Here is a 144,179-nt window from a genome sequence, read left to right as displayed (position 1 = left end):
TTCAACTTGCAGAACTTTATCAGATTTACTTTTATTTTTTATTTGGCAAAGCCTCTAAATAACACAGACCCTCACACTCAACGTTAAAAATGCCCTCCCAAGAAATATCTCATTCTTTCATCTTTCAGGAAAAATGCTAAACAAAAATATTCTGACTGCTCAACAAAGCAAGTACTCTAAACCCAAACACTTCAAAACCAAATGTTTCACGGGTCCCTCACCTGAATGGGGAAGTGTACACTTTTTATACCTGGACACTGGCATTCCCAGGTCTCACAGAGTTTTAGGGTGGCAGTGAGCAAGCACAGCGTTTAGTAGTGTGAGTGTACTTCTTCCGACACTCAGTCAGATCTGCTCTTGTTGGCTACTGCTGAGAGAAGATAACGGGACTGGGGGGAGGGGACGGGTAGTTAAGAGGAGACAAAGGAAGTCAAGACTGGACCAGCCAGACCAAGCCTACACTGTGGTTTACTTACCCAGATTTCCTGGAGTCCTGTTTTTAGCCTGGTCAAACACAGAACCCAGAAGATTCCTACTCCTGTTTCTTATTCTTTGATACCACCAAGGAAGACACCCTGACCATTTAAAACCCAATGGTCACATACCATTTCCAAAGGAGGAAAAGAAAACAGGTCCCCACATCTCCCGGAGCTGAAGTTTTTTGAAATACATATTTTTAGTTCTTCAAAAAAAAGTTTAGTTCTCAAAAACACTGTTTATAATAAATCATATGTCTCTGTTTTTAAATTGTAATCAACTATATGGTGAGAGCAGCTCTTTTATAAAAACTCTAAAATTAAAACAACCACTTAACACTCCAACCTAATGTCTGCAGTAAATCAAATGTCTTTGTTGTTTAGATTTTAGCTGCACAGGTCCATATAAAAAAGGAGTTTTAGCACTATTTATAAGAAGAATTGTCTCTCCAAACCCATCCAACAATTTTTTCATTCTTTAGGTAAAAACTTCAGGAGGAACTTAAGTGGGGTATAGGCAGGCTACCAATAACTTTTTGTGCCAGAAGTTATATAACAAGGTCAGATTTTAATGTACACACAAATCTACAGCAGCTTAAAAGAAGCAGTTGTTCAAAAAAGCATCCGATAAATCACTGCCAAGGGGCTGGGAGGGATGGGAGAGCATTTGTGTTAAACCCACAGCTCTGTCATCAGTATGTTGTGTGACATTGGAAATACTGCTTAACCCCTCTGCTTCCCGGCTTCCTCCCATGTGACTGCTCTACTACTCACCCAATGTCCTTCCAGGTCCAGCTCTTTATAAGACAGTCCATGTGCTGCTCCTTTCCGTTTTCCCAAAGGGCATTGTCTCATGACTCTACAAATGTGTCCTAAGAAGAGCATTACTACAGGACTGTTCCTCAATCGACAAAGCAATTCAAGTTCAAACTATAATGAGAGAAGTGCACACAAACACTACACTGATACACTATTTTTCCTCCATCGGGCTGATGAATATCTGAAATCGTGACTGCATGTTGTTGGCCAGGCCAAACGGGAAAAGAGCTTAGAAGCAATAGACCCCAGCAGCAATGAGCAGCGTGGCTAGAGCCTCGTCTTCTTTGCTAACTACCATTCCTTACGTACAGGAAACAGCTGCTAGGAGCAATGGCTGGCTTGGGGACCTGCCTGGGAAAGGAGAATGAGAAGCTAAAATGTTGTCTTAGGTGAAAAAAAATAAGTGCTAAAAAAATGATGAGAGCATATCAAAAGGACACTGGGACCATTCTGAAGGGGCTCTAACTAGCCAAATTTATAATAATTTGAGCATAAAATAAAATAAGGGTAAGTGATAAATTACAACCAATTACATAGAATAGGAAGTCATACATCAATATTGATAATAAATACTTAAATAAATAGGAAAGCAAAGAGGGTTCCTTTTCACAGTAAAATTCCAACGGATAAATGTGAAGGGAATGGAGGATTTTGAGATTCAGGGTTTGACAATCCTCACACTGATGATTGCTACGGGTAAGAATCATCAGTGGTGCAGCCGCTGTGGAAAACAGTATGGAATATCCTCAGGAAAGTAAAAATGGAACTGCCTTTAGACCTGGCAATTCCGCTGCTGGGATTATACCCTAAGAATCCCAAAACACTAATTCAAAAGAACCTGTGCACTCCAATGTTCATAGCGGCACAATTTATAATAGCCAAATGCTGAAAGCAGCCTAGGTGACCATCAGTAAATGAGTGTATCAAAAAACTGTGGTACATTTACACAATGGAATACTATGCAGCAGGAAAAAAGAAGGAAAAAACATCCTTCACAACGGCATGGATGGAACTGGAGAGCATTAAGCCAGGTGGTGAAAGACAGATACCATATGATCTCACCTATAAGTGGAACCTAATCAACAAAACAAATAAGCAAGCAAAATATAACCAGAGACATTGAAATAAAGAACAAACTGACAGTAACCAGAGGGGAGGGAAGAGGGATAGTGGGGGAAAATAGGGGAAGGTCCATCAAGGAACATGTATAAAGGACACATGGACAAAGCCAAAGGAGGTAGGTTTGAGGGTGAGAGGAGGGGAGGGGGGCATGTTAAGGGGAAAATGGAGACAACTGTACTTGAACAACAATAAAAACTTATAAAATAAAAAAAGAATCATCAATGGTTCTTAATAAATAAATTTTGAGGAGAAGGATATTTGCATGGCCACAGAACATCTCCTTGAGAATTTACTACTTTTATGAGAGTAAATAGTAACTCTACAGTGGAGAAACCAGAGGACACCTTGATCAGGTTATCAAAATTAAAATCACCAATGAAAAACAGATCGAACATCAGGTACTCCGTGATTTCATAGCCTCGTGAATAGGCTGAGAATGCATAACCTGGACCAGATTGGGATGAAACATTCAGACAAATCCAAGTTAACAGTCTATAAAATGCTTAGCTCATTTTCTTCAAGAATGCCAGTGTTCTAAAAGACAAAAATAAATAAATAAATAATGCTGAAGAACTGTCTCAGGTAAAGGAGACCAAAGGACCACAGCAACTGAATGCAACATGTGATCGTAAACTGTATCCTCTATTAAAAGGGGAAAAATAGTTTAAAAAGACATTATTGGGCAGTGGGAAAAGTTGAAGTATAAACTGCAAAGTATCGTGTTAAAGTGAAATTTCCCAAATGTGATATCTGTACTACCCTTATATAAGAGAAAGCTCTTTTCCTTAGGATATGCACAAGAAATTTTCAGGAAATAAAGGATCATGATGTATGTAACGTATTCTCAAATCACTTATGATAAAATAAATTATAACTTTTAATATAAAATCTATCAAATACTGGAAAGGATGAGGTTTAAACAGACTTTGGTACAAATCCCAGTCTCACCGCTAACAGTAACTTTTGGCTTTTCACTCTTAGCAAGTTTTAAGTTTGGAGACTTAGCTACCTCACTTGCTGAACTGGAATAGAAGGACTTGTCTTATAGTAGGTTGTATGAATAGGTTCTTCATCTATGTCTTTTTTAAATTATATTTTATGGATTATGCTGTTACAGTTGTCCTCATTTTTCCCTCTTTGCCCCCCTCCACTCAGCACCCCACACTCCATCAGGCAATGCCCACCCTATTGCTCATGTCCATGGGTCATGTGTACAAGTTGTTTGGCTACGCCATTTCCTATGCTGTACTTTACATCCCCATGGCTACTCTGTAACTACCTATTTGTACTTCTTAATCTCATCTATTCACCCATTCCCCCAAAACCCCCTCCCACCTGAGAACCATAAAAATGTTTTCCGTAACCATGATTCTGTCTCTGTTCTTCCTGTTTGCTTAGTTTGTTTTTAGACTCAATTGTTGATAGGTACGTGCTTATTGCCATTTTAATATTCATAGTTTTGATCTTTTTCTTAAGTCCTTTAACATTTCATATAATAATGGATTCAGTGATGATGAACTCCTTTAGTTTTTTCTTGTCTGGGAAGCCCTTTATCTGCCCTCCGATTCTAAATGATAGCTTTGCTGGGTAGAGCTATCTTGGCCGTAGGCCCCTGCTACACATGACTTTGAATATTTCTTGCCAATCCCTTCTAGCCTGAAAAGTTTCTTTTGAGAAATTGGCTGACAGTCTTATGGGAACTTCCCTGTAGGTAACTATTTGCTTTTCTCTTGCTACATTTAAGATTCTCTCTTTATCTCTAAACTTTGGTCTTTTAATTATGATGTGTCTTGGTGAGAGCCTGTTTGCTTCCTGGACTCTCTGTGCTTCCTGGACTTGCATGTCTATTTCTTTCACCAAATTAGGGAAGATTTCTTTCATTATTTCTTCAAATAGATTTCCAATTTCTTACTCTTTCTCCTCTTCCAGCACCCCTATTATGTGAATGTTGGTACACTTGAAGTTGTCCCAGAGGCTCCTTACATTATCCTCAGTTTGGGGGGGTTCTTTTTTCTTCTTGTTGTTTTGATTGGTTGTTTTTTGTTTCCTTATGTTCCATATCATTGATTTTATTCTTGGCTTCATCCATTCTACTGTCAATTCCCTATAAGTTGTTTATTTCCACTAGTGCATCTTTCATTTCTGCCTAGATCTTTTTTATGCTATTGAAGTACTAAGTTTTTTGAGCCTCTTTATAACCAGTGTTTTAAACTCTGCATCTGATAGATTGTTTATCTCCATTTTGTTTAGTTCTTTTTCTGGAGTTTTGATCTTTCCTTTCATTTGGGTCATGTTTCTTTGTCTCCTCATTTTGGCAGCCTCCCTGTGTTTGTTTCTATGTATTATGTAGAGCTGCTATGACTCCCTGTATTGGTAGCATGGCCTAATGTAGTAGGTGTCCTGTAGAGTCCAGTGGCACAGCCTCCTCTATACCCAAGCTGTGTACTCAAGGTGCACCCTTCATGTGGGCTGAGTACACACTCCTACTATAGTTGAGCCTTGATTGTTGTTGGCAGATCAATGAGAAGGATTTATCCAGCCAGTCAGCTGCAAGGACTGGCTGTGACCACAGGCTACCTTCCTCCATCCTCTGTGGAGAACCAGCTGTGTAGGGGCAGGGTGGCAGTGCTCCAACATGGTCTGCTATTGTCTACTGGGTACACAGGCTCTAGGATTTCCCAGGTGGTGCAGGCCATGGTCAGCCACTACCTATATTCCACCTAGGGCCATTCAGCATGAGCTACAATGAAATCTGCAGGTGGTTGTTACTTGTGCTGGTTAACAGCTTGGGTGGGCCTGTAAGTTGGGTGGAGCAGAGCCTCAGAGATTTACCAGGGCAGTGCAAACCATGTGATCCAGGTTGATGGAGTCTCAGATATGGCACCCACCTACTGGCTCTGTGGCTTTGTTTGGGGCGTGGCGGGGGGCCAGAAAAGGAACAATGATCTCTGCCCACTTATCTGTCTAGGAGAAAGCTATCCCTCAGCTCTCGACCTGGTGTCAGACACTCAGTTCTTCCCTATATGCCACTAGTGCCTTTCAAGCTGCTACACCAATGCTGGAGCTCAGCAGGAGTGAGTCTGAGTAAGTCTGTACGTGGGTTCTTTAAGAGGAACTGCTTGGGAATCCAGCAACTTCTTTCACTGGCTCAAACCCCCACTGGTTTTTATAGCCAGAGGTTATGGGAGCTTATCTTTCTGGCATTGGAACCCTGGCCTGGGGGTCATGATATAGGGCTGGGACCCCTCACTCCCAAGATATCTCTCCCAAATTTTTATCCACCACATGTGGGTATGAGACCAGCCTGTTCTATGTCTCTATCTCTCCGCATTTCCACATCTCCATGTGTCCTATCAGTCTGGATGGATGTGGTTCCTTTAGTTCTGTAGTTGTCAGACTTCCACTCAACTCTATTTCTGATGGTTATGAGGGATAGGTGTTCTTAGTTTAGTTGTAATTTTGATGTGGTTGTGCAAGGAGGCAACCCAAGTTTACCTATTCCTCCATCTTGACCAGAAGTCTCAGATCATTTATGCCCTAACAAAGTGCCTAGCAGCATAGAAAACACTCAATAAACCACTAGCTTTTTCTTTCTGCCACCTTTTTTTTCCAACTAAATGCTAGGACATTTTAGAAACTCATTAACTTTTTCAGGCTGCTAGCATACAATGAAGTATGTACACATATTGTCATCCAATGAATAGAAGCAGCCTCAAACAGTAAACACACAGTGTGTCAATCTGAAATTCTGTATCACCTTCTGTGTAGAACAGTTTCATGAGGCAGTGGGACATTCTGTGATGAACTTGGGATGACCTGGATTTGAACAACAGCTCCACCACTTACTAATGATTGACTTTCCAAACCTCAGCTTTCTCACCTATAAATCTCACCTATAAATGCATATTATTACCTTGCTTGATTGTTGTAAGAACCTGAAAAAATACATGGGAAACTCTTAGTTCCAAAAGGGTGATACAATAAATGATAGATATTACTATTATGGATCTCAGTGAATGTCTACTCATTCAGTTTTACAACCTCTGACAAGAGTTTTTATTTGTTTGTTTTGTATTATAAATACATTTATGAGGAAAAAACAGTGGGTTACAGAACTTACTAGAGTTTTGGTGCTTAGTCCTTCATATTTCCTGTTTAAATTTGCCAGTCAAGGGCAGTACAGTAGCCACCCTCATCTGCAGTTTTATTTTCCTCTGTTCCAATCACCCATCGTAACTACATCCAAAAATATCTACATCATTCAAATCACTTCATCTCATCATGTAGGTATTGTATCATCTCATATCATCGCACAAAGGGTGAATGACTACAGTACAGTAAGATAGCTTGAGAGAAAGACCACATTCACATACATTTTATTATGGTATACTGTTATAGCTGCTTATTTTATTATTAGTTATTGTTAATCTCTTACTGTGCCTAGTTTATAAATTTAACTTTATCAGAGGCAATTATGTATAGAAAAGTCCTAGTGTATGTATGTGTGTGTGTGTGTATGTATATGTGGAGAGAGATTTGGTTCTCTCACAGTTTCAGGCACCCACTTGAAGTCTTGAACATATCCCCCACTGATAAGGGGAACTATTGTAATGGCTATTCAAGGAAATAACAACCAAATGGATCCAAGGTCCTGATTTGTTCATTTCTGTCAATAATCTATAATTCCAGAAACTGTGCTGGTATTAGAGATAAAAAGGTAGCTAGCGATATAACTAAGAACTAAAGACTGAGGAAAGATTAGGACCAAAAGAACTTTTAATTTCTTTCGCGACTTAAGAGAAAGTGGATAGTAAAGGACTAAAAATGGAAAACTGGGGCCACTCAGATAAAAGTCATGAAAAATGAAGTTACATCCAAATGACTGGAAAGAGTATTCTCCTGGAAAATTGAGAATGGGATTTTGGGAGAAGAGTCACACATCAACAAATGCTTCGGGGTTTTTGAGGCTGGAAAATTTCTTGGCTGCCTTTAATATAATCTGAATGACCACAGATAGTATTCCAAGATGGACTCTGAGCTTCCATATGTACTCCACAGATTCACTTCCAGGAGTGGTGAACAGGAGGGAAGAGCCTTCTGCTAGCTCCTAAAGCGTGATTTATAGAGCTAAAGCCCTAGGCCTTCCTTTTGGTGGGATTTTTCCCATTTGTCCTATGTGGGGACTCAGCCAATAATGTGTGATTTCCCATCCACTAGTCTCTTATCACCCCTTGGTCTGAGGATAAAAGTAATTCACAAAGATTACAAAGTAGAAGATCAAATTCCATGGAACACTGAAATCCCTTGAGCAAATATGGCGAAACCACCAACCATGTAATTATAGGTTCAAAACAACTAAAGAAATCAAGTGATTGAAACTGGATCCCCAAATCTTTGAAATATCATATCTGGAGATGTCACTCTTACTGATGCAGACAGTAGTACCATAATGGAAACCAACACTAAAATTCTGAAAGCACATTCACTTTCCAAATGTCAGTGTAAACATCCAGGATATTGTTGAGTCTTCCAATCCACACTCAGAATAGGTCCAAACCCACTAGATGCTTTGGACTGTACCAATCTCAGCCAGTCGAGAGGAGACTTTAGGAGAGTAGACTTTTGCCTTTTCCTACACTACAGTTTCTTTTGACTAGTGATGCCAATTAGAAGAACAGGTGAAGCAATATGAACATTCAGTTAATGACATTATTTATTAAAATTGGATTAGTCAGCAGGAGAAGCAACAAGTGTCTGGTTCCCAAGATGTTCCTGATCAAGTAGGTTTGGTTTCACATATTTCTATGCAACTGCCTCACCTCTGTCTCCTTTACCTTTTTTTTTACTTGATCCAGATTCCTTCCGTGTACTTCCCTTGGGAATGTTATACAGAGCCACCCACCTTGGATGTAACTTGCCCAGTTCTTCCAGTGACTTCTTTATATTATCAGTTTGATATAGGAAAAGGTTTGGAGTCCCACTTATTATTTGGAGTCCCATATGTTAGGTACATACATGCTTTCATTGGTAGCAACGCTTAACACTTAACAAATAACCTTAAAGCCAATGGACCAAATATAATAATTCTCCTGGCAACACTTTATAAGAGCTAAGTAGTACTTGCATTATACCTTGAGATGCTAATTGGTATTAAGCTATTTCTTAGTGTCCTGTACTTTTGGGTTTTTGTGGGGTTTTTTGGCAAAGGTCCCTTTTCTTAAATTATCCTTATACTTCTGCACTGATTTCTAATGCGCTATGAGACCTGCTTTTATATTTGATCTTATTCCCAGTCACATGGGACTCTCCTGTGTCCTTGAGCTGTTAACACTGGACCAGGGGTACACCAGACATTCTGTCCATGTTGGGCCAGTTACAGAAACCAAAGAAGTTTGAAATCAGAGACAAACTTCCACAGAGATTCAAAAAGGTAGAAACAGGTCACGCTGACAAAGCTTTGCTAAGCAGGGCCCTGAACTGTATGCCCACTTCTTCACATACTTGAATTAAGCTCAAGTAAACCATGATCAGCTTTGGTTTTTGACCAAGACAGCTGTGTTATCAGAGATTCTAAAGATAAGAGTTCCTGCTTGACTCTCTGGACCAAGAGATCACCATCCAAATAATGTTATGCGTACCAAAGAAATGTAATAGTCATAAAATTCAGAGTCATGAGAGAAGAAATTCACATTAGCAACAAACAATTGAACCATCTGGGGGGGAAATGGTATAAAAAAGATATCTTTTAAGATGTTTAATATAGCTGCTGACCCATGAAAAATACTACACCCAGCCCTGGCTGGTGTGGTGCAGTGGATTGAGCACAGGCTGCGAACCAAGGGGTCGCTGGTTCAATTCCCAATCAGGGCACATGCCTGGGTTGTGGGCCAGGTCCCCAGTAGGGGACATGTGAGGGGCAACCACACATTGATGTTTCTCTCCCACTCTATCTCCTTCCCCTCCCCTCTCTCTGAAAATAAATAAATAAAATCTTTCCTAAAAAATACCTCACCCAGAAGAGGCATGTACAAGAAAATGAAAAGAGCCTCTAAGGTTCCAAGTGTCCAGCCAAGATCAGTGAGATAAATACAAGAAATAAAATGGCTGTGAAATTTTAACCTTGTAGGGGTTCAGCTGAAACATCTTGTGCTAGAAAGTGAGGGGCTCTGGAACAGAAAGGCTCGGCCTGTAGGTCATGTATTTGCTCCCACCTCCGTGCAAGGCATAGCCGGGGCTCTGGGGAACCCTGTGTTTTAACTGCCCAATGGTTTCCTATGGTTCTTTGAGAAAATTGTCACTACCCATGATTTTCCAAGCCGATTTTTCCAAAAACAAAATTGTTTGAATTCATTTTAGGTTAAACATACTGCTTCCTCATACAGACTCTTTCCAAACAAGACCTCCACCTTACTCTCATAATAGTCCACAGGTTCTCCTTATTTATTTTTCTAGAACTTACTATTTATCATTCCAAAGCCTACCATAAACAAAATTAATGTAAGAAAAGTGAGAAGCATAGATTGTGTTAGTACCTAAGATACTTCCTAGGATGTCAGCCATCAAAACAACAACGCCTAGCCTTCCTCCCGCAGCTTCATCCCACACAAACTTATCCACCACGAACCCTTGAACCACCTTTCTCCACCAAACCTATGCTAGCACATCCCGGCCATTATCTGGTCCATTCATCACTCATGAGATAACAAACAGGCAAAGATCCATTTTATGTTGGTCCCTATGTGGGAGAAAATGAAATGAGTTTCTGCTAGCCGTGCCAAGCATTCCTGTTGAGCAGAACATAGTTTTCTGTGGGGAGAAAGGTGTAGCTATATCCAGAAAACTCCTCTGTCAAACTCTATACCTGTAGCACAGAATTTCTGTTATTATTCAAAACCAGCCCTGGCTGGTGTGGCTCAGTGGATTGAGTGCGAGCCTGCGAACCAAAGGGTCAGTGGTTCTATTCCCAGTGAGGGCACATGCCTGGGCTGTGGGCCAGGTCCCCGTTAGGGGGTGCATGAGAGGCAACCACACATCAATGTTTCTCTCCCTTTCTTTCTCCCTCCCTTCCTCCCTCTCCAAAATTAAATAAGTGAAATATTTCTTTTAAAAAAGAAGCAAAACCATACATGGTAGCAAAGCTTACAGGTCCCTCAGGGTCCAACCCATGGCTCCTTGTTTGATTTCTACCTTCTCAAGCAGGGCCACATCTTACCAATGGAGGATCAAGCAAGAGAAAGCAGGAGTTCAGCTCCAGGGTGATCCAGGAACATATCTGCTACATGGCAAAATTAGGGGTGGATACCAGAAGATAAATCTTGGGCTCTGTATAACAAACCCGCTCTTCTCCCAGCACCCCCAACCTTGATCAGGCTGTTTCTCATGAATAAATCACAGCCACCTGTGATATTGTCATTTAGAATAAGAAAAATATAGTTGGACTTTGTCCTGTTTTGGCAAAAAGCCCCTAAAACCCTTGGAATTTCCTAAGTGATGAAAGTCAAAAAGGTGTCTTTTGTTATGTTAATGAGGTGACTTTGGGAACTCACCCCCCTTAAGGATGGGGGCTGGCTGCCAGGAGACCCAACCATGTGATTAGAGGGTTTGAACTTGAAGTCCCACCTCCATACCACCACCTCCTGGGAGGGCAGAGGGGCTGGAAGTTGAGTCAATTATTAATGGCCAATGATTTAATCAATTGTGACTAAGGAAGCCTCCATAAAACCCCAAAGGGACAGGATTCCAGGTGCTTCTGTGTTGTTGGATAAAAATTGAATTGAATTTTTGGACATACTTCAGGTGCCTGAGATTTGTTTGTTGTGTGGGAAGCCCCCACCCACCCTTACCCCTGCCAAAATCCTGCTGGTTGGAAATTGAGTCTCAGAACACTGAAAGAAGTGTATGTCCTTTATTCCTCTTTTCCCTCATGCAGAAAAAAAGATAAATTTATACAACTGAAAGATCCAAACAAAGGATTGAGTTAAGCTCACTCCAAGAAAGACCGTTTTTAAATAATATAAGAGTCTTGAGATCACCCAATGGTTCAGGTTGGAGAACATTTTCCTCACCTCCTGGTCCTGTCTTTTTGCATATACCTGGCTGATGCTCCAAGTGAAAACTGTATCCTTGTCCAGCTGCCTCACTGAAACCTCTGGACTGAACCCTATCTGGCATCTCTGAATACCAACCCGCTTTCTCCACTCCACAAGGCTGCTGCAGACACTGGCTTCTGCAACCTCTCACCATGATTTCCCTATAACCTCTGCTCTATTTGACCCTCTGCATGTCCACCCAAAACTGTCTTCTTAAAATCCAAAAAAGCCCAGCTTGGCCTACCTGCTGAGGCTCTAACCTCCAGTGTATCCCTAACACTCTCCTTAGTCCCTCCACCCCCAGCCCTGCCTTCCCCTGGCCCTCCTCCCACCCAGCCTGGCATTATTGACTGCTTACCAGATGCTACTTAGAAGATACAATGTAACTCTTTGGCCAATCCTTCCACTTAATGAAAAAGTGATGAGAGGCTTAGGAGCAGTTTCCATCAATTCCTACATGAAGCAAAAAAGAATCTCGGTTGATCAGTTCAAACAAGAGTCATTGTTAAAGTGATTTGAGGACAGAATTGAAAGAATTCTATGTTTTTGCCAAACAATTTTACCAGTTTGTAAAGTTGGAGGTTTTTTAATGATTCAAGGTGGACACAGCCTAGTCACATGTGTACACGTGCCATATGTGAATACACTTGCTGGAGTCAGGTTCTTACTGCTGTTGCATTACGAAGTGTAACTTTCACAAGAAAAAAAAATGTTAATCCTTTTTAGGGAATGGGCATTACATAATCGTCAACTATTTCACCCTCATAGATCATTTAAGACAGTTTTTAAATCTTGCTACGGTTTTCTTCATTCCAGTCTAAACATCAAAGGTAAAATTCCTGGATGTGTAAGGCGTGGATCTTTACGTTAAGCTGTAGTAATACCTCCCCAAAACATCACTAAATCATTTCTTCCGCCGGGCTCACCGCTGCTCACTGAACGTGAGAATGGGGAGACACGCAGTGTTTCTGCCAAGGGCACAACGTTCCAGGGGAAGATGTGCCGCCGGACCCCGCACCCCATCCGCCTCTGGTTCGTATGAAGCTGACACCTGCAGGTCAGTTCACGTATCCTTCACACGTTGTTTAAATGTACAGTAAAAGCAATGTTCACTGAGCGGTGTAATAAGTATCATCCACCCAAATGACAACGGCTCTATCTGAATACTTCCATCTTCCACAGAACTCAGGGAGACCTCGGCGTCCCCACAGCCCGAGACTCGAACAGACCGACAGGAGCACTCTGAGGTGGATGGCACGGAAGCCAGAGACGACGAGAGACGCGGGTGCGTGTTCTTTACGTCTCCCTGCCCGGCATCGTTGCTGTGTGACTTTGGGGGGATGGCTAGTGAATACTGTAAGACCATTCTAAGGGGTAGAAATCTGTCCTAGAAAGGACCTCTATTTATAAAGCCCTTCTCCATCCTCATGGAGAAAATCGGGGTGAGGAAAAGAAGAGACGCTTCGTGCCTGCAACACCAGACTGCACGCATCGTTAAGGCACCGGGACTAAGAACTGAGCCTCTCCGTGTAGAATGAAGCTACAGGGATTGTTAGTTTTCTGTACTAACTATGCACAGATAAATTATTATAATACATGACCAGAAAGTCATATATATTATTAATTACCAGTCTCACTGGTGAAAAACTCCTAATTTTGACATCTCCACTGTCTGCCTTTGCTGGTACTTAAACAGCATGAAATGGACATTGGGTCTAGGGAGTGCTCTGAAAGGGGGGGGGGATCTTCATTTTTATCATAGGTATCTGTTAAATAAATGTGTGACTTAGTTCAGAAATTAGAGAATAATTTTAAGACTTTTTTATAGGTGTTTATCAAAAATAACCCCCAAATCCAGAAAGAATAACATATTTCCTTATAACATAAGAATTTCTGAAGCCAATACCTGTACTTCTGTTTCAAAAAACTGTTATGACATAGATCATTGCGCATGAAGAAAGAGTAGATTTCGGTTGGAGAAGAATGTCATAAAAGTCAAAGCAAATGTAAACCTTGATACCTCATTTACTCATTAGTATGATACTTAAACAAAGATGCTAAAATGAATATAAATTAACAAGCCTGGTTAAAACAGGGCATATTGAAACAGTGTTTCATTTCAACGGGCATGTGTGGCCTACCTGAACAAATGGTTTCAGGAGCACTTCCTGGCCGGAGATGGAAACAAAGAGGCCAGAACATAAGGCAAGAGTCATAAACCAAAACTTCAGCTGAAAGCTTCAAAGACCCAAAGAATTACTAGGGAATAACATTTAAACCCATTGATATGAGAAGAATTTTAAGCATTTTCCAAATGCAAATGTCTGTAGAATAATGGCTTCGGTGAATACTTGGCTTTCACTGAGAACTTTTTAAATGAAAACCCATCACTCCTGATGGCTCAGCAGGAAAATTTAGTGAAATTCAACTGTCGTCCAGGAGGGCCCCCTTCCTGCTTTTCGTAATTGTGGGCAACGCAGACACAACATTTTCCTGAACTGTAAGCCAAAGCCCCAGGTGCCTGCCCGGATTCTATCCTTTCTAAGTGGCTGTGACGTCCTCAGTCCCTCCCATAGGAAATGAACGTGAGCGCTTGCGCTCCTATCTCCTCGGTGAAGTCCCACCTGAAAGGCCATTTTCAGAAACCAGCCCGTTCTCACCTGACCCAGAAGCTCAACCGCAGCACGCTGCTACAGGTGTTTGGCAGACGAACTGAGAGGGAAGCCTCTGCGATTTCCATTGTCATTCTATAACCCTACTGTCTGGTTCTTAAATCATTGTTTCCACTCCTCCTCTTGAATGAAAGTGAATGTCAACAGTTCACAAAGCGAGACCGCATTGCAATTTCTGCCATTTACTGAAATCTGCCAAGTTGATATATTGTTCTCATCATTTTGGGACCCATTCCACATTCTGGCAAGGGCCTGCTGCGCGTCTGACGTGATGAGCTGTGGCGTCTCTCACGGAAGGATGGAGAACTTGCCCCGCGGTCAATTCCCTTGTGAGATGCAATACCTTGTAAGATTTGGCCAAGGCCTCAGCCGAGCAGCTTCAGGAAAGCCAGAAAAAGAAAAAAAGTTATATTTTTGCTCCTTCCGTACCAGTTACTTATGATACAATTTCCTTATGAGCTTGCTGGCAATTTTAGAAGCGAAGGGACTATTTGTTCTTCTGTGGACATTTTCAAGGCCACAGGATAATGGTTTCAAAAAAAGGAATGGAAAATGATGAAATAGGAACAATGCTATTATCCTTTCAAGGAGAAAACTACCAGGGTATTTCAACTGGGTGGTCTAATTATTACAAATGTATATTTATTTTTTTATTTGTCTGTTGGTAGTATGACTTATTCCAGAAGGGATTTAAACAGCTTCAAAAGAAACTTATAATACAGCAAGATAAAATAACTTTAAAACACACACGGAAAAAAATCAAAGGCAAACTAAGGGGATAGAAAATGAGAGGGAGAAAGGAAATTCATGTTTGTCCTGTGTGCTAAAAGGTATGCCACATTTTATTACTATTATTGTTAGTTAACTACAAATTACTAAATCCACAAGTAGCAAAAACACTGCTTGTAGAATGAGGATATAGGACTGAAGACCTCTAAAAGTTGAAAACCTCAAAATGAAGATTGTAGGATTCTTGGTGGGAGACACATCGGTGTCACTAACAGATGGACTTCTGTTCCATGGGAAGCAAACACACACATGCTGTGATGAGATGTGCTTTTGGTCCCCAAGTTCCTCAGTGTTAAAGCTAACCCAAAAGAGGAGCTTTATTCTAAGCTTACATTTATCTGTTAGAGACCATGGCATAAAAATTCCTCGCCCATGGAAGACACATGCACCCCTATGTTCATTGCAGCATTAATCACAGTGGCCAAGTCATGGGAGCAACCACAGTCCTTCGACAGAGGACTGGGTAGAGAAGATGTACGTGTGTGCAATGGAACACTACTCAGCCATAAGAGAAGATGAAAGAAATACTGCTATTTGCAACAACATGAATGGATCTTGAGAATATCAGGCTACGTGAAATAAGTCAAACAGAAAAATTTAAAAACCATATGATTTCACTCATATGTGGGATATAAAATGGAAAGCAACAAGTGAGCAAATAAGAAAACCCAACAAAAACCAACAGTATGGTGGTTACCAAAGGAGGAGTGGGAAGTAATAAAGGGTAAAGAGGCCAAATACATGTGCAGGGAAGATGATTTGACTTTGGGTGGGGGGCACACAATGCAATATACAGATCATGCATCATAGAAATGTACACTTGAAACCTATATAATCTTTTTAAAATATATTTTATTATTTGATTACAGTTGTCCCAACTTCTCCCTTTAACTCCCTATGCCCAATACCCCCTTCCCTCCAGTAATTCTACCCCCCCTAGTTCATGTCCATGGGTCGTGCACTTAAGTTCTTTGGCTTCTGCATGTCCTGTGCTATTCTTAATCTTCCCCTGTCTACTTTGTACCCACAAATTATCCTTCTTAATGTCTGCACCGTTTCCCAAATTCTGCCTCTTTCCCCTCCCAGCTGATAACCCACCAAATCATCTGCATATCTATGATTCTGTTCTTGTTCTCCTTGTTTGCTTACTTTGTATTTTTAGATTCAGTTGTTGATAGTTGTGAATTTATTGCCATTTTAATGTTCATAGTTTTGATCTTCTTTTTCACAAATAAATCCCCTTAACATTTCAAGTAATAAGGGCTTGATGAGCTCCTTTAGCTTTACCTTGTCTGGGAAACACTTATCTGCTTTTCAATTCTAAATGATAGCTTTGCTGGGTGGAGTAATCTAGGCTGTAGTCCCTGCTTTTCATCGCTTTGAGTACTTCTTGCCAGTCCCTTCTTGCCTGCAAAGTTTCTTTTGAGAAATCAGCTGATAGTCTTATGGGAACTCCTTTATAGGTAACTATTTGCTTTCCTCTTACTACTTTTAAGGTTCTCTATTGTTAACCTTTGCCATTTTAACTATGATGTGTCTTGCCGTTCTCTTTGGGTCTGACTTGTCTGGGACTCTCTGTGCTTCCTGGACTTGTATGTCTATTTCCTTTGCCAAATTAGAGAAGTTTTCTTTCATTATTTTTTCAAATAAGCTTTATTAATTTATTTTGAGAGAGAAGGGAAGGGAAGCAGAAAGAAAGGTAGAGAAATATCAATGTGTGGTTGCCTATCATAGGCCCCCCACTGAGGACCTGGCCTGCAACCCAGGCATGTGCCCTGACTGGAAATCAAACCAGCGACCCTTTGGTTCGCAGTCTGTGCTCAATCTACTGAGCTATACCAGCTAGGTCAGCTTTTAATTTCTTGCTCTTCATCTTCTCCTTCTGGCATCCCTAGGATTTGGATGTTGGTGTGCCTGGAAATGTCCCCGAGGCTCCTTAGTCTATCCTCATTTTTTTGAATGTTTGTTTCTTCTTTCTGTTCAAGTTGAATGTTTATTTCTTCCTTATGTTCCCAATTGTTGATTTGAATTCCAGCTTCCTCTCCTCTGCTGTTGGTTCCCTGTAGATTTTTCTCATTTCATTTAGTGTAACCTGCATTTCTTCCTTTATGTTGTCATACTCACTGAGTTCTTTGAGCATCCTGATCACCAGTGTTCTGAACTCTGTGTGTGATAGGTTGGTTATTCCCATTTTGTTTAGTTCTTTTTCTGGGGTTTTTTTTTCTGTTCTTCATTTGGGCCATATTTCTTTGTCTCCTCAATTTGTCAGCCTCCCTCTGTTTGTTTCTGTGTATTAGGTAGAATTGCTTTGACTCCCTCTCTTAGTAGCATGGCTATGGTAGAAAAGGCACCTGTAAATTGTGTGGGGTGGAACCTTAGATAATCACCAGGGCAGGGCAACCCACTTCACCGCTCTTTGGCTCTGTGTGAGGGGAGAGCTCAGAGAGGGACAATGCCACTGTCTGGCTTCTGGAGGTTTGCTGGGAACTCGCCCTGTCTCTGGTAACTTCACCCATTCGCCATATGCAACTAGTGCCCTTCCAGCTGTTGCCCTGGTGCTGAATCCCAGAGTGGATTAGTTTGTGTACATTCTAAGTCCTTGTGGGCCCCTTCAGTGGAGTCTCCTGAAAATCCAGCAGGTTCTCCCGCCACCCCAACCCCACTGGTTTTTACAGCCAAAAATTATGGGGATATACCTTTCCAGTGCTGGAATCCTTGGCTGTGCAGTCTGGCCTGGGTCTGAGATCACTTTCTCCCAAGGTATCCCTCCTGATTTTTATCCACCACATGTAAATGTGGGACTGCCCATTCCACCACTGCTGCCACTGCTGCCGCCTCTCTGTGCCTCTCCACCCATCTCTGCATCTTGCCCCTCCTACCCCTCTGGATGAATGTGGTTCTTTAAATCCTTGTCAGACTTCCGTACAGTTTGATTTTCTTATGGTTCTGAGTGTTATTTGTTTTGAGGTTTACTTGTAATTCTTTCTGTGGTTGCACGAGAAGGTGAAGCATGTCTACCTATGCCTCCATCTTGATAGGAAGTCACGAAACCTATATAATCTTATTAACCAATGTCACCCCAATAAACTTAATTTTTAAAAAAGAAGCCACACCTGGATGGTGAGGCTCAGTGGATTGAGTGACAGCCTGAAAACCAAAGGATCACCATATGATTCACAGTCAGGGAACACACCTGGGTTGTGCACCAGGTCCCCAGTGGGGAACGTGTAAGAGACAACCACACGTTAATGTTCTCTCCCTCTTTTTCTCCCTCCCTCCCCCTCTCTCTAAAAATAAATAAATAAAATCTTTTTAAAAAAGTATTCACAATTTGCATCCTGAAAGCTGATATCCTACTATGTAGGACAATTACAGATGAGCAGTGGCACCATCAAATAACACTTTAACCTGGACCCAGCTCTCTGTTGACTCAAGAGCAGTTTCTTGCTCACCAATGGAATAAAATTCAGAACTGGATCAAGCAATGGGGGGAAATTACTCCCTTTCCAAAAAGAGCAATCAACACTCCACGGATCTGGATGATTTATTACTCGGCACTGTGAAGTTGGCATTAAGAAAACCGACTCACTATTCATGGAAGTATCCTATTCAAGAATCCTGTGTGTGATGTGTTCTGACAAGGCAGGGTGATTTTTCAAAATCTCTAGTGGCTGCCTTTCACTCCTCCCACCCCAATGGCAAAAATTTGAGAATTGTACTGGCTCCTCCCCATTGCTCCTTTCTCCGTTGCCAAACCAGGCATGCACAAAAGAGGGCAAGGAAGTTTAGCTGATGTTAAATGCCTATTGAGGTCCTTTCTGTTACTCTATCCTTCACAGACTCCAGTAGGGACCTTCCTACACTGGCCAAAACACTAGCAACATTTTTAGCTAATGTTAACATTTCCATCTTAAGCCATCAGTGGTTTGTATTGGCCTTGGTCTTGGTCTTGGCCCCAGTGGGGTGGGGTGTGATCACGCTCCAGTGCACATCGACATGCTAAGCAAGTGTCCTGGGAAGCACAGTGCCTCATTTCATGGTGTAGAACTGAGATTTCCAAAACTGCTTCAAAATTGGTTCCCACCCAGAGTCAGAAGATGTCACAGAAGATGGCCAAATTCTCCTCGCTATGAATGAAACACTGTGCTTACTAAGAGGTGAGTTTTTGGCGCATCAACAACCAAAATAACAACCTACCTATGGGCACTTTTGCCCTTATCCAGATTCACTTATCTGTCCCTGTATCCATGGAAATAGGAATAACCTGCATCGATGTAGCCAAAGCTAGTGCAAGCACCAATAATAATAGCAGCATTCCTATTTATAGAAGACTCTTTTATATGGCTGGCACCACACCAGTTGTTTATGCTATTCCACATGGTCCTCACAATAGGTTCATGAAATTGATTTTACTAGCCTCATTTTCCAAAGGAGAAAAGCCAAAGTTAGATAAATGAAGTACTCTGCCCAAGATCACCCAACTAGCAAGTGCTTATGTTTAACAAGTGTGAGGCTACTTGAAAATTTCTTTCAACTCCTTGGGAAAATACACCATATAAATTATAAAATTCTTGAGCCTTCTGAAAAATTTTCCCCACACTAACCATGAAATTACCAGGGAATATGATTAATGAAGTACAGAAGGCCACAGGGACAGCACAAGATCTCTGCCTCCTGTCCTCTAGGACAGTGGTCCCCAACCTTTTTGGCACCAGGGACTGGTTTCATGGAAGACAATTTTTCTGTGGACTGGGGAGTGTGGGCTGGTTTCAGGATGATTCAAGTGCATTTTGTTCAAGCCCACCTCCTGCTCTGCGGCCCAGTTCTTAACAGGCCTGGACTGGTACCCGTCCACGGCCCGGAGGTTGGGGGCCCCTGCTCTGGACAAGCTGCTATCCTGGCACCATGCCTGTGGGTCTGTTGCAAGTTGCTATTTGTTAGTCTACACCAGTGGTTTCCAATCCTTTTTATCTCATGACACACATAAACTAATTACTAAAATTCTGCTGCACTCCAAAAAATATATTTTTGCCAATCTGACAAAAAAAAAGGTATAATTTTGATTCATTCATACCAGACTCTGTCATGTTTGCTGTTGTCATTTTTTATTTGACAATCTAAGGAAAAAGACATCAGTGCCCCTGACTAAACAGTCAGGTAGTGCATGTTTTAAAAATTCTTGTGGCGCAAATTCTTGTGGCGAAAATTGCCGGCCTATACAGACTAGATAATGACCAACAATCATCAGTGAGCCCCAGGTCTTCCCAGGAAAGAGGGGCCCACGGAGTACCATCCACGGCCATTTGTTCACTCACAGTTTATCCAGATATTCAAACTAGCTCAAGCTCCCTGAAAACACCCTATTCGTTTCAAGGAACCTAGCAAAACTCTATCCAACTGAGGGTTTAGCAAAATGCCTACAACTAATCCAAAGCCTGTGGGTTCATTGGGAGCTAGTTTGAGAGGAGGTCAAAGCTTACACACAAGGGAAAACAAAACATGTGCGAACGTGGCTAAATCTTTCCTTCCAAAGCAGTGCTGGACAACTCATGTAAATATACAAAGACGCCGAGCTGTGTTGTGAAAGGAGCCATTTGTTTTACTAACACAAGTTGGTATGGTGCAAGATTTTTCTTGGCAAATAAACAGAACACAATGGAAAAATTTGTAAACAATGGGGTTTTCTGGCAATTTTTTGAAAACTGAATGAATAGCCTTTCCAGAAGGTAAAAACCCTTTCCTTTTCCTCAATCCCCCATGAGTTACCACTCACATATAATCACTTTCAAAGTCAAAGCAGATGAAGGAATACAGCTCAGTGATCTGCAGAGCTGATTCAAAGCACAGTCTGGTCCCTCACGAGCTAACCTGACAAAAGCTCAACTTGGAGAAGTATGTGGCCCGGCCAGCCTGGCCAGAAGGAGAAGTCTCTCGGTGACAGTCCCACGCTACAGGTCAGGAGGTGAAGAAATCGCTTCCCTTCCCAGAACTCCTCCGAAGGGCACTCACCATCACAGTAACAGAGGTTCAAATACAGGAATTGCTTTCATTACCAAATGTTACTACGAAGACCAAATGTTCTCGCGTGAACACAGGTTTCATTGGAGAAGTGTTGACTGAAGAACAAAAACACAGAAAAGTTCCCTGAAGATAAGGTATATGATATTGGCTTCAGAAATCTCAGCCTATACGGTCACACCTCTCTCCCGAGCTGACCCCAGGCCACACGGATGAAGTCTGTCTGTCTTCAGCATCCTGCGCCTCTCTCCTTCCGCTCAGTCTCTCACAATGGTTGAGCACACACGCTATTCTGGAGTCACTGACTCATCTCCTCAACATGCTCAGAAAGTACATTTACATGATGCATGTGTTAGAGATGCAAAGAACTATGAATTAAACATTTTCTAACATCAACGTATGTCCAAACATTTTTAAGTGAAAACTTTATACACTTCACTGTACATAATTGTACAAAACTACGCATAAAAGATGTACATCAGGTTTTGCTATCCAACTCCAACTCCCCCTAAGGCACTGGTAATAACCCGTAATCAGTATGACAAGAGATTAATTTGGGTATAATTCTAGATCCTCTCTGCATTCCACCCTGGGCTTATTCCACCTGCTCTGTACTGGGATATGTCCTTACTTCAGGGTTCCTGCCATCAACGTCTACAGATGCTGTTTAAGCCCATCTGCCTTCAACCAAGTGACCAATGTCAACAATCTGTTAACTTGTCTGTGTATTTTGGACTCTTCTGCATGCTCATATATTCCTGTGTAAGCACATATATAACACGTATGTGTGTTTATGTGCCCACTTATATATATACTAATATAGGTGTTGGGAATTTCTTTTGTTTTTAAGAATGAGATTGCACACAAACATACAGACTATTTTTATTCTCAGTTAAAAGTATGTCATGGAAATCCCTCCAAGTATTCATTTAGTTCATTTCCTTTCATGGTTATTTGCAAGTTCATAGCAAGTATTTGCCACAGTTTAATCAATCATCTCCCTGTTGATGGGGATTTATTTCATTGGCTGTCTGTAAAGCAGTTCTACCCAATTAGGAGCACAGCACAATGGGATGTACGTAAAAGCTAAAGCTGCAGAGTAAAGGTGTGAGGCCAACTGCAAGTAGAACAGGAAAGAAGAATTATTCACACACACTCGCTATTCCTTTGCCCCTCTCCTGGCCCCTTCTCACCACCCAAAGTGTGCAGCAGTCCCCAACTGGTCCCTCCGTTTCCTCTCTCGCCCTTCTACGTTCCGCACTTTACACAACAGCCAATGAATTGTGAAAGTGATAAATCGTCTTATTTCATTTCCTTGCTGAGCACATTCCAACAGCTCCCATTCACACAAAGAATTAAGTCCACAGCCAACCAAGTCCTGTATGATCTGGTCCTTGGCCATCTCTCCAACCTCATCATCCAGACACTCTCCCCACCCTCACCCCACTAACCAAATTCCCTTTCTTGTCATTCCTGAACTGCCCCAAGAATCCCCCAACTACTGACCTTTGTCCCTGGTGTTCTTTATGCCCGCACACTCTTCCCCAGAAGTTCTGGCTCCTTTCTCCAGTTTACACAAGCCTCCACTCAACTGTCCTCTCCTCAGAGAAGCCTTCTCAAATTATCATATGTAAAACAGCCACTTACCTTGCTGTACATGTCTTCAAACCCCTGATCACTACCTGGTATTATATTATTTAATTATGCAATTATATATTTTCTTCCATTAGAATGCAAGCTCCATGCCTTGTCCTCCACGGTATCCCCAGGCCTCAGAATAGTGCATAGTATGTAGTAGGTGCTAAATAAATACTTGTTAAGAAATTAATGAACAAAGAAATGAATGCAAAAGGTTAAAAAAAGAACACTATGGTATAGATACAAAACATGTAGACTTTGAGTCTTTCAGGAGAGCTGTAGTTGAAGGCATTATACTTGGGTTGGTTCTAGCATGCGCTTCATCTTATATTAGTACTTTTTGCCACTAAATCTTCTTTTGCTACAGGTAAAATTGTCTCTCTGAAAGCAGACAATCGGGCAAAGGCCCTAAAGATTCCTCACGCCACTTGAACTATTGCACACAGTTGCCTGAGTTGCCATTTAATGTCAACCTTTGGGGTCTCCCTGAGCATGAACTGCAGTTATGAGTGGAGACCAAGGACAACACTGGAGAGAATGACGTCCCTACATGTGAAGGGTGTTCCGTTTCCCTTTTGGAAGTAATACGAAAAGGACTAATGCAAAATGGATGCTGAGTTACATTGTTTCTCATTTTCCTTTGAGTTCAATATAATTCAAAAGACAGACACTCCCATTATCGCCTGTTTACAAATATGCACTTAAGCTTCAGTAAAAAGAGCTGGTTAACTGGTAAGGACCGAGCATTTTGTGAAATGGGAAGTAGAACATGAGAAGACAGGGCTGACTCTATTTGCTGTGGGACAGCCTATCTGCTGACTCCTCATGTTTTCACTGTTGTCTCTGCTTCCAGGATTCTCCGTATCAGGCAGCAAATTGAGCTGTTCCCCTCCACTGCAAGCTTTGTGAGATCCCACTTCTTCTCCTAGGCAGACCCAGAGAAATCCTCCAGCAGAGGGAAGGAAGCAGGTTCACCAGACAGAGGGAAAGCATGGGATTCCTATGGGAAGAGCCCACCTGTGAACCCCTCCACTGTGACCTCAGCAAGGGTAGTGGAGCCATGCCTTTCCCAGACTGGGTAATCTCACCCCTACCTCTATCTGAGGGTGTCTTTGGTGATGATTTTGATTTAACATCATCTGAACTAAGATGCTAACAAAGAGAGTAGAGAGGAGTACATACATTTTCTTTTTAACTTATCACAGTTATATAGCTTACTATTTGTCAGACATTGCTCTAAGAATTTAAAATGATAGATCATTCAATCTTTGTGTCAATCCTATTAGGTCACAGGTATGATTAAACCAGTCATTGATTTGTCCAAGTCACATAGCCATAGACTAGCAGACCCAGAATCTGACCTCCAGGGTGTGACTCCTAATAGTGTGCGACTCCAGGGCCAGCGCTTCTGCCCCGACTGCACTGCCCCTCTGCGGCGCGGGCCTCTGACAGTGTGAAGAGAGCTCAGTCTCACCTACAACCTTTTCTTTTGAATCCAAAAAGCTATTTGTAAGAAGTGATCACCTAAAAACGCTTTAAAGCATATCTACTACCTTAGCAAAAACTCGGCTTGAAGAGGAAACTCTTTATTTGAAGAAAAGAAATGGGCAAAATGTTAATACTTCACGTCCTGGATTTAGGTTAGACCACAACTCTCTGCCAATGCTAATTTCACTTGCACTGATCATTTAAAACCCTGCTCCAGAAAGAGGTCGAATTTCACAGGCACACCCACTTATAAGCCTTGTAATCTGTGGTTAACTCCTACAGGATTACATCTACCCCCAATTTACACAAACAAAAGTAGCCTAGGTTCCTGTTATATGTACATTTGAATTGTATGTATTTAACAATGTATGTGCTCAGTTTTCCTATTACATCTAATATCATTTTATAGCAATTTTTCAGACTGTTCTGTACTATGGGGAATATGTTTTATGCCATGTGATAAGAGGCAGGAATTGAAACAGAGATGATGTGCTTTGAGAGAGGAAAATATTAAGGAGAAACGATTTATAAAATATGTAAATTTTAAAAAGATGAGTTGAAGATTATAATGCCACCAGCTTTCATTTTATAGTTCCTCTCATCCCACAGTCTGAGATAGCAAACAAGATCTGGTCTCATTATTCCAAAAAGGAAAAATTTGGTTGCAGATTAATCAGTGGATAGTCTAGGGTATTGTTGCCATCTTGCAATACAGTAAGGACTTAGAATTTCCACTAATTTAAAAATAATCAATAAGAAATATTTCTGCCTTATCAAAACAGCAATAATCCAAAGCATACTTTTAAAGCAGGTTAGAAGAAATGTTCAAAACCTATTCAAGAAGAATTATAAAATTCTCTGAATCTCACAAAAGCAGAACAAATGGAAAGACAGACCATGTTCTCAAAGAGAACCCCACATCACACGGATGTCATTTCTCCCTACCTTTATTTACAAATTATGAAATCCAAACAAACACAGCTCTCAGAATTTCTGAAGACTAGACAAGTAAGTTAGAAAGTTTGGAAGGAAGAGACAGACAAGCAATAACAGTAAGCAATAATCTTAAAATAAGAGCAATGAGAATATGTGGTCTTATAGACATTAAATATATTTTAAACCCCCTATAATTAAAATTATATGATATTGGCTCATGTATAAACAGACCAGTAAAACAGAAAATCCAGAAATAGAATAACATACATATAGACATTTAATGTGTAGTAAACACAGCATCACAAACAGTTTGGGAAAATGAGTGGTTTGAAGATAATAAAAGTGGTTTGGAGCCAATTAAAGAGTTGTATGGGGATAAAAACATACCCAGCTCTCACACCAAGTGAATAAAGGATCCAAATGTTAAAAAAAAACAAACAACACATAAAAGTACCAGATGAGACCATGATAGAATTTCTGAAAAATATGGAAGTGAGGATAACTTTCCTAACCATGATGCAAAACCCAGAAGCAATAAGGGGAAAGACTGAGAAGTTTACTACATGTTTTTTACAAATTTAATACTACTACTACTACTAATACAATTGCCCCCCTGACCCACGAGGGATACACTCCAAGACCCCCAGTATATGCCTGAAACCTCAGATGGTACCGAATTCTATACATAGTATGTTTTTTGCTATACATATCTATGATAAAGTTTAATTAATAAATTAGGCACAGTAAGAGTAAGAATATCTAATAATAAAATAAAACAATTGTAACAATATACTGTAATAAATGCAAATGTGCTCTCTGTTAGCAAACTAGTTGCATATTCTTTTTCCTTCTTCACAATTTCAAAGACACATTTGTTCTTACCATAGCTTTTAGCAACCTCAACATATAGTTTTATTTTCTTTCCTTAAGTCAAGAACATTCACCTTTTCACTTAAAGAAAGCACTGTATAGCTTCCCTTTGGCATGTATGAATTTCCAGCGTCAGTAGTGTTGCATTTGGGGGCCGTGGTTAAGTAAAATAAGGGTGACTTGAACACAAGCCCTGGGAGGCTGGAGGAGCCTGTTGGGGGTGGAAGGAAGGATGGAGATGCTGAAAAAGGCCCGATTGACAGAAGGAGCAAGCATTGCGAGATTTCATCAAACTACTCACAACTGCCCCGCAATTTAAGACGTCTGAGTTGTGTATTTTTGGAGTTTTCCAGCTAATAGTGTCAGACCATGGTTGACCACAGATAACTGAAACCTCAGAAAGTGAAACCACGGATAAGGGGAAACTACTGGAATTTTTGCAACACAGGACACTCCATAAGCAAAGTAAAACCACAAAGGATGGACTGGGAAGCTTATTTGACATTTCTATCACAGATACAGGGCTAACACCCTTAACATGAAAGAGTGATCGCCATCAGACAGGTTAGACTTTGCTGTAGAAACAAACAACCATCTGAACCATCTCAGTGGCAGAGAGCAACACTATTTCTTTTTTTATTAAGTATTTTTTATTGATTATGCTATTACAGTTTTCCCCCTTCATTCCCCCTCCACCCTGCCCCCCCACAGCCCTCCAGCATTCCCCCCTTAGTTCATATCCATGGGTTGTACATGTAAGTTCTTTGAGTCTTCCATTTCCTATAGCCCTTTTTATCTCTCCCTGTCTATTTTATGCCTACTAATTATGCTTCTTCTTCCCTGTACCTTTAAAGCAACACCATTTCTGACACTGCTTGTTTGTTGCTGGTCAGCAGGGAGGGCTAGAATCACATTGCCTCAGGCCCCAAACCACTGGAGGCTTCATCTCAAAAGAGTCGGCAGCAGCAGAGGCGACGGGGGTGGGCACGGCCAACCTACTGAGCGTGCCCTTCAGTTTGAGGTCTAGAGCAAGGAGTACTGATCTTTGTGAACGGTGATAACAAACCCTACAAAGAGTTTCTGACAATGTGGAAAAAATAAGAAACAAAACTCTACGTGAGAAATGACCCACGGATATGTTTACCATCGGGTTCTTCAACCTCAGCACCGTGGACATACTCGGGGAGCTAACCCTCGGTTGCAGGAGCACTGCCTGGTCAATCATAGGAGGCTTAGCAGCATCTTGAATCCACCTGAGAGGCCAGCAGGGCTACCCTCCAGTGGTAGAAACCAAAAGTGTGCCCAGAGATTGCCAAATGTCCCCTGGCGGTGGAACCAATGGTTTCACAACGTGAAATGCGACTGGCCCTTACACATGGGGTTTTCTGCTCAGTCCACCCAGAGTAAGAGAAATGTACATCAAAACTGCAGCTTAACATTTACCACTCCTAAAACTGAATAAAACCTCAAAGGTGACTGAAAAAAAATCATTTTACAAGGCCTTGGGGAAACTCCAAAATGTATTAAATGGAAGAAACAAGGTACAGAAAAGCACTTCAAGTATGCTACCTTTTGTCCAGAAAAGGAGGAAATACAATGTACATTTGTATTATTTACATTTTTGAAAAGAACAGAATAATAAACTAAACACTATAAAAACAGTTACTTACAGATGGGAGGGTGGGGGCAGGGGAAGGATACAGGGATAGAAGCCAGACTTACCTGAATATACCTCGTTTTAGGGTTTTAATTTTGGACATGTTAAGGTTTCACACAGTCAAGAAACAAAATTTGTTTTAGAAGCAATCCTCCAAATTTAAAAATAAATAAGCCTAACTGAATATAAAGTTGATGGCATAAGCACATAAAGAAGAATTATTTCAAATATTTTAAAATACATTATTTGTATTACACATCAATAGTGGAATGTATCCTAAGGACACAAAGTACTACAAAAAATCTTCAACTACATTTAAATGTCTTACTGTTGGTAGTGATAATATCACGATTATTTTGAAACTATTATATATAACTCCAATACTATATATAATTCCAATATTATACATAACTCCAATAATATATATAATATGCAAGTCCAATGTTATATATGGTAAAAAAAATAATATATTAACACCATGAGGAATCAAGATTCAGAGTAAGTGATATACCTGTAAAATTACAGTGATTAAATTAAAACCCTATAATCTTACAGTTGAATATAAAATATCAGAATATATTCATGATTCAGCTTTTCTGGCTGACCAACAAATGTTTATTAGGTATCTCTGACCATGAAAAGGGCCTGGGTACTCAGTACAAATGAGCACACCCAGCCCTCAGATCTCTAAACACCACTCGCTGGGCAAGTCGCAAACAAGGAGAGCCTGATAATGTGTCATGCCAGAAATTGAAACTTCCACAGAGTCCCATGGCAGTGCCATAAGGGCACAGATGCTAACATAAATGAGCTTACTAAAAGGCCAAGCCAAATGGGAAATGAAACATTCCCAAGATTCATAAACTAGATTCATAAACTAGATTCACAAACCCTTCTTATACCACTGCTTTCTCCATGGACCACATCGCAGCGGAACTCAGAAATGACTGTCACAGACAGGGTTCTGTGACAGCATGGCAGTCCTCTGACAGAGCCGGGCCAGCGGGCTAGGTGTGCAAATGACGCTGTCAAATAACCCCCAGACCACATCTTAAGTCCCTTTCACAAAATACTTGGTGCTATTGGAAGAAGAAAATGGTGCCATGAAGAGCACCTACAAGAACACTGTGTACCCTTTTAAATGATACAAATGAAACTCCTGAAAAGGTAGCCATGGAAAGCACACAGATTTTGGAGGCAGGCAAGCTGCCTTCCAATCCTACTTCCATCGCTTACCCAGGTCCCAGGTGTGAAGCCACTGGAGAGGCTGTTTAAATTCTCCAAGCTTCACCTTCTTCTTTGTCAGGTGGATATGAAAATGCCTATTTAACAAAGCTGGTGTATGAATAAAAAATGTTTTACACACAGCACTTAGTAAACCACACAATGAGGACTAAATAAATAATAGGTATTACAGTTAAGTGAGTTACAGTGACAAAACATCAATCTAACCATTCTAGCCATTTGAGAAGGGAGGCTCTGAAACTACTTGGCTACAGAATTAGAAATAAAGGAATTCAATAAACCATTTTAAAGACTATTTCAAATGCATCACAACATATGAATACTTTATGAATACATGTCTCCTCTGATGTGATAGGAAGAGATCTCTAACTCTACACACAAAGGCCAAATTACATTACCCAAAGTCCCTGGGGCAGAGAGAACACTTGGTCAGTGGAAGTCTCACTTCTCTTTCCTACTGTCACTCGTGAAATTTCCATTGGTCCCTTTGCCACATCCCATCAGTTCCTACTCAGCCTAGTGTACGAACCCCATGGCAATGCCCACCTTGAGTGCTCACCCATTATCTTGACTCTGAAATGCACTTACCCTTTTCTTCAAGTCACACAAAAACTTCCATGTCCATTTTTTATAGTGTAACTTCTCTAATTTATTAGTAAGGTTTTTTCTAATGTGTGACAATTTGGGTAGGCTTTTACCTATTGCTTTGCAAACTTGCCATTTATGGAACAAACTAATAGTATAAACATGCCTTCAGTTAGTTGCTCCTTCTTTGACATTTGCACAATACTGTATAAATCGGTATTAATAATAACACAGCTAGTCCTTGTATCCATCACGGGCTAGTAACTCTACTGTGTCTAACGAGCCTCAAATAGCTTAATCTTACTAACAACCCTATAATTAAGGTGCTATCATTATCTCCCTCATATAACATGGAAACCAAGGCTCGGAAAAGTTCAGTTACGTTCTGGATTTCTCATAGCTAGCGCATGGAGGAATTCGAATAAGAGCTCAGTAAGTCAGCTTCCAGAACCCTTCTTGTTATTCCTATCACATATTCGTATTTAGGTTCCTGTCTTGTGATTACTACATAAGCTCTTAGTATTATTTATCAAATAATAAAAATACAACTCTGAGCCAGTAAAGACCCTGTCCCCTGCACCTGTGCAACAGTGCTGGAACCGAGACCCTGGAGCGTGCATGACACTCAGGCTTTGAAGAACGAATCAATCAACTGACATCACACAAAAATATAAAGTCATCAATAAAGTTGTTAGATTTTGTTTGGTTGGTTTTTTAAACTAATCTGAAAATTTCAGTATTACTCATTTACCAATAGACTAACATATTATGTTAAAAAACATTATAATCTATTAATTTAATATAAAACCCCTGAAAACTTTACATGAGCAATATTTTACAACCTAGCATGTTTTATGTACTTCTAAGTCAACTCTCTTGCCCCTCTCACAGATTCCTAATGCTACTAAAATCTAATCCTCTGTGTATTGTGGGCATAGTCCGAAAAACTCGATGTGACTAGAGAAAAGCAGGCCACCACACAATGGGTCTCACTACACTTATTTGACTTGCCTACAAAGGGCTCTTGGAGGCATATGCGAGGGGCCACTGCCTGGACCACTCAGCTGGTCGTGGGAAGATTGAGAGACTTCCAGCCAAAATGGAGGCCTAAGTAAACATGCTCCGCCTCTGCACACAACTACAGCAAAAATTACAACTAAACTACAAAATAAACATCATCCAGACTCATCAGAAAATCAAGCTGTATGGAAGTCCAACAACCAAGGATTTACAGAAGTCATGTTCATCCAACTGGGTGCCTTTTCTACAACAGTCCAGGCTACTAAGACAGAGAGTCAAAGCAGCTCTACCTAATACACAGAAACAGACACAGGAAAGGCTGACAAATTGAAGATACAAAGAAATATGGCCCAAATGAAAGAATAGAACAAAACTCCAAGAAAACAACTACATGAAATGGAGATAAGCAACCTATAAGATGCAGAGTTCAAAATGCTGGTGATCAGGATGCTCAGAGAAATCACTGGGGACTGCAAGAGCATAAAAATAACCCAGGCAGAAATGAAGGTTGCATAAAGTGAAGTAAAGAAAAGTCTATAGAGAACCAGCAGTGGAGGTGATGAAGCCAAGATTCAAATCAATGATTGAGAACATAAGGTAGAAAAGGTATAAAATCAGAACAGCAAGAAGAAAAAAGAATTTTTTTAAAAATCAAGAATAGCCCTGGCTGGTGTGATTCAGCGGATTGAGTGCCAGCCTGAGAACCAACGGGTCACTGGTTCAATTCCCAGTCAGGGCACATGCCTGGGTTTTGGGCCAGGTCCCCAGTAGGCAACCACGCATTGACATTTCTCTCCCTTTCTTTCTCCCTCCCTCCCCTTCTCTCTAAAAATAAATAAATAAAATCTTTTTTTAAAAAAAAAGGATAATATAAGGAGTCTCTGGGACATCTCCAAATGTACCAACATCCAGATCATAGAGATGCCAGAAAGAGAAGAGAAAGACCAAGAAATTGAAAACTTACTTGAAAAAATGACAGAAAACTTCCCTAATTTGGTGAAGGAAATACACATACAAGTCCAGGAAGCACACAGAGACCCAAACTAGTTGGACCCAAAGAAGAACACACCAAGCCACATCATAATTAAAATGCCAAAGGTTATGGATAAAGAAAGAATCTTAAAAGCAGCAAGAGAAAAGGACACAGTTACCTACAAAGGAGTTCCCATAAGACTGTCAGCTGATTTCTCAAAAGAGACCTTACAGGTAAGAATGGGCTGGAAAGAAGTATTCCAAGTCATGAAAGGCAAGGAACTATATCCAAGATTACTCTACCCAGCAAAGCTTTCATTTAGAATGGAAGGGCAGATAAAGTGCTTCTCAGATAAGTTCAAGTTAAAGAAGTTCATCATCACCAAGCCCTTATTATATGAAATGTTAAAGGGAGTTTCCTAAGAAAAAGAAGATCAAGAATAGGAACAGTAAGAATGACAGCAAACTCACAGTTATTAACGACCACACCTAAAACAAAAACAAGAGCAAACTAGGCAAACAACTAGAACAGGAACAGAACCACAGAGATGGAGATCACATGGAGGGTTGTCAATAGGGGAGTGGGATGGGGGGAGAGGGGGGGAAAGGCACAGAGAATAAGTAGCATAGATGATAGGTGGAAAATAGACAGGAGGAGGGTAAGAATAGTATAGGAAATGTAGAAGCCAAAGAACTTGTATGTACAACCCACGGACATGAACTATAGGAGGGGAATTTGGGAATGTGTGCAGGGTAGAGGGGAGTGGGGGGGGGATGGGACAACTGTAATCAATAAAGTATATTTAAAAATTTTTTTTAAAAAACAAGCAAAAATTGGTAAGTACAAAATAGATGGGGGGGGGGGGTGTTAAGAACAGTATAGGAATGAATAAGCCAAAGAACATATATGCATGACCCATGGACATGAACTAAGGGAAGGGGGGATTGCTGGAGGGAATAGGGATACCAGGTGGAGGAGAGAGAAGGGGGAAAATTGGGACAACTGTAATAGTAAACTCAATAAAATATATTTTTTAAATATTTAAAAAAACAGGGCTCTTGGTGTTGCCTGGCAATCCTCCTTTCCCTCACCCCTTCCCTGTCCTGCTGTCCTGGAAATCTATTCACACTTCTCTGTTCCAGCACCAAACATCTCCTCTGCCTCCTCCCTATTGGCTCCAGGCTTTAGTTCCACTTTCACTGAGCAGACAGAAGCCGTCAGCAGTGTAACTTCCATGTTTCCCCATCCCATCTACTACCAGATATACCCCACCTTCCTGCCCATTAGAAAGTGTAGACTGTCCGTGTGTCCATCGGGGACCAGCTTGTCCAAGTGCACCTGGTTCTGCCTGCTCTCACATGATCAAGGTCATGGCACCTGCTGCTGTTGCCAAGTTCATCTAGGTGGAAGGAGCAAGGGGATAGAATTATGAAAAAACAAAATATATTCAGGGATTGAAACTACTTACATACAGTCCGGGAAGAGATGATTTCAATTTAAATGGTGGTTTATGAGAGGACACAGCCCCTGCAAAAGTAACAGAATCCAAAATTCATACAGTAGTAATCAGCATGGCATAGAGGTAGAAGACAGGAGAATTTGGAGGCAGATCTGAGCTACTACCTCGGCTTCAAATAGTATTCTTTGTATGACGCTGGGCAAATTACTTAACATTACAAGCCTTTACTTCCCTGCCTATAAAATGGGAAATAATACAATAAATGATTCTACCTATTTCACAGATTTATTTTGAGGGTCAAATTAGGTAGTATCCCTGACCAGTGGTTCTCCACGGGGGGTCATCTACCTCCACCGCCAGGGACATTTAGGAATGTCTGGAGATGCTGATCGTCAGGACCCACGCGGTGGGGGAAGAGGCTGCGATGGCATTCAGCAGGTAAAGGTCAGGGAGGCTGCTTCATATCCTCCGACGCACAGGACAGCCCCTGCCTCAGAGGCAATTTGGACCCAAATATTAAAGGCACTGAGGTAGAGAAATGCTGGCTCAACCTAATGCCTAGCTGATAGCATGCAGTCAAAAAATGTTCTCCAGAAAGGGAGGAAGAGGCAGAGGGCGGATGCTGCTGGGCCAAGGAGACATGTCCACTGTGGCCGCTTTCTGTGACAGTGAATGTCAGGCCATCGCAACTTGGTGTTATCAAGCACACCCCCAAACCCAGGCCCAGCTGTCCTTCTGCAGGGACAATCAGTCACGGGTGCCTGGATAAGAATTACAGACTAGAGGGCCTGGAAGAGCGGTCAGGCCCCTGACCACAAGGAAGTCCTATATAACAAGGAGACACACCAAACCTCCTCATAACTCTGACACACAGCCGCCACCTCCCGTCCTGTGAACAAGCACCTCAGGCCTGAGAACAACAAATGGCAAGACCCAACGACTACAGTTGAAAGTTCATTCGCTCTACTAGCCTTGAAATAGTGAATAATCACAACATAGGTCAAGTGGACCAGACACATGTTTAAAAAGGACCACAGCAGTCCTTTTAAAAAGGACCAAGATGGCAGCGTAGGTAGACACACTGCGCCTCCTCGCACGACCAGAACTGACAGAGAATCGAACGGCAAGGGGGTCCGACACCAAGGAAATAAAAAATAAACATTCATCCAGACCGGTAGGAGGGGTGGAGACGGGCACCGGGGTGGAGAGGACTCGTGTGGCTGTGGCAGGACCGAGACTGGCGGAGTGTGGGACGAATGGTGCAGGCAGTCTGAGCACTAGCAGACCCTGCGGCCCCACATTTGCGCGCAGATAAACCAAGAGGGCCGGACTCAACAGTGGCAGAGAGTGGGGCAGGCAGAGCAGTGGGTAGCACCCCTCAGCTCCACATTCGTGCATATATAAACCGGAAAAACAAACTGGAAGAACGGCGGGGAGCAAAGCAGACCTCGCAACCCAGGGCTCCAGCTCAGGGAAATAAAGCCTCAAACCTCTGATTGAAAACGCCCATGGGGGTTGGGGCGGCAGCAGGAGAGACTCCCAGCCTCACAGGAGAGGTCATTGGAGAGACCCACAGGGGCCTAGAGTGTGCACAGGCCCACCCACTTGGGAACCAGCACCAGAGGGGCCCAGTTTGATTGTGGGTATCAGAGTGAAAGATTGAAATCTGGAGGAGAGTGAGGCGGGCACCACTGCTCCCTCTCGGCCCCTCCACCATGTACAGGGTCACAGTGCAGTGACCAGCGTTACCCCGCTCCGGTGAACACCTAAGGCTCCGCCCCTTAAAGTAACAGACTCGCCACGACAGAAAAAAAAAAAATGGCCCAAATGACAGAACACTTCAAAGCTCCAGAAAAAATACAACTAAGGGAGGAAGAGATAGCCAACCTATCATATGCACAGTTCAAAGCACTGGTTATCAAGATGCTCACAGAATTGGTTGAATCTGTTCGAAAAGTAGATGAAAAAATGAAGCCTATGCTGAGAGAAACAAAGGAAAATGTACAGGGAACCAATAGTGACGCGAAGGAAACTGGGACTCAAATCAATGGTGTGGACCAGAAGGAAGAAAGAAACATCCAACCAGAAAAGAAGGAAGAAACAAGAATTCGGAAAAATGAGGAGAGACTTAGGAACCTCCAGGACATCTTGAAACGTTCCAACATCCGAATTATAGGGGTGCCAGGAGAAGAGGAAGAACAAAAAATTGAAAACTTATTTGAACAAATAATGAAGGAGAACTTCCCTAATCTGGCAAAGGAAATAGACTTCCAGGAAGTCCAGGAAGCTCAGAGAGTCCCAAAGAAGTTAGACCCAAGGAGGAACACACCAAGGCACATCATCATTACATTACCCAAGATTAAACGCAAGATTACTGTATCCAGCAAAGCTATCATTTAGAATGGAAGGGAAGATAAAGTGCTTCTCAGATAAGGTCAAGTTAAAGGAGTTCATCATCACCAAGCCCTTATTATATGAAATGTTAAAGGGAGTTACCTAAGAAAAAGAAGATCAAAAATAGGAACAGTAAAAATGACAGCAAACTCACAGTTGTTAACGACCACACCTAAAACAAAAACAAGAGCAAACTAGGCAAACAACTAGAACAGGAACAGAACCATAGAGATGGAGATCACAGGGAGGGTTGTCAATAGGGGAGTGGGAGGGGGAGAGGGGGGGAAAGGTACAGAGAATAAGTAGCATAGATGATAGGTGGAAAATAGACAGGGGGAGGGTAAAAATAGTGTAGGAAATGTAGAAGCCAAAGAACTTATAAGTATGACCCATGGACATGAACTATAGGGGGGGAATGTGGGAGGGAAGGGGTGGGCAGGATGGAGTGGAGTGGGGGGGGGATGGGACAACTGTAATAGCATAATCAATAAATATAAAAAAATTAAAATTAAAAAAAAATAAAAAAAAATAAAAAGGACCACAGCACACTGATGTAACAGGTCTTGCATATAGAACCTGAGAGGCCAAAAGACTTCCAAGGATCCTTCCATCCACAGGCTGAGAACGGCTGGGGACCAGAAGAGAGGATGCCCTGGTGAGTATAGAGTTAGCTTCAGCTAACCACACTGTGGCAGAACGTAACACAGAAGCGAGGCTCTGCCAACAGAGGCTTGAGCCACAAACCAAAAAGCAATCTGCATGTATACATGATGTGGCAAGAACGGCTTGTCAGATGTTGGTTTTTCCCAGCCACAGCCTCGCATGCAGCGGTGTCATCTTCAAATTAGGAAGGACAGTTTGAGTCTTGGACTACGCAAGCATGAGAGAAACTAGTGAAGGATTATGCCCTATACTGACAAGTTAATGTCTCAGCAGGAAAGACCAATTAGGAAACGTGTCATCAGGGGTGCTGCCTACAATTCCAGAATCAATTCAAACAATGTCTCTGCTTGAACTGATATCTCGGGGTAACGGATAAAGGCCGAGGCTCTGGAGTCAGACAGCACTGCATTTGAATACTAGCTCCACCATTCGCTGACGGTGTAGTTGTAATATTCCAAAGTGCTAGAAGGGGGATGATCATAATGGCTATTTGGTGGAGCCGGACTGAAGATTAAATGTGATGTTTCAGGTAGAATTCCTACCACCACACCCAGCAACACAGAGTAACCCTTTGCTAAATACCTGCTGCCTTGTGGCTACCGGTGTCCAACCAAGAAATCACTTAGCTCATTGTCACGTCATCCCCTGCATTGAAGAGCAAAGGACACCGCTACCGTCCATTGTGTCGAATGCTGAGAACTGTGCACTGGGGCCCAGGGGCCCGTGTACACTGAAGACTGAACAGTAAACTGGAAACGTGACTCGTAAATTTAGGATTCTCCCTACGCATGGACATAGCCCTCTTTCAGTGCTGACAGATCCACGAGAACTTTTGTCCTATGTTCTTTGTCATGCCCATATCGCCACCATTTGGGGAAGAAAATGTGTTTATTGGGAATAATCTCTTCCTCACACACTTTTCTTTCTTAGCTCTGATCCTGGGCAAGCATGTGGCACCGGCCGGATCGTGTCGGCCGCTGAGGTTCCCCTGGGGAGAAGTCTGCATCGGTCAGTGCAGTGTTCCTCTCAGGGCCTATCGTGAGAAAACAAAAGCACCTTTTCCTAAAACTCAGAGGAAGCTAAGCCTCTATCCCCAACACCACGCACTGGACCACAGTGCCTCTACTGAACTCTAAGGGACGGTTTGCTGCCTAAAGAAATGCTTGCTAAAATATAAGTCAGTTTCATAGATAGAGGCAGGGAAGTAATACAATGGAAGAAAGGAGAGAAGCATGAATTTAATTAAATTGATATTTCCCGTGTTTGTTCTGGTGGCTATGAATGCAGAAATGGCAGGAAAGTTAACATTTTTTTTGAGGGCTTACTATGTGCCAGGCACTGTTTTAACTCTTTTACTATATTGTCATAACAGTCTTATGAGATGGAAACTATGGCACCCACATTTGCCAAGATAAAGGAAAGGAAGGTTAGAGAAATAATGTATCGAGATAACACAGCTCGTAAGTGGCAGGTCCAGGTTTAAACTCAAGCTGTACGAACCCAGAGCCTTCCCTTTGAGTGTCCACATGTTAATGCCTCTGAATAAAAGTAAAGGAATATGGCCTATCAGACCCCATTTAAAATCTATATAACCACCCACTTCACAAAATAACATTAGGAAATGAAATGATGCTTCCATCATAGACAATGGTTTTGCTTCAGCCAAATATTAAGGTTGTATTTTAAGGAGAGGAAAGAGATTTTTTAATTCACTAGGCTGGACAGTTAGTCTACAAAACATTTAGAATTTGGCAACTATAATGGTCTTAATGAGGATTATTTTTTCTTCCAAGTGTTTTAACATTTTTATGGAAAAGGAAGATGAAATTTTCTCCAAGTAGTCTAGCAACTATAAAGGGCAGTCTTAAATTTTTCTGATTTTTCATTGCCTCATTCTATTTAATTCACAAATTTGCCTTGTTTCCCCATAAGTAACTAAAGCATAAATTCAGTCTTTTTCTAATTGGCTCACAAGCACCATCTAGTGAAGAAACAGAATAATTCCTACTAGTGATCACGATTTAATCTTTACTAAGTAAAGCCTAAATGTGCCCCTTTTTACCATTGTTCTAAAACAGAGATTTGTTCAATGCAAATATTGCAGATAAGCTTAAACGTATTGTGTATTTTGGGTTCTGGTATTATATTGAGCTTTTAGAAATCGAGAATTAGCTCGTCTTCTATTTCCCACTCCCACTGGCCTCTCTACTACCCAGGACTGCAGGTTCACACACAGCAGTTCAAGCGGCACCTTTCACTGTACCGATATCCCAGAGCGGTTGGTTTTAGTTGGTTCTCCATATCGGCCCAAAATTTGCTTCCTTCCTCCTCCCTTTCATTTATCACACTAAAATAAAACTTTAATACAGTCTCCCTACTCACTTATCAAGGACCATCTCTGCCCTCACGAGGCTCACAATCCAGTAGACGCAGACGTTAGGGAAATAAAGTGTTACAGTTGTAGAGCTGAGTTAGTCCACCCACTCAGCAGGGTCAGAAAGAACTGGCTACCATTTTGCAATTTCAGCAGATGGGAAGGAGTGCATTTTTTTCTCCAGCAGCTGCTCTCCTTGTTAACCTCCATTTAACCAACTCATCCCATTAACTGGAGCCCTCCACCGCATCTGTAAAATATCCAACTCATGCCCACTGCCCACTGAATACTCAGGGCTAAGGCTACTCCAAGAAAGCCATGAGCTTCTGTTCCTACCCACTGAGTAGAATGCTTCAGAAGAGGCAATTGGATTTTGTTCCCAAATATTGTAGAAACATGCCAGTGTAAGTTGCAGCTACACGACATTAATTACACTGTTTAAGTAAATACAATATCGATTGATTGAACATAAGTTTAAAAATTAGCCTCAAATTACATACAGAAGATTGGAGAAAAATTATAAAAATTGGGAAGGATTTTACATTCAGTTTGGTTTAAAGATATTTTTAGATTCTTGCTCTAATTTTTTTAAAAAAAGAACCTGGAAAATCTTAGCTGACACTTGTGGGTACATTTCATGCAAGAAGGGCAATGCACGGCATGGCTAGGGTCTCAAACTCTGAAAGGAAGTGAAAAAAAGATGACAAAAGGGTTCATTCCCAAGAAAAATATTAAAAAGTGGCACAGAAGTAGAAGAAAGGAGCCAAAGAAAGCAAAAGTACAACGTGAGCTCAAGACTGTGGAAAAATAGAACAATCAACTGGGCTCTTTAAACTGCATTTAGAGAAAACTGAGATCATAAGTGGTACAAGTCTTGGGACTCCGGCACACGTTGCCACGGTGACAAGGAGCAGAGAGAAAGCTGACTTCCTCAAATTCTCATCTCCTTTCGTCTTCGTAAAGGAGAGTGAAACTTTTCTGGAAAAGGAAGAAGAGAGGAGTTCATAAATAACCTTGTAAGGCCTCTAAAATGTGACTTGTACGTGCAATCCCCAAGTTTAACTCCAAAGGTGCCCTGACACTGCTGAGTCTGTCGTCAGTCCTCTTGGAGGAATCCAGACAAGCAGGAGAAACATTCAAAGATGGATCATGGGCAAACACATTCCTGACCTTCCAAAAAGGGCAAGAAGTAGATATTGCAAATGATGGACTAGAAATATGCCAATCATCCTCAGCTACATTCTGTACAAATTATTAAAATTGCAGGCGATAAGCATTTGAAAAGGGAACAGTGTTGAGTGGGAATCACAATCAGTTTGTAGGGAACAAGTCCTACCAAAAGTAATTCACCTGTTTTTGTAGGTTTATTAGGCTAGTTAATTTCCTATGTCTGTGTACCTTTTAGAAGACATTTGACAAAAATTGAAAGATACCCTTTTGGACCAAAAAGTGAAGACATTGCTGTTTGTACCTAAATGGTCCTGAATAACAGATCAAAGCCAGGCCTGGAGAAGAGTCAGGGGGCACATGTTATCCGGTTTCATCCTAGCCCCTCAAAATCCAGACAATTTTTTTCCCTCAATGAATTTAATAGGAAAACTGATGCCATACTTGCAGGTGACACAAAGTTAGGACTAGTCAACTCACTGGGTGGCAGACTCAGGATCCTGATCCCAAAGGATAGAAAATGGGCCCAAAGGAGTCAAGGTTATAAAAACAAACTATATAGAGTGTACATGGGACAGAGATTAATTCTCAGCAATGTGTGTGGGAAAACAGTTGAGGACCTTAGTTAAGTTATGTATGTCAGTGACGAAGAGGCGATGTGCTCATACGCCACATTAATTACAGTAGCAGCATCCTAGAGGATGCACCCTCCACAGTGGCTGATCGGTGGTGTCAGATGCTGCAGAGATGTCCCAGAGAGTGAGTTCTGAGATGTACATTTGGTGCTAAGGAAGTCATTGTTGACTTCCAGGAGAGCGATTTTAGCTCGATAACTAGGATAGTACCCAACGACGAAGGTTTTTGAGGAATGCAGAGAGTGTGAACAAAAATGAACTACCCATTTGAGATCTTTGATTGATAAAAGAAAATAGTTTTTAAGTAGAGAAGATGCACTAATATTGAATGAATGTTAAGTTCTCTTGTTTTAGAAAGCTTTGATGATTTTACACAATTAAGAGCAAAACACAAAACTAGAATTAAAATGTAAGAACACTGTTGTGATGTCCTTATGCCATCGTCCAGCTGCAGCTGTGCTCTGCCTCCAATAATCAACAAGTTTTCATGTTTCATTTTACTTTTATTATATAAATAAGCATATCAGAAAGACTGGCTCTTGGGTATTATAGAAGAACTACACTATGGTTTAGCAGAATTATTCGTCCAGAAAAAGAAGAGAGGGGTCTCACTTGTGAGCAACTACACACAGAAAGACAATTTTCTGCAAAAACCCCATCAGCTCTACTGTAGAAAAGCAACCTCCTCAGGGAGCATGGAGCAGTAGGGGACAAAGGGGAAGGTCAGAGGATGAAGAACCCAGAGAGTAACAAAGAGCAGGACCAGAAACAGAGGCAGGATGGAGATCCTGCCCAAACCAGACCGCACTGCAGATCACTAGACGGGTGCTGCAGAACTGCCTAGCAGAAAGCAGTGGTGATTAACACCAGAACCATAATGTGGTTTTGCACTTGAATTATTTGTAGCATATTGGGTGGATCTGTGTGCTTAAGTACAATAAGGCCTACAGCTATGGCATTAAAAAAGAAAAAAGAAGAAAAGGAAAACTCAAGAGCAGCGCATCCTTTAAAATGAGTAGTCCATCCTCGAGTGAAGCACATGACCCCTTTCGCGGCACCAACCCCAAAATGACAGATTCTGTATTTCTAAAAGGTGAAGAAATCTTTCGGAAAAATTGACTCTGCCAAACACATGCATGAAGTTAAGCAAATGTCAAATTGGTACATTAATCTGTTCTTCTTTGCTTCTTTGTTTAGCAAGCCGAAGAGTTCATAAATTACAAGTAGTTCCCAACTTACCAAGAAGTTGTTTTCTAAAAATTAGTTGGCAAATCAGTTCCGTGACAGCATAGTACTGAGGATCAGCGTGGAGCCAGGCCACCCAGGTTCAAATCCAGAACCTACCACCTACCTAATTAATTGGAATCTGGCTTCCACAGCCATAAAACGGGATACCTACTCCAAGGATTGTTTTGTTGTGAATAATGAGCTATTGCTCTGAAAGTTCTCAGAGTCATGCCTGGCACATAAGGAGTGGTCAACAGTTGCTGGCTATTATTATAATTAGCACACTTATAAGAAGAGGAACACAGTAAGTCTTTACTAGAACAGGAGGATCAGACAGGACAGCAGTTATGGGAAAGGACAAGGGAGAAATATGTCACCAGAGATTTGGTAAAATGCCTATACCTCCCCATATGAATAAGAGGACACTTCTCTCTAGGTTACATCTGCCAACGTGTTTAGCAAAACACATCTAAATTCTAAAGAGTGCCCTGGCTGGCGTGGCTCAGTAGATTGAGTGCTGGCCTGTGAACCAACGGGTCACCAGTTCGATTCCCAGTCAGGATATATGTCTGGGTTGAGGGCCAGGTCCCCAGTAGGGGACACATGAGAGGCAACCACACACTGATATTTCTCTTCCTCTTTCTCCCTCCCCTCCCCTCTCTCTAAAAATAAATGAGTAAAATCTTTAAAATAAATAAATTCTAAAGAGCATGTTAAGCATAAATAAATAAATATGCTTAATTAAATTTTAAAATTCAGTAATCAGATGAAAATGGGAAATGTGTATATATTATATCTTTTCTTCATGGAGATGTACAGTGTATGTTATCAATCTTGTGATTAAAAAACAAAATCCTGTTGAACTTGGTTTAATCCAGCATTTTCTACACGATTGTGCCCGTGCAGCCAGCTCCTTCTTCCCTGCCACGAGGAGTACATTTGGGGAAAGGCCTCTCCAAGTCGGTCACTTCCCAGAAACTCCAAACTGAAGAACAAACAGCAGTTATCCCAAAGGAAACTGAAGTGGAGGCTTTTGACTCACCGCCCCTGGAGGATTATGAAAACACTCTTCGTAGTTTGAACATCAGTGGAATCATGACCAGTCTTGTTGCGCAGCCCCTTCCGAGTCAGACTAGCGACATTCAAATAACACCTAAAACTCCAGCACTCCCCTTTCTCTGCTTGTTTCAGTAAACCCACTCTGTATCATTTTTCTGTTTAATTAAATCTGAGAACTGTAAAGTCTGTTGGTGCATTATAGTTCTTCCTTAATAAATCCAAGACAGTTTAATTTTTAAAGAAAGGGAAGCTTTTAACTATTATTGCATGGAAAACCAGGTAATACAGCCACCCGGTGATGTTTTTACAGCGTATGCTGGCACTCCCGTTAGCGCCCACTAGCTTTCTTGCTGGCAATGTCCTTTATCTGTGGGTTCGAATGTAAATGGCTCGGGCCTTGCAAGGGGGCCCACATCACTCTAATAAGTCAGCCTCAGCAGAGCTTCCTCAGCCTTCATTTCCCTTTGTGAAAGCTCTCATAGGTCTTTTAGAATGCCGTGCGCCTATTTTCTTGCCCACAGTAGCAATAAAACACTCTGCGAGGCACAAACATCTTTACTGTAAGGAGTAAGAAAGCATTTAATTGTTCAGAATATCAGCCTCTGGATGCATGCCCCTTGCTAATACCCCATTGGCCAAAGCAAATCACAAGCCCAGAGTCAAAGAATTGATTCCCTTATGCAAGAACAAGGGAACTGCTGAAAATGGTATGTCTTTCTCTGCATGTGCACCTGCACTATCAGCAAAGCATCCTTAAAAGTACTTAGCTTTCTCCCCGTATCACATCTGCAAACATTCTTCACACACGTCCCCAACTCCCTGCCACAAAGAAAACAGATTTTACAAGTGTCTTAAAGTCCCTCATGGCATTAAATTGTGCTCTCTAGAGAAAGCAAATATTTATATGGAAGAATCACCAAGTAAATTTATCATTCAATTCATTTGTAAAAAGACAGTGAAATATGAGTCACCCGATTTTGCCATTTGTGAGGCAAAATGGTTGAAATTATTAAATAAAATGTTTAATCATCTGCAATTTCAATGACTTACGCCATCCCAGTTCCCTACCACAAACCAGCTATGTGAGAATTCATGATGTGTTCAATAAATCAACAAACAACAAGTGCTGGCGAGGTTGCAGAGGAAAGGGAACCCTCGTGCACTGTTGGTGGGAATGCAGACTGGTGCAGCCACTATGGGAAACAGTATGGAGTTTCCTCAGAAAACTAAAAATGGATCTGCCTTTTAACCCAATGATTCCACTTCTGGGACTGTATCGTAAGAACCCTGAAACATCAATTCAAAAGAACCTATGCACCCCTATGTTCACTGCAGCATTATTTACAATAGCCAAGATCTAGAAACAGCCCAAGTGCCCACCAATAGACGAGTGAATAAAAAAGCTGTGGTACATTTACACAATGGAATACTACACATCAGTAAAAAAGGAGGAGTTCTTACCTTTTGCAACAGTGGAACTGAAGGCTATTCTGCTAAGTGAAATAAGCCAGTCAGAGAAATACAAATACCATATGATCTCACTTATATGTGGAATCCAATGAACAAATGAGCAAAATAGAACCAGAGGCACAGAAACGTGGAGCAGGCTGACAGCTGGTGGAGGGATAGGGGTGGGGACTGGCTGAAAGGAGGTGAAGGGCGCAGCCAAAGAACACACACGCATGACCCATGGACATGAACAAGGTGTGAGGGTTGCCTGAGGTAGTTTAGGCAGGGGGGCTGGATGTAAGGGGGCAAAGGAGGAAAATTGGAACAACTATAATAGCATAAGCAATAAAACGTAATTTAAAAAAAAGAAGAATTCATGATGTGTATTCAGGGAACTGTGCCAACGGAGGTTTGATCACGCGAGCGGAACCACTACGCGAAAAAGGAAGAAAGCGGTTCCTAGGACTTCAGCCTCGCACAGTGTGGGTGCTGGGAACAAAGGCTCCTAACGGCTGTGGGCTCTGCTCCTGCTGGTGGGTGTAGGGGGTGGGGAGGCAGTAAGTGAGCAGGGGCAGCCCTACAAGAAGTGGGGGACAGCAAAGACAAGCTGGAGCCTTCATCTGTGTCTCTCACTCAGCCCCACAGGCCACTGCAGAAGCTGGTGTCCTTCCCCACAGAGCTGTACACGTGTCTTGCCCAGGATGTCCAAAAGCTGAGAAGGTCTCTACCCAGCAGGAGCGGGAGGAGCTGAGGTCCCAGCCGGCAGTCCTGCGCTTCTCCTGGGGCTAACCTAAAACCAGGCAAGGGAGGAAGTTCTGGGAAACGTACTCCCGGCCTACCTCGGTGGATGTAGCACTAGGAACCATGCCCATCCCCCTCCAAAACAGCGCCTCTTCTCACCTGATAGACTGATCTGAAATCAACCCAGAAGGAAAAAACAAAAACCAGACTCCAGGAAAAGGTAGAGAAACTCACACCACTGAATTGCTGCTGCCCCCGCGGACTCAAAATTTTCTTGGTAACTGGAGCCTCCTGTAGCGCAAAGACCAGATCTCCTCCCGCCCGCCTGCTCTGGCAGAAACCAGTTGGGAACAGGCTGTGGGAGTTACCAGCAATGTCATTTTTTATTTCACTTTTGCTTGAGAGCAGCATAAAAAAAAGGGAGCCTAGTCAGTATGAAAATTGACAAATGACTATTGAAAGGCATTTTTTTTAATGTAACTATTCCAAGAGCTATGGCCCCAAACGTTCTTCATACTAACATTAAAAATGGTGGTCCCATAGCAATAGAATTTTATTTAAAACATTAAAAACTATTCATTAAAACACAGTACTGTGTTACATATTTGAGGAGAATTACTGCCTTTGAAATTTCTTGATTTGGTGAATTTTCACATGCTTTCTTCTCCATTTAAATGCCTGTCTCTTCCTCATCTGACTAACCATCTCCTACTCATCTTCCAGGACCCTCCTCGGCACAAGCTCCCCTGAATTCACTCCTCTTCCCCCGGCAACAGTAATCAGTCTCTTCCAGGAGCTACTGCCATAACTTGCAAATCGTGTCATTTTTACACTTACACCAAATCATAACTTTATTGTCCTTATATGCATCCCACACAGCACTGCAAGGGTCCACGCCACATGCACCTGTTACCTGGTTGGGCTTCTCATTGGCCCTCCATCATGTATTTTACGGACAGAAGACCAAATTAAGTCCATGGTGGAGGGAACAGAACTCTAAACATTTCAAGTATGAGCAATTTCTCACATCACCTTCAGATCTTAAAAAGGCCACTTACTACTACTATTAGCTTTTTTATGGCTTCTTCTCATTAGAATTGCAACCCCTCACTCCACATTCCTTCCAAAAACCTTATACTAATGATGTCTGCTTCTCCACCCTTTGGACATGCCCTGCGTCCATCTGGAATCTAAGAAAATCACCCGTTGTTTGGGTTGGTCTCTCTTTCTTGGGGGTTTTCCTCCCCATGCCAGGGGAGGTGCGTGTTCCAGTGCTGAGGGCTCCACTCCCCCGAACACGCCCCTCACCCCACGGGCTCCTACATGAGAAGCAGCTCTTAGGCTAAGCTCTACCTTATCACCCCACGTTCTCCCTTGCAATCAATTCTAATTTCACACTCAGGTAATGGCATGAAAACATTAAATCGTGGCAGTTTTAAACATGTTTTTTCTTCTTTGTTCTATTTTGTTCAACTTTCTTTATTTCTGGGGAGAAAAAAAATATTATTCCAGAGGAGCAAAAAGCTTATGTACAAAATAGGAACCATGACATTTTTTGAAATGACCAAGCACTAGTAATTTAAGAAGGAAATATAATTAATTGGCAGAAGACATGGTTCTTGTTGTTCCATCTGCCACAGAGTAATTATGGGAAGATTGTGATATTTGTTTGTGTGCCAATTTCTCCAGTGAAAATTACAATTAATAACATACACAGAAATCACTGTTTTTTAAAAAGTTGCACTAGTACAAAAAATTAGATGGACTAAAAATGCTAGCTTGTGTGCTTAAAAAAACAATAACTATCAAAAGAGCTGTGTTTTGACCCTTCTATCTTCGTTTCAGATGTGCTCCAACTATGAATGAATAGTTCTTTTCAACTTCTGGCTATAGATTTAATACCAAAGCACTGATGATAAACTAGTAGAAATTGGATGATGGAGCATTTAATATTCCTCACAGGGCAAGGGGCAAGAAAGAAAAAACCTTCTCCAAAACAATTCAATGTCTCACTAAGTTTTAAAAAAATACAGTTATCTAAAGCAACTCAGTCTCAGAAGAATAATCAAATGGCTCTTCTAAATGCTTTACTTAAAAGCATTTGGTTTTTATTGGTTTTCTTAAAAGATTTTATTTATTTTTAGAGAGGAGAAGCGAAGGAGAAAGAGATGGAGAGAAACATAAATGTGTGGTTGCCTCTTACATGTCCCCTACTGGGGACCTGGCCCACAACCCAGGCATGTGCCCTGACTGGGAATTGAACTGGCAATCCTTTAGTTCACAGGCCGGCACTCAATCCACAGAGCCACACCAGCCAGGGCTGCTTAAAGGCATTTGAATCAATTCCATTTCAAAATATCTAAATAATAGAGCACCAACTACTTTTTTGTGCAAATACATTAATATTCCATTCTCACATAAAACCCTTTTAAAAAATTTCACCCAAAGACGGATTGTGGTAATGGATAAATTTGCCAAAACATGCATATAACCATGCCCCCTACCTTGTGAATTTGTTCCTTCCTATTCCATGTGCTTTAAACATTTTGTAACTTCTTTTCTCCCATTTAGCCCACAGAAGAACTAGAGGATGTCAATGGGCAAAGATAATGTAACCACAACTAGGTGGACAATACTCATCTCAGAAAATGTCGGACCGGACAGATGAAGACCAAGGACCCGACCCACTCCACTCACCCTTTGATGTTGTGTAATTCACCTTGATCGCCACCCCACTCTGCCTCTGAACAAAGATGTGCCCCCAGGGGCAGAATGAGGAGGAGGAAACGCTGTGAATAAAGGTCAAGTTCCCATCCCCAGGGAAAATGGGAGCTCAAGAGAGGAATTCAGTTTGGTCATAGAAAAGAAAGTCCTTTTTTGGCACAACTGAGTGAAAGACCTGGGCAATGAAAATTCCTACCAAAGAGCTTTGGCCTGTCTGGCTGACAGATGGGAAGGTGTCAGAAGTCAAAGCTGGTTAGAAGGTTGAACAAGTCTGGTCCTGAAAAGAAAATCCCAGAAAGAGGAGGCGGGGAACCTGAGCCAAAGCCACCTCTACTCTGCTCCCAAGAAGGAGAAGCATCCTGAGGATTTAGGCTTTTGTTTCGAGGCAAAAATGGCAGCAGCTGCTTAAAGAGAGAAAGGTGGAAGAGCAAACCTCGACATCTGCAGGGAAATCTGAAAACAGCAGGCTCTTGCTTCCTCCAGGAAGGTGGGCACCTTCCTTCCTGTCATCTTGTAAGCAGTTGGCATCTTCTTACTGGACTGGCAGCTGAGTTAAAACATATCTATTTAAATAGTTTGGTTTGATATGGTTCTTCCCTTTCATGAATGGCATCCTTACCTTAGATGTTTGTAACAGACGCCAGCCGAGTGGTTAAGTGAGTCTTGCACTCAGTCGGATCTGAGTTGGTCCCACTCTGCTAGTTTCTGTTGATACCTGGATAGGATGCTGTTTAGCACAAGATGAATACACGTTAACCAGTAGCTACTCTCACTACGTCCCGCCCATTAAGCTGCCAACATGAATGAGGGGCGGTCTTTCCATCCAGAATGTTTTCAAAGCTAAGATACACTTTCAGTCAATGAAAACTGCCTACACACAGTCAATGTGGAACACACTCAGTAATGCTTTGCCCTTCCTCCGCTCTGCACGACAATGGGCCTTTGTGCTTATTTTACCAAAAGGTGACGTGAACCCGAGAAACATAAACATGACCAAAAGTGATTTGTTATGCAGAAAGCGGGAACACCTCCATAGCAATGCCATTATGTAACTACTCATCTTGAGCTCATCTCCCAAATCCACGCTCTGGTGCTGCTTGTACAGACAATGTCCAGGATAAGATGCTTACAGCAAGGACCGAAGCCAGCATAGGTACTTCGAAATTCTTACGTGTACAGAATCCTCATCCGATTTTCTGTTAGAGTCTTTGAATGTGCTATTGGTCTCATTTACACTAATGATTCTAATCTCTGCAAGACCGTGTTTCCAAGTTACATAATTATAGCCAACAGCAATGAAGCAGTTATCCCCAATCAGACACAAGGGGGGACCTGAAGTATGTCTAAATCTCATGCCCATTTATAGACCAAAGGGACCAAACCACAGAGTTAGCTATAATTTGCAAGAACAAAATTTTCCATGAATCAGTAAAGCCCTGAAACCTTTAAAATGCCTTTTCTAACGAGTAACTTCTGAAGCACAGTACTCCGGCAAACTCAGAGGGTATAGCCATCCCGGTGTATCCAAGAGAGCTGTGCTCCAGGACCCACAGTGGATGCCCGAAACTGGGGGTGGAGGGGTAGCGAACCCTATATATTGCAATATATTGGTTTTTCCTCTACATACATAACTTTTCACTTAAAAGAAGCACTTCCCTTTGAAACAGTCAAATTGCCAGCATCGCTACACTTGGGCTTTGGGGCCATAATTACGTCAAATGAAAGTTACTTGAACACAACGTCACTCCGACAACCACGACAGTGGAGATGCTGGACAAAGGGGTAATTCACATCTGCCGGGGGAGAGGGCAGAGCGGGACTCACAAAAATTCATCCAGCTACTCAGAACAGTGCATAATTTAAAACTGATAAACTGTTTATTTCTAGAATTTTCCATTTTATATTCTCAGACCACGACTGACCATGGAAACTGAAACTGTAGATGAGGGGGGTGGGGGGCAGGCGTGACATTCTGTTCCAGGCCCGTGGGGAGAAAATCACCTCCCTCCTGACCTGCCAGAAGGGGGTTATTTAGACCCCTCTCTCCCAGGCCTCTGGGGAGTTCCAGGTGGGCCCCTGCAGCTCACAGGTGAGGCCACTGCCCGTGTGGGGGGCAGGACGGGGCTCACAAGGTCTGAGGAGAGCTGACCAGGCACGAGGCCCTGCTGTATCAGCAGAAGCACCGTGCTCCAGTGGGAAGAGCACTCGCTGGGGGGGCAGGGGGGAGGGAGAAAACAAGGCTGGCTGGTAGCAACTCACTGGCTTTGGGAAAATCAGTTCCAGAAAAGGACTGGTTTAGACAAAAGTTCCCGGGCGAAATCGAGTTGTATACCTTATTGTAGAAGTTTCCAGGTTCTGCCTTCCCTATAGTAAACCAAAAACAAAGTAGGATGGAAAACGATGGCCTTCTTCAATGCCTACATGGTCCCTGTCCATGGGCCGCTGCAATTCCCTACATCCCATCCCATCGCTGTGCGCTTTTCATCTTTCATGTAACGGAAGGAGGCAGAGACAAGGTCAGTTAGATCCTCATATTCCACCCGTACAACTCCAGAAGCAACTCCAACCACCTTCTCTGAGTTCTCACTTCCCTTTCCACTCGTCTCCATGGTGGCAGTAAGGAACTCGCCACCGTCCCCCTGCGAGTCACCTGTGCTCCAAATCACAGCCCCACCTCAGTTCTCACAGCCCAACACAAGCACCACTGCTCTGAGCTCAGTCGCCCTAGGGGGCCGCACCACTCGGACCCTGTCCAGCCCAGCACCTTCACTCTTCGTCATCCACCATGACCCAAACGAGGCTGCCCAAGCGCCCAGTTCCTGAGGGCCTGCATGAATCGGGGGCTGAAATGTGAGATACCCAGGGGCAAACTGGATTTCACATCTGTGAGGCAATCTTTCTATTCGTATCACGCTTCACAAATAGGCTTTGGAAAGAACTGGAAAGCAAAGTTCAAGGTTGTAACCTTTGGCGAGAATACGAAGTGCAAATATTTTACATAGAACAAGGCTTTGACAATCAGCATGACAAAGATGTATTATCTCATTACTCAGGCATCAAGGTTTTAGAGTTCTCCACAATCATGAACCTGCCTTCCTCTCCCTCTCCAGGATGATTTTGACTCCTGCCCCAAGAACTTATCTATTATGACCTATTTTTCCGTAACACTATCTTCATCATTATATGTAAGAGTTTCAAATGTCGAATTACTGTCTCATCACCTACATCATTGTTTTACCAGAATCCAGAAGATTTCCATCCAGAATTACACTATACACCATGTTAAATGGCTGTAAGCACTTAAATAGTGAAGAACATGGTTCAGTTCCTTAGCCCAGTATGTGACTAAGAGACAAGAGTTTAAGAACAGCAACCTCGAGATCCAAATGTTACCATTTCTGCTGCTTTGCTAAACAACGTTTCACAAGAAAGTTTGTGTTCCTCTTTATTAGTTAACTTAATTCTTCTTTTGAGAATCTAAAGAGCAGCTGGATTATGCAAGTGGCTGCCACTCCGGTGAAGAGTTTTGGGGGATTTTTACCATTCTGACCCTATAACATTTGTGTGCAAAGACTCTCAAAAACTGGCAAGAGCTACAAATTGGATTTTTGAACTATTCTCCAACTTTCCAGCACTAAAATGCTTTACTTCGCAAGACTTAGGCCTTCAGGGACTAGAACGTTTGCCTGTAAGTCAGATGAACACAGGGGTCATGAGTTATTATTTATACAGAAAAGTGTATGTGATCAGATAAATTGAACTAAACCCTAAAGCTGACTGATCCATAATCTATCCCATATTTGCGCTGGATGAGAAAACAGCAAAATCTAGAAGACAGGGTGGTCATGACCTGAAGGGAATCAGAAAGGCCACGGCCCACTTTCCATATCCTTTACCAAATGCCTAACTGCTGTCCCTGACTCAGGGAAGGCCCGGGAGCATGAAGTGACTGTCCTCTCTATTCCAACCCCTAGAAAAAAGAGTTACAGAACATTAAAAAAAAAAAAATTACATTCCAGAAAGCTGTCCAAAATTAGAAAGGTAGACAGAAAATATATATATAATGTATAAAAATTATACATTTACTTATCTATGTTCTTTCCTTAGATGAGTCACTTAATCACAGACTCCCAATTTAAGAAAAACAAGGGGGGAAAAAAAGGATGGTTAACGAGGCCTAAAAGACAAATCATTATTAGCTTTTCACTGCCTAAGAGTGATTCTTTTTCTTTTCACACCAGACTATAGGATACAATGGAATAAAAAGAGATATTGATATTTGGATATCAAAAAGATACAGTCAACAATACAAGAATAGAAATAAGTCATTTCTTACCAGTTGTATGACTGATCAGAAGAAGAGAAACAATAAAATAGTATAGGCCCTGGCTGGCGTAGCTCAGTGGATTGAATGCCAGCCTGCAAACCAAAGGGTCGCTGGTTCGATTCCCAGTCAGGGCACATGCCTGGGTTGCAGGCCAGGTCCCCAGTGGGGGCTGCATGATTGATGTTTCCAGATCAATGCGAGGCAACCACACATCGATATTTCTCTCCCTCTCTTTCTCCCTCCCTTCCTCTCTCTAAATAAATAAATAAATAAAACCTTTAAAAAAAATCAGATAGATGAGCCCTGCCCAGGTGGTTCAGTTGGTTGGAGCGTCGTCCCATACACCAAAAAAAGGTTCCGTGTTTGATTCTTGGTCAGGGCACATACCTAGGTTTTGGGTTGGATCCCCAGTCAGGGTGTGCACAGGACGCAGCCGATCCCCCTCCATATCCATGTCTGTCTGTCTCTCTCTCTCTTCCTCTCTCTCTAAAATCAATAAACATATCCTCAAGTGAAGACTTTAAAAAGATAAAAATAAGAGATGAAAATTATGTTTGTTGATTTTAGACTTCACCATAATTAATAATCCAAGACCACCAACCTTTTGGAGTATTGACTTAAGAAATTATGTTTCAAAAAAACTCTTTACATATCCTAACCAAAAAGTAAAATAAAACCAAATGGAGCATAAATTTTCAATTCAACTAACACAAATTGATAACAAAGGATTACTGAGTATCAAAGAATGAGATCATCCTAAATTTTAAAAATATTTAATATAAATGAGGAAAATAAATTAATAAATCCAACTATAATTTCTTTGGTTTACACTGAATGCAGGAATTCCCTAAAGAAAAAAAATCCAAGTTGCTGCTCTCCAGATAAATCTACAACTACTCTGAGAAAAGTAAAAGGGCACAGCGATACCGTCTACTTTCTTCTAGTAGAACTTTCATGATATAATTCAGTCTTGAGGTTACTTACAACCGGAGCCCCATTAACAAATTGCATGTATCACTTAAAAATTAAAAAGGAGACCTTTCTGCTTTACAACAAATGTACACACACACGCACAATCTTCATTCCACGCATAGCAAAACAGAAATTGATCATCAAACCAACAGGTATTGTGAGTTGTAAACTCAGTAAACATGAGCATCACGGTAAAAAAACTTCTCACCAGTTATTTCTTTTTTGTTGTTTTAGAGATAGTTCTTATGTGTTAATAATTGTGTCAAAAAACTCAGTGCCCCATTATATAGAGAGACATATATTGCAAACAATCATCACACATTCAACCTATGTAGAGTTTTTGGCAATGCAGCAGTCACAAAAAAAAAAAAATCTACACTTTTACTGCACAAAAAGACGTGATCTTTACTGGTGCTCAAACAAAAAGGTAGCTAAAAAAAAAAAGTGCCACCATTTCTCCCAATTGTGATCAATTACGTAAGACTTCAAAGCACACTCTGATTTGGGAAATAAAAATAATAATTTCTTGAGACGTGAACTCTTAATACAGGTTAATTTCATCTATTTTATAGTAGCAAGTCTTCCCCAGATGTTAATAACAAGCAGAGCTATTCAATGTTAGCATTTTGCCGCCAGAGACAATTGCTACAGCACTGTGCAAACATAATGAACTCATTTTATTAGGCAAATAGTTGAATTCCATTCAAGTGCACTTAGTACAGTACTACACATTATAAATTGATTGAAATTAAAGAGATCTCCGATTACAAATGGGGCTTTAAAAAATACAACTAATACTGATTTGACATTATGTTTCATTGGTGTTCTAATGAAATATACAAAGCGAATGATTTAACTGCTTCCAGCATGGCTGGAAGATCACCTCATCCTTCGATGTATTAAAATAGAAGTGAGAAAACACACCCCTGAAATCTGCAATTGCAAGTACAGTTTGGAAAATCGAAGCCAACGTGATATGGATGATTCGGATTATGGTTAGAGGTCAGAGGACGGCTCAGGCGTTGATGAAAGTTTCAAATTAGTCACATTTGTTGAAAAACCATAAACACAGGTGCCGGTGATGTTTACGCTGCATTAGATTTTTCAGATCCATATTGGGTTAAATCTTCAAATCCTAGACTTAATTTCTTAAAACGTTACTGGCTACTGAGCAGGAATTTTTTAAAACTCCAAATGGAGTAGATACAAAGTGAGGCTGCTCTTTCTCCTTTTAGAAAATACTTTTTATTCATAACACCCAAAAAATATGCACAGAAAGACATTTAGAATTTTCGATCCTTTTTTAAAACTGAGGGATCAGTGCTCTTGAAAAGTCTCCCTGAATCCGCTTTGCTTTCTTCAGGGCCTTCCTTGTCTTCCAAGAGCTTTGCTCCAGATGTGTATCAGCTGTTTATAGTGATATTTGAGTTGCCTGTTCCCACAACTGGAGAGGTGGCTTTGTTAGAGGACAGCGTCACCTCTGAAAGTTACTTCTCGTACGACTCTCGAACTTTCGCCTGCAGGGCATCACATGTCTTCTTGGCGTCGCCTAGAAGCATGGACGTGTTAGGTTTGTAGAAGATGGGGTTGTCCACTGCAGCGTAGCCAACGCCCAAGGACCTCTTCATGACAATGACCTAGGAGCCAAAAATGAAGGCAGAGAGTGCGTTTAACAGACCTGGCTAGGAGGTGCTGGGCACACAAACACGGCCCCACCCTGACGCGGAACAGGCTTGGAGAGACTTTTCAAATACTCAGGGAGTATTTTTAACGTATACTTACATTGTATGAACTCTAATTTTTTAAATGGGCCCCCACTTTTATACCCATGAGAGAGAAAGCCACGTTAACAATAGTTTATCACTGAATGAGAAGATTGTAAGTGATTTTCTTCTTAGTGCCTTTGTCCATAAAGACTATGCATGGCATCTACTAGTCATGAAAATAAGCATCTTTCTATGAATGGGCTCAAGAGAACAGACAGAGTGCACAAGCTTCCACTACAATTTTAAAGTAAATGTAGCTGAGTGGGGAAAATGGTATGATTCCTATTCTATCACTTTGGTAAAATATATCAGAAAGTTCTAACACAAAAGCTCAGCAAGGGGAGTGTTAATAACTAATAACGCTACAGAGCAAAGTGGAAGGGGTCAGCCCATCTCTGATGCTGAGGGGCTACAGGCTTTTACGATTGCACAGATGATGGAGGGTGATGTCCTGTTCAATATCCAGGCAGTGCTTCAGAAATGAAAAGCCTTTCTATGGTCCTCTAGGACAGGTCACCTGCCCGAAAAGGAAAGCAGTGCAATAGGTTCGTGCTTCAAACAGCATTAGTACGATACTGTACTCTGCAAACTCTCAAATGGTAACAATGACCGATGCAACAATTCTTCATATTTACATGAACCAGTGCATGGCATTCTCCTGAAGCACCACAAATACTGTTTTAAATTTACATATGTACAGTAAAGAGGGACAAACTGAAAGGGGAAATGTACATTTTGTAATTATAGTTCTTTTTTTTCATTTTTTAAAAGATTTTATTTATTTGTTTGTTTGTTTGTTTATTTATTTATTTTTAGGCAGAGGGGAAGGAGAGGAGAAAGAGAGGGAGAGAAGCATCAATGTGTGGTTGCCTCTTTGCACCCCCCACTGGGGACCAGGCTGGCAACCCAGACACGTGCCCTGACTGGGAATCAAACCAACGACCCTTTGATTCTCAGCCCACGCTCAATCCACCGAGCTACACCAGACAGGGCTGTAATTATAGTTCTTAAAAGGCAGCTGTGACTCGGGAGTGGTACAGAGCCGTGCCCACTGCTGGGGCAGAGGAGAACTGACAAGCCTCTGAGCTCCCCGGCCGTCCACTCTTTCAGACGTAACGTGCACGCGCAGAACTTGCTTCCTCGTGCCATGTTGTTGTTGGGATTTCCACGGCACCTGCCTTCTAGACACCCCGTGATGACGTAGCAAGTCCCTTTCAATACACTGAATGGAAATATGTGCTCGTCTTCACATACGAGGGCGATGACGCTGACTTACTGTCCCACAGAGAAGCCATCTGCTTCCCTGGACTCACACTGCAACGCAGCCAGACCCAGTCCAAAGCTCTTGTTTTAGTGGGGGTTTCAGACTCCGTTCACCCATCCACACAGGCCCATCGATTTCCATGCAGGATAGGGGCATGCATTCAGATTCTCTGGTGACCATGGAGGGATAGAGGCTGCATCGAGAGAACTGGACCCTAAACATACTCTAACCCCTGGCCTCCTAAACCTTCATCACTTCTCGTCAAGTGAGCAGGGAGAGCTCTGTGTGTGCATCTGAAGAGAGTGTTGATCACAGAACGAAGCACAAGCCTGGAACTGTACCTGCTTTGATTTCCAGACCTCGAGAACTGGCATGCCTGCAATAATAGAGTTGGGGTCTTCCTGAGCCGCTGAATTGACAGTGTCATTAGCTCCAATGACAAGGACCAAATCAGTGTCTGCAGAATAAAAGAAAAGAGAGAAAATATAAACCTTAAGGAAGTCGCTTTCACTTCTTTCCAGGCAAATTACCATGATCTGACTTTATAAAAACAATAACAACAACAGCTAATATTTATAGCACCCACACTTCTGCCAGGCACTGTACAAAGAGCTTTACCAGAGAGGTTTAGTAACTTAGCCAATGTCACACAGCTAAAGAGCAATACACCCTGCATCAAAACCTGAGCTTCCTGGCTGGAACGTGGGTACTATTATGCTTTCGTTCCCCACGATGGACCTACCTAGTGTGACTTTACCTAGTTCTTTCACTATCCCAAAATGATCTTGCCAGTTACATTATTTTATAACGTTTGCATTCCATCTTCAACTTCTAAAGTGACCAGTTAAATACAATTTGATATCTAAAAGAAAATGGTCTAAGAGTCTGTACTATGTTAAAGCTGTGTCCATAATTCCTGGAACTGGCAGGTTTCACACATAATTAAGCAACAGTGAAATGTGAAAGGCAGCATAAAATTAAAATGGCCTAAATGACCTCTTTAAGCCCTATAATATAAACTACCTAGAACTCTGCCAAAATGCCATGTGAATCTAGATGTGCACACGATTTCATTGTTTTTCTCTAATAAACAATATTTTTTTAAGTTGACAGTAGATACTTGCCAGAGGGAACCGGTTTAATTTTAACAAACATGATCCTGGGCCAAATGTCATTAGCATTCAATACCCAGTGACAGCCATAAAGTTCAGTGCCATACCTAGTCAAGTCCTAGAACTCCAAAGAAAACAGAAAACTGCTTTTCTGATCATGCACTGATACAACTGGAAGCCAGCAAACACTGCAAGATGAGACACTAAATCATCAACAGCAATTGTACAAATGAGGGAGGAACCTGAGGCTGAGTACCTAGTTCAAGATCACGAGAGAGAGAGTCAGAGCCTAGATTTCAAAGCCAGGTGGGCTCCGAGTCCCCACGCGCAATGCCTTCACGGCATCACCGCCCAGGATCTGCAGTACCCTTCCGCTCTCCTCCCAGGGACACAATTAGCTGCGCTGCTTACAAATCTGGTGACCCTCCGTCAGTACTGTTTCATTTCTTTGGTTTCCACTGCATCCCTACTGGGAGCAGGTTCCTCTTCCTCTGACGAGGAGGTCTTCCGTGAGCCCACGCTCCACGTCCTGAGACAGGCATAGCTCTATTCACACTAAGAGTGTGTAAGTGTCCCCATCGGCCCCGTCACTTACCTGGGAAATCGTGGTTGATCTCGTCCATTTCCAACACAATATCGTATGGCACCCCGGCCTCGGCCAGCAGCACATTAAGCTGACCAGGCATCCTGCCGGCGACTGGGTGAATTCCAAACCTAGACATGAAACAAACGAACAGCTGGCCTTACTTGATGGGCCAAAGTGCAGGGAGACCCCGATATCACCTCCCAATCTGCACAGCGTGTTCTTGGCACCTCTGCCTCTCCTGGTACTATCTCATCTCTACAGGCAGGAATAGAATTAGCCCAGATATGTGGTCAATTTACAAATGTTGAAGTCGGAGATTCATAGCTCTCAGTATACACAAACTAGAACTCCTCTCAGAAAAATCAGTGTAACTTTAGAACCTGACTCTTCTATACACGTTTTAAGTACAATGAACTTCCCACAGTATTAATATATAATATCCCCTTGCATTTAACACAGTGTTCTCTCGTTATACTTTCTCATATATCTTGAATCTTTAAAAACTTATGGAAGTCAGCATGGCATTAAGCAGTTGGCATGAAAAATCAACATGATTCCACCAAAATCTGACTCTACATTCAACTTTAACCCCTACGTTCGAAAGTGGGGAAATAACATATCACCATGTACATAGTTAATGGCCTTCGATCGTTCAGAGAGCGATACGAAGCATTACTCCACGTCACAGAAGGAACATGTTAGGAGCACGCTGGAGTACTGAAAAGACAGAGAAACACAGAAAGCAGAGCTCCACACTTTACCAAGGCAACAGAAACCGAAGCGCCAGGCAATTTCTTTCAGCCACAGTCACAGCCACAGTGGGGTCTCTACAGTCATTCACTCCAACTCTTCACCATGTATCGATCACTGTCTCCCAGCACGGGGCACAGTGCCGGTCACATAGGAAGAGCTCAGGAAAAAGTGAGCAAGCAAGTGAGCAAGTGAATGAGTCCAGTGAAGAAACACATTTTATAGAATCCATTGGCTGGTATCCACCCAGTCTCAGCTCAAATACCTTCAATGACCAGAAACTGACTCCCTCCTAAGGTTTACTGCATTACTAGACAATCCCAATAATGACATATAACGCACACTCACTACAGGAAGCCAGGGAGAACCCCCACCTCGGGGCTCTCCCGGGTCTGCAGTTCTGCCATCTGGAACCATGAGTCTACTTCCTCTTTCATACAGGAATCCCTTTCAGCTATCCTAGGATGCCTACCAAGCAAAACATTCTCAATTCTTTCAACTATTCAACGACCAACAGGATGTCCTAGTTACCTGTCCCTGCCTCCACGGGCAATGGGCAGCTCAATCCTCAGTCCCCCAAAGGGAATACACTATGCTGGGTGTGATCTAGATGTGCAAGGCCCACAAGAAAATCCCATCCTCGGATCTCCCGCTGATGAACATACGTCTCACGGGCATCTGCAGCCAGCACACACGCCGCTGTCTCACAAAACCTGTGGCCGCTGACGGTGCGCTGCTGCCTGCGCAGGAGCTGCTGCCCAGCCAGGCTGCCCTGCCCACTCCTAACACAGGTCCTGTAGGAGCAGACTAAAGCACAGGAACTGACCCCTCAACAGACAGACGGAAAGGAGCTACAAAATGGCCATTTACACCACCCAGACAACTGACCGATGCTTTTCTACAGCTTTAAAACCGATCATGAAGAGTCTGAATTACTGGAAGGCTTATGATTGGGAAAAAAGAAAGACATCAAGTGACAGATAGTCTCTTTTACCAAATTCCTCTTTACATAATCTTCCCTCTGGGATCACTGAATGTTCCTAAATAACCAATTTATGTTTTTTTAAAAACCCCACAGAACTCGGGCTATGAGGAAACAAAACAGTGATCTGTAGGCGGCTGTACAATGGAACATCACTTTACTCCTCCTTTTAATATTTTTGTACGGGAATGTACAGTTTAAATTAACTGTAGTTAAAATAAATCAACATGTCTTGCTTTTATATTGTGATATCATTTATAAGTGATTTCTCAGATATTATTTCAGTCTACCCCTAACAATCTCCATCAAGAATTAGAATTTAGGGTAGTTGATTCAAAACTAGTACTTACTTAAATAAACTGGGTTTTAGAGCTGCATTCCTATATCCAAAAAAGCGAGCAAGAATGTATGCACGTATAAACAAGAAAATGTAAAACAATAAAAGCAACAATGATAGAAGAAAGAATGTATACAAGCGGGGCTGGCACACATTTTGACCTAACAGCTAAGGCTGACTCTTTAGGATGTACTATGCAATTTGCTGATCTTTTTTAGTTAAGCTGCTATTCAAACTCAGGTCCTTCGTCCTGAAGACTCTGAACTTTTAACTACTATACGATATAGTCAGTAGAGTCAGTCAATTTAAGAGATGACTTTGTTTAATTAACAGCTTAGGTTAACCAACTGTATAATGTTGGGCAAGCTACTTAATGACCCTCTCTGCCTCAGTTCTCCCACAGAGCAGTAACCAGCTGTTAGTATAAGCCCACACCATGCCTAGGGCTATAAAAACTCTGTAGAGGAGCTCTGAGAAATACCTATTTATCTCTGCTCAAGTGGGTGAAATAGGAGTTCCAAGATCCAATTTATTGTGTGCTTCGAGAAAAACTGAGAGCCAAGAAATGTTCAACAATGCTACAAGCTGTTAAAAATAAATAAATATTTGCATGGACACATAGACATAGGAGAAAGAAAATGTCTCTTGTATGCAAAGTACTACAACCATGCAAAACCTTGACCAGAACCCCTTAAATGCTGGGGAAGCAGACTTTGAAAACATGACTAGAGGCTGGGTGGGAGAAACGAACTGGATAAAATAAACTATTACTAATCTAAGATTCACTTGAGAGGAATTCACCACCTCTTCCCTCAGTGGGCCCCTGCAGTTCGACAGTTATCAGGTTACTGCAACCTCACCCTCTCACCAGGTTTTAATTCTTTAACCATAATTTCTCCAATCATTTTTGGGAATGTAACAGTTCAACACCTGAGTAAAAAAATTTTTAAATGGTCTCTAAGAACAATATTGCTGAAATCCTAATGCCATCCTCTGTTCCATACCAGAGTTTCCGATCACTCCTGAGAGCAAGAGAAATGAGACCAAACACTGACAACTGATGCTCACACTCTTCCCGCAGAAACACAAAGCACGTTCCGCACAGCTGCTTCCCACTGCCTCTGAGAAGCCATCTCCACACAGTCACATGGGCTCTCCAGTTCAGATACCCACTTTAACATGTTAACATTTTTACAGTGGCAATAAAACATTTGAAAAAAATTTCTCCAGGTATCAAAGTACATGGGAATTATTACTAAACTTTAAATATGAACATAAGTATCATTTTAATATTTTAATAATAACAGCATTGTAAGCATGAATATAAAAAGACAGCCCTGGAAAGAATGTGCACTATATTAAAATAACCAACACATACTCTTCAGCCTGCCAGTGGCCATGACTTTAGGAAAAGACATGCTAAGGGGAAGTTTCAAAGGTGTGTGACTCCGTGAACGAGCATCTGGGTCTTCAGTCCAGGACTCTGAACCTTGTCTTCTAGGATGGGATGGCTGAATAATCCCTTAAGTTCATGGGCAACAGCAGCGGTGAGAAAAATACATTATCAGGCTCAGAGAAGGTAAGGTCACTTACATGTAATAATTCAAATTTTAAAAAAGAGGGAAGACTGAATGTGTGTGATCCTTGTTTAAAGTGTGAAAGAGGGCAGAGCACAAGGCAAAATGAATGCACATGAGAGAGTGGCTTGGACATGAGGCTTTAAAGGCATGCAGGACACTAAAGTATGTAGAAATAAGGAAGTAACTTGAGCAGCAAAATAAATAAGGATAGCAATAGACTATAAACCACTGGGGAAAATGGGAATTCATGAGTCAAGACTGATAACAGACTCATAAGTCCATAAGGAAGGAAGGAAAGGAAAGAGGGACGGAGGGAGGAAGACTCTACCCTACAGTGGTAGACCCTCAGCTGATATACGTGGTGGGTTATAAAACCACCACTTTGCAACCATCATAATAAAAGTGGTTCGGATAAAAATCGGCAGCACGCATTCAGTCTAGGGAGTAAATTTGATGAGGGGCATTTGCAAGATCTTAAACAGATCTCAAAGCAATTTGCCCGTCCCTTCCTCTTACCTCACCAGAGAAAGAAAAAAAAAAAGTTAAGATGATCAGTGCTTTTTCTGAGAGCTATTTTACTGAAATTGGTCGATCAGAATGAGTGATTATTAGACACAGTTTACTGTTTTTGCTACACTTTTTGCACCATGGGCATTTGATTAAGTGGACAGAGTCCATATTTCTTTCTCCTCAGCTAACAGTTCCTTACAAATGCCTAACAAAATAGATTACCAAGATTAACAAACCAAATCTCGGCCAAGAAGAACTTACAACACTGGAACTGTAATTTCTTATTTTAATGCACTATTTGGTTTATATGGGTACTAATTCAACATTCTTCTAAGTATTATGTGGGAGAACCAGAGGCCCAGAGAGTGTACTCCAACGGCAGAGATCCTATAATTAAATTGGAGGAGCCTGATGTGTCTTTTGTTTTTAACAACGATGGAACAAAATAATTTCAAACAGAACATCTTAAAATCAAAACTTCTAGTTTAGAAAGGTCATTTCCCTTTACAGATTCTAACGTATTATTTGTCAGCCGATTTTCATTCAAGAGTAATGCCAGTTTGTATTTCAACCGTGTCAAGTTCAAGTCAACATTCCAAATTAATACAGGTTTGTTTTCCCACATTCACAAACCAGTGCTCTTACCTCTGTCACTGACTAGACCCAATGACGTAACTAAATAACTAGATTTAGTTCAGGGAGCTGCTGCTTAAAAGCATCAGAGGTTCAAGAAAAACACAAAATACCCAAAGACTTAGAAAACAGCACACTCTAAGTGAAAAAAAAAATTGGCAAGCTAGACAAAAGGCAAAACATTATTTTCAAGCAGACCAAACAAAACAGAAGTTGAGCAAATAGTCCTCATTTTTGGAGAACAGAAAAAAATAAAATGGTCTTCAAATGCAAAAGAAAGAATTGGAATTAATTTAAAAAAAAAAAACAAAAAACTTTCTGTTAATTTAAAACAAATGCCCCAGTGAGGGAACATGACAGACTTCTTTTCTGTGGATCAGGGAGAGAGAGCTGATTACTAACCACCCGTTCAGCACAAAGTGGAGTGAAGAGTATTTCACGCACAAATGCGAAGGATGGCTGGGTGGCAACTGACAGGAGAAAGCTAGTCCTAGCAGCTGGGACAGCCCTGCAGGTATGGGAGGGGGAAGGGATCAAAACCAATGGTCAGAACTACCAAAAAGAGAGGAGAGGCTTAGGTGGGACTCGGGACTTCCAGAACCTAAGACGTTGCTCCAACTCAATCCTGGAGTATTAATTGCCTTGAATTACTCATCTGAGAGTCTTCTGAGATGTTAATAATAGTTTTGGACACCAAAAACTTAATCTCCCTATCCTCCTGATCACAAACAAGTATTTTCTTCTTTCCCCAGGTCCCTTCCTCTTTCTAAAACCTGATTGGTGAGTCTTAAAAAGACTAAGAGTCACTGTACCACAGGACACGTAAGGTCTGAATTAGTTTCCTATTGCTGCTGTAACCAATGACCACAAATTTAGCAGCTGAAAGCAACACAAACTAATGCTCGTGCAGTTCTGGAGGTCAGAAGTCCAGAACCAGTGTCCCTGCACCGAAATCAAGGTGTGGGCAGGCCTGCATTTCCTCTAGAAACCCATTCCTCGCCTTTTCCGGCCTCAAGGAGGCGGCCCACCCCCCATCCTTGGCTTGTAGCTGCATCACTGTGACCTCTCTTTCCATTGTCCCATTTCCTTCTCTGACCCTGACCCTTCTTCCTCTTTCTTGTGAGGACCCTAGTGACTACTGGACACACCTGAATAACCCCGGATAATTGCTCTGTCTCAAATTCCTCATCTTAACCTACAAAGTCCCTTTTGCCATGTAAAGCCACACATCCACAGACTTTAAGGATTAAGAGAGGAACTTATCTGGGAGCCATTATGCAGCCTACCACAAACTCCCTTTCCAGCCCTAGATTGCCATGAACGAGGGCTTCTATTTTAGCTGAATAAGCCAATATACACATTGTGATTTACTTTTGGATTTCGATTTTGTATTCCTCCTGGATTCCATTTTTTTTGTTTAACTTTTTGTTTTTAATACTGCCTTTGCTTATCTTTAAGTTAATCCATCTAGCTATATCATCTTCATGCTTTCTCTTAGGTGCCTTGGACCAAAGTAGAAATCAAAAACCTCTAAATGTATTAGTTATCATTGTAATATGTGATTAACTGCAGACTCCATAAAGATGATGTTCCCTTTGAGCTAGTTGCAAAGAGTAAATAATCACAAAGCTAACCAACATGTTATGCTGAACATCCCAAAGGACAGATCACTTTATGTCTGTTTGCACGATAATTTATTATACTAAAATTTAAGACGCTAAGATTGGAGGAAAAACACACGCGAGGCTATTATAACGGAATGCCAATGTTTTGAGAGAAACAACAGAACACGCTACATCTATAGAAATATGTATGCACGTTGATGAGGCAATGTGAGTTTATAACAATTCTGGCCCGTGTAACTGGCTAATCTCCAAAGTACATATTAAAGTTAATTATATCAGACATTGGTTGGCCATCACCGCCAATTTCCAGGAACCGCTGGCCCAAAGCTCATCAATGTTCCATCATCACATGAAGAATATCCAGAATTCCAAACTGCAAAACCTACTGGCCTTTTACTTCTTCCCTTTGAACTACAAAAAAATAATTTATATTGTGTACATGCTTAACGAAACAAGAGTCGACTGTCCCTGACCACAACATGATTCTACAGAAGGGAAAGGACTGATGCAACAAGATCACAGAAGACCTTCCTCGCTGCCCCACGCTGCCTGTACGCACCTGCCCTTCCCATGCCTGTGTCCTCGTGACTGGTGGGCGCAACTGCAGGCTCCAGACTAAGAGCTCCTGGAGTGCAGAGCCACAGCTTATTCAGCAGTCCCCATGGTGCCTGGCTCTTGAGTCTAAATAGTCAACTAAGATGGGGAGGGTTTTAAGCAACATACTGTGCCCCACGTGGTGTGCCGACTCACAAACTTTCTACATCTCCTTCTAGACAAAGAACTTAGGGAAGCTGTACAGAGTAGCAGTTAAACACTCTAGAGTCCCACCGCCTGAGTTCAAAACATTTGCTTCATACAATGTGCCCTGGCCAGTGTGGCTCACTTGGCTGAGCATAGTCCCGTAAATCAAAAGGTTGCAGTTCGATTCCTGGTCGGGGCACAGGCCTGGCTTGTGGGTTCAGCCAGTCAAGAAGCAAACAACTGATGTTCGATGTTCCCTCCCACTCTTCCTCCCTCCCTTCCCCTCTCTCTAAAATCACTAAGTATGTCCTCAGGTGAGGATTAAAAAAAAATGGGACAATTTACATCTGCATGCCTTCTGTCCTCATGGGAACAGTGGGACCGATGAAAACTGTCTCCAGAGGATCACTGAGATTTCGGTGAGACGCCCTCTGTAGAGAGCTTTTCACACAAAGCACTTTAGATCAACCAATGGCTGGCACACACCAGCCTTCCATAAATGTAACCTATAGTTATGACATCATATTCAAATACATTTTGGTAATTAATGTTCACCTGTATTTTTCACTTAAACGGACATTTTAGTGATCATTTACATAAAAAGAAGCACATTTTTACATTAAAACAAATGTTGGTTTGATATCAGCATTTTCTAAGGTGGCTTTCTAATTTTTACCTTGAAATCCTAGTAAATATCAATATAATCCAACAAAAGACAGACATTATTTGTACTTACAACTACATCAAGATTAGAGAAATTATATCGTCAACACAGACTGAGGCAAACGATTGTGAACCCTGAACTCATTGGGAACTCGGTCACAACTAATATTCGAATACAGATTTACTGCGATAGAGTCAAATTTCAAAAGGCCGTATTTGACCCTCCCACAGACATTACTGGGCAAAGAGTGTTATTTCCTCAACTTACAAATGTCACCATGTCAGGGCAATCTCTTCAATTACCTTGAAGTGAGAAAATTTTTAACACTTTTGCTATTTTCCTCTCTCATACATATATGAAAATGATAGAGTCTTTCATAGAACATTACATAAGAAAGGTTAAGTCTTCACTCACCAATAAACATAGACCCAGGCCCAGTTTTGTTTTTTGGATTTTTTTTTTTGTAGAATAATCCACTCAAATGAAACAACCTGGTCTTCAGAGCCTTTTAAATTAATCAAGAAAGAATAAAAACAAGTAAAAGTGTATATAAGAGCTATCCATGAATATCGTATGAACTGGGTAAAATCTGGTGAAGAAGCAACTTCTTAAAAAACCATAACCTTAAGCCCGTCTTATATGATATCAATTTCATCCTTAAACGTTTTTACTGCCTCACATTAGATTTCAGATCCCACATGCTCTAAAGGGGGCACAACAAGGTGAACTTCTACGACCTTGGGCCTTGGAGACAATGCGTCCCGACCGTTGTCTGGACGCTGATATGCCCTGACCAGGGTGCACTGTATCAGCTGTTCTTGGACATGCGGGAATATTCCAGCGTGTGAGACAGACTCATGCGTCCCACCACAACTGTTCAGATGAACTACGTTCTCCTTCCTGCATTATGGGAGCACCCAGATTCAGTTCCATAATAAACCACGAAGGAGAGCCACGCACCCCGACACAGGGACGACCATGCCCTGTTCCAAAGTATGTAGAGTGTCTTCTCCATTTTGCAGCCTCTTGCAAATAAATTGTGAAAAGGATTTCTGGATTTTTTAAATCTCTTTATATGTTTTGGGAATCACTGTGCAAAATCTATTTTCATACTCAAGATATTCAAAGGGCTAATTTCCTTTCTGTGACTGGGTTTTCCATCTTAAAAATCAAACTACAGGACAATGTACATTGATAGGATTTTGGAATTCTGCCTACCCAATATCAGCTTCCCCCATTTACCAAAATACGTTATTCTCAGCTCCAAGGAGTAGGACAAATTAACTAGAAAAAAGACATAGCAAAGGAAAAAAATAAAAGGAGGGTTCCTTAGAAGCCTACTTATTCTTCCTGGTTTGAATCACAAATATTTATAGATCAATAAAACCTTAAAAGTTGACACAGATCTTAAAGACCCTCCAATCCAACTGTTCCTTAAGGCAGGAACCCTGTATTTAGAATTGCAGCATATACGTGCACACATTGTTCAGTCACAGAACGGGCTGGGAGTTCCCCTGGGTTGCAACAAGCAGTCCCTGGAAAGGGCTACAGATTAAGGACCTTTTATTCTGTGTTTGCATGTGGCAACGTTCCATTCTGAGAAGGGCCTGTGGCGGTAATAAAACGATTTGCTACTATATTCAGTATTTTTTAATTTAATTGTGCATTTCACCTGTGAAGAGTAAGGTGGCATCTGAAAAAGGCAGGTTTCTTTCGTTTATCACATTCTGATCCGAATTTCTGATGGACAGTTACATGTCACTTACTGAAAGTGCAAGAAAAAGCTATTTTTTAAAGAATTGATTTTAGCAGATGCAGTTTGGAATAAAACCTTATAAAACAGGAAGGAAGGAGGGTCAATGTGACGTGAACTCCCCTTGCTGACGAAAGGCTGCGAGCAGCCAGGTGGGGCTGGCCTATCCGTCTCAAGGGGAACATGGAAGCGAAGGGGAAAGAAGTCTTCCTCCCAAGGTGGACCGCGTCCACAAAGCCTGATCAATGACAGAGATGAGGGAACCGACTTTCTGGCAAAGCTTCTTAGGCAAAAGGACAGACATCCAGCTTTCAAGATTGTGAAAGTCCTTCCTACAAGCAGTGGTCCAAACGAACTCACTCATACAACTCCAAATGAAAAAGAAAGTGTTCATTTCATTCCCTAGGACTTTCCAACAGCAGAACGAGAGAACAGCATGCATCTCCCTGTCAGCGAGTGAGGACTGAGCTGCTGCTCTGATCTGAAGCCTGCTGTTCGGCCATGACCTGTCTTTCTCCAGGAAGAAGACAACAAAGGTTAAAGAGCTTATGAAAATGTCTCAGGGGCACAATTTCTCCAGTAGAGAATAGTAGAACCTGTTCAATGACGGGGAATAGGGGAAGGTTTGATGAAGGGCGAGGGTCACATTTTCCATGTGGACATGTGGCCTGTGCCACGGAGGCCACCCAAAGAATAACACGTCATCTGAAGACGATGCGATCAGGCCATTGAGTGCAACACTAACCATGGCACGATACTACCTTGCCCACTCGGAGGAGATTATTAAGATGGGGCCCAAATATGTCTTCTCTACCACCTAACGCAATCCAGCTACCAAACCCTGAAGATAATCAGAAGCACTACTGAAGCAGGTTTTACTTCAAAATAACTTCCAGCAAGACTGTGAAGAACGATACCAGAGAAAAAGCTAAACTTCTACTTTGCCACTGCTGTCCCAGACGATGACATTCTGACCATGCTGCAGGGATTCAGTGGAAACCGTAACTGTATCATTCTGTCTGATGTTGCTGAATGGCAATTGGAACGCAATGGCCAGTGAGCACAAAATGCAAACTATAAGCAAGATACTGAAGGACTGGAGCATGAAATGAGAAGAGGGCTTTTATTTCTTTACACTCTGCCATGTTTGCATGGACCTTTCTGAATAAAATCGGCTCAGGGAGTTTATTGTGACTAATGCGAGCACTAAGAACCCAAAGTCACCCTGATGGTCAGAGTGTCCAAGGAATGAGCCTGGAATGCGCGGCTGGCAGAGGCTTGATAAAAGCAGCCAGTCACAGGCTTCTAACACAGTCTTCTGTGGTGGGCGGTATAAAGCGACAGGAAGTTCGGTGGACAGTCCACATCCAGAAGGAAGATGGGCACAATAGTCACCTCTGACCTGAGAGGTCACTGGCGAATCCATACATAGGGTGAACAGAGATGTGAATGAAGACCCACACTTTCTTTGGTTTTCCTCTACTCCACCGAAAGTGTCACTCCTTCGACCAACTACACAAATAACTCCCACCATGCCTCCTCTCCAGCCACCACGTTTTTCCGGAAGGCAAAGAAACACCCCATATTCTTTCAGAAAACCAGAAGCACTGGCTAAATTGTCACCAAACAGAGCCAGTTACAACTCTGAAAGTGACACTTTATTTCAACTCGCATCTGAACTGGAAGCACAATGGGGTATAAGTGACTCACAGTTTAGAGTATCTGAAGCCTGTTAACCAGCCTCCCCCTGAATGTGAACTCCGCGGCGGCAGGCATTGTGATCTGTGCACTCACTGATACATCCTACAGACCGAGAGCAGTGCCCGGCACAAACTTGAGTGTACTTACTTGCTCAGTGAATGGCCATTAATGGTCACAAACAGTCACGTCTGAAAAGAAAGTATTGCAGAGCTGGCATGAAATGCTAAATAATGTCTATTCTTTACCCAAATACGACACTGAACCTTTTATCTGGTGTAATTTCTATTCTCTTTGGAAACATGTACCTTTATAAATTTGCACGTCTTATCTCTTCCGGCACCCCCAAAACATAACAAATCTAAGAAAGCTGAACTCTGCTTACTTCAAATACATTGAATCCTGAAATATGGGAAAATTCAGTTAGAACAACAAAATCTTCCAGGACCTCCAAAGAATGGATTTCTTAGTAAAAATAACATATATTTACACCTATAGCCGTGTCAGACGAGACTGTGAAACACTATTAAACTGTAGGTACCACTGGCAGCTAGATGTGTTGAGACAGAGGATGAAAAAATTAATATTTACTTTTAAAAACCTGCAAAAATCCTTGCATGACGAGTAATATAAGCAGGTTGCAACGTCCCCCGGGCGGTCACCTGCCCCTCTCCCCTGCATTCCTTCCCTACTTCTGCGCTGCTTCTCTGAGCAAACCGTCACAGTAAACAGAGTTCATCGACGCTTTATTTGTTTATAGATTTCTTTTTACAACTATAAGCTTTGAGAGTGGGAACTGGGCTAATGCATTCTTCTCAGTGCCCAGCGATAAATTTCTATCAATAAATTATGAATAGAAAGATATAGTTAAACATCAATATGAAAGCGATATATAACATCAGTTAGTCGATCAAAGAAGTTGAAAGGTGGTTTGATAAATTCAAGACTTCCGTGATAATCCAAGCTAATAATGCTTCATAAAAAGAAAATCAAGCAATGATTGCTTGTAAAAAATAAAATAAAAATTATGCCTCTTCCTAAGAATTATTCGCTAGGAACATAAGCTCTGCTTTGCAAGGAAAAGCCTATCGTATCAACGCAAGGATTGGGAAATAAAGACAAAAAATGTCTACGTTCTTGTAAGCTTTCCCATGGAAATGCTTTCGGAAATCGAGCGTAGCTTAGGTAAGCTCCAGAGGCGTCCTGGGCACCTGGGCCGCATTGCCCTCCCTCAGCTGCCCGGGACCATGGTGTGGCTGTGGCCAAAGGGAAGGCACACAGGGGTGGCTCAGGCCATGAAGTCAGTCTGCATGACAGATGCAATTTTTCCTGGCACCACGTGGGCATAACTCACTGATGACAGTCGTATGTCCACGCTGGCACCTTTCCACCAGGGACGGGTGCGAATACGTCACCACATCTGGATGCTGGGCTCGCTGGGGTCCTGGGACTCCAAGAGCTCCTCGAACCAGAGCCCCGCAGCTGTGCTCAATGAACAGGCGGGAGCGCCAGGGGTGATGAAAGGGCTAAATGACCGCAAACTGTAAATACAGACTTCTTTCATTAAAGCTCGAGGTAACCGCGGCAGCCATCTCCTGTTGGAAAAGACGGTCTGCCTCTTGAAACAGCAGCCAGCGGCTTGTCCATACGTATTCCTAACTTTGTAAAGCAAATGCGCAGTTCTGCTAGGAAAAGACGACACACTCGAAGCAAAGCCAACAAAGTTCCTATGATTCCCTTTAAATTCAAAAAAACATCTTCACACGGAAGAAAGGAAAAATATGTAATCCACAGTCATCATTTATTCGTAAGAACAGCTCTCCCCCATTTAAATCAAACGTGAGATTTACATAGCTTGTTACAAAGCCATGTGGAAAGTTCAACCTACTATAGTAAAAATAAAAAACTATTATATGCTAACGCAATTAAATATCTCCCATAAATCTTCAGTCAAATAATTACTTTTCCCAGGCAGCATGGCAGATGCCACCCGAAAATAGCAGTGTATATATATGGTCCTCGTGGACAAAATGCAAACTTTAATGAGGTCAGAAACTAAACTTTCATGGGTCTTATCCCTTTTCTTTTCAGATCATCTTTTCCACCTGCTTATTCCACTCCCTTCATGTCCTGCCTCCCATCAAGCTGCCCAGCAGCCGTACGATGCCCTCCAGCTCTGCACCCTCCTAACTCTGGACCGACCTTCCACGGTGTCTAGTGGACACAGGCTGGCCAGTGGTAAACAGAGAGCAACGTCAACTGAATCATTCCTCCTCTCTCTCTCTCTTGCCGTCTCTCTCTCCTTTACTATGTTTGCCACTCATTTCCTAAACATTTATGTGGTGAGAGAAGGCATTGCTAATACATTCGACTTTTCACATGTGGATTGAATACAGAGAGACCATTTCTTTTTAGGAAAATCATTAAAGATTCTTTAACACATCTTTTCCACTTGTAGGTCTGCAAATGCTTTAAGTGGCAGCCGTGAATAAAAAGGGAAGCAGCGTTTCAGAGCCTATGTGAAACCAGGAACAAGTTACTGAAATGAGACTTCTTATGTGAGATGATGACACAGAGTCAACGACCTTTCTGACCTTCTGTCTGCAGTGCATCTAAGGTCATACTAACTGTGGGAACCCTGCAAAGCCCAGGAATGCTAGGCCTGCCACAAAACAGTATTTTAACTCTTTGTATTTAAAACACACAGACTTGAGATCGCCGGATGGCAGAGATTGGAGGAAGGAGTGAGAGAAGAAAGGGTGGGGAAAAAGAAAGAGAGAAAAAAAGGAGAAAGAAAGAAAATGCCACCTACGATGCACATTTTAGGTCATGCTCTGACTTCATCAGGAGTCTCTCACCAGCACCAATAGCTGAGACATTCTGTCTGAAGCTCGGGACCCTGCATGCAGTCATGCAAACACCCTGACTAGTTCTAGTTTGAGGCACGCCATTTCACTTATTTTCTTTCTTTTTTTTTTTAAGATTTTATTTACTTATTTTTAAAGAGGGGGAAGGAAAGGAGAGAAACACAGATTGGCTGCCTCTCGCACACCTCCACTGGGGACCTGGCCTACAACCCAGGCACGTGCCCTGACTGGGAATCCAACCAGCAACTTTGGCTCGCAGGCCAGCACTCAATCTATGGAGCCACACCAGCCAGGTCGCATTTTCTTATCATCTGCCCTGAGGCAAACATGTAAGGTTGGCATCTACAAGGAATCTTTATGTATGGACATCAACAGTTTTGTCAACATACTTTAACATCCTGGTGAACAAACTAATTTACTTAATCACAGTTATCTTGTCTCCCAAAGTGATGCACCTGCTCCCCCACAGAACACGGCCTGCCGTGTGCCTTTCCTCCCAGGGAGAAGTCCACACGGCGCCTACACCACCCCCCAACCGCGCTCCAGAGCAGGGATCCAAAGGTGCAAAGGACAGATGCCAGGAGCCACGAGGGTCCGCTCCTGCTGTCCCCACTGGTACATCCCTCAAACCCGCTCTCTATCCAAGGCCCTGCGGAATGATCTAGAAATGCAGGGTGCTCCCCTTTGCCATTCTTCTATCCTCCCAAGAGCAGAGTCCTTTGCCCAAATGGCAACTGGCCGCCACAGCTTTTGCTCCAATTCGTATTTCAAAAAGTGGATGTTTCATAAAAAGAGAAGTTTCAGCAGCCTCTTCCACCCTGAGAGTGCGAGAGCTGAATGAGTCTGATGTTAGCCCAAGTACAGGCTTCCCGGGGTCCCCTTCTTCAAAGACCTCTCACCTGCAATGGCTTCCTTCAGTGTCAGCGACAGAGGCCACAGCCACACCTGGATGTAGTTCAAAGGCCTTGCCTGACCTTCTTCCCCAAATCAAACCGCAGAGAAACAGGGCTTCTGTTTCTCCCCATTAATAAATATCCTGGAATAAATATTAGCATAAAATCTCCCTTTCTAAAATAAGCCTATATGGCCCTGGCTGGTGTGGCTCAGTGGACTGAGTGCCAGCCTGTGAACCAAAGGGTCGCTGGTTCTATTCAGAGCACATGCCTGGGTTGCAGGCAAGGTACCCAGTAGGCATCCAAGAGGCAACCACACATTGAAGTTTCTCTCCCTCTCTTTCTCCCTTCCTCTCCCTCTCTAAAAATAAATAAATGAAAAATCTTTAAAATAAGCCTATATTTAGGTTCCACGCTAGTAGACAGAGACAGCGAAAGCCAGATACTAAGAATAAGGCTAGAACAGGGTTTTTTGCAACTTAGCTTTGCAGTTTTATGCAAAGCTGCACTTTGAGAAATAGTCATAAACGTCTAACCACTATGCCCGACACCAAAACCAATAAAATATTGAATGTCAACTGTAATTGAAAATTTAACATTTTTTTTTTTTTTACTTTTTTAACTCAATTTCCCAGTCTAAGCCCAGGAAAGTGCTCGATGGCCTCGTGAGGTTGGGGGCTACCGGCCTGGAGCGTGCTGCTCTAGAACTCGCCCGTTTTCACAGCAGGTTCTGTTGGTTGATGTTGGTGTGGACTCTGAGCTGCTCCACTCGGGCCTCGGGGCCGGGACGTGAGCCCATCTCCTGAAGTGATGTCTCTGCTCTCACCGTTCACAACCCCCGGGGCAGGGGCAGACAGGCGCCCTCCGGTTATTTCTGCAGCTGGTCCCTAGAGGAGTGTCTCTGAACCCGCAGAGCGCCGGAAATGGGGGGAGGGGTGCTGTTGAACGAGTTCACAGTTACGTAATGACCGCTCTCGCCTGTACAGTAAATGCTTCCGTGGTGGAAAGGGGGCCAAAAGGCTAATAAGGACTGGGGTTACCTTTTTCTTCTTCCTATTTATGTATGCTCTTTGAACTGTATTTACTAAGCACAATACTCCTTTCTTCATTAACAGAAACTGCACGTAAGGTTACAGGAACAAGGCACAGTCCTCTAAGAACAGTCCAGTTTTCCTCGGGCTCACACGCCGAGTCCCCGCGCACGCGCCTACCTGACGTTCTTGCCCTGGGCGCAGAGCATCTTGACCAGGTCGGCGATGGGGTACTGAGCCTTGGCTGCGCAGAGACCGTAGCCTGCGAGGAATAGGACCAACACGTAAGAAGGTGGTTTGTAGTTTGAAATACGTTTTTTAGTTTGAAATTTTTTAATTTCTCTCTTGATCAAAACATTTTTATGCCAAAAACAACAGTCCAATAGTAGGACTAGAAATGAAAGCAAAGTTATAATGTGGACTTTTTAAAATACTGGCCTAAATTTCAACTTCAAAATCTAAGGATCCCGCCACAATTTGGTGCAGGTCTGCTAGATCTGCACAAAATGACTTGACCAATGTCCTGTCAATTGTTCGAAGCAAAATGAAACCAAAGTGAGAAACTGAGACTCCCAGACTCTGTCTACCAGGCCGGGGGACCTCAGCTTGTTGGAAACCACAGGATTCGCAATGATTTTTTAAGTATTTACTTTTAAAAAGAAACAGGTTAACACTTACTGAGCAAGTCTAAAGAGAAGGCTAGATCCTTTCATATACTATATCAAACTTAATCCTGACAGCAGGCCCAAAAATTATCAATAAATAATCAAGACTCAAAGATGATTTATACATTTGTGCAGAACCACTGAGAGACATGGTACATACACTTCATCAGTTTGTTGAATCTCTGTGTGATCCCCAAAATATTAACCTAAGCTGAGAATTCTCAGTATTTTTCACTTTGTAAGGATAAGGTTGCTTCTAGGTTCCCCTTATGTTTTCAAAAACAAACAAGTCCCAGTTAGATTAGTCCCAGTTGGTCCCAGCTGGATCGATTGCAACAGCTATTACAGGTTGTTTGTTTGCTTTTTCTTTTTTACTTTACCTGGAGTAATAATAATGCTATTAGCCTCTCGAATCATGTCAACTGCATTGTCAAGGTTGATTTCTGTATGTGTGCCAGTAATTTCCATAGGTTTTCCACCAGCCGTTGACGTGGTGCCGTAGCCGCCAAGAATCACATTGGCCAGGGAGCGATTCATGGCCTGGAACGCAGAATGACCCGCTGTGAGCGTTTAATCCACATAACTTTCAGAAAATGATCTGTGTCTATGATATTCAGAGCCATTTAAAGAGGTGTATTTGACCATCTAAAACATTTTAACCACGTAATTTGATCTAGCTTCTGAAAATTATTTCAAAAAGTTAAATGAAAAGAAGACATCTGGCAAACCACACATTTTTCTATAAAATCAACTATACACAAATATATTTTCAATAAGAGAGTGAAATTTTTTTAAGGTACTTAATGGAAAGTTACCAGTTACAATTAGAAATTAATGAAAACCAATGTCTCTGGTTATATTTTGTTTGCTTTTTTCTTCTATCGATTATGTTCCAGTTAAAGGTGAGATCATATGGTATTTGTCCCTCACCGCCTGGCTTATTTCACTTAGCATAATGCTCTCCAGTTTCATCCATGCTGTTGCAAAGGGTATAAGCTCCTTCTTTCTCTCTGCTGCATAGAATTCCATTGTGTAAATATACCATAGTTTTTGGATCCACTCGTTTGCTGATGGGCACTTAGGTTGGCGGGGGGGACAGTGGGAAGAGGGGATTACAGGAACTACCATGGAGGACACATGGACAAAACCAAGGGGGAGGGTGGAGGTGGGGGAGGGAGGTGGGTTCAGTTGGGGTGGGGTGGAGGGATGGGGAGAAAAGGCATACAACTGTTATTGAATAACAATAAAAATTTTTAAAAAATTTAAAAAAAAAAAACCGCGGAGCTGGTTACTGCCATCTGCATACTGATGAGCAGGTTGCACTTCCATACTCCCTCGGATTCCACAAGAGTAAAGAGAAAGCCCAGGGGCATGAAACTCTGCAAGGCAACCCGCGAGATCTCCCAGGTGAGTTCTGCTACCAGCTGCAAGCTGTCCAGAAGCCACCGGGAGGAAAAAAAGGGTAGGGATTCATTTCATTTAGAGCTCTGCTGCCCTCTGCCGTCAAGAAAAAAACATGCAGAAATCGCTACAGTCTTATTTTCCAAATCAGCTCTACAAAGCTATAATAGAAGTGACTAGATGCATTATTAGACTCCTAAAATATTTTATTTCCAAAAAGATAGATAAGTTATATTCTGTTTCATTAAAATATACACCCACCCATTTAACCTGGAAAAGTTGTCATGGAAGAAACCATAGGAAGGCACTGCTACTTGTTCTTGTACAATCACCTAACAATGTCCCTCCCATACAAACAGCACAATTGAAATGTGGTGGTAACTGATTGAATTTGGAAAATAGTTCATTTGTAGACCCCTCGAGGTGAGGTGGTAAAAGAAAAGAAAAAGAAAAGAGAGCCCTGGCCGGGTCAGTTGGTTACAGCATCGTCCCATACGCCAAGGTTGTGGGTTTGATCCCCAATAAGCGCACATACAAAAAACAAGTGATAAATGCATGAATAAATGAAATAACAAATCTCTCTCTCTCTCTCTCTCCCTCTCTCTCTCTCTCTCTCTGTTCCCCTCTCCCTCCCTCCCCTCCTCTCTCTCTAAAAATCAATTGTAAAAAAATGAGAAGACAGGAAGTTAGATGTTTTGAGTAATCAAAGGCACTTTAAGAGTTCAAGTCCATGTACATGATCAAAGCAGTCATTCTACATAATCACAACTGAGTTTATCACTTCAAAAAAAAATTCCAAAAATTATTAAACACTATTTTAAGTGTTGTAATAAATGTATCATTGATCCATTGTTTATGCCATTTCTAAGGTATATAATTATCAATCTATTACTTTTTTTTAAAAAAGACACATTGTTATTAAAAAGCAAAAGAGCACCTGGAGATTTGCAGTGATAAATAGCAGAGAAAAAAACACGACTCCCCACCCACAGCCAGCCCCACCCACTACCCCCTCAGGGGAGATGTGTCCCTGCACTGCTGAAAGGGACTGAGGACAGAGGGACAGGACACAAAGACAGATGTAGACATATAACCCCTTTATTCTAACTTAAAAGGAACCATTCCTTACTTCCTATAAAACTAAATGGAGAAGGAGGAAAGAATTCCTAAGGACATTTAACTAATGCATACCCTCTTCTGATGGTACCTTAGGGAGGAGGCTAGGGAACCACACGGTAGTTTAACAATCAAAGTCAACTTGTTCAACACATACCCACAATTATATCACCATTAAGCTAATTCCATGTGGTCTCTTAAAAATTGAATTATTTTTCATCTCTGAATTTACCATTGCAACATCACATTTTCAACAAATGTTTAGGGTTCAGGGCGTGGTTTCCTTTTTCCTTTTTCTTTTTTTGGCTTGCCTAAGTGCTTGAATGATTAATGACACTATCATGTGACCACTGATCCCCAGACTGAAGCGTTCCCAGCTTCCAAGACAAAGCGTTTGCAACACTGTCCAAGACTGTTCCTTTTAAGTTATTAAGCCCTATAATGAAAATTGTATGCTACATTAAAGGGATCCTTAATTCAAATAATTCTAAGCAAAATGTAAGAAAAAAATCTGAAAACAAAGGAAAGGTCATAAAAGAGACAAGACCAAAGCAATAACACCATATATGCCATTTACTGGCATCTCTCATTTCAGATTTGTAGGTGCTAATTAATTGGTCACAAGGCAAAAAAAAAAAATAGTTTGGCACTGATCCACTTCATTCTGTTCTATTGTCATTTGAAAACAAGTGGCAAAATGCAAAAATCAAAAAATTTGGTCTGAAAATGCTGCTCCGTTTCCCAAGTAAATGGACTATAAAAGCATAAAAAGAATAATATCGAATGACATCTGGGTATAAGGCACATCATTCCTTGGAGATGGTTCTTTGAACACTGCTGACACTTTTCGGTTTTTACAACGCCGGGTGTTGTGCAACCACCCGCTGGGCTCAGAGAACACCCAAACCTCTCACTGTCAGAGCAAAGCTCAGTTTGGGGGACTGCTGGTCAGTCGCCTCGGGGTGTCCCATTCCCTCTCATGCAACAAACCCCCCCTGCTCTGGCTTGGACTTGCACATGTCGATATGTAATAAAACAATGACGGTAAATATACTGGTAATAATAATAGGTATTGACATACAATAGTGCATCTGCTATCATAACCTATCTAGAGAGGATTCCAAACTATGAAAGGAGCTAACAAAGACGATATACGTCTAAGAGTTGTTTAACAATTATTATATTCATTTGAATGTGCCGGGTCAGGCTCCAGAAACACAAAGCAGATAGTAAATGACATCTTAAAACACCTTCCTTGTAAAATGAGAACAGGGTTTCCTACCTCCGGACTTAGGGTGGGGAGTGAGGGAGCCACTACCGCTCAGCACCTGGCATCGGGCCGGCAATCTGGTCTGGGGCCCGAGGGCGAGCAGCCACCCCGTGCTGCTCAGCGCCAGACATGAAGAAAAAATGTCTTATCATAAACAAGCACAGAGTGAGAAGCAAGGAAGATGAATGTGAGAAGTCAGAAATCGGGAAAGTTTAGAAGTGGAAATGTCTGTCTTCGAAACGGAAACATTCGGCAGGCTTGTTTTTGTTGTTGCTGTCTTGGGTTTGGGATGATGAGACAGAGGAGCAGAGAGTGTTCCGGAAAACACCCATTCCGTGCATCGCCCACTGGGGAGGACTTTCTGTGGTGAATCCCTTGTGGACATCAATTTATCAACCTCAACAGCCAACACAAAGATCTTACTCCCTTTGACCAAGTAACTGAAAAAAAATTGGCCTAAGGAAATAATCAAAGATACACAAGGAGAATATACTGCAAGAAAAAAAAAAAAGGTAAACACAGCTCATAAAATGGACTTGGGTAAATAAATTACAGTGTGTCTGTATGATACAATACCATCTTAGCAGACACTGAAAACTGTTAGAAAACTGTTAGTCAGAAAATTAAACACCACAGAATGTATTTAAACATATGCATGTGAAAAAACTATAATTAGTTTATTAAATGTTACCAGTTAAGTCGTAATGGAAATAGAGATGATTTTATTTCCTTATTCATCCTTTTCTATTTTCTTCCAAATTTCTCACATTAAATGTCTTTTATTTTCAGAATTGAATAATTTTTAAAAATTAAAGCTTCAACTGTCCTTGAACCCACGTTAATGAAATTGGCTACTACAGAGGATCAATCTGACCCAGTGTGATACTTATGGCCACAGACATATTCCCTTAAGAAAGGGAACACTCTCTTAGCCTTACATACAGTATAGGAATAAAAAATATCTGCAGTATGTTGGCGGTAAATGGCATGCCTGAAGCAGAGGAAAGAGAAACAAACAAACAAAACAGAATAAGTAGAGAAAGCAGATCAAGAAATAGGAAACAGAAAAAATTGAGAATGATGATGTAATACATAAATATACATAGAAAAGAGTATTTTCAATGTGTGCCTCTTTCTACTTTATTCTAGTTACTGTTATAGAATGGCTACCATCAAAGATACTATAGTTATTACAACCAAAAATAAGAAATCAAATGAAGAAGGGGAAAGAAATGGAGAAGAAATAAAAGAGGCACAGACAGACAGAAACTGGGGAAATAGTACTGATAAACTTAAGAACCTAAAGAAAACCATTTAAGAAAAAAGAAAGGCAAGTAGGTACCTGTGATGCCACTCCAAGACCCAGGTACAAGTCCTCCCTTCTCTCCCCATACCAGAGTGCCACTAGCTTTGTTGAAACTTAAATATTCTCATTTAATTTTAAATCAGTATTTTGCGCAACTGTAAGTATTAGTGAAAATCTGCTGCCCCCCGCTGGTCATTCAAATTCACCAAATGAAGCCAAGTCAAACTAAGGAAGGGTTAAAGGTTCATTTTGAGAGAAAACTATTTCCAATATGACTAAATGAATGTTTTCTTCATCATAAACATTTGTTTGTTTGTTTTTTAAATCCTAAAGCCTGACACTTTTCAAATAGGAAACACAACCTCCACCTTTCCAAAATTCCCTGAACAATGTGAGGGATTTGATTTTAAAACCTCTTAACTTGTTTTGAACTTGGGCTATCAAACCCTTTTTTTTATAACATGACCAAAGAAAACTAATTTCTTAATAGAAAAAGGATAAATCCAGCATTCAATTTACAATGAATTTTTCAGTTAAAATATAAGAGAAACTCTCAGTTGTAAGATACGAGGTTTTTTAATAATGCAATAAAAACTAGAGGCGGGATAAGCATTCTTTTCTGCATCATTAATAAGTGTACAGTTCACATGCTGATTTCACTCAGCTTCATGCTTGAACTTTCACAGTCGTTCAAAACTAGTATTTAGATAATAGTATCTATAATTAGAGAAAGGTTTCTAGTCAAACCTTTAATTATTTGCAGGATATCTGCTGGCCATCAAGAAGAGAATTTTAAAAAAGAAAGCTAGAAAGTATTTGTCTTGTTCATTTTTTCCTTTATTTTTAAGAAAAATCATGCCGACCACAAAACTCCAGGAGGGCACTCCCACAGAGGACCAGCGGGAGCATGAACTGCAGCAAGTTCCCGGAAACCACTCGGAAATGAGCAGAAAGAGCCCAAAAATGAGCATGCCCTTTCCCTTCTACGGCTCGCTCATAAGGCAAAAGTCTCAAGTGCTGAAGACATATTTACATACAAACAGAAATAACCACCAAATGACCTAACAGGTACAACGCTAGGGAAAAACTAAATATACTTTTTATATCCATGTGATAGATTAGGATACAGTCCCTTAAAATAATATTTTAAAAAGCATTTTTAATGATAAGAAAATGGCAAGAATATATAGTTTGTAAGATTAAAAAGTAAATGTAAAAGTGTCCCTTATGAGCAGACAAGTAAATACACAGATATGTAATACACCCAAAAAATTCAATAGAAGGAAATAAACCAAAACCCTAAGTGTTTATCTCAGAGAGAGTGGGAAGATTTTTGTTCATATTTAATTCTACACTGGAGTCCTTTAACAGGAGCCTAGCACACTTATTCAAATGCTACACTTTGGTACCCGGGCTGAAGAGAATATAAATGGAGACAGTTGTTGCTACTGCCCTTGGAAGAACCGCCCGGCCCGGCCTCGCCCGCAGAGCACGCCCGAGTCGGCCGGCGCGTGTCCCTTACCACACACATGATGTAGGAGAGGATGGCGCCAGAGGAGCCGATGAGCGCGCCCACGATGGTCAGCAGGTTGTTGTTGAGCAGGAAGCCCTCAGCACACAGGGCCCAGCCAGAGTAGCTGTTCAGCACTGTGATGACCACAGGCATGTCCGCTCCCCCGATGGCGGCCGTCAGAGTCACGCCCTGGGGAGAAAGGCAAGCGCAGCTCGGAGCTCAGAAAATAAAAAATAAAGCCTCTGACCTGGAGCACCTTGGTTCTTGACCATTCCAGTTCTCCGAGTACTATATCTACATAAAGGTTTCTCGGCTGGTAACGCCCAGGTGCCTCCTATCTGACCAACTCCCCCACAGATGGAGAAATGTACACCTGGAACCACCTCCCCACAAAAAAGTCCTGGAGTCCCCAACAGGCAGTGGTGGGCAGCAGGCCTGACCTCGACGGGGGTCTGGAAACAAGCAAGCACACTGAGGGGACGTCCCAGCTTTTGTGGCGTTCGCCTCAGGGCAGGTCCTTGTGGGTGCCAAGTGCAACGCCGAAAACAAAACAGAAGCCCACAGTCTCACTAGACTGAAGATCAAGGGTAGGGTTCAGGGTGGCTAAGGCAGCTGGAAAGTGAGAAAGTCAATTCTGCAAAGGAGGAGGCTATAAACAGAAAGCCCGAAATTCTGTGCATAAACTCTGCCCAAATCTCTGGCTGACTCCTGAACTGGGCACATGTGGCAGACTCCACGCAATCCTGTCAAGGATAAAACAACAACAGATTGTTGGGATGGAAACTACAGCCCAGGGAACACAGTCAGTAACATTGTAATAACTACGTGTGGTGCCAGGTGGGTGCTGGAAATAGCGTGGGAAACACTTCGTAAAGTATGGCTTCCTAACCATTATGCGGTACGCCTGGAACTAATACAGAGTAATACCGAATGTCAACTTTGGTTGAAAACTGTTTTAAAAGACTGCAGCTGCCCCCTACCATAGGGGAGGCAGAGTTTGAAATCTGGACCCAGCCTGGTGAGGTGCCTCCAAAAACAAATTTAAAACAGCAATAATCAATATCCTTGGAGGAATAGACAGAATCCAAAGTCTCTATCTTTCACAAGGCCCACAATGTGACCCAAAATCACTAAACCGGAAAGGAAAAGGGGTGGGGGAGAGAAAGATTTCTGCTTTGTATTCCACATATTCCTACATATTCTATGTTTCTTATTATGTGGACGTATTCTTGTATTTCTTCTTGAAGTCAAAGCCAATTATAGTCCACAAAATGTTTTGTCTTACTCATTCTCATAGAGTCATTAAGTATCTTTTAAATACCAAATTCACCTCCTCTCAAAACTAACAAGTCTTGAAGTTTTATATTTCAATGCTACAGGTTTGATTTTGGGAAATTTTTTTACTTCTTTTGCCCTATTAGATAAAAATACATCAAAACTATTTTTCTTTTGTTTAAAGTAAAACAAAAGTCAGAATAAATTAGATAATAGTAGTCACTGAAAGATAGAATTTTAAGTCACTTTTCAGTGTTCTAAAGGTTCTGTGTTGAAATCATGGCCAAACTCTTAGGATTACATAAAAATCAGTGTCATTTTAACACTAAATCTTGTGTTTCTGAACCACGCAGCCAGTATTTGATAAGCAATTGTTATAGATCTATAACACTAAACTATTTTTAAAAGCTGAAATTATAAGCCCTGTCTACAAAATACACACTAGACCAGAAAAACATGACACAATTAATTAATAACACAGAGCGGGACGCTACAGCAGCACACACTGGTAAAATAAAATGCTAGATTGTAATATATGGACAACTAAAGAACACTGTATGCATCGACATCCTAAGTGGGAAAATTAGAGAGGAAGAGGAGGACCAACCTATCATGAAAGGCTTCACTGAACTCCCTCACTGACCAGTTTATTAAGTGCATTGCATTTTGTAGAATTATTTGACTTGGTACCATAGCTGCCAATGAATGTGAGAGCAACCAATGGCCAGGGACTATCCTACACTCCCTGCATAAACTACTTTGTAGGCCTTGACACACAGCAGGCACGGAGTGAATGGGACTTAAATGCTTGGCGTTTTGCCTGGCTGCGTAGCTCAGTTGGTTAGAACATGGTCCCAACACACCAAGGGAGCGGGTTCAGTCCCCGGACAGGGCACACTCAAGAAAGAGTCAACCAGTGAGTGCACCAGTAAGTGGAAGAGCAAAGTGATGTTTCTCTCTCTCTCTCTCAATTCAATAAACATAAATGAATGAATGAATGAATGAATGAATGAATGCTGGGCCCTTTAAAACACATCGATCCAGTGAAATGTCCGCAGAGCAATAAAGATGTCACATGTGACAACTTTAAAAGGAATGGTTAAGTAGAAAGAGTGCTTTTCTTCTTACACTTTCCTCTACTTTCCAGATTCTAAAACCATAAACACCAACATCATTTTAAACCATATTGATTCCGTCGGGGGTCTTGAAACCATAGAAATAGGATGAGACTCTCATCTGACAAACTACTGCCAGCTCCTGGCTAAGCGCGCCTCCTAGGCATTCCCATCCCCGACTCTTACTTACCATGACCGAGGACAGCGCCGACACAGAGCCCAGGCAGAGGATGCCAGTGGTGAAGCTGGGGTCCAGCATGAACGGGATGATCCCGCCCACACTGGTGGCCAGCAGGCCGGCGTTCAGCATGTGCCGCCCGGGCAGCAGCAGGGGCGCGGAGTTCAGGATACCTGAGGCCGAGCACATGGCAGTCAGAGTCCCTCACACACGAGTATCGGTCCCCTAACCCGCAACTACCGAAACGTGATGTTAGAATTAAACCATGGCATTGAAAATATCGCTCTGGGCCACCGGGTGCTGCACTGTAGACGCAAAGGAGAGTTCCTACAGGTAGCAAATAACCACAGGCAGCAGGAACGGAACACCCCCACTCAACCGTTCTCTACCACACGAGTTTCTTCACTCTGGCCACGGAGTCTCGAAAAGTCCCTTTTTTTCCCCATAGGACTGACATGGAAGTTATATGTTTCATTTATTTAAAACGTCAAAACGAAGTCCTAGCGCATAAGCATTTCTGATACTGTTAACTGAGCCCAGGTGAGAAGATGCTCGTTTGCTGGCTGTTTCTAAAGACAAAGTGTAAGATATGTTGCAGGCTCGAAGTTCTTTTTATAATGTTTAACTTTCACGGAAGTTCCCCCCTTAAATTGAGTGACTTGATGACTGAGAGGCAAGGCGAGACTTTTTAAATCACAAAGTCACTTTTCTAGAGACTCACTTTTTCATGGAAACCCTGAAAGCAGCCTGCGTGGGGTTTTTTCCTTTGCTTCTATTTTCATGCTGGGTTTCAGCAGTCACAGAAGTTGCCAAACTAGAGCCCGAAAAGGTATGTTTGCTTTTAAGATGAGTTCTGTGTACTTAGAGGAAATAAGCTTCCCTCTATTCTGGAAACCAAGGATTAGGAAGATGTTGTTTTGTTCATACATATCAATATTTCAAACAGCACTCAGTCCCTCTGTGCGAATGCCTGTGCCCTCTTTCCGCCCTCAGCTGTGCGCAGAACAAGCTTCCAAGCAAAATGAGATTTGTAATGATAATGGGAAGCCACCTTTATAGAGAGAAAAAAAATGTTCATCTATTCTGAGTGCTACACAAACTCCTCAGCTTACAGGTTCTACTGTTAAGCTATTTTCTGAAATCGAAATGGATCTCTAAACACTCCCCACCTAAACAATAGCTATTCAGCCTCCTATTGTGTGGGCTCACTTACCCTGCAGTTTTCCATAGGCAATGAGAGACCCACTGAACGTGACCCCACCGATGTAGGTCCCGAGGTAGGCCACGATCTTGGTGAGGTTCGCTGCCGCGTCCGTGGCGAAATGTGGATACTCCACAATGTACTCGGCTATGCAGGTGAGCACGGCTGCCAAGCCCACCAAGCTGTGGAAAGCAGCCACTAACTGAGGTAAGTCGGAAATCTGGATGCGTTTGGCGATCGTCAATCCTGTTGGGAAATGCACGTCAAAGAGAAATTAAAACTGGACAGGCCCTTGAGAGGTAGCCACAATAAAGACCACACTTAAGGATTTCCATCCTTGTCACCACTAATTGTCTGCTTCCTAGCATGGGCTAAAGACACTCTAGAGGAACTGGACAGGTGCTAAGGACACCCCTTCGAAGAGCAGGTTTTCTTCAACACACCTAAGCAAGGCCCAACTCCAAAGAGCCCCTTCCCTTCCCAGCCTCCGTACGCGCCCTGGCCGAGTGCAACTTCATGTTCCTTAGAGCTCCCATCAAACCCCCTTAAATTCCCCCACGGCATGAATGACCCAGGCCCTGCACATGGGAAACAGCCAGATATGAAGAAGGCCTAGGTTTTCAGGTGGGCGGACAGGAGCCAAGTCCAACAGCAGTGAAATGCACACATCTGGGTAGTGAACGTCCAAATCAGGAGATGCTGAAGGAGTTTCACGCCTCTAGCTAGGTGAGGTAAAAGGGCTAAGTTCACGTCTAATGGTTCTCCTGCCTGGACCCACAGCACAGACATCTTCCTGCGAGCGTCTTCCTAGGCACAGCCAGGGTAAAAGGGGCCGATGAACAGTGCACTGGTAAGTATTTAACCAGCAGCTCCCCGGGAAAAAATATCTGTGTGTATAGATACACACTCGACCTTTTACGGTTATAGAGGTATGTAGCACACCGTTTTCAAGTGAAGATGAAATATACAATATTCTTTATTGTAAATTCCATGTGGCCAACTGATTTTCACAGAATGCTTTTGTTGATGTTGGCCAAACTCGGGTATCACAGCCAACCTAGTGTTTGCTGACGAACGAGAGTGGTTCCCAGGTGAATCTTGGTTAACGATTTTGTTGGCAGTGAGAAGTAAGACCAAAGTGAAACAAGACGCATGTGAGAACTTCCCTCACTGTCAGCCATGTGAGTGACAACTTCGCTGAGTCTGGCCACAGTCTGCAGACACTTGAAGGACGCTGGCTCATTTCTTGTGCTGTTCACGACGCAATGACTACAGACACAGAACACTTTCCAGTTTACACTGCATTGCTAACGTTTTCTCCACCGCTTTCTGAGGTCCGGACACCAACAAAACAATAAAGAAGCCCAGATGTGTAGCATGTGTTGATTTCCACGGTGTAAATACAACCACCACGGCCGAATTCAAGCTGCCAACGTGGTCATGAAGTCTGGAGTTGGGAAGAGGCAAACCTAGTATTTCTGGCCCACAGATACAATAAACAGGGATAACCTCAAGAGTCGAGATAAAAAAATGTTTATCTATACTGAGTACTACACAAACTCCTCAGCTTACAGGTTCTACTGTTCTACCTGAAACTTCTACAGGTTCGGGTTCTATCAACCAGAAAATTATTATAGCATTATTACCTCTATTTCTAATATAATTTATTTTACCTTGGTGAAAAGTCATCACAGTTGGTATAATTCTCATTTAAACACAAACACTTTAAAACATTTAATTGAGTAAATACATCAACAGAGTTAAAAGTGGCCTAAGAAGTGGGCCCGGGTTCACGCAGAGGCAGAAGCCCACGAGTGCTTACCCATGGTGCCGCCCAAAGCCATCGCTCCAGACATCTGGGCCAACAATCCGGGGGACGGGTTCAGGCCTCCCAGTGTGGCTGCCAGGCCTCCGGCCACACCGATCATGCCCAAGGCATTGCCAAGACGAGCTGTTCCCTGGGTGGAAAGGCCGGCCAGGGCACCAACACAGCACAGGCCTGAGCCCAGGTACATGATCTTCCCAAAGGAAAAGGAAGAGAGACAGAGAGAGAGAGGCAATAAAAACTTTCAGTGTACTAACACAGGGAGGACCTCTCTTGAGGAAACAGGGTTCTCCAAAGACAATTTTAAATTCAGACAACAGAGAGACCAACATGAGCTCTTCTTTTACTACTTCAATATATCCTCCTATCCATTGGGGATGCTAAAGTACATTGTACTTGCAATTATACCATCTCTGTACATTGGTTTCTTCGAGATTTGACCGCATGCACAAGGCATACATAGAAAAGTACCTAAATTTAAATTATGCCGTTATGGGATCTAACCAAATGCCACAAAGGAAGCAACCGCTGCGGCCCTAAGTGTCAGGGACCAGGCCACACGCATCTCACATGCTGCAACTCAGTCCCCTGAGACCCACAGGAGGAGAGAATCGTCGGCCTCCCTTCACAAGTGAGAAGACCAAAGCTTAAAGAGGTTACATAATTTTTCCAAGGTCAGATGATCAGCAAATAGCAAATCTGGCTCAGACATGCCTCTCTCTGACTCACGGCTCCAAATGTTCTCAGAAGAGATTTTGTTCATTCAACAAATGCCACGTGTTGGAAGTGGGAGGAGTCAAGAGAGACGTGATTTTTCTGCTGTCAGGGAGGCTGCGGTTTAGTGCTAGTCATTGCAAAGAAATGGAAAATGCTCAGTTCAAAGTGGAGAATTATAATTATATTTAGACCTTTCAAAGTTCAACTTGATTATTTGTTTTTCTATAGGGCATGTGTTTTTAACCTACCTTTTTTAACTTAATTGGCATAACATCTCCTAATAAGAGATGATGTACTGAAATTGTAAGGGGAAAAAAGGAAAAGGACTAATAATATTTTATAACAGACCATAACATCTCCTAATAAGAGATGATGTACTGAAATTGTAAGGGGAAAAAAGGAAAAGGACTAATAATATTTTATAACAGACAATTTTCAAATGTGTTACTGATTATTTCCTTGTATCCCTTCAATAATCCAGCCAGGTACATAAGAGGACACTAATAACTTCCTCATCTCTTCTAAGATGTATAAGAACCTTGGACAAATAGGCACTGCACATCTGTACATTCAGTGAGCGGGTCAACCTGTCTCCAGAATCCAGGGCCCCAATTCTTCAGGGGTGGAAATATTCTGGAAATGTTTTATTTGACTAAGATGTTTCTAGAGTTATTGTTGTATCTGCTTGATAGAGTTTGAGCATTTGTAATGACACTGTTAAATCATTCTACTTAGGGGAAAAAGACAGTGGCAAAAACAAAACTTTCCAAAGAGCCTCTTACTTGTTCAATGTTATAACCACTGGAGAGGGCAGCTAAGTATCCTCCGACGAAGGTACCAGCAGGGAGCAGATACAGGTAATTGTATTCTGGGGGATCAGTGGGACGCTTAAACATGTCCAGCATCCTCTGAGTCACCAGAAAGCCACCTTAGCAAAGTAAATAGAAAACACAAAGGTTATCGTATTGAGCGACATGATTTCTTAAAGTGCTACAATTTTTCAGTTTTAAGCACATCTTTATCATCTATAGATACACATCATTTTGAGTAACATTTTAGACCATCAACATTAGAAGTTATTTTATTATTCAAGCCAGTTCCATTGAAGGAAGAAAAAAATCCCCTAAATGTGCTATTGGTGCAGAACCAACCATTTCCACATGACTACAAGTAAATAGCCTTTCAAACAGCTTAGGAATGCAAACCACTAAAGGCCAGGATTTATTTTCCAACAGGTTATTCTGGTTGATAAGCCCTACAATGAAAGATAAAAGAGAAAAGGACCACATCACCCAGCACCAAGTTTCTTGGACCCATTAAAGAATCTTTAGCTACAAAATAGCATCAAATGAGTTTCATGCACAAATTTATGTGCTAGGCTTTCAGATTTTAGAAACAACCACACGCCAGGCTAAGGCAAAAGGCTAAAGTTTTATCTCAAATTATACTCATTTAGAGATTTTATGGCAATAGCTCTTCATGAACATAGTGCCAAACTATGCACTAATAACTTGCCAGCTAACCTGCAGCAAGACATCATTCTCCATGTTTGTTTGGGTCACTGGGGCTTTTATCAAGAGTTCCTAAAAATTACAGACAGGCAAAATAAACTAACTTCCCCTCACAGAGAGCATTTACAGCCTGAGTAAAACATTTTTTCAAAGCACAAATTCTTAACATCGGAATGTCTGTTTTATAATTATTTATATTTGTTTCTCACGTCCCCACTCAAAATAGCACTGTGGCTTCTTGCGCCGACATCGTACCTGCGATGTTGACCGAGGATATGAATGTAGCGAGAGCAGCGAGGCCCTGAGAGGTCGTGGAAGGGTACAGATGGCCTCCCATCAGTGCCAACCCGCCAACTGCAGTCAACCCTACGGAGAAAGCACCGATGTGGTCAACAGTTACGGTGACGCTGCCAATCAAACGTCCCAGGGGACAGGCCTCGCATGCGCAGATTCATAAAGCAGAAAGTTCTCACACGCCATTGCGCTGAAGGACTCTCTGGGCAAAGAGTTAACAAAACTCCTCCTTTTGCTTAAAATTTTGACCTCCCCTTATCTTTTTCATCTCTGTTCCCCTGATACAGATATAAATCAATAAGGTTATTAAGCCACATGGCTTATGGTAAAAAGGGCCCCTGGAGGATAAATTGCATCAGCACTGGAAGGAACTGTCCCTGAACTGGAATCCGCGCTATGGAAGCCACCATGCGGGGCTTTCCCGAGGACAGTGCTTCTTGGAATCGGACGTTATCCCTTCGGAGATCCCGAAAGCTACGTCAGTGACAAGGTTATGAGCAAGGCCTGCTGGAGCCAGGACGCTTCCAAATAGGGCAGCTCCCATGTTTGTACGAACTGGGTCTCATCTTTTAGACTTGAGCCTTCACTGGGGGCCGAAGGGCACAGCTCCCGCAGCGGCGTGGACGGCAGCACTAGCCTCTGCAAGGATTGGCACCGAGAGGCACAGGAGGCCGCCCTGCTGGCCCACTGTGTTTCCTCCCATTAGCAGCTCGAGCCCAAGGCCGGGGTGGTCCACAGTGCGCTGGCTATGCGGAAGGCTTAACTGAATCTAAGGGCCCCGAAAGGATGCTGTAACTGTGATCCTAGGAAACACTGGTTTCCAAATGCTATCAGAGGAGTCCTTTCTTTGAAGGAAATCATAACTGAAAGCAATAACAGCGGCCTGCACTGCTTGAAATGGAGGCAGCCCAGCACAGCCCCGTGCCCTGTGGGCTGAGCCCAAGTCACCAAGCACCAGCCCAGATGCCAAGCCGTACAAGGTGCAAACAGACTCCATAAACCTCATGGCAAGCCCTCTATAACCCATGAAATGCCGGTACGAGGGAAGGCGAGGAACAAACCTGAGATTGCATTGGTCACAGACATCAGTGGTGAGTGGAGGGCGGGGGTCACTCCCCAGACGGTGTGGTAGCCCACAATGCCGGCTAAGCCAAACGTGGTCACCATCTGGGAAAAGGCCAAATTGGGAGCTGCGAGGCCCAAGCCCAGGATCCCTGTGAGACCTGGAGAAGGTGAGGGAGGAGGGTGAGCTGACAGCCAGTTGTCTCTGGACCATGAGGAGCACACACCCCCCGACACAGAAGCAAACATGTGGCACAGTCAGTGCTTTTGGAGCCCACACCCTTGCCAACAACGACCAGGGCTTGGAGGCATTTCACGATTGGGAAGGGGGACAGAGAGAAGGTGAAAGGGACTGTGAACAGAACTCAACTTCGTGCCCACCAAGCCCCAATATAAAAAAAACTGTACAGATCTATTCCAATTTACGAGTCACCTGAATAACAATTGTCACGTTTTCCCTTGTGTGGCTCATTCCCTTCCCTGGTTTAATTTTCCCTGAAGATGATGCCACATGTGTTCGTACAAGTGTCTTTATTCCAAAGCAACAGGCCTACAGAAGACCTACCGAAGCTCTTTCTACCTGGGCAAGACACCACCTTCATGGGACAGGACTTCCATGAGGCCAATTTTATGTCCCTTCAGATCTGGCTGAGGAAGAGGGATTTGAAAAGAGTAGGAAGGATTTCATTTCCTCCAGCACCTCCCCAGCACATATGGCTTCCACCCACCCGGGACAGAGTTTTGCAACTGCTCCCAAATCTGGGCGGGACTGCTGGCTCGGGCAGTCGGCTCCAGCCTCAGCACCAAGTCAGCAAACAGGAGTGTACAAAGAAAAGGGGAAAATAAATACAAATTAAATTAAGAATGTGCAGAATACAAACAGTCAGCTCTGAACATGCATCTTTAATTATCGCCTTTCCTACCAGCAAACACGTGGACGGCAGCTCTGGAAGAGAGGAAAGGGTTCCCCCGTGGCCAGGAGACAAAGGAGGACGATGGGGGACCAGGGAACTGGAATTCATTTTTCCTGAATGAGGTACTTTTCTCCCTTGATATGAACTATTTTCTTATAAGTGGCACAGATAGAACATTAATTTTACCTTAAATCATTCAATGAAACTGTAGTTTTATTTTATATTTTTCCACACCCCTAAGATTTCTAATGCAGGGCCTGTTAACCATCTGGAGGGAGCGTTAGGTAGAAGTTTGTGTTGGGTTCCAGTTAATCATTAGAGAAGCTGTACAGAAGCTGTAAGGCTATGGTTAAGGATACCTTTTCTTAAGTCAGGCTGCCTGCTTCGAATCCCGACTCTACTGCTTGCTAGCTGTGTGATCTCAGGCAAGTTACTTAATCCCACTGTGCTACAGTATCCTCACCTATAAAATTATTAAGCCTCTTTGTTCTCATCTGGAAAAAGACAGAAATCACACAGCTGAAGGTATTCCTATCACCTACTTAAGAAACTAATATCCTTTCTATAATACATGTAAAAAGGTCAATTGTGCTCTTCCCATAGACTGTGTGACACAGGAAAGAGAAGAGAAAGGCAAAGAAAAAAGAAAGGGAAAAAAAGAAAATCAAATTCATTGCAGTATACTATTCAAATAGATTCCTCAACACGTACACAATAAAAATACTTGTTTTTATTACAAAGGAGGAAGTTCAAGGTCAAACAAAACAAATATAAGGCCATCCTTTCACTCACTGGACTATGCTATTGTCACATCTGTGAAAATGCAATAACTTTGCCTTAAACACATAAGAAAAACCTAGAAAAACAAATCACCATGCACGCCTCTCTGTGTTTCCTCATGAATGTCCAAGACAGGTGGCGATTTGCAATCCTTCCCATAATACTCTCCATGTACATTACAAGAGTATGGCTTCTTTTTTTTTTAACAAGTGCAAGTAGGGACACTACCCCATTTACTCACGATGTTCACCACCAGAGAGTTTTTTTGGGCATTTTGCTGAGACTTGCTCTTTATTCAAGGAGAGTTAGTTATGTGCTTGGCTTTACAACAGCTGGCCTCCCAGGGGAGTGAGAAAAATGCTGAAACTACAAGAATTCTCTCTGCTGGTGCTGGGCCTTAATTCTGTATAGTTTGCTTTTGTTTGGTTTTTGTTTTGGCTCTAAGCAAATCTAAACATTTTTAATTCGTTCTATGAGACAGAAACCAATATGATATCAAATATCCCTATATCGGACTCAACAATTCATAGCCAGAAGGAGTACATGTCCTTATGTTACAGTAATTCCTTAGTGTTTTCACAAAGATGGACTTAAAAGCACAGAACTGACATTAAATCATAAAGAAAAAGATAAGCATTTAAAAACTGTTTGGTTTTTTTTTTACCGGGTGAGTAGGTCAGAGTGTTGGGCAAATGTTCAAAGGCTGTGCCTGTGTTGCAACACCTGCTTTCCACGGAAGCAGCTGGGCCCCAGTCGTTCCCAGCTGTGCAGGTGATCACAACTGAGGTTCGATAAACCACCAGACAAACAAGCAACCACATTTCTACACACTCAACATTAACACTATCTGATGGACATCATCAATCACTCTGCCTGATGTAGATAAAAACATTAACAATTACATGTAAGGTATTTTTATGAAAGGAAAGTATTAGCTTGTACATTCTTTCACACACACACTCATTCCAGTGTTAAGCACAGCGCCTCCTGTCTCCCGGGGCAGCAAATCCACACAATCTCCACTTCCACAGGGGGCGGGGCAAATAACACGGGTATGAAAACTTGCTCCCAACAGGCCCGATTCCTAATGGAGTCCAAAGAGGGGCACAAGTATTTCATTTAATGATTTTGACAATGAATACATCACTTTCTAAATTCAGACAACCACGGCTAAGTCCAGGTGAGTGGGGCCCGCACCTGCCGTGTACGCGGAAGCCGTGGTCATGGTTTTCCTGAAGGGGGTCACAGAAGCCGCTTTTTCGGCTTCCAGCTCAGCCACCGTCTTCGGTTTCACTGGAGCACCTTGAGGAATATTTTGGGGGGTGGGAGCAGGGAAAATCACTTTGCCATCCTAACAGAAATTAAAAAAACAGCATTTTTTAAGTCAATCCAGTAATGCAGGGGATAAAATGTTCTTTTAAAAATAATTTTAAATACATTCTTATAATGCATAGCTTATCACTTTATAGAAATACATAATGCAGCATACATAAATATATAACATTGTTATTACACACTTAGGCAGAGATACATAATTTCCATGTGCATAAAACACGCATGGAAGAATACAGATGAAACCCTTAAAAGCAGATAGATTTGAGAAACTCTTCATTTTTACTTTATTCAATTCTGATTTTTTGTTTTATTTGTTTGTTTTTCAAAAGCAATGCATATTTTAGGTGAGTTATATATGTATATGTCTTTGAAATATTTAAATCATTCTGCACTTTTAAACAATTTTTATTGCCATAAACCCGACACATCGATACTCTATTAGAATAGATCTCAGTTCCAAAATAGCACTCTCCCATGAGCAGAAACCCTGAAACAAACGTATAACGAAAACTCAGGAAGGACCGGATCTCTATGCTTACCTTCATCACTACAGTTCCTCTAATGACATGGCCCATCGTACCAAAGTCAAAGTCATCTTTCACTTCAAAATAGAAATTATCTTTGTCAGGGCTGATGGCCTTCAGCAGCTTGGTGATGTTGTTGGAATACAGGGTGCTGGCCTGCGTGGCCATGCGGCTGGGAAGGTCTGTGTAACCTATGTGCGTAACGCCCTGAATGAACACAAACACCGTCAGAAAGCTCTGTGGCCGCATGCTCACACTCTTTCTAGAACACGTCCCAGTCACGGGCAAGGGCAAGTTTAGAATTTCTTTATCTTTATAAATATATACACATACTCACAAACAAATACATATTCCAAAAGGAGCCTTAAATGTGCCCATATCTTTATTTTTAGTGTTTTATTTCAGGCTTCAGTTTCTCTAAATACTTGAAGGCACGAACACTCTCACGCGAATCACAGCAGCAGCACCGTACCTTGTGTACGTACAGCTCCCCCGGCCGCGTGGTTTCAAAGTTCCCGCCGGCCTCAGCAGCTAAGTCCACGACCACAGAGCCTTCCTTCATCGACTCGATCATTTCTCTTTTAAATAAGACGGGAGCTTTTTTACCTAATAAAATAAAATAAAAGTACAAATTATAATTTTTTTAACTATATTCTGAGTATTACAGTAGTCCCTGGGCACTCAGGAAGCTAACGTCTGGAACTGTAACTCTTTCCAGAGATGCCTCCAGTCCACACCGCAGGGGAGACTGGTCATTCTCCTGAGGAAGCAAAGCAGGCCTGCAGGATGGAGCCCTGTGCGCAGCGTGGAAACCAAAGCGCCGCTCTTCCCAAACGGCTTACATCCAGTGGCACTACGAAAGAGAGAAACACTTCGCGGTTCTTTTTTAAAAAGCATGATGATAAGCTATTAAGGAAACTATATGCACCCAAACTGGACAATTCGTGAAAACCACAAATGTCAAGGGAATATTCAGTACAAAATTACTAATTACAAAATGGAATATTCCTAATCATTTTAACAAATGTCACCACTTCTCCTGCTTGTTCTATTCATCCACCTCAATTTCATACAGGGTAACTTCAGAGAGAGTCAAGAAAGTGCCACGACCCATACACATTGAAAAAATGTTCCACGTCACTAACCATCCGAGAGATGCAAACTGGAGCCACAATGAGATACCACCTCACACCTGATAGGTAAGTCAACAAACATCAACTGCCGGCGAGGATGTGGAGAAAGGGGACCCTCGTGCACTCTCGGTGGGAATGCAGACTGGTGCGGCCACTGTGGGAAACAGTATGGGGTTACCCAAAAAATTAAAAATGGAACTTCCTTAGGACCCAGTGATTCCACTTCTATGAATACATGCAAAGAAAGCCAGAACACTAGAAAGAATACATGCGCCCATTATTGAAGCATTATTTAGCCAAGATATGGAGGCAGCCCAAGTGCCCATCAGTAGACAAGTGGATAAAAAAGCTGTGATACATAAACCCAATGGAATATTACTCAACCATAACAAAGGGTGAAATCTTGTCATTTGTGACAACATGAATGAACCAAGAAGGTACTATGCTAAGTGAATTAAGTCAGACAGAGAAAAACAAATACCATATGATTTCACTTATATATGAAATCTAAAGAACAAAGTAAGTGAACAAACATTTTGAAGCAGACTCATAGATACAGAAAACAGACTGATGGTTGACAGGGTTGGGAGGGGGGATGCTTGGGAGCTGGGGGGAAAAGCTGAAGGGATTGAGGAGTACAGACTGGCAGTTACAAAATAGTCATGAGGATGTAAAGTACAGCAGGGGGAACACAGTCAATACTATTGTCATAACTATGTGTGGTGCCAGGTGGGTGCTGGGAATATTGGGGGGACGACTTTGTAAAGTATGTAATTGTCTAACCACTATGCTGTACACCTGAAACTCATACAAAATTATATTGAATGTAAACTGTGATTAAAAAATAAAATTGAAAAATAAAATAAAAATTTTTTAAAAATAAAGTGCTGAGAAATGAAAGCAGTAGGGCACCACAACCCCAAAAGGCTTAGGGACCACTGACACGCTTTCACTCCCACAGAAGAACTACCCTGGGGGGTCGAGCCTTACGCCTGGTGGTGGGAATGTGCTGGTCGAGAAACACAAACTCCCTCATGGAACATTCTCCTCAGGAGATACTTCACACTTTAAATTCAGTCACTGATTCGTACATAAAACATAAGGCACCAAACACAGGAATTTTTCAAGCTCATAAACATCCATATGCTCAAGGATGGCATACATGTTCAAGTTTCATGAAACAGTGTAAATACCTATGCCAAAAAATAAAATGAACTTGTGGCACTGGTATCAGGAAAGCAAAGGGTTAATAGGCTAATTATCTTTATCTCCTCTTTTGAAAGTTTTTGACTCTGTGCTTACAAAATTTTAGTAAAAACACTCATTTTATAAATGAAAACCTATTAAAATTACAATTTGTGTTGTAATCTGTTTTTCATTGGGATAAATGTGATTTATAAAAAGTGCTCCTGGTCGGGCAGCTCAGCTGGTTACAGTGTCAGCCTGATTCGCCCCGGTCTGATCCCGGTCAGGGCACACACAAGAACCAACCAGTGAATGCACCAATGAGGGGAACAACAGTCCAGGTTTCTGTCTCTCCCTTCCTCTCCCTCTCTAAAATCAATCAATAAATTTTTTAAAAGAAAAATTGCTTTTATTTATAGCACGTGTGGAAAAAGAAGTGCTAAAGATACAAGTGGATGTTTATATAGTACCCCCTTTATTCTTGATGCAAACTTTGTACTTCCAAGATAAAGTCCAAATGCTAAGCCTCCTTCTACGAAGGACGCCATGCTCAGGTTGAATTGCTCTTTCGACCATTCTCTCTCACTGCCGCACCCCCCCCCACCCCCCCACCCCCCCCCACCCCCCCACCCCCCCCCCCCACCCCCCGCCTTCCACCCCAGCCCCGCTGGATGGCTGCCACACGGTGTATCAGATGGCCTCCGGGTCTGTCTCCTGAGTCTCCATGAAAAAGCAAGAATGAGGGGATGTTTTTCCCCAAGACAACACCCTGAACTCCTAGTAGCTTAACCGCTTCTCAAAATTCTCTGGAAGTATTCCTTTCCTCGAACCCCCCACGGGAGGCCAACAAAGGCATCTTCAATATGTAACTTTTACTCAAGCGTGGGAATTCAGGGAGGCAAACCACATACATCTGAGGAGTCTTCCCAAATTAAAGGTCATGCTGTTCAGCTCTGCAGTGGTTTGCAGCCATGGGCCATATGGCTGTACCCACAGGAAGGGGCAAATGTAAAGCGCGAACCTGCATTTTCCAGGTAGATAGCGTATTTACTGCCATCGCCCTCCCGGCTGATGCGCACTCCAGAGTCTCTTCTCTAGTAACCAGCCCCTTGTTTGTTCCAGCTCTCCCCCGCCTTCCTGGCACCCGGCAGCCCCGGGTGGACGTGGCTGACACTAGTGGCGTGACTACAGCCCACTGGGATCTGGGTCCACCGGCTTGTCTTCTAACTGCACCAACATTATGGCCACTGATCCACAAATTTGATTTGGCATCTGATTTCTCCTGCTCTCGAAATTCTGGATTCTGTCTTTCTTCTGAGACATCTACAGCTAAGGCTCCGTCCCTGGACTGCAATGCTACCCATTTTAAGAGAGAGCCAGTGGCCCGAACCATTTAGGCTCCCTAGAAAAATGTCTGATGTACCGCCTACTGTCTTCTCTGACTCCTTCAACCTTCACAAAACAGTTGGGCCGTTGCTGGCACCCTCTACATCCACACACACACACGGACACACACACACACCTGCGTGCCACTCTGAAACCCAATCCCTTCTGAAAAGATAGGAGATTCTCTCACATAGACTAATTTATTTAGTGTCTAGTCAAATAACTCTGGGTAAGTTTAAAAAGTTTACTTAGGTTATAGAGGAATGTTTAAGACATGGAATTGTTATTTTAAAAGCACGCAACAGCCCTGCCCTGTATGGCTCAATTGGTTGGAGCATCATCCTGTAAGCCAAAAGTCGTAGGTTTGATTCCCAGTCAGGGCAAATGCTTGAGTTGCGGCCCCCAATCAGGGCGTGTGTGGGAGGCAACTGACTGATGTTTCTCTCCCTCTCTCTCTCTCTCCTCTCTCTCTCTCCCTCACTTCTTCTCTCTCTAAAATCAATAAACATGTCCTTTGGTGAAGATTTAAAAAATAAAAAGAAAGCATGCAACAAAATTGCATGTGTAGGATGCTCTCATTCAGTAAAAATAAAACATATATGTATATGAATGTTTCACATATATATATATACACACACATAAACTATTACTTGTGTTATATAGTTTCTATTAAATTCTATATAATAGAATATTTAACAACACCAGGATATCTTTGAGTGATGAGAATAGAGAATAATTTTCTTTGTGATTTTCCTTACCTCCTAAATTTTCTATAAGAGCTTGTTTTAATTTTATAATTTAAAAAATTAAATAAGGGCAAAAGGGAACACAATGACGAATGTAACAGAGCAGCTGCCTTCCAGCACTTACATGTGGATTAGTTTTTTGAAAATTCTGAAAAGTGCAGAGATAAAAATTAAAAGCAGAAGGGAAAAAACAGGGCCAAAAAAGAAGCAGGGTAATACATAAAAGTCTGAATGAGCAAATCCTCCAAAGAATAGGTCAAGAGACAGAAAAAGGCTGAGAAGGCAATTTCAAAATATTGTACTATCTCACCCTGATGGCTAATGTGACAAAAATGTCATGTATGATAAATGTGGCATCACACAAGGGAAGGGACAAAGTTGAATAAGACAATTAGTCAGGTATTGGGGGAAAATCTACCCAAACAAAATATCATACTTCACACTAACCTCCACATTCTATGGATCAAAATTAATTCTAATTAAGATAATCGACCCATAAAGAAAAAGAAAACAAAAAACCTTGGTGAATATCTCTGTAGTCTTTGGATTAGAAAGTACTTCATACATTTAAAGTAATGGAGAAAATTGCAAAGGAAAATATTGATGGATTTAAATATGAACAGTGTATATTACAATCCTCAAAACATAAATGACAAAAATTTAATTAAAATGTCACAGAAGTTTAAATAAAACAAAACACTAAGATCCTAGTAGATAAATGAACAGCAATACAAATGGTCATTTTAAAGAGAAATGGAAACCACATGAAAAAAAAATGTCCACCCTCAGTGAGAATCAAAGAAATGTGAGTAAAAACATGAGATACTTTGTTTTGTCCCTCTAATCGAAAGAGTCAAAAATTATAAAAATATTGAAATGAAACCATTTCAATATTTGGATGAGCTTAAGAGCTAAACAATCGTTCAGGAGAGCGCAGTTTACTGAGCACGTACCAACTGGCCAAAATGTTGCTACCCGTTCATCCAGTAAATCTACTTCTACAATCTGATTAATCCTGAGAAAATCAATGAAAATCCAGGCACATGAATAATGCAGAAAAATGTTAGAGCATTGTTTTTAGTAAACAAAAACTGAAAATAAAAAGAAAAAGCCCAACTTGGAGGGAACTAACAAAATACAGTACATTCGAACAAGAAAATCCTATAAAACCATTAAAATGTGTTTATTTACAAAGAGTTCTTAATGACTCTGCATATTATATTAAGGGGAAATTTTTATGACATAATATTAAGTGGAGAAAAATAAGAAAGATATTGTATTTTGATCTCACGCTATAAAATACATGAAAAGAAGCTGAGGGGAAATGGAAAAATATTCATAGTATTTGTCACTAAGTAGAGGGACGACCTATTGCCTTCTTGGTGCCTTACTGGGTTTCCAACCAAAGTCACATACAATTTTTATAAAATAAATAATAAAGTATTCCTGCATACTCACAACCAGTTTCTGCTTTAAGTTGGAGACATAGGTTAAGTTGAAGACTAGGCCTTGGCTGGTGTGGCTCAAGAGATCGAGTGCTGGCCTGCGAAGCAAGGGGCCGCTGGTTCAATTCCCAGTCAGGGCACATGCCTGGGTTGCAGGCCAGGTCCCCAGTGGGGAGGCACACAAGAGGCAAACACACATTGATGTCTCTCCCTCCCACCTTTCCCCTCTAAAATTAAATAAAATCTTTTTTTAAAAAAAGAGTTGTACTAGAAGAATTAAAATAACATAGAAATGCCATTAGACCAATTGATTTACTGACCAACTGGAAGGGCTTCTCTCAAAGGCACCTGCCCTTCCTGCCACAGCACTTGAAGCAAAGGTTAAGACAGCCTTTCAAAGAGTGCATCGCCACACTTACAGAGGGAGACAGAGACAGAACTGAGGATGGATAGCCAACAGGGGGGTGAGAACAGCTTTTTTACAATGTAGAATAGAACAGGATATATCCGATGATTAATGCAAATCCTTCAAATACAAAGAGATGTCCCATGTACCTCCGAGACAACCTGGCGCAGATCCTGGATACAAAGGTAAAAGGTCAAGTGAATATATCAGGTGTTTCAAGACATAACTGTAGAAGGAGTTGGAACAGTTCATTTTAAGGCAGATAGGGTTATTTTTTTTTAAGATTTTATTTATTTTTAGACAGAGGGGAAAGGAGTGAGAGAGAGGGAGAAAAACATGGATGTGTAGTTGCCTCTCGCATGCCCCCAACCCAGGCACGTGCCTTGACTGGGAATCAAACCAGCGATGCTTTGGTTCACAGGCCGGAGCTCAATCCACTGAGCCACACGGGCCAGGGCCAGATAAGGTTATTTTTAAAGACACAGTTGGGATTTCCCTTTTGACTGCTCATTTCTGTTAATTTTATCATTTATCTACTAAGGATGAGATATACAAAAAGACCAAAGTTGTTACATTTCCACAAACCCACCTTCCCATCTCCCCCAAAAACATCACTGTGATAGGAAGTAATGAGAGAAAAATTTTCAGTGTATCCCCTGGCACAGTACAAACTGCGGATGGAAAATCTGGCATGACGGTCAACCTGCTGAACCATTTCTTGGTTCACACTCCCTAGTAAGATCGCCCGGGTCCCTCCTAGCTGGGAGTGTATTTCCAAACTTTTGTCAGGGCACTGTTGCGACATCATGTAGTCACAGCCATCATTCAAATATCTACTCACTGATTGACTCTGTTAATACTTACTTAGTGCCCACCAAGTACAGGCTATGTAGGGAAGGAAAATTTTACTTCTAGCTCTGAGGTCTAATGTTTTAGGCCTAAAAGAGCCTGCATTTGAAGGTTAGTGAACAGTGGTGTTATTAGAATAGCTGAAGGATTAAAAGCACTCATCTAAAAATTTTAAGTATAGAGTTTCCCAATTGGGTGGCCATTCTTTGGGGTGCGTAGGGGTGCCATAGATCAGTGGAAGGTGTCCCTGAACCTCCGCGTGCGCCAAGAACTGACTGTAGACTGACAAAATGCCTCACCCATGCACGGTTGGCATACGGCTGTGATTCACACAAATCCATCCTTAAATGTGATTCAGTTCACAGTATCTCTTCATACTCCTGCATTTGCTCACTAATCGAATACTAAGTTGAAGTTATGAAAGTATTAAAATTAGAAAATTCTAAAAAAAGTACTCATTTCTAAAAATTGCTTTAATAGTTGTCTGCATTTTCTCCCCATCCCTCCACCCCACCCCAGCCAACCCTACCTCCCTCCCCCGCCTCCACCCTCCCCCTTGATTTTGTCCATGTGTCCTTCATAGTGTAATTGAATAACAATAAAAAAAATTTTAATGTAATTTAAAAATTAATAAATAATAAAAATTGCTTTAACAGCTTATCGCTACATATAGCAAAAGAATATACCATTGGTCTCTCTACGGCACTAAATTCAGAAAGAGTGACCGAGCTTAAACTAAACACCAACAACCAGTGATTTACCAGAAATTTTGCGATGTACTACACCCCTGTGAGTGAATCAGGCCTGACATGATCCTCTGAATTCAACATGTTCTCAGATTCTGTCTTACTAGGAAAAGAACCAAGCCCTCTCAGACAACTTCAAGGGCATCACAAAAGAAAGAAATTAAGAGGAAGCCACTAAAAATATTAAGAACAAGAGACCAAGATGAAATGGGTTTACCACAAAATTTTATGATGTTTCCAAAGAGCGTTTCGCATTATTTACTGGAATTACTCAATGGCATGTGATCAGATGGAGAAATTCTTAACTTCCGGACCTGGAAGGCATAGAATCAGACCAGGTCAAGAAAAACTTCCTGCTGCCCCAAGGACATGATATATATAACAATATAGTAGCAAAGAGACTAATAATATAAATCATGGGATACATTTACCCAAACCAAAATACACGCGTCGTGAACAAGCTCTAGGAGGACAAGGATGCCCTTCCGTGTAACGCAATATCAAACGCATGGACTAAATGCAGGACAGAGCACGTGAGGCCCTGTGAACAGGCGTGTTCACACGTTCAGAAATGTCATTTCGAGAACACAGCTCCGCACTGAGCTCTGTTGGTGTTTTGCCAGCACCCTCCTCCCTCTCTTGTCACGACTCTGGTTTTCATTTTCCCCACCCAGTCCGTGAGCCTCAGGAGAAATGACCTACAGAACCGCTCCAGAATGAGCCTGGCTGACCTGAGGGTCTTCTCGTCACCTGATTAGTGCCCGGTGCAGAAATCCAGGTGGAAGCCGAGGGGCATCTCATTGCCCACCTGCACGGGCTGGTTCACCCCATTGGAACATCACCCAGTAAGGCCAACAAGAACCACCACGCAACTCAGCAAATCCACCTCTGGGTACTTATCCGAGGAAAACGAAACTGCTAGCTGCCCAGTCTTAAGTTATCCTCAACAGCGTTGCTATCCAAAATTGGAGTCAACAGAGCATTCTCTATCTTTCCTTGGATAGCCCTGGAAAAATGAAAGAATTGTACCCATCAAGACCTAAGGAAGGCACCAGGGTTATTAGCTTGGCAGCGTTAGCTGAGCCACCACCGTGTGCAAGGCTCCACGCCAAGCACGGGCCAGGACGGGATAAAGCAAACACTCTCACCACGTGAACAGGGGTACAGGGCAACCACGGGCAACCGAGGGCAATGACACTGAGAATGGCTGGCATGGGCTGGCATGGGAGACCCAGCTGAGGGCTATGAATGAAGGAAAAGGAGGGCTTCCTACCCAGCAGGCGATGGTAGAAACTACGGAGGAAGTGTTAACTGGCTTGGGAAGGATTTTGAAAGGCAGGGCAGGGCAGGGATGCATTCCAAAGGGAAGGAACAATATGTGTAAAGGCCTGAAAGTCCTTGGCCTATTTGAGGAGATCAGAGCAGCCAGCACGACTGAAATCAGACCCAGAGAGTAATAAATTAGTTTAACACGAGGCCCAAAAGCTAAATCGGGACTAGAAACTGAAAGGTGAGGAACACCGTACCAAGGAGGACAGGCTTTGTAGCGCAGGCTGGGGGCATGGGGCTAACGTGATCCAACCCTGATTATTTTAGACACCTTCATCGAATGATGCTGGGACCGCAGGGCTCCAAGACAGTCACCACTATTGAACAAAACCCCAGGATTTCCAACAGCTATGGCTCAATCACAAAGCAAGGGCAAGACCTGAGGCAGGGAAGGGGACAGTGGAAAAGCTAGATGGTCTCTTGATGCTTAGGATTTTTCCAGAAGGTGGTTTCTGTCAGCACAGGCTTGGTGTAAGCCCCACAGTCCTCAGTTCTCACTGGAATTTGGGGGAAACCTGCCTACACACAGTCAGAGCTACAGCACCCTGATGCCTCCTCACCCCACCCCGACCCTCCCCTCCTTAACTCCCTGATCAGATTTTCAACCTGATTCCACCTCCTCCTGATCAACCATTCCAAGTCTGTGAAAAGTCTCTCCAAAACACGAGGGATGCTTGGAAAAAGCCTCTCGCGTCTCAAAAGGTGTAGCAGAAAAAGACTATGAGCACAGCCGGAATAGTCCCTGGGAGCAGGGCTGCCTTACTTTCTGAGGGTGGTGTCCAAGGTCAAAAAGCTGGACAGGGAGGTGGGGGGCTCGCCCTTGCGAGCAGAGCACCACCAAATGGCACTGTCGGGGAGGCCCCATCCTGAAGTCACCCACATGGTGTGAAATCCTAGCCTCTAACCCAGCAGCCAGCCCCACCCTAGGGGTGTAGGTGATGGAGCATCAGTGAGGTACAAAGTCCCCGGCAGCACGGTAGTTTGCTGGCCACAGAAATATTTCACTCCCCACACAGCCCACAAAAGAAGAACATCATTGTTTTCTCAAGCCCACTGACTGACGTGCACCTACGAGTCAGGTCGCAGCCTGAAACTCGCTGCCTGTGTCCCTCTCAACACAGTCACCCACACCCCGCCTCCACACAGCCACAAGGATCCCAGTCTCAGGGATCTCAACTCGGAGCACTTCTGACATTTAACTTAATCCCCTCTGGATCCCACTCAAGGAAAACCTCAGAATAACTTTGCCCTAAGCGTCTTCCAGGCATCAGACACGCTGTCAGGTGGCCCAGGCAAAGGCTCAGGACAAAACCCTGCAAAGGTACAAGGCCCAGGACACTGATTTTCAAAGGGCATTTGTACCTTTTCGGGGGGGGGGGGGGGGACAAAAAAAAACAGAACTTATTTATTAAGAATTGTATATTTATTCTTCCACGTTGAAACTTCAGTCGCCTTCAAAGTACTCTCCATTTGCTGCAATACACCGACCGAGACTTTTTTGCCCACTGCTCAAAACAGTTTTTTGAACTTGTCAATTTTGATGCCTTTTAGCTTCTGCTGTTTTTTGTTTCACCTCTTCCACATCAGCAAAACTTTTCCCCTTGAGGACTTTTTTCATCCAGAAAAACAAAAATCGCTCAAGGGGCGAGATCAGGTGAATAGGGAGGGTGGGGCATGGTGTCATGCCATTTTTGGTCAAGAACTGCTGAACACTCAGCTTGGTGTGGGCAGGTGCGCTTGTAAATCACCTATCATGAGATGGGCAAACACGTTGAAAGAGTCTTCAAAAAAATTCACTGGAACCAAATGCAGCCTCTCACAACAACGCCAGCTGGTACACTGATGCAGATGGGTTCTGAGAACACTCACTTAGCAGGGGAAGCCTGTAGTACAAAGGACCCACCCTACAGAAGATAATTCCAGGTTTTGGGGTGCCTCCCCCTCGTATACAATCTTTTCAATCTCTTTTAATGCTCACACTTTCAGGTTTCAGTCCCCCAAAAATAGGAAAGATCTTTAAAAAGATCATCTTCTCCCGTACAATATTTTAATTCACTTTTTTTTTTTTTTGGTTTTCAAAAAATTAAAAATAAACAGAAAGGTCCTTTTCAGACCAGCTGTCTGAGTGCGAGCTGGGGACTGAAGCACTGGGCTCTCTGCAAGTGTAGTGCACGGAGGCAGAGCGCAGCTTCGGAAAAGGCTGAAGACAGGAAAGACTCAATGGAACACATTGATTAAACTTCTCAAGAAGGCTCCTTTAAGAGTTGTTATACAGGCCCTGGTGGGGTTGCTCAGTGGGTAGAGCATCGTCCCAATATGCCAGTGGTTGTGGCTATGACCCCCGGTCAGGGCACATACAAGAACCAACCAATGAGTGCATAAAGAAGAGTAACAGCAAATCGACGTTTCTCGCTCTCTCTCCCTCTTCCCCTTTCTCTCTCTCTAATTTTTTTTTTAAAAACTTGTTACACAACTTGACCTTCCACTAAAGTTCACTTACTGCAAACTACTTAGAAAAAAATAACAGCCCAGGCTGGGTGGCTCAATTGCTTGGAGCATTGTGCCATACTCAGAAAAGTGCGGATTCACTCCCCAGTCAGGGCACACACCTAGGTTGTGGGTTCGATCCCTGGTCAGGGTACATATGGGAGGAAACCAATCAATATTTCTCTCTCACGTCAATGTTTTTCTCTCTCCTTTCCTCTTTTCCTCCTTCCCTTCCTCTCTCTAAAATCAATAATCATATCCTCAGGTGAATATTTAAAAAGTGATAATAAGATATTATGGAGGGCATGCCCTAATATGTGTTTTACAAAAGAAATCATGAGTTCTATCACTCACTTCAAGCTTTATGATCAATGATAATTCTACACGCTGTGTCCAAACCTCAGTTCTTTAGAAAGGTCTGGCTGACTATATGGACAAATGCTACAGCACCCTCTGCTGGCCACTTGTCACATCTAGTCAGCTCAGGACTCCTCTCCCCAACACACAACGGCATCCAAGGTCAGATGACACACCAGGTTGCCCCATTCCTTCTTCAAAGCCACCTGTGCAAGGGCTGAGCCAGGAGTCACAGCAGGACAAATCCTGAAGGGCTCTCCTCCGGCAGATGGCACAAACACCACTCTGGGCCCTGGCCAGCCTGACCCGCACCCCCCTGCAGGCCTCATTTCTACACTCACAGCGGCCTCGGTGTGCTGAACCCTGTGACCCCGCTGCTTGGCTGCTCGTCCAGCCAGCTCTGGTGGGATGGGGGTGTCTGGAGAGACCAGCCCTCCTATCAGGCATCACCAGGCACACAGAGGACAGAAAGAGGAGCTTGGGAGGCACGTTTTCCCCACAAACTCATAGGTATGATGATAAACCTCCTGCCCCTGGGTCTATCGTAGCTAGATTTGGGGGGAAGTGGGGCAGAAGAGACCTTCTCCTCCCCCGGGACCTCATGACAAAGCAACCTCTAGTTGTCCACAGTTCCCTGGAGAAGGTGAGGCTCCTTTGGTGGATCAAACATGAGAAACGCCGTAAGCTCGCATTACATGGCCCCCTTTCTTCCAGGAAGGGAAACGATTAGAGTCGGCATGGTATTCACTATCCAATAACACAAGGACAGGTGAAAGGTAAGAATATAAAAGGTGCTAGATCAAGCTACTGCTTATTAATTAATAAGTGCTTATTGGTTTGGCATCTATCATTTATTGAGTGAAAAACATTCTTTAGAAGAGGATATAGTAATGGACTGGAAAGTAATTCCTGACATCGAAAAAGCTCTCAGTTTGGTTGCAAAGACCAAACATGTGAAAGGAAAAAGTTAGAAAGTGAGAAAGTGCCATATCCTTAAGTAAAAAATACAGGGTCCGGCAGAAGTAAGGCCTGTTTGAGTGTGGTTGGTAAGGTAACAATAGAGGTGTAATAATTTATAGTTTTACTTTGAATGTTTCACCTAAAATGTCATATGGTGTGCTTGAGTATGATATCATGTTACAGAATTACATGCTTATGATTTTGTAATAAAAGCTTTTGTAATTAAAAAAAGGGGGGGGCCGGGGGGGTCGTTATTTGTGCTGGACCTGAATATACTGGAAATTCCATAAATAAACACACACACAAAGCTCCCCTCTCCTTCTCTTACACATACAGAAAAATGATCATCAAAATATTAATAACAGTCATCTCTGGTAGGACCCCAGATCTGCACTTTTTCTCCATGGTCTTCAGTACTGTTTGAATTTCCTACAATAAACAGGCAGCATCGTACCAAAGAAAACAGAAATCGATTAAAAACCAATTTATCAAGGATGTAAATAGAGGAAATTATGTGCAAATATAGTCTTTTTTATGTACAACTATATCTGGGTTCATAGAATGCGATCTGTGAACACAGATAAAAATACACAGAAAAAAAGACTGGAAGCAAATATACCAAATCATCAACGACCATTTTTCTCTAGGGGCTGCCGCGGTTTGGTCTTTTCTGCCTCCCAAGCGCTTTCTCCTGTTCTAGAAAGCAAACCGATCTTTACTTGAAGAAATGCAAACGTGAAACCCTCACTGGAAGACGTCACGAGCCAAAGCGCTGCCTCGGGGCCAGGGGCCGGCACACACCTGGAATGAGGGCGGTACTGATGAGAATGTCCACCTCCTTGCACTGCTGAGCAAACAGCTTCATTTCAGCCTCAATGAACTCTTTGGACATCTCTTTGGCGTATCCTCCTTGTCCCTCGCCAGACTCCTTCACATCCACCTCTAAGGGCTCAGCACCCAGAGACTTGAACTGCTCCAAAGCTGCGGCTCTGGTATCATTGGAGGGAAAGCAGAGGTTATTTTGGGCCCTTAATACAGATTCAAGATCCTCATTGACAAAGGCGTTTTTTCTAAGAAAAAGCTGAATATATTCAAAAGTGGAGGCTTTCTTCTTATATCTCTGATTGGACTGTTGCAGTGTTTTTCTAAAGGGAGGTAATGCTTTTTATGATGATTTTTTCCTGAGAAAAAAGAAAACTACAGGAACTTCTTAGTCAAATGACAAAAGGAATTTCGCTCTTTCCAACTCCAGGAACCTATGATGCTTCTCGAGGCTCCACTGTCAAGGACGAAGAGAAACCTGACCGACATTTAGATTTGACTTCATTCAAATCACTCAAATGGAGGTTTTTGTTGGTAAATGTTCTGATTTATGAGGACTTTTCCCACATGAATGACTCTTACTTAGACATATTTTACCGAAATTATTTTGTCCCCAAGCACCAATTAAACCATGTTTGAAAAAAACTACTTGTAAATGGTATAAATGTAAAGAGCCAACACATTCAAATTATGTAAAAAACATTCAGTTTTTTATAAATATATAAAACATTGTGGGTGGAGGTGGGGGAGGGAGGTGGGTTCGGCTGGGGTGGGATGGCAGGGTGGGGAGAAAAGGCATACAACTGTAATTGAATAACAATAAAAATTTTTTTTAAATTTAAAAAAACACTGTGGCCATGCATTGTGTACCAGCTGGAAAACTGGAGCCACCAAAGATCTCAGCTCTACGGTGTTCACCTCGCCCACACCCGTCCTACAGTGAATCCCAACTCCCCTAGCGGCAACAATCCCTCCGGCTACCTGGTGAAAACTCAAATTCCCAGGCCCCTCCCCACACCCGTTCAATTACAACCTCCAGCAGACGGACCAGAAGCTCTGTTTCCAGTAAGAGTCACAGATAATTCTCGCTGTGGGGGAACTTTCGGAAACTGTGGTCTGAGCCCATCAGTCCCTGGCAACTGTCCTGGTCAGGGAGCAGACCCAACGGGCAGGACACAAAGAGCATGGCAGGACGGGGTTGAGCAAAATGTCCTCTCCCTTTCTGCTGGCACGAGGGGAGTCTGCTGAAGCCCAGAGGGCAGCGGAGAGGAGAGCCAGACAGACCCTGGTCCTGGCCGGCACACGGAGCTGCTGATTTGGGCCTTTCCATGAATTCTCATGTAGGAGAAATGATACATTTTATGATAGTTGAAGCCGGTTTGAATGGGTGTCTCCTATTCCTTATAGCCAAAGGGATACAGCTCTTTAAACAGTTTAATAAGAAATCACTACTATTTTTAATAAGATTCATTCAAAATGATATGCATGTATCTGTGTGTGAGTGTATATAAATATATATCAAATGATCCTGATTTTGTTCAAAAGGTATAAAAAAATACCAAAAAAAATCATTAGCAATTATATCTGGCTGATAAAATTATAAGTTATTTTTATTTTCTCCCTTATGTTGCTCTGTATTTTTCAATAATGAACATGTATAATTAAGTACTCAATGCCATTTTAGAATCTTTGCCCTCAAAATAATCTCATAGTTTTACAATATTATATCTCGATATTTCAGATGTGAATACCTTTTGATGCAAAAATTCTAGTTCTAGGCATTTGTCCTAAGGAAATGACGAGCTACCTCCACATACCTCTGTTCGTATACACATGCGCACACACACACATGCGCACGATGGAATCCTATGCAGCCTTTAGAAATATGCACAGGTAAAGAGCCTCAGAATCTACTGCTAAGTAAAAAGAGTTAAACAGTACTATTAGTAAAATTGCATTTTTAATTAATGTGTAGGAAAGGGAACATGTACTAGAATACCAATAGTCACCTCTAGGTAGGGGGATTTTAGGGTATTTTATTTTCACTTTTTGTACTTCTCACATTTTTGTGGATTAGGGGAATAAGCATGTATAATTCTTTATGATCAGAAAGAAAGTAAACTGGGTAAGTTATGAAATTAACATATATCTCTTTTAATCATGTAAAATAGGGCTAATTAACCCTGCCTCATAGAACTATTGTAAAGGACAAATAAAACAAAGCATATAGCACAATGCCTGAAAGACTGTAAGCATTTAGGACAGGTATCTGAAAACGACAGCCCCTGACCTGCCAATTACTTTTGTAAATAAAACTTTATTGAAACACACACATACAGAGAAAGGTAAGAAAGAAATGATGCTTTTACATTTCTCAACTTTTAATATAGGCATTAGTAAGACACTCTCTATTATTTATGAGGGGAATGTCCCAGCTAACTGAAAGAATCCAAAAGTCATACCCTGTTAATATCACCGGCCAACGTGTTGTCCTTAGGTTTTTGGATGTTTAACTGAACATATATACCACTCAGTTATCCAAAAAGCATTTACAATCAAGTGTGTTTTCTAATATACACTTTCTAATATATTTGGATTACATATTTATAACATGATACCAACCCCCAGTCTCGAAATAGTTACTCCTGAGCTATAATTCTTAGAAAAGTATTATAGCAGTTAAACCGCTTCCTTCTTCATTGTATACTTGAGGTATCTTAATAAAGGTAAATAAAAATGGAGTTAAGCAACAGCTATGTTCTAGCCGTCTTCTCTATACACAATCTAAACCAATGACATCAATGAACAAATTCTCAGTGGTTAACCCAACACCAAGTTTCCAATCATCGCTCAGTCAAGTACAACATATACATTCCCATTTTAAGAATACTGTCCACTACAATGAAGACTTGAGCCCCTGCTCTCCGCAGGCTCAGAGGTCTTCCAAAACTTCACATCAGCAAACATCAAAAATTAAAAGACAGGACCGATGGCATGCGTAACTCTGGCTCTCCTTGGCTCTCGTCCTGGTGACCTCGGAAATGCCTTTTCCTATTTCCGCAGGACAGCTTTTTATTAGCACACCACTTCTCTAAATGCCAGGCGAGCACTGTGAACCATATTCTACAGAACACTTTTTACTCTGAAAAGTTACATTCTTTCCACCCTCGAGTGGTGGTAAATTTTTTCGATCATTCTATATTGCAGGTTAGCAGTGGTATTATTCCTCTACTGACCTCAACTGATAATGAGTAACTACACGGCTCAACCTCAAAAAAGAACTAGAATGCAAATGACAACAATATTCAATAAGCATTTAATGAGATCCAGTATCTAGTGTCTTCCGAAAGATTACTTTTAATGGAACTTCCCTTTAATGAAATTCTAGGAAAATGTCGATATGTCTGCTTTAAAGAAATATACAAGGAATACGATCAAGTACTTTCTCCTAAGGGCTCTGCTGTTGCGCAATCAGCTTTATCTGCTTCTATCCAATCAATGCAGAGCACGCCCCTTACACACACACCCCAGTCTATTCTCTGAGGTGTCTCCTATACTCCTTCAGGCTCACAAATATCTGTGTTCACACCCAACCTAATTCCAACTCATTCTGAGCAGAGATGGGGCACAGGAGAGCAACAGTTAGAAGCTGAGGACAGAGATAGCTCTGGTCCCATTGCTAATCCATGAGAAGAAACAAAACTGAGTGTGAGCTTTCAATTCTTTTGTTTTGTGTTGTTTTTCTCATTATGTCTGCTGTACTGAGTCTCCGTCTTTAAATGTTTTCCGCTAAGCAATACTTTTTCACTTTGAGTTAACTTTGGAAAAGTGGACATATTTTAAAAGCTTTCAATGTGCTCCCTAAATTGATAAATTCTATGGAAAACATCCACCTGAAACGTGTTTTTTCCTCGACAGCAGTCTCTAAGAAAGCGCTCACCTAGTGTCGAATCCTCGCACGATTGCCCCCATCGACTTGGCTGCCCCGGCAGAGGCGAGCCCGGCCACGCCCCCGCCGATTATCAGAATCTAGGAAGGAAGGCAGAATCGGTTTGTTTTCAATCACGTTCAATGTCAACCGATGACAAAAACTCATCTGCTAATAACTCTCAGTGCCTGATAAACAGCCGGCATTCAGTAACAAACCAGGTGGTGCTGTGGCAATGACCAGCCCCCATAGAAGGTACTGAGTGGAGAGACAACTCTTTAACTGAAGGCCACTGTTTTTTTTAAATTTGTCAAAGGAGCACTACTGGCAAAGGCATCAACCGTCACCAAAAATAGCCCGACAATCAGCATTCAGGGTAAAAGCTACACCCAGCAAGATCAGCATTATTATATGTGTTAAAGGTCAACAGGTTCTTTCGGAAAAGCTCCTTCTACTAACATTCCCAGTGTAGCATTCTAGCTCCCCCTCGCCTCTCAAATGGTTAGGTTTCACTAAGTTCATAAAATAGCAAAATAAGTTACAAAGATGGGTACAACTTTGGTGAAACATCTACTCCAACCCCAATTTCAAGCTCAAATGCTTCTGAAAGGAACAGCAGGTAATCACTGCCTAATTTTTACCCATTCTGAATGAATTGTTCCTGAAATACAAAGTAATGTCATTAATCCCCCGAACCACGGGAGGCACAGAGCCAAGGAAACCAAAGAATTCCTCAGAAACAAGAGTCTCCTTTGCCTTCTAAGAAACAAAATGAGAACAACGTTGTCTCCAGTGCGGAGTAAGCCGTCAGAGAAAAGCCCTATTATGCTTCCCAGTCAATCGAAGGCAACTCCTTGTTGAGGGAGGGAGGGAGGGAGAGGAAAAAAAAAAAAAAAGAACACAGAGAAAGAATGCCACCCACAGAAACAGTGAAGCTTATGGACTGCTACCCACCCATCATGCCCACACCTCCTTCTCCCCTTTAAGAACACTGGACTAGTCTAATGGTGCTCCAGTGACCCTGGGCAGTGTCTCAAAAATCCTCTGAATTGCTCTCAATGGTGATGGTTTGTTTGGGGTGGGGGTTGGTGGGGGGAAAGGGGCAAGCATCTACAGGGAAAGGGATAAAGAGGGGCCAGAAGGAACAAACAGGCTCTGGCAAAAGACCCCACAATTTAAAAGAGGGAATGGCACTAGAACAAAGCAGGAATATCCTCTCTCTCCACTTGAACACTTAACACTTTCTCCACCTGGCCTGTTTTTAAAGCAATTAACTAGATTTCTCAAAGTGGACATTGTCTTCTTTTCGTTTTCCTAGGTAATTTATTTTGTGTGAGAATGCGGGGTTAATAACGACAGAGTACTTAAAAGCAGGGTGCCCCCATGAACCTGCACCCCACAGACAGGTGCGCGTCCCGCGGTGGATGACAACAGTTAAAGTCCCGTTTCCTGTGCCGTCTGATGTGCTCTCATTGTCATCGAGCGAAGGAAGGGTGGGGGGGTCACAACGTAATCTACCCTTTCACCCGGCCATCCCCACCGCTCAACTCTCCACTCTGCTCTCAATTTAGACTAAAGAAACCGCACCCTCTCCTCCTGCCAAATATCCTGATTACACCATCTCCCATTTCCGGTCCTCCTGACCCAAAATTAGACAAAAAGTAAGGAAACCAAAACAATCTTTTCAATGAACCAAAATGTCACAATAATTGGGAAATCAAGAATTAGCTGAATGGTATCTTGAAGCTTTAAAAAAAAATAGTAATAAACGGGCTACACAGAACAAGTTATCCAAAATCCCTTTAAGAATTCAAGTAAATCAAAAACAGAAAAAAGACTAGAATGTGTACGAATGTCAACAATCTTTTTTTTCAAGCAATTTTAAGCAGCTCTGAGGCCCCACCATACATCTGCACACGCCACAAAGGTCATTAGTGTGCAGGTAACATAACAAACCGGGAAAATAGCCGTCTTTTAAAACCCTACACACCCTCGCCACTAATGAGTTCCTACCATGAGCAACGGGCCACGTTTCACCTACCTTTGCCGGAGGGACCTTCCCAGCAGCTGTGATCTGACCGGTAAAAAAACGTCCGAAATGATTTGCTGCTAGTACAACAGCCTTGTAACTTTAAAAAACAAAAAAGAAAAGAAACAAATGAATAATTCCATACAGCAAAAGATGTTACGCTCCTACATCCTCATAAGTCACCCATTACAACTGAATCATCAAAGAATAGCTAACATTTTGCAGAGTACCTACTATGTGTCAAAATGGTTCTAAATGCTGTAGATACACTTACGCCTTTAACCTTCACAACCATCGGGCGCATAGGTACAATTATCATCTTCATCTTACAGGTAAGGAAACTGACACACAGAGATGAAGAGACCTGCCCAAGGTCCCCCGGTTAATGAACGGCAGAGCCAGAAGCCTAACCCAGCATCCAACCTACAGAGACTACTCTTTTTTTTTAATTTTTAATTTTTTTAATTTTTATTGTTATTCAATTACAGTTGTATGCCTCTTCTCCCCATCCCTCCACCCCACCCCAGCTGAACCCATCTCCCTCCCCCACCCCCACCATCCCCACCCCCCCCACCCCCCCGATTTTGTCCATGTGTCCTTTATAGTAGTTCCTGTAATCCCCTCTTCCCACTGTCCCCACCCCACTCCCCCCTGGCTATTGTTAGATTGTTCTTAACTTCAACGTCAGAGACTATTATCCTTGACATTCTCCACCTTCTTTATAACAAATACTGCAGAAGCTTGGTTGTGATTTTTTTTTTTTTAATTAAAGAAAGACAAGAAAATGCTCACAATGCTTTTCTTTGGGTACTGGAATCATAGGTATTTCAAATCTTCTGTTTTACTTTTTTATATTGTCCCAACTTTCTTTGGTGATGATACAGTATTTATATAACAGGAAGAAAACTTTGAAATTAAAAATTTAGGCTTGCTATATGCCTGTATATAATAAAACTCCAACTCCAACCTCAGAACAAAAATAGAAAACACCCCCTTGATCTCTATTGGTTGAAAGCGTGGGATTCTGAGACAGAGGGGCCTCAGTTCCCGCCACGTCCTCCGCTGACTAGCTGGACGACCGCGGGCACATCTGGTGTGCTCGTGTGTGAAGTGGGGACAAAGAGCGTCTAAGTGTTTCCATGAGGAGTGACTGACATAATGCAGGGAAAACACCTACCCAAAGCCCGTCACTGTAAGTGCATGGTAAATATTAGTGCTTTTAGCTAAATACACGCTCCATGCAATAAAAACTAGTAAAATATACCATCTTTTCTTTATCAGGATACTTTTAACACATTACACGAATTTCACTGTCATACCGTTTATACCTAAAAGACACTTTTACACATTCTCACTCAGTAACACCCACTCTAGCGTCCTGTTATAGTGCAACTATTTAATGATAAGCTCCACCTGCTGGCGTGCAATAAAACCTTGCCTTAATCCTATTTTTATAAAATAGTACATGACATAATAATTGGTGCAAAAGTATGCACTAAGTTAAATTATATTAAAAGCTGGAAAATAATATTTTGGAGATTACATGATTTGTTAGTCTATTTCTGAATCCAAGTGATAGAAACTTTCAAACATGATAAAGCAAACATGATCAAGATTCAAAGGCCACTGTAAGCAATTAAATTTGGAGTTAATGTTTTAAAAGATGCAGTTGCTACACTGAAGAAAACAAACTTGATTACATAGAAAATGTGCAAGAAAACATTGATGGAGGGGAAAGGTGAAAGTGGGCTTGTTTTTGGTGAGAGCAACAAAGCTCAGAATCGACCTCAGTGAACTGGAAGGAAGGTGTCTTCAACATAGTGTGGCCGTGTGTGTGTGTGAGTGTGTGTGTGTGATTTAGACAGAAAATGATTTCTGTCTAAATGATTTCTGATACTAAATAATACATCTCAAAGTATACCCTTTGCACATGTCAACTCAGGACATAAGTAGCGATTCTTTAAGTGTGTTCCAAGGGTCCCCACAGGTTCAAATTCCACCCAGCCCTGGGGCCCCAGTGGGTGGGATAGAGGAGAGACATGTTTCTGGACACCCCTCCATCCCTCAACCCAGCTAAGGCCACTCTGCCCTGAGTGGGTTTGTTTCCATTGCCTCATCACACTTCATTTGCTCAAAAGATTCTGCAGCTAAAAACCACTAGTCTAGAGCTGCTGGTTTTGATAACCTTTCCAAAGGTACATCTCACATGACAAAACCAACAGCACCTGCCCTTAAAAGTTTATGTTGTACATCTTCTATATAAAAGTTTAAGTCCCTCATTGCAAAACATAGCTCTTCTACAAACTAAATAAATACGGCAAACATTTATTTTGTTCCTTTATATGTAAGTTATATCACAAAAAATAGCTTTAAACCAACCATTTGCCATATTACACAAGGGCAACAAATTGTGTTTTCACTTTGTCATTTTTCTTTATCGATCTCATTTACATCCCAAGTGAGCAGCTGAAACCCAAAGTAGAGTCTGTGGCACATGATATGCTGTACCTAAGATAAAAACCTAAGAAAACTTTCAGCTCGAGCGCCAGGCTTTATTCAGGTTATTCTTCTTATCACGCACTGTTTTTTTTAAACATTTTCATTTTTGGTGCCTCATTCATATTAGCAAACTGTCACTACTAATAGTTTTCATGTGTAAAATCTCATCCAGCTACTTTCTTAGATGAGCTGATTTCATAAGCATCCTCTGATTTCCCGATCCTTCCCACCCTCCGAGCCGAGTGAGCGTCACGCCACACTCACAGGGCTATTCCCATCCCTCCCCAGTGGCAGGCGGGACTACGCAGAGCCCGACCCCTCCGAGCAGACGGGCCCTAGCCAGGATGAGTCTCCACACAGCGCTCCAGGCAGCAGACTCAGTGCATCAGAGCTGGACGGCCAACGAAGTCGATCGCCCTCTTGGCCGTTCAGGTTAGAGGAACAGTTCGCCTTCAGTTACCAGCATAGGTTTGGCACCAGATGAAACTTCTTCAAGTGCAGACATTTTCCCTACTAAGTATTTTATGAATTTACTGGAGCAAAACCTAATTAAAATGCTGAAATCTCTTAATATGTATATATTAGATTGAAACATAGGAAACTGCCAATATCCAACCATTTTTGACCTATAAAAACTGCAAGTTATGTTAACTAAGCTTATTGTGGTAATCATTTCACAACAGATAACGTGAATGTACATGTCACCCTTAAACTTACACAGTGTTATATGTCAGTTAGACCCCAATGACACTGGGGAAAAAACAGCTATTTCAACCTCATATATACCTGTATGCACACATAGATGAAACACACAGATTACAAATAATCTGCCAGTTATTTCCTTTCCTGGGAAGAAATACTCCTCGCCTTCTACCCAGGAAGGTTAAAAAGGCGCACACAACACGGAGAACCATTTCCTATCTGATGACTGGGAAACGATAAAATGAGTCTTTAAAAAATAATTTAGGTGCCCTCTCCAAAGGCTGCAGTCTCCAACCACGGCCACAAGTGAGAGGAGAGCTACGGCGAGTGTGAGTCTGGAACGCTGCCCTCCTCCCCTTCGGTGGAGACAGAAGAGAACCTACCCGGCAATGTTGGCCATGGAGCTTAGCGCGTCATATCCCTGAGCAATTGTGACTCTTGGAACCTGGTCCATTGCCAAAACTGTAGTTTTCCTTTTGGAAAGTTTATCTAGCAAGTCTGGATTTTGGGCTGGATAAATAAAACTAATCAGTGTTCCCGAGTTCTTTAAAAGGTCCGCTTCATGAGTGTTTAATGCTGGATTGAGCATGGGGGCTCGCACCTGAGGGAAAAAAGCAAGTCACCCATTAGAAATGCAAATACCTTTATCACATTTTTTAAGAGGACAATTTACATAATACACTAGGATGGAAACAATACTCCAGCAGCGATCTTTGAGCAATAAATTTCTGACTAAAGTCCTACACAGGGTAAGGCCACAAAGACCTACGGCATCTTTCCTCTGACGACGTGCACACAGGACAGGGTCAAGAGCACATACCTCTCAAAATAGTGCTGGGACAGGTCTGACAATGAACTACAGGGCAAGGGAACAACATGCAGGTTCTTCAGCAGGCCTGTCCTCCCAAAACCTATGACTCTGGTGCAATTAAGAGACATTATAGTAAGCAGGAGGTTTTGGTTGTGTATGCAAAGATTCAATTCTTCTCATTTTAAGAAGCATAAACATTTGGGGTATTGCGAAGTTAAGGACATTATAAGCTAAAATCTCCTGGTCATATATACAGATTTATATCACTAACATTCCAGATGAATTCAAGGTCCGGCAGAAGTAATGCCTGCCTGAGCGCGGTGGGTACGGTAATGATAGGGGTGTAATAATTTATAGTTTTATGTTGAACAATTCACCTAAAAGGTCATATGGTGTGCTTGAGCGTGATGTTGTTATGTTACAGAATTATATGCTTATGCTTTTGTAATAAAAGCTTTTGCAATGTAAAAGGGGCATTATTTGTGCCAGACCCTGTATTTAGACAGATGAAATCAAAGTATCACTGAATTGGGTTTAAGCAAAAAGCTACAATAACCTCTGTTAAGAAGTATCAGGTCAGTCAACAAATACACACTCCACATGCTTGAAAGTTCCCAATGTCCACGTTTTAAAGGCACATTTTTCAAATTCCATTTTGAAAGGGTTTTAAAATGTGTTTTATATCCAAGATTAAAATCAACCTTCAGTGAAAGTTTAGCTCCCAGTTCACAGTAGTACTTTTAGGCAAGTAAACATAGGGAAAAAAAAAAAAAAAAACCATCTCTGGGACTTAGGTTTTAAGAGGAAACAAACACAAACCCTGGGCCAATGCTTTCACTTCCTTTTACCTACGGGACACCTTCACCTGCTACTCCCATTTCAATGTTGATCTGGTCCTGCATGGGAGGTTAGGTTCTGGACTTTAACTAAGACGCTCTGACAAGGTCTACCTTTCCTCAGTGAGAATCTATAATGTACATTTAATAAAAAGTAGAGGACAACTTTGAACCGATTCTACTGGCCCCTATGGATGGATGCCCAGCAGAGATTGTTGATACCTGAGCGACTTAAGCCAATAGAATGCTCCCTTGAACGTGCTTTGTAGGTCACTAGTTCCTCAGGATGCTAACATGCTTGACTCAAAGGAGAGGCCCAGGGTCAAGCAGTTTATCAAGGCAAGAACGAAGTCCCTATATTACGGGATTTTCCAGTGCCTTGAACACGCTCACACATTGGAAAACTCTAAAAGGAGCACAGAGCATTTCCAGACTTATGTGTGCCCTCCTAAGTCTATTTTGTAAGATCTCTCAAAAAGCTTTGATCCCTAAAATATACATTAGAATGGGTTACACTGATTTTTTTCTATTTTTCCTAAGCTCTTTTACTCTACACCAAGTTCTATCACCAAGTATCTATCTGTACACCTACACACTTCAAAAGCTCTCGCTACATTACAAGTTATCACCATGCCATACATTTTACTATTGATATTCTATAGAAAAAATAAACCGTGGTTTTGTGTCTTTTGCAAGAACCACAATTTAACCCTATCAAGATATTCAGTGGACTTTATGTTAAAAACCAAACAAAAAAACCTATCTGATTGATTCCTGAGAAATTAATATGGAAAAAAGCTGCTCTTTCCTGAAAAAGTGAGGAGCTTATTTTAACCTGGTAATCGTGCTCATCTAATCTATACTTCCCTATCTGCCTTGGTTGCAGAAGGCTTAGGATTCAACTTTATGTTCAACTCTGACTAAGTATCTATGCGAGATTAGAGATACAATGTTTCTTCATTTCCCTAGATGCGAGTAGATTTCTATTACATACTAAGATCTTTCATTAAAGTAAAGAACAAAGTAAGGCTACTCTCCACTCAGCCCAGTGCTGCTCTCTCCAGAACAATCCTGCCCTTTCTAAAAATAGCACTGACGTCGGTTAAATCACTGTTCCTTCAGAAGATCACTGTACATTCAGTCCCAAGAGGAGTCCCACGGTTTCTTTCTATTTTAGTAGCAGTTAAATACCTGTGGGGAGACATACGAACCATGGAGTGCAAATAACCCAAGCCAATTCAAAGGGAGCTTCCACACAGCAAATGTGAAGTGCAAGATCATTTTTTCTCTTCTCCTGATTAAACAGACCACATGGCCTGAACGTGAAGAATATTCCTAACAGGCAACCATTTCTTTGAGAAAAAGGCATCGTTTGAAACTATGAAACACTATACCAATAGACAACATCAGTTAATTTTTCTGTGGAAAGGTTTTGAAAAGTCAGCATGCCATAAAAAGAGGGGGAGAGAAATAATTACTTTGACCACCAAATCAGAGGCCAGCACTTCCTTTGTCCCTTGGATCTGGGCACCTGCTGCTCTGTAGTGATCATCTGAGAACTTGGAAGCTTCGCCAGCCCCCGACTCCACGACAACATTAAAACCCTGCTTGACCAAGGCCTGAACGCCAGCAGGAGACAAGGCCACTCGCTTCTCATTTTGGAAAATCTCCTTGGGGACTCCAACAGTCAGTTGCTTATATGGAATTCCTACAAAGTCAAACAAAAGAAAGAAAGACCATTTGGTAAAAAAAAAAAAAAAAAAGTTTCAATAACGGTTCGGAAAATGGATATGGGCAATCTGTTCAAAACAGACTATACACACGAATTACTGTGCAGAATGATGTTCCTCATTCAGAATCACAGTTCTTTGACCTTCTTTTGATCGATAAGAAGTTTTTATGTCCACTCGCCTGAAAATTCTAAATATTTTATTTAACTACATGCCTCTCTTCAAGGTACATGATAGCTTAGTTTATTCTTACAGAAAAAAAAAAAAACCCCTGAGTTGAGAGACCACTCACATGCTAACTCCACTCTTCAAATGAACCCTCTCGGGCTTATGGGCTCCTTGTTCTTACTCTGAAGGGAGACAGAGGAGCAATTAGCTGTTTTGAAGACCAACCCTATACTAGACACTGAAAGTTACCTTCCTGGCATTTTGGCCACAGGTCTTGCCTCAGAGATTCCCAAGTGCTATATCCTGAGACCTTACATTCTCAGCCATGACTCATTAGACCCAGGGATCCGCAGCTGGGTCAAAGGTCATAGTCTCCAGGCCAGACGTGAGAAAAACTGGCAGCCTACAAGACGATGGATACAAGAGCTTTGCCAGGGGACACTCTATGCTGGCCAGTGACCGCCCCCCCAATCAGGTTCTCTGTTAGGACGCTTGAGGGGAGACCCACAGAAAAGGCAGAGGGAGTAGAATAGTGTGGCAGCGATCGGGGAGCACAGCCGCGGGGTCAGCAAAGGGAGGTCGGCTCACATTGGTAGCAGAAATATCGGCCGTGGAGAGGCAGGGAGAGAAGGTTAAGTCACAGCTACGAAGTTCAGAAGGACATCCCCCTTCTCCAAGAAGCAGATGAAGGGCTCCCTGGGCTCCCACACTTCCCAGGAGTCCTTACACTAAGCCCTCATCACTAAATATAAGCGGGTGGGGTTCTGTGTGACACAGAGTTAAAGTACTTACATGTAACTCAGACCAGCTTTAGCCCAAGTACACAGTTTCTTCTGTTGTTGTACTCCACAAGTGGGCATAAACAGATTTTTTTAATAAACAGGATTTGCTTCTATATAAGTTTTACTAAAGTTTAGGAAATCTAGCAAATCAAATTATCTCTACAGAGTAACTTATCGAGACCTTAGAGAGTTTATGTCAACCTAAAAATATCTGCATTTGAACAGTCTTAGATTCCACAGTACTTAAGCAGTAATAATTGAGAGTAAACTCAAAGCAAATACATGCTGAATCTTACACTCTATTTGAAGGAGAGGAAAATAATAGAATATTATTAGAATAGAATAGAATAGAATTCTAATAGAATAGAATAGAATATTCCTGGCAAATATTTTAGACTGATGTACAAAACCAAATCACAGATACTTACCTAGAGTTCACTGATGTAACAATCTCAGACTATCTAGGCCCTACATACCATACGTCAAAGAACGTATAATCAAAGAAAGACAATCAAAGAAAGACAATCAAGATCACATTAAAAGGATTTAGGAAACAACCCGAAATGGCCAAATATGATAAAATTTAAGCATCGAAAAGAATAATTAATTGCAACATAGTAAAATAGATCCAAGGCCCTGGCTGGTCTGGCTCACCGGATTGAGCACTGGTCTGCAAACTGAAAGGTTGCCAGTTCGATTCCCAGTCAGGGCACATGACCGGGTTGTGGGCCAGGTTCCCAGCTGAGGGTATGTGAGAGGCAAGCGATCAATGTTTCTCTCACACATCGATGTGTCTCTCCCTCCCTTCCCCTTTCTCTAAAAATATATAAATAAAATCTAAAAAAAAGAGAGAGAGAGAGAGAGAAGACAACAATTTAAAAATAAAATACACCCAAGGATGTTAAAATACATGAGTTCGTGATGATACTCAAAAAAATAAATAAATACTTTGCAAGAGCGTCCTCTGTCAACTTTGGAGGACGGCATGTGTGGCAGGCAGGATAATGGTCTCCCAAAGATACCCACGTCCTGATCCTCAGAGCCTGGGACTATGTCACAGCACACAGCAAAGGAGAAGGGAACTGAGGTGCAGGAGGAATTAAATTTGCTAATCAGACGACCTTGAAATAGGGAGATTGTCCTGGATTACCTGGGTGTGCCCAATGTAATCACAAGGGCCCTTAAATGTGAAAAAGGGGGCAGAAGAGTAATTTGAAGATGGAGCCAGGTTCTCCCCGAGAGGCTCCGGAGGGAGCACGGCCCGGCCCACACCTTGCTCTGAGACCAGTGAGGGCCATTTCAGACTCAGCTTCCAGAAGTGTAAGACAATAAACTTGGGCTGAAGGAAGCCAGTTGGACTGTAATCATTTGTTACAGCTAGAATACTCACATAATCGAACCAACGGATTGCTACCAAAGCCAGTAGTAGTGGGAAAGAATCAAACACCTACCCCACCTTCCCACTGCCATCTCAGGGTGACGAAATAGTAGAGGGAAAGTTGTTCTCTATAGAAGAAGTCTGCCTAATAAACAAAGATAGAATGAGAGAATATCACCCATTTAAAACCTCGATGAAACCAAGGATTTAGTGAATAATCATCAATCAAACAGCTATGATAGCCTTTGAGTAAAAACCTGGTGGAGCTTCCTAATAGATGGATCGTACTGACAACATCTAAACTCACAGATTAACCTTCTGATACAATGCAGCACGTGGTACACAGCATCACTGGGGAAGCATTCTCGCCAGAAAAACCAACCCTGACTCTGATGCGGCCTCCAGATCTGGCTGAATGTCGCAGAAAATACGAGGCACAGGGACTGTTTAAACAATACCGAAACACAGCCAGGCAAACCTGGATGTGAGAAATTCTGTAGGGCGACAACTAAATTCTTCAAGAAATAAAATAAAAGGAAAAAAGAGGAGAGGAAGATATAAATCAAATGGGAACTAATGGCATAGCAAGCAAATACGATATGTGGACCCTGTTTGGCTTATTACTTGAATAAAACAACTGTGGAAGGAGGAAGGGAGGGAAGGAGGGAGGAGAAAGAAAGAAAGGAAAGAAAGGAAAGAAAGGAAAGAAAGGAAAGAAAGGAAAGAAAGGAAAGAAAGGAAGAAAGAAAGGAAGGAAGGAAGGAAGGAAGGAAGGAAGGAAGGAAGGAAGGAAGGAAGGAAGGAAAGAAAGAAAGAAAGAAAGAAAGAAAGAAAGAAAGAAAGAAAGAAAGAAAGAAAGAAAGAAAGAAGGAAGGAAGGAAGGAAGGAAGGAAGGAAGGAAGGAAGGAAGGAAGGAAGGAAGGAAGGAGAGAGAGAGAGAGGGAGGGAGGGAGAGAGAAAGAGAGAGAGAGAGAAAGAAAGAAAGAAAGAGAGAGAGAGAGAGAGGAAGAGAAGAGAAGAGAAGAGAAGAGAAAAGAGAAATTGAGAAAATATAAACACTGGAATTACTTTCCATGCTTTTCCATGTGACAATGAAATTGTGGTTTTATTAAGGAAAAAATAGAATGCTCTTCTTTTAAAGATTAAAAAGTAATTATCTAGGAAATAGTCCAGAATCAGAGACTGAAAAAAAGTAAGGTCTCATACATAGTCAGCACGGAGGCCTTGATGTCCGTGCCTCACTCACAAGGACAACTGTCCTGTCCTCAAGGCGGTCAGTTACTTTTATTTTATACACAAGTTTATCACACTGGACAATACAGCTTTCAAGAAAACTTGTGTGAACATCTGAAGATAACGCTGAGGACCCCCAGGCGCAGGTCTCCTGCCAAGGGTGACTCAGCACATAAAAGCAAGAGGCTGTGGCATCTATTAAAGGCAGACAAGAGAATTCCCAGGCCCAGGAGCTTAGGGCCCTTACTGCACAACAAGCAGCCCTGCGAAACTAAATTTAAAAGGGCCCCCAGATATCCATCCTGTTCCCCCACCTTAAAAGCTGAATGTCATTTTTAGTTGAGAATGTTGGCATCTGGAAAAAAGACAAAATGTCCAAGTGTTCCTGACCACTACACATGGCCACCGTCTGAAGTCTGGCCAGTGAGGTGCAGACAAGAGTGCCGGCAAGGTCTCTGGGTAGCATGCTCACAGGGATCTCTCTGACTGAGCTGAGAAGGGCCCCCTTTAGCCTTTCCTCCTTCTGGCCTGCACCCCAGAACAGAAGGAGGGGGCAGGGGTGGGCAGTTCAAGCCGGGAAGGCCTTGTAGACCACCAGAAGGCTCCAGATCTTACCCTGCCTGAGCTAGGACGCTAGCGAAAATTTCTGAGTAGAAGAGGGATGTCACACAGAGAACAGACTGTAGGGGGACAGAGGTAGACAGCACAGAGATCATTCAGAAGCGTAGTGCAGGAGTCAAGATGACAGGTGATGGGGACTGGGACCAGAATGGTAACAGTGCTGATGGGGAGAAGGGGACAGGTTCTTGAGACCAGGCAGAGCTGACCGGCACCTACGGGGAGCATCTGGGGCGACGCCAAGTGTTGTGGCCCAAGCACCTGAGATGAAGATGCCATCTGCTGAAGGGAGACACACTGTTACAGATGAATTCACACACTCAGTCCCTCCCTCCTGGGCGCAAGTGAGCCATTCATGGCGCACCTGGCCAGCACCGACTAGGGCGGGGAAGGAGCTGCCAGGAGAAGGTGTTACCAGGAAAAGGAGCTGCCGGGAGAAGGGGTTACCATGAACACTAACTCCCAGGGTTTGACCCCACTGGCTGGCCCTTTTTCTTACTCTATCGTCTTTCCTTCTCCATTAATACCGACAATCTAGAACTTCTGTACGTGGAAAACGTAAGAAAGTACTCAGAATCATCACTCGCTAGCACCCAGCTGTAGCACATGGCTTTTCCTTTTCTCAGGCATCGGGACATGATCAGCTCCCACGACTCGAAGGCTTGCCCCACGTACGGTGAAGTGAGACTTTACCTTGTTTTACAGGGGATTTACACCACAGCACCTGGTGAGTATGAAATGTTCGCAAAAACTCCTTCTTCCCAGGTAGAGCCTTACAGGACCCCAAACCGCTAAGTAAAGGACACGAACAGCCAGTCACCACAGTTTTCAGCAGGTTCGCCATGTTTCTACGAGCTCCCGGCCTTCAGGATCCCCGGTTTTCTTGAAGGTGAATCACTAAGAGGAAAGAGAGTAAAATATTTATGTGCCGAGAAAAACATACTTTCTTTTGAACATCAAAAACATAAAAACATACTTATCCAAAGACCTAGGAATGAAACAGTTCTATGTGGGCACCTACAATGAATTTCTTTGCCAAGTCTTTTACGTACAGAAGTTTGTTTCCAGGTCAGGCATTTAAAACGTGCAATCCACTTTCCCACTTAAACTGTAATTACAACTCACTATTCAGTTCGCAGCCTAGTCACATAACTCTAGTTGATCCTTAATGTAGCTGGAAAGTTAAAAAAAAATGCTATAGAGGCCAGTCTCATCTTACATGAAAGTTATTTCTAGGTCTGCATGTCCAGCAAAAATTGCATATAATGAAAGTTACCCTTGAATGTCCCTTAAATTGCCTGAAACACTGCTCAGTACAGCAGGACCTTGTTTAGACACCACGTCGTACAGAAAACACAGCTTCCCGCTCCGTGTAGCGGGCTGCTAGCTCATCCCGTGAAAACTCTCAAGCTGAGACTGAATGAAGACTCAGGTTTGCCAAGTGCACTTTGCAAGAAAATTAAACATGTGTGGGATATGACTCTGATAAAAAAAAAGAGGGAAAAATTCCAGTTTGTGCTTACAGATTAGGGTGTAACTAGGGGCTCTTCTGCCCCTGATGTTCACAAATGGCCACTTTTTGCCAGCTCTAGCCAGGCTGGGTGAAGTGTCATTGACCTTTGCTGTTACTGACCTAGGCTTCAGTGGCCACCTCCCCTGTGCTCCATAGCAGATTCCCAGGGGGTCATGGAAGGCCCCCCACCATCCAAAAGTTTCCCAACATTCCCCCATCCTTCTTTTTTTCTTCAAAATTGGGACGAAGCAGAACTCTATCAGTCAGGCTCAGGGGACTCCACCAGCTGTGCCTCACCGCCCCATCATGTGGGCTCCCGCGGTGCCCAGCACCCAACCACGGCACACTCCATAAACATTCCTCCAGCCCCCGGAGGAAGAAGGGTCTAGCTCCTTTTTAATTTCAGAACTGCTGCCACAACTCCCTGAAGCAAACCTCTTGCAAATACTGAGAATGGCAATCCTCGGTCCAATCCTGACCCTTCAGGAGTCTTTGATTCAACAACCCTGTACCGAGGGCCGGGTTTCAGAGCCACAGCCATGGGGAGCATCTGGAGAACCAAAGTGGGGCAGGTCACGTGCTCGGAGATAAGAAGAGTCAACAAGCGACAACACCACCACAAGCAGAGTGAGGCAAGTCCAAAGTTCTCGGAGAGACCAGAGGAGATCGTGTCCTCCTACAGAGCTCAAAAGGAAGGAAAAGGCATTTGGGATGAGAAGGGCAATAAGAACAAAAGCTGCGGCAGAGGGAGCATGAGAGATGTGTCCAGGCATGCAAACAGAAATATATACGAATAATTCTTTGTATATATTCTTTGTATTTGAATAGATGGTTTTATATTTTCAAAGTGTTTCCACATATGTCATTTCCTTCCAGTCCTAAAGCATTCCTGAGTCCCATAGATATTCTCCTCATTCATTTATAGGTCACTTCTAGGTAAGTTATTCATGGCCAAGGATGGAGAGCAAGTAAGTTCAATAGTCAGCCACTCATTCAAAACAGTCCCTGGATCTATGCCAAGAACCAAGGGAGATACAGAGGGAGATGGTGTCCTACCGTTACCAATGACCTAGTCCTCTCCTAACCCTCCCACTTACCCCAGCTCCCCAACAACCACCGTTCTCTTGGGCCTGACAAGGCTTGCCCAGACCTCAGCAGCAAAGAAACAAAGCCAGCTACACGAGAGCCCAGGTACTGTCTGTCTGCCACTCATGCACTGTCTGACCTGTGCCTCAGTCTGCTCGTCTGTGAAAGGGGCCTAGGAAAGCTGGTGCATGAGGATCGAGAAATCTTATGATCACCGTAGTTTGCCCTGTGTAAGGCACTCCCACATGTAATGCACACCCACATTTTTGGCTCAAACTTTCAGGGGGAAAAAAATCTTTCATTTAATTTTTTAATTCAATTTGTTATTAATTTACATTGAGATACTTATTTTTTATATTATAAAGGAATTTTAGCATTTATTTTTTTAACATACGGTGCAAAAAATTGTACGTAACAAATAATTACAAAACACAAGAACAGATACAAGGTATTTCAGGTACTATCCATGTATAACACACATCCTTATTTTTCTCTCAAAAATTCGAGCAAAAAAGTGCACATTATACACAGCAAAATACGGTAGATGAGATCTCGCAATGCTTTAGAGCTGAAGCCCTCCTGTACGGCCTGGAGTCTGGAAAGGCTCCCTTTGCCTACCTGGAAAATGGCATTTCAAACTTGAGCAGGTCCCTGGCACCAGAGGTCAACAGGGCCAGAGCCTTCAGAGGTCAATTGCTCCCAAAACTTCCACTTGATTCAAGTTATGAACATACAGCACAGTCAGTGATCAAGAGAAGTTTATTGTTGAGAGCAGTCCTAAGCCTAAATCAAATACAAACAACCCTGAAAGATATTCAGAGAACCAATATTTGAACCACATTACCACAGGCTGGTACTTGCTACCAAAGATCGTATTCCATTGTAATTGTCTCATTTTCCCCTCTCTTCCCATTACAGCTCTCTGCTGGTTTATTATCCATGTGCTTCTATGGCTTTCCAGCAACAGGGGAGGCTTTACAAGTCAAAATTGAAATAAAAGGCGGAGGTTAGTATAGTATCCGTATGGCCCCTTTCATGGAAGCTGTCTGGGTAACTACCTTCCCTCATTGATACCTAGCTCCTTGAGGGCAAGCACCTGGGAGAGAGAGCCGAGGGGCTAAGAGAGTGACCTGTGGACTGGAAGCCCCCATACCGCAGTGTACTGGCTGTATGGCCTTGGCAAGTTAGACACTTAACTTCTCTGTACCCAACTTCCTCATCTTTAAAATGGAAATAATAATAGCACCTACCTTGTAGGGTTGTTGTGAGCTAGTGTTCTCACTTTGGCACTACCTCTGAGCCCAGTGCTTGCACAAAATAGAGGAAACCAACAAGTACTTTCTGACCCAATGAGTGAATAACCAGGGCTAGGCCCCCTGAAGCCTGGGGATCTGTGGAACACAGTTTCAGAGGAGTTTCAGAGAATTTCGTTTGAAAATAAAATGCTATGTAGCCTTGTGGAAAACTATTTCCATCAGCAAAGGTAAGCCGCCTGGGCACACTTGATGATGAAAAAGTAATCCTAAACGGTCTGTCCATTCAGTTAAAAAAAAAAAAAAAAAAAAAAAAAAAAAAAAAAAAAAAAGCCGAGATTTGCACATTACAGGGGCGCGATTGAGAAGAGGGGCGCATTTCAAATAAAAGTAACCACGCAAACCCCACGTGTCGGAACGGAGCCTGTCCTTACAAAACTCCTTGAAACAGATCCTTAAGGACTGCCCAGCATCGTGGGGCGAATAAAGGACGCCTGCACCCGTAAACAAGTCGTGCCTTTGCAGCGGACAAACCAGCCAAGGACGCACTACCCTACTGAAGTTCAGACTAGCCGGCGGCGTGACCTTGCCCAAACCCACCGGTTACCGCCCCTTGCCAGGCAACTAAACTGCCTTCAGCTGGCATCTGCCTGGGACCGCTATTTATAACCTTCCCCCGAAGCCCATTGGCGGAGGCTGCAGAATGTCATTCCGCCCCCGAAGTTCGAATCCCCCGCCTGCCCCCCCGCTGCCTCTCCCTCCCGGCAACCCAGCCCCGCTCTCGGCCGCCTAGAGGTTTGCCCGAACCACCGTTAGCCCTCCCCGAAATACACTCACTATTTCCCCTCACCGCCTCTGTCTCCAGCCAGTGACCCACTCCGAATCCCATTAAGGTGCAAGAACAATTTCGGGGAGTCCAGCCGCCGCCTCTCTCCTGGTGCCCCCCTAGCGAGAGTCCTCGGTGACCTCCCGCCCTCCTCCCAGCTGGCTGGCCGAAAGGATCCCGTACAATTCCGGCCTCGCCCCGGTGTCCCAGGACCTGTACCTGCACAGCTGCCGCCTCGTCCCCCGCTGTCTGCAGGGACCCAGTTCCCGAATCCACCTCCCACCCCCAGCAAGAGACCAGAAAGGGCGCCCAGCAGGCACGGTCCTGCTCCCGGCCGCGGAGCCGCGCGGGCCGGCACCCGGGTCCCGGCCGACCCCGCCCCCTTCCCCTTGACAGGTCTCCTTCCCCGAGGGGCCCGGACGGTCGCCCGCAGCCCCGCGCGCCTCCTCCAGCCGCGCTCCCCGAGATGCGCCCTGGGCGCGCGCCCGCGCCGCCCCGCTCACCTCCGCGGGGAGGCCCGGCCGTCGCGGGAGGTGCTCAGGGGACCGCGAGGGGACGCCGCGCTGGCCGACCCGGGCTCGGGCCCCGCGCCGCTGAGCCTCCAACCCGGAAGCACAGCCCCAACCCGGCAGCGGCGGCCACGTGACGGCGGCGCAGCCCCCACCCGGCCCGGCTGCCCGGCCGCGCTCCACGGCCCCGCACGACCCTGCGGCCCTCCCGGCCCGCTCCACCGGTCCTCTGGCCCGCAAAGCGACCTCACCAAATACCCGCTCTGAGCGCCAGGGCCAGGTACGCCAAAGGCCCCCCGCACTGTCAGCGGTGGAAGCCGAAAACCCTTTGTCTCTTCTTTCCCTCGGCCCCCTGCCCCGCCTCCGCGCTTTCCCACTGCCAGTCCCTGTCAATCAAACCTGCAGCCAAGCCCTGCGCTGGGGTTTTCAAGGCTGCATTTGACCTCTCCCTGGAGAGCCAGTTACAAACTGAGATTTCCTCTCCGGTGTCCCACCAGAACAAATAAGAGGATAATAGAACTCCATTCTTGGTACCCGACTTTCCTCTACCTCGCCAGGAAAAATCAGACTTTCTGTAACGGGATAGGACCAAAAGAAAGTAAGTGGAAAGAAGCCAGGGGCCGGTGAAGAGCTGGAAGGGTTGCGTTGCTTTTCGATGCTGGCCAAAGAGGTAGAGTTAAGTTCCTCGGAAAAGATATCGGGCCCAAAACTAAGCACAGTCTGCGAACTCGTTATGCAAAGGGGAGCCCGGAGAAAGCTGTGCGCCTAGTTAGTATTAGTACCCATCAGCTGGAGAGGGCCCTTGGTGGGATGCTCAGTGTCCTGACCAGGCCTAGGCTGATTTCAGCACGACTCTTAGAGCACTCCAGAACTCAATGACTTAATTGTTCTTTGCACAGAGTTCTGTTACTTAATCTGCCCGCGTCTTCTGGTTCAAAGCTGGAGGAATGAAATACAGAGTATGAAATAGCACATCTCCCCTAAAGCTGAATCACCCAGCATCTGGAAGGTAGGGCACGGCTTTCTTACTTTAATTGAAATATCTAAGGTGACCAAAAGAATGGTGAATCTAAAACAGATATTCCATATTCTTGAAAAGAAATATATTGCAGAGAAACACTTATGTGGAGGACATCTCTTGTGTTTAACCTTCACAAAGGTCATTCAACTAATAGGCCCTCACCGCCCTCCAGACTGGGTAAAAGATGGTCCCTGTCCTCGAAGAGCTCACAGAGGGGAAGAGACGCGGCCAGGTGTTTCAAAATAGTAGTGAACCATGGTAAGTGCAACCATAGGGACAGGTGCAAGACGCTGCAGGTGCAATGCATCAGGAGTAATTGGTAAGGATTGAAACTAAGCGCTCCTTTCACGACATAAGTAAGTCAAATCATTATGTTGTATGTGCCTTAAACATACACAGTACAGCATGTCAATTACTGCTCAATAAAACTAGAGGAAAAAAACTAAGTTCTTGTTTTAAAATCTGTGTGTGTGTGTGTGTGTGTGTGTGTGTGTGTGTGTGGTGGGGGTTTGCTTCTTTTCAAAGTTTAAAAATCAGTGGTTCCTACTGCAGACGGTTTGTCCCCTGGTGGCGGGAGATATTTTGGTGATCACAACTGCAAAGGGGGGGATCTAGTGGGTAGAAGCCAGGGATGCTGCCAAACACTCTACATTATACGGGACCGCCCTTTACAACAAAGAACCATCAACTCAAAAAGTCAATAGCTCTGAGACTGAGAAACACTGGCTTAAATAATTGTGCAATGGATTATCTAATTGACTTACTTATGATCATACCACATGGAACAACTCCAAAGATGACAGACAACTTCTCACTTACTCTGTTAACATACGCCTATGGTCATTTTTAAAATTTATGCCATTCATTTGTCCAACAGCATTTGGGTACCATTGCTCCAGATGTAAACCTTTGTCATTTGGAAGGTTCTGTTTTAGGCCTTAAGCTCCTGCGTAGTAATTACAACGTACACATGAGTCCCCGAAAAAAATTGGATTAAGTTCCAAAATTTGTTAGTTGCTTCTGAATCTGAGCCACTGTCTTGATGAAATTTTTGCTAAGATTCTATATCCCCTCCAGGGTGGGAGGGCTCTGTCCAGTTGGATATCTGCTCCTTCCCCGTCAGCTTTCCCGGCCACCAAACAGTAACGCTCACATAGGTGCAAGTATTCATGACACATTGTTCTCTGATTGGATACTTCAATTTTAAATATACTTCGAAATTAGAATATACATTAAAATTTAAACCCATTAAAATTTAAACCCTCTTACACTTAGGATACTGTGCACCCACAAATCCTTAAAGAAAGTATGATCAAAGGCAAAAAAGATAAAATCTTTAGAAAAATATAACACACCGTTAGGCTCTGTTTTGAAGCCTCAAACCAGAGAGGTGCCGGAAACCCAAAAATCAAAATGTACACAGAGCCTGAGGAGATACCTGATGAAAACTGAACTCTAAAGGCATGTTGCCAACTCCCTGCCTCCAGTTAACACCAGGCCAGAGAACTGGTCGATTTAATGCGGTTTCATTGTGATGATTATGGTACACAGTTTATCAGCAGCTTATTTCAAGCTTCCTTTTTATAAGTAATTATTAACAAAGTGAACAATGTCAATGAGATAGATGCCAGGGATTTTTAATAATGCAGGCACTTGACAGATTTCAAGGCAACCATCCAACCTCAACCTTGGCGCTCTTCTTTCTCCCAGGCAGACCAGTCAAGAGTGTTTGCTCTGAGGAAGCAAATATTAACCAGCTAAATGAATGTACACAAATCAACATTAATTAGTTAATTAATTAGAGGCTTCAGGAGAACTGACCAGCAGCCAACCCAAAGTTAAATAATTGGCACTTTAAGTTATTTAAGGAAAATCAATTTATATTGAGAATTGTTATGAGCATCTAAAAACTAGCTCTTAGCATACCTACATGGATATTTTTCTCTCCATATAGTAAAGTGACAATGATAATATTTTATGCTTTTTGCCCTGTCTGGTGCAGCTCAGTGGATTGAGTGCCAGCCTGTGAACCAAAAGGTCACCGGTTTGATTCCCAGTCAGGGCACATGCCTGGGTTGTGAGCCAAGTCCCCGGTAGGGGGAGCTCAAGAGGCAACCACACATTGATGTTTCCCTCTCTTTCTCCCTCCCCCTCTCTCTAGAAGTAAATAAATAAAATCTTTTTTTATCTATGTTTTTTATGAATATGAAAAATCACTTAATAATACCTTTGAGGTACTGGGCAGATGGTGAGAGATAGGGGCTGTATTCATTTCCTAGGGCTGCTCTAACCAACGACCAGAAACTTAAGGACTTAAAACAACAGAAACGTATTCTCTCTCAGTTCTGGAGGCCAGAAATCCAAAATCAAGGTGTCAACCGGGTGGATTCCTCCGGCCTCTCTGAGGGAGAAACTGCCCCACGCCTCTCCTCTAGCTTCTGGAGAAAGCTGGCTGTCAGCAATTCCTGGTGCTCCTTGCCTTGCAGGCACATCACTCCAGCGTCCTCGTCACCTGGCCACTCCTCTGTGTGCGTCTCTGTACCCAACTCTCCCTCTTCTTTCTCTTAGAAAGACACCAGTCAGGGGATGTAAGTTTCACCCTAAATCCAGGATTATTTCATCTTGAGATGCTTAGCTAATTATACCTGCAAAGACTGTATTTCCAAATAAAGGTGATCATGAATTTTGGGGAGGAACGCTGTTCAACCCAGTACAGGGGCATTCTCCGTGTGCCAGGGTGCCACAAGGTAAAGAGTGGCTTTGCAGGGGTTTTTTGGAAACATGGGTAGACTTACCAGTTCTCGAATTTAAAGTAAAAATCCAAATTATTTTTGGGAAATTCAGGTGAAAGTCATTTTGTATTGATAACTAGAAGAATTTCCTTATATACCTCTGCTTTCTTGATAAAGGCTCAACCTAATTGAATTTTTCCTTTTCCTTTTTAATATCAAACTGTTGGCAGTGAGGAGGGCACCAGATGTTAGACTGGCGGGGTCAGACCAGACCTTGCTTCAGCTAAGAAAGAATTCAGAGCCAAAACTCAAACTGTAAAAGAAAGTTTATTCAGAAAGTCACAGAGGGAGAAGAAGTGAGCCGTAGACGACATGAGCTCAGGAAACGAGTTACAGAAGCCAAAGAAGGGCCCTCAGAGCTTGGGGGAGAGAGAGAGGTGAGGGTGATGTGCCTGGGGGAAGGGGGTCCGGAAAGGAGATGCCGCATTGAGAAAGTCAACCTGGGTCCTCAGTCCTGAGGGGATTTATCTGGAGGTCCCAGGGGAGGATCCAATAGATTATTCATCAGCTTTACAGGTGTGTTCTTTCAGGGCCATGGTCTCCACCCATTGGTCAGCTCCAGGGCAGGGGCCATTAGTCCATGCAGCTGGGCCTGAGGTCGGCCATGACATTGCTTGCCTGGTTTTGCTGCTTTTCTGGGCCTGGAACTGAAACACAACAGAGGCTTAGATGTATCTGATGCTGGTTAGAACCTCGTTGTCCTGGGGGCTTAATGCTTAAGGGCTATTCTCCAGCCCCTTGTTTGTTCCCCCTGTAAGGGGGTCTAACCCACATGACTAGCAACGTTCCAGGGGAGGACGGGTCGGGGAGGGTCTAAACCACATAACCAGCGCTAGGAAAGGTCAGGGGGTCTAAACCATGTGACCAGTGATATGCTAGGGGAAGAAAGGTCGCCCTGGGGGTGAGGCCCAGCCCAATTTTGCCCCTTGCTAGCTACCCTGGGCTTTCTGCCCCCCAGCCTTCTGTACCTAGCCCCTCATCCTTGCTCTGCTCTTGTCTAATGCCTACCACCTAAAAAAAAGAAAAAATATATACATACACACACACATATATAACCATTATCAAACTACTTGATTATAAAACTCCTTAATTACCATTACCATGTTTATATTTAACTTTTTAAATATTGCATTTGATGAAAACTCTAGCTCAAACATGTTTTAAACAGTTTTGTGAAACATCTCTTCACAAGATTTTTTTAAATTGTATTTATTAATTTGAGAGAGAGAGAGAGATGTGTTCTTCCACCTCTTGATTCATTCATTGGTTGCTTCTTGTTTGTGTCCTGGCCGGAGATCAAACCCACATCCTTGGTGTATCAGGAAGGTGCTCTAACCAACTGAACTACCCAGCCAGGGCATAAATGTTTTTAAAAGATATTGCTCATCACAAAAAAGCAAAACCCAGAATTTCTCACCTCCATCGGTCTTTGTCATTCCACTCTCCAATCTCATCTGACTTCTGTAACCATTTATTCTCAGTTCTTGCACCACTTAAATGCGCAAGTATCTCAGATGTTCCCTTGGCCCTCCTTCCTTGTCACTCTAATACTCTCTCCCTGGCAGTCCAACGTCAGTTGTGCCGTGACAACTCCCAGACCTTCATGTCCAGCCTTAATCTTTCTCCTGAGCTCCGGACGCACGCGGCCAACTGCCTGCTGGTCATTTTCACTGAAATACCATCTACAGATCTTAAATCTATCGGGCCAGGGAAACTCCTCTTACCCCTTTCAGTCTTCCGGCTGATCAAATAAATAAAATAACATACAGATTTATGGAGGGAATCAGATTTTAACACATGCGCATGGGGAATTTACATATGCATGAAAATTCCAAAGACGGTGAGGCAAAATGAGGTGTATCATTTTTGGACTAAGGAGGGGGAGACGTAGCAATTCATGCAGATGAGCAAGAGCAAGCGTGTGGTGAACAAATTCTTGCCGGGCCACCCAGAAACAATGGGGCACAGGAACTGAGGGAAGGTTTTTGTGTATATCCTCCCAGTCTGCCACACTTCATTTATATGTGTAAGCTGAATATACTAAGGTCCTTTTCCTGAAGCACTTTCTATCCGAATTTCCCCAGGCAGGAAAGGGGGAGGTTCAAAAAAACACCTCTTCTTGACTTTGTTGAGCTTTGTTTTCAACTCAAAATAATCTGCCTGCCAAGGTAGCACGTTCTGGGGAGTCTTGAGACCCAGCCCTCAACAAATTCAACCTGAGAAAATTCTCTCCTGCTCTCCTCCTCTTTGGACATCATAAAATACTGCTTCCTAACTGTCAAAGCTGCCTCACAGCCCCCCCTCCCCCACCCTTGACAATGGCCTGGAACAGCTGTCCCTGTCTTCGCTGTCCCCGCCTTCCCTATGCTTTTCATTTGTGCTCATCCTCAGGGTCTATCTCTTGTCTTCCTCTGTCAAGCCTCCCAGGAAGCCTTTTCCTCTCATGTCCCTGAGCTTAAGAACAGATGCTAAATAACTATTTCACAGGTTGTTTTGAAGAGGAGAACAAGCTTCTGTAAAGAAGAAAGCCCAGGGTCTGGCACATAACGGACTTTCAAAAGTGCGTGCAGGGAGGAGAAAGAACCTTTTCGAGTGCTGGAGTATCTGATCAACCATAGGGAAAAAATGAATCTCAACCAAAGTCTTACAGTTTATACAATAAGTAAATCAGAATCAGATGTAGACTTTGGTATAAAACCATAAAACTTTCAGGAAAAAAAATAGAAAAATCTTCAGGACCAAGTGTTACCAACAGTATTTAGCTAATTATTTAGAAAAGAAGAGGCAACAGGTGACTACACATGGAGCTTAATGAACTGGGGAGCAGGAGTCTGCTGGCTTAGCCAGGAAGCCGCAGCTTTGCACCCTTCAGGGAAGCACAGGAGGGGATTAACACTCTGCCCTTCCCCTCTCTGGGTTGTTGGGGGGCTCAGGGGAGGTGCTGGGCCACAAAGGCCTGTCAGTCTAACTAGGGGGTGTAAACCCATCGGAAGCCCAGAAAGTTTGGGGAGTTCAAAGAAATTCTCTGCCTCTCTCTCTCTCTCTATCTCTGTCTCTCTCTCTCTCCACCGCCCCACCCCCACCCCATGACCCACACTCACTCAGTGCACAACCCTCTTCTCTCCATGGCCATGTGGCCCTAGCAGCCACATGCCCCACAGCGGTGAGGACTCCCCTTGCAGGCTCCAGGAGATGGCCTGAATACCCCAGCACAGCAGTGGACTGCAGCTGGGAACACATGCCAAGCTAGCTGGCTGCTGGACTGGGCTTTAATATGGAGCAGACACTCCGGACACTGGCTTTTGCTTTGGCCCTGCTGAGGGCAAGGCTGGACTTCCTCCATGGCAGGATGAACAGAGATGGGACATTGGAAAGCCAGGGGCAGCTTCTACTTCTGCCTGAGTAAACCGTGACGCACTACAGTCTCCCATGCGTGGGTCCTTGGAGTGCTGTCCTCGCCATCCTGTGGGAGAGCCTGATTCCCACCGACAACACGAGGGCCAGGCGTGACACCAAAGGCATGATGTATCAAAAGAAGCTGTTGATTAACTGAACTTCATAAGACACATACACACACAACTCTGGTTCTGCAAAAGACCTGATTAAGAGGATAAAAAGAAAAGCTACAGATGGGGAGACACTACCTGCAAAAGAAGTAACTATAAGACTTGTGTTTAGAACATATAGAGAACTCTCCAAAACTCAAGATTTTTTAAATAAAATCCAAAAAGAAAGGGGGAAGCAAAAGGCATATTTCACCGAAGAGTGATATAAGCTCATGAGAAAAATGTTCAATATCATAAGCCATTAAGGAAATGAAAATTAAAACCACCATGAGACATTACTGCACATCTATAAGAATATCTGAAATGACAACACCGAATGCTGGCGGTGATGACACGCTGGAGCATTCGAACACGGCCCATGGGGACAGGAAATTGTACTATACTCACTCTGGAAGACAGTGCGGTGGCTTCTTTGAAAACTAAACATGCATCTACCATATGGAGACAGCACGGGGACCTGGGCGGGGAGTGGGAGGAATGGAGAATACTGGGTGGTCAGAAAGCCAAGACCATGAGGTCAGAAGGAATGCAGCATAAACGGACAGACGGGAAAAATGTCACCACCCCTCCACTCCCTATGCAAAAATGCAGAGGAAGCTGATTTTATCTTCTTTCTAACTGCTGCCTAAAGCACCAACCCCACACACAGTTGAGCAGGGTTTGATCTCCATACGACCTTCCTAGGGTGGCATACAGAGCAACACCACCATCTTGCCCCCACAGAGCAGGAGCAGAGGTAGTTGCTGGCAAGAGACTATCAGAGGGAGACCCCAACCCCAGCCTGACACAGGAAATTCCACTCCCCAGCCCTTCACAAACCCAGGGGTCCTGCAAGCCTGCTTTTTCCAGCAAGCATGCTTTGTCCTCCGTTTCTAAAAGCAGCAAAGCAGAGCCAGCCCCCAAGCCAGATCAGAGGACCTTCCTTTCCTCTCTGCTGCCTCCCCTGTGCTCAAGCATGAGCTGCATAAAATCTGTCCGGAAATTTCTCTGGGGTTTCCTCTAGATTTCTCTCCTGGGAGCCTCCAAACGCCAACACGAGTAACCATATGACCCAGCAATTATACTCCTGGGCATTTACCCCAGAGAAATGAACATTTATGCTCTTCAGAAACCTCTACACCTGGAACTGAATGTTCACAGCAGCTATATATTTTTCAAAATTATTTGTTATTAAACGTGTTGGAGTGACATTAGTTAATAGTGGTAGCGTTATTCACAATAGCCCCAAACTGGAAACAAACCAGGTGGCCTTCAACCACTGAGTGGTTGAAACAGAGTGGCCTCTCCTGACTACGGAATACTTCTCAGCACGACAAGGAAGGAACCACTGATATGCACAACAGTTTGAATGAATGTCCAGAGAATTGTGCTGACATTAAAAAAAAAAAGGCCAATCTCAAACGATTACATACTTTATAGCTCCACTTATATAACACTCCTGAGGTAACAAGAGTATGGAAATAGAGAAAGACTCGTAGTTTCTGGAGCTCAAGGAGGTGTGGGTAGGTCACTACGAAAGGGCGGCCCAGGGGTCTTTGCGACAATGGACAGGTTCCAAGTCCTGACTGTGTCAAACGGCGGCATCCTGGCTGCAATAGCTGCATGGGTTCACGTTCAGGGTGGTATGGCCGTAGACTTACTCAGCATTTCAGTTAGGCCTGCTAATTGTCGAATTCCCTCTCTGCTGATCTTTTCCTCCAAGAACGGCTAAGGTACTCTAAGGATTGCGATGCTCACTCTGCCGCTAGGCGGCGCTTTAGCTGCTGGATCATCTTTGTGGCAGCCTTTGCGTGGAGGACCAATAACAATCACGTATGGCATTAACTCAAACATTTTAAGTAGCTTCAGGGAATAACTCACTTCTGATCTTAAACTTGGCAGACCTGAAAACTGCTTACAAATCCACAGTGATGATAAATATTCTTTGTTTCTTAATCTCCTTAATGGGCTCAAGAGTATAAAAGAATATGGCCTGCATGCCATTTTAGGGCACTAACATAGTTAAAAATCTATGTAATAGTTGACAGTTTACACAGCATTTTCACAGGTAGTACCTCTTTTGATCATTTCAGTAACTGAAGTAGGTATTGTTACTCCTATTTTAAGATGAAGAGACTTAAATGCAAGTCTTCTGACTCAGTGGTTCCTGGTGGGGAAGAGTGTCCCCCAGGTGGGGCACAACTGGTCTGTGGAGAGGAAGGTACCAAGAGAAGCTAGGAACAGAGAGGCCCCTTCAGGGAGAAAGACGCCTCTGTGACCCTCAAGGCCCCCTCGTGTCCCTTCCCCATTCACTTGCCTGGATGACACGTACTGCTCCTTTATTTCGTTTGAGAGGACACCTTCTCCCCAAAGCCTTTCCTGACACCAAAAACCCAAGCTGAGTGAGGTGCTCTCCCTTTAAGACCCCGGTTTTAACATAATTATAGCACTTACAACTCTGTACTATTATTGCCTGAGTGCCGCACTGAAGCTTCCTGAGGATGGATATTTCATCTTATTGACGGAGAGCCATCAACACCTAAGAGACTGGCTTTGTTAGGCAGGCAATGCATACGGCTAAAGGAAGAAGAACCTGTGGAGCATCCTGCAGGAGGTGAAACAGAAAGAAGGCACTTGGCTTTTGACGTTATGCCAACAAAAACAGCTTGAAGAGACTGTGCTGGACAGATAGGGAAACCAGTACGCCAGGAACAAAAAGACCATTCCTTGGCATTTATACATGAAACACGGATGTTCCTAGTTGTCTTTTGAATGCCAAATTTGCGCTGAACATAGCATTTCCTGTTATTACATTACCTTGCTGCTGGCCAGTGAGGACTTCAGCTCAGTTAGTTGAATTGTGCAATTACTAGAATATTGCATGTTGTAATTATTTACCCAGGACTTCCTCCATTCAACTCTTATATCTCATGCTCTGACGACCACTTGCTTTCTTATCCAGCTGCTCATTTCTGTCTCTTGGTCCCTCTTCTCTTCCAATTGATTACCGTAATTTTTTCAGACTATAAGACACACCAGACCATAAGACGCACCTAGGTTTTAGAGCCGGGTAGGCTGCATTTGGACGATAACACGCACCCCCCCACCCCCGTTTCCTCCCAAATTTGGGGAGGAAAGTGCATCTTATAGTCCGAAAAATACGGTACTTGCCTTTCATCTTCAACTCTTTCTCCATCTGGCTCAAACCATGAACAGCCCCTCAGCCCCTTCCTTCTGTCTTGATCCTTCTGTCTCAACTGCACAGTGAAATCTCGCTCCCACCCACAGGCTTCTCAGTTCCTGCATCAGGTCATCAGGAGTTGCTAGAGGGAGAGATCACGACATTGTTCAATGTTGCCTCTACAAATCCTGCTCTCTGACCTCAGCTGAACCTTCTGTACCACTCAGGGGTGTCCCCATGAACGCCCCTGCTTCTCCCAGGGCGGCTTCCACAGACACCAACACTTCCCTCCAGATCCCTCTTTTTATGCCTCCCACCCTCACAGCAAAGCCCCTGCCTCCTTTGTGACTGAGGGCAAGAGCATCTCAAGTTCCCAGCACCTCTCTTCTCTAGCAATCTATCTGTGTCTGCTTCCATTTTTCAGTCGGACAGCTTTTCTCCCACCCGAAGTTCTTCCTGCTGCCTGTCCCCTGAATTTGTGACCTGCCACCTCCTCTGGTCCTTAATTCCGTTTCCCTCCTTTTTGCCTCTGTCTTGTCTTCAGCCAACAAACACATCTTTCTCCCAGCTTTAAAAAAAAAAAAAAGAAAAAAAATTACAAGAGCAAAAGGTCTTTAATACATTTGCCTTGCAAGTATCCCCTATCTCTCACGCTTAGTTCACAACCAAGCTTAGAGCTGTCTCTGTTTCCTAATACTGACAAGTGCTTGCACCCAAATCACTCACAAATGTCTATCATTCCCATAATATTATTGGAATGCCTGTTTACTAACTTAAGTAAGAAACGTAACTCAAACGGAGAGGAGCATTTGCATCGGCGGAATCCACTCATTCTGGAGATGAAGGGTAGTGTACTTTTTCAACTCGTGGACTCTGGATTTAACAGAACTGAGCTGCTCACTGTTTATGTGAGTTCAGGCAAACTAATTAGCATCCCTGAATCTCAGTGATTTTATTTATAAAATGGGGTAAGTAATTAATAGTCGCTACCTTGTAGAGTTGTTCTGAAGATTAAATGAGATAGATGAAATAATCTATGTAATGCGTTTACTTGAAACATAGTAAGTGCTAAATATTAGCCATCACTTTTCTCATTGTTCCTCTCAAAGTGCAAATTTAACAGATAGTCAAGTTACAATCAGAAGATTGTGTGGTGGTGAAGGGGACTTCGTTCCCGGGGTCGTTCATCCAGGCAGGGCAGGATGTGACCGGAGGGCTCAGAAAATGGCATGCTCTCACGGATCCCTCAGAATCCTACTTGTATGTGATATCGTGGCCACACGTGGCACTCCGGGGAACCCCAACCCTAACCTCCTACTCCCTGCAGGCTTCTCCGTTTCAGTCCTACATGAATAAGCATGAACAGGTTCCTCTTCTTCACCCCAGCCATGAAATTGGGTGCTTCTCTTTGCGCTGCTGCCTCCATATACTTCTCGAAAGTCATCTCATTTCTTCCCTTGGCTTCAGCCATCAAATCTCTAACTCTAGGCAACATTCCTCTGAACTCCAGCTCCATAGCCTAACTGTCCACTGAGCAATTCCACGTGCCAGCTCAAGGTGCCAAATGAAATGCCCCAAATGTAATTAGTAAGCATCCCCTCTGTAGTGACAATCTGGTCCCTTCAGTATTCCTAAGGGACTGAGGCACCAAAGCCAGAATCCTGGGAGTCATCTTTATCTCCAGCCTCTCTTTAAGCCTCACACGCACCGGTCAGCCTGTTCCTAACCATCTCTGATTGGGTCTTTCTCTCCAACCTCACCGCCACTACCTTAGTAGCTGTCATCACTTCTCTCAGAATTCTGCTCCAGCCACCAAGCGGGTCTTTCTGCTTCCAGCCTTGCACACCTCGCGCCTGCCCATCTCACGCCCCCGCCTGTCCTCAGCACTTGGAACAGTGTCTGGCTCAGAGCAGGCATGCAGTAAACGCCGAATGAATGAAAGAGTGAATGGATACATTCCTGTCCTCGTGCAGTTTACAGACCAGCCAAAAGATCAGCACGAAACAAGTGAGTGAGCTACACGAGATCCCAAGGAGCACTCCTGGCTCCTTTGGACTCAAATGTATGGGAACCTAATCCAGATGGGAGTCACGTGCTGACTGGCTGGGACTTCATTTCACAGTGTACCCAAGAGACTGGGAGAGGAAGGTAATTTACACAAACGTGACCCAAGAGAACAAACACATCCACTTATTCTCTTCTCTCTCTGAACGATGCCACCACTAACCTATATGGACATGTAATTTGCTATGATGAGTTGGGCAGAGAGGGGTGAACTGAATGATCCAGGAAAGAGTTGGGAGTGATGGAACAGGTTTATATATGTGTTTGGTTTTTAAAACTTTTTACTTAGAGGTCATTGTAGGTACACCTACAGTTTTAAGAAATAATATAGAGATCTCACTTACCCTTCATCCACTTTGCCCCAGTGGTAACATCTCACATAACTATGAGGGGGCCCCCAAAACACTGGAATTAGCTTCTGGGGGGCAGGCTCCTTGTAGTCCAGGCTTCCCTCACTGAGTGAGTGTTCTAGGGACCCATCTGTATCAGTGCACCAGCTGGCATTGCTGTGAGAGGCTGCATTCAGCTTCAGTGAATTTTTTTAAGACTCTTTCAACATGATTTCATGATGGGTGGTTTATAAGTGCGCCTGCCCACACCACTAAGTTTAGCAGCTTTTGCCCAAAAAATGGCATGACCTCCATGCCCCACCCTCCCTATTCACCCAACCTTGCCCCCTCAGCGACTTTTTTAGTTTGTTTTCCTGGATGAAAAAATTCCTCAAAGGGAAACATTTTGCCCACGTGGAAGAGGTAAAACAAAAAACGGCGGAAGCACTAAAAGGCATCAAAATCGAGGAGTTCAAAAACTGTTCTGAGCTGTGGAAATAACATCTCGATAGGTGTATTGCATCAAACGGAGAGTACTTTGAAACTTAAGCGTGTAAGAATAAATACACAATTTTTAATAAATAAATTCCAGGCTTTGGGGTGCCCCCCTTGTATAATACACATCCAGAAATTTGACAATCTACAATCCACCTGCTTTAGTTTACCACGTATTCATTTGTGTGTGAGCATGCGTACGTGTGTGTGTGTGTGTGTGTGTGTGTGTGTGGCCTCTTGCATTTTGCAAACCCTACCACCTGGCAGTTAGCCCTAAAACTGTACCCAGATGAATTTAAGCCCGCAGGATATCATGGCACCTTCTTTGTAAAATGAGGATGATTGGAATGTCTACTGCCTCACAGGATGTAAGGATTAACTAAAATGATGAAAGTAAAGCTCTTGGAGCAGTGGCTGGCACATAATAAACACTCACAAATGTCAGGGAGTGTTATTATCGAAAAGCTATCCATTCACGCTATCTTCAAATCGACCTTTCCTATCATAAGAGTAGGGCTACAGTTACATCCGAGGAAATAGGGAAAGGCAAAAGATAACATCTGAATTATCTAAATTGCCTAACAAAACGAGGCTGTAAATATGCAGATAAGAGAATCCGCAGGAGTGCAAAAGGTGCTATCCTACAGGTTCTAAGGGGAGGAGAGGGTGATGAGTGCAAACAAAAGCTGGGGCAGGTTGGGACTTCTACATCTGGGAGCATCCAGGACCACACTCTCACTGTTTTCAAGAGAAGGAGACCAGAATGTGCCGCTTTGGCATTATTTTAAGTTCAAGTTACTAAAGAAACAGCCAGTGCAAGAAGGACATGCTTACCTTCCTTTGTCCCCTGAAATCAAAAGATAAATCTCCCACATGAAGGTACCCTCCCTGGACCAAAAGGGTAGAAGGCATCCTTATCACTAGGGAAAGGGAATTCGGCACTGAGAAGGCTGTGTAAAGCAAGCTTTATTATTTCATCACTAAGTTGCTACCTCAAGCCCAAAAATCTTTGTTTTGCCAATTCTTCACAGGTTTATTGTCTCCTTGCCTAACAGGTATAAAAGCTGCCTGCTTTGGTCACTTCCGGCCCATTTTTATGGGCTCGTGTACATACAAAATTAAATTTGTTTTTCTCTTGCTCATCTGTCTTGGTCAATTTAGCCACTAGAACAACCCACAACATAGAAGCGGAGAAGGGGAAGCTTTTCTGCCCCTGCACAAGTGAGCTCTTGGCGAGTCTTTCCTATGTGATACAAAAGCCCAGGCAAGGAGTGGCTGATGGCGACATGAAAGAATGGATTTTAAGGTTATGAGCATTAACTCATCTAATTTTCACATTGTAATCTTGTCTTGCCTTTACCAGACAGCTTCTAGCTACAGCCTCCTTCCTTACTTTGTAGACGAGGAAACAGGCTCAAAGAAGTTAAATTCCTCGCCAACTCAAGATCACACAGGCATTCACCGTCAAGGCCAGGACCCCAACCGAGCTCTGGCTCCTTTCAATCCTACGTTCTTTCTCGACACCAAGGAACCAGCCTGTTTGCTAGCTTTCTCCCAACTTCATTATTTTTGCCAACCGTCGGCAGCATGAATCATGATTGCCTTCATTAAAGCCTTG

At 42.8% G+C, this 144,179-nt stretch overlaps 1 protein-coding gene across 3 annotated transcripts; it reads right to left on the bottom strand.

Moving 5' to 3' along the window:
* Window positions 1–53,242: 53,242 nt before the first annotated feature.
* On the bottom strand, window positions 53,243–129,523 carry NNT (nicotinamide nucleotide transhydrogenase). Of its 3 annotated transcripts, none has more exons than XM_045204818.3 (22): window positions 129,386–129,523; window positions 124,641–124,844; window positions 119,517–119,746; window positions 116,775–116,992; window positions 113,203–113,290; window positions 111,174–111,262; window positions 107,213–107,400; window positions 93,855–93,988; window positions 93,398–93,589; window positions 92,721–92,874; window positions 89,829–89,990; window positions 88,729–88,839; window positions 87,745–87,890; window positions 86,243–86,438; window positions 84,433–84,666; window positions 83,232–83,392; window positions 80,661–80,840; window positions 74,426–74,585; window positions 73,561–73,642; window positions 57,326–57,444; window positions 55,960–56,075; window positions 53,243–54,225 (listed from the first exon to the last, which is right to left on the bottom strand). In XM_045204818.3, exons 2-22 carry the CDS (start codon window positions 124,789–124,791, stop codon window positions 54,076–54,078), a joined length of 3,261 nt encoding a protein of 1,086 aa, XP_045060753.1. In that variant the 5' UTR covers window positions 124,792–124,844; window positions 129,386–129,523; the 3' UTR covers window positions 53,243–54,075. The 3 variants fall into 3 exon arrangements, with proteins under 3 accessions (XP_045060753.1, XP_053770703.1, XP_024427705.1); XM_053914728.1 differs by lacking the exon at window positions 129,386–129,523 and adding an exon at window positions 129,129–129,288; XM_024571937.3 differs by lacking the exon at window positions 129,386–129,523 and adding an exon at window positions 128,845–129,073.
* Between the last annotated feature and the right edge of the window lie 14,656 nt (window positions 129,524–144,179).

This window comes from Desmodus rotundus, chromosome 1 (assembly GCF_022682495.2).
Source record: "Desmodus rotundus isolate HL8 chromosome 1, HLdesRot8A.1, whole genome shotgun sequence".
Taxonomy (NCBI): Eukaryota; Metazoa; Chordata; class Mammalia; order Chiroptera; family Phyllostomidae; genus Desmodus; species Desmodus rotundus.
The sequence above is the reverse complement of the archived record's forward strand: the minus strand, read 5'-3'. Positions and strand labels throughout refer to the sequence as shown.

Coding starts and splice junctions, on each gene's coding strand:
- NNT (XM_045204818.3), bottom strand. CDS start 124,791: ATGGCGAACCTGCTGAAAACTGTGGTGACTGGCTGTTCGTGTCCTTTA. Junction 116,993..119,516: donor CCTCTGATTTGGTGGTCAAA/GTAATTATTTCT, acceptor TTTTTCCCTCAG/GTGCGAGCCCCCATGCTCAA. Junction 57,445..73,560: donor GCCCAGGGCAAGAACGTCAG/GTAGGCGCGTGC, acceptor TTTCATGTCTAG/GTTTGGAATTCACCCAGTCG.